This window comes from Eleutherodactylus coqui, chromosome 1 (genome assembly GCF_035609145.1).
Source record: "Eleutherodactylus coqui strain aEleCoq1 chromosome 1, aEleCoq1.hap1, whole genome shotgun sequence".
NCBI lineage: Eukaryota > Metazoa > Chordata > Amphibia > Anura > Eleutherodactylidae > Eleutherodactylus > Eleutherodactylus coqui.
The window spans coordinates 431,251,536-431,395,714 of NC_089837.1; the positions used below are offsets into that span (position 1 = coordinate 431,251,536).

A 144,179-nucleotide genomic window follows, 5' to 3' on the forward strand; every position below is an offset into this window, starting at 1 on the left:
TTTGTACACATTTTTGAGAAACTCAAGCCCGCGCAACGTGACAAAGCGAATCCATTGATTTCAATGGGTTTGTTCTCATGGTTGTGTTTCTCATGCGCAAATCCTGCACACAGGAATTGATAGGGCCTGCCATATCTTTCTGCGTGTTAAGCAGAAAGCTGCCATAAAAATTTATGGCAGGTTAATGAAAATTAACGGGAAGGGAGTGACCCTGCAGACAACCCTTGTTCATGTGCAAAAACGCTCCGTTGTGATGAGTGTATTTACACATACGTTCTAATGTTGAAGCTCTTGGGCTTCTTTCACAAGGGCTACAGAACCTTGCTACAAAATGCATGTATGTGAAGCCCATGGTTTCCAATGGGTTCTTTCAGGCTACAAAACATCTCAAGTGAAAGAACCCATTGGAAACCATGAGCTTCATAAACATGCGTTTTGTAGCAATGATTTTGTGGCCATGTAGCCCATGTGAAAGAGGCCTAAAGCCCACAGATGGTTGTGACGTTGCAGCTTTTTGGGGCCTTAAAAATCACAGCCACCAATAGTGACAAAACAAACCTATTGATTTTAATGGTTTCATTTTGAATAGCGGAATTCTCACGCGATAATACCACGCGTGATAAAGGATAGGACTTGCCCTATCTTTCTCGCATGTTGTTTTTCTACATGCAAGAAATGATAGGGCAGGACCAAATTTTTCTTTAAACTTGTGAGCAATAGCGTGGAGTATAAATAGTAAAAAAAAAAATCATTGGTTCATGCACTAATATGCTCTGTAGCGGCGAGCGTAATTGCGCATGCACCGGTCTCTTTTAGTCCTTAGGCTCCTTTTAGATGAGCCAATTCTTGTTTGCAAAACCACATGAGCGGGTAATGATAGAGTCATTGTTGGCTCGTTCAACGAGATTGGTTTACAATGCATCAGTTCAGATAGGTGTATTCCCGCGGTGTAAAAGTGCTTGGCCAGCCAAGATACACATTCCGGTCGGGCATTTTTACGCCGGCCACAAAAGATGGTTTAGGAACTATCTTCTGGCGGGAATACAGCAGTGGCTCTCATAGACTCTTATGGGAGTCCATGGGAGCTGCCAAAGAAGGGAGGTGGGAGGGAGTTTAGTAGGTGACTGCTAAACTCCCACCCCCTTCCCTCCTCTTCTCCACCCCTTGCCGGCTGTTTGTAATGGGAGGGGGCAGGATGGAGTGGGAGCTGGTTGCTAAGCTCCCGCCCCATCCCCTTGCTGGTAGCTGACAAGGGGCGGAGAGGGAGTTTAGCACACTACGTCCCGCCCCGTCCCCTCCCTTTGCTGGCAACTGACAAGGGGCGGAGAGGGGGGGCAGTTTAGCAGAGCTAAACTGTCTCCCCTCACCCAACGGTATCCCAGGTTTGGCGTATTCCCGCTGCACCCGGGCCGTCTGAAGGGGAGATTTGTGCGCCCGCTCATGCAATTTTCGGTCGCGCTGTCGCCTACGCTCGTGTGAAAGAGCGCTTAGACTGAACGATTAACATTTGCTCGTTTGAACGATAATTGTTCCGCCTAAAAGTATAGAACGTGCCTTGTGGTAGAATAGTAATTCATAACTGAGCATAATAAGAGTAAAAAACCAGAGACAAGGCATATGTATGTGCAGGTCTATTCTAGTACCCAAATGCTTTCTGATTTACTAACCAAGAAGTGTCATCAATGACTGCAACTATGCATTCTGTGAAGTCCTGTCAGCAGTTTATACAAAGACGTTAATATGTCAAATATGTCAAAATCTCAAAATATGTCGAGAAATAACTCTCAGACTTCACTGAACTTTGAGTGATCAACAGGATACATTTCAATTTTCACACGCTCTACAGAAGGACAGAACACAAAGCACAGGAAAAGCCGACTCATTTATCTTTCACAATAAATTAGGCCAAAGCTGGGGTCATTAAGACATGTCAAAAAATATTACAAGAATCCGGCAAGAATTCACTTCAGGACAAGTGACTCTAGAACCGCTGCATTCCAAACATGACTGTTCATACAGCTGAAATCCAGAATATAGGAGGGGAAAAGCAAGGCTCAGGCTAGACTCGCTCACAGCCAAGCAGAGCAAGAGGAAATGAGTCAGACAGGCAACATTATGACTTTCCTATTTAGATCAGGAATGCAATAAGAGAAATGTGCTTTTCCCACTTACTAATTAAAGTGTGTGGAGAAAGGGCCGGGCCAGGATGATTACAATGCAGGAGCTATTGGAAGACAAAGCATCAAGACTTTAGTTTTTAATATTCACCGAATAGTAAAAGACATAAAATATCACAGATAGTGATATAAAATGAGCACTCTGTGTAGAGTTTGTACAACAGAAATATTATTTTATATACTGTATAGGGTTCACATATTTCCCACCACAAAGAATTAAGTTAATAGATTATTATGCAACTAGAATGCGTTCTGTAATGATACAGTGAAGCAAGTTCCAATCTGAAAGGATATTTCAAATTACATCACTGCATGAACTGTGTGACCCTATGAAAGTCTTGGAGTGCTGCTGATCTCAAGCAACAGCTGGCCCTTTGGGACATTTTTAGTGGCTGGTGTAGAGATCTGCAAATAGCCAGTAGGGGGGAGCCGCAGGGAGGGGGTGGGTTAACAGATTAATTTTATTATGGAATTTCTCCTCCACAGTGTATGTGTGAGAGGTACCCTCAAAGGATAATCATGAGGAGGAAGACAGACACATCTGAAGACAGGGCTTCCAAATTTTTAATAGTATTACTGAAACTTACTCAAGAGAATGGATCGTGTCTTAGTAGCATGTCACATGTCCTAAACCATGCTACGTAAGTTAGACTTGTATAGGAGAGTGTGGGCAACGGACTTTGAAAAGTGTCCGAGTATAAAAAAATATATAGCACCCGTCTCCCATTCACCTTGTTTAACAGCACCATACTGTAAGTTAGCTTATGATGCTTTAGGGAGGTGGCATATTCCCTTTAAAGGGGTTGTCCCGCGCCGAAACGGGTTTTTTTTTTTTTCAACCCCCCCCCCGTTCGGCGCGAGACAACCCCGATGCAGGGGTTAAAAAAGAACCCTGGACAGCGCTTACCTTAATCCCCGCGCTCCGGTGACTTCTTACTTACCCGGTGAAGATGGCCGCCAGGATCTTCTACCTCCGTGGACCGCAGCTCTTCTGTGCGGTCCATTGCCGATTCCAGCCTCCTGATTGGCTGGAATCGGCACGTGACGGGGCGGAGCTACACGGAGCTACACCGAGCCCCATTGAGAAGAGAAGAGGACCCGGACTGCGCAAGCGCGTCTAATTTGGCCATTAGACGGCGAAAATTAGACGGCAACCATGGAGACGAGGACGCCAGCAACGGAACAGGTAAGTGAATAACTTTTGATAACTTCTGTATGGCTCATAATTAATGCACAATGTACATTACAAAGTGCATTAATATGGCCATACAGAAGTGTATAGACCCACTTGCTGCCGCGGGACAACCCCTTTAAGTACAGTGGAGGTTCCATTATGGTCTGTGGATATTTTATGTGGCATGGTTTTAATCCGTTGGTTGTGGTGGCAAGAACCATGAACACAGAGGTGTACCTTGACATTGTAGACAATAATCTGCTGCTGACAATGTGTCAATACTCTGGGAATGGTCAGCAATTCTTCTAACAAGACCATATGAGTTGTCACAAATAGAACATTGTTTTATGCTGATTTAAGGATATGGATGCTCCATGATTGGAGTGGCCTGCACAGAGTCCCAACCTAAACCCTAATGAGCATCCTCTAGATAAACTGGAAAGTCTGGTCAGGAAATATGAACAGCGTTTATCTTCTTTGAAAGATCTTGCCAGACGTTTGCAGGATAAAAGGAGGAAAATAGCAGCTGAAGTGTATCAGAGATGAGTAGATAGTATGCCATGGAGAGCATCCAATGGGCCAAAGGAGACCCCACTAATTATTAGCATACTTGTTGTGACAGCTTATGTGTTAGCTAATCGGATTGCCATCTTTCCTCCACTAGATAGATGGTCACACACCAGAAAACCAAATCCAGGCCAGAAGTTTGCTAAAACCTAGTAAAGCGGTTCTTTATTGTGGCAAATAATAATAATAATAATAATAAACTTTATTTGTATAGCGCCAACATATTCCGCAGCGCTTACATAGACAGGGGGAATACAGAAAGACAAAAGTACAAAAAATTACAGAACCACGGTTACAATCGTAATCAGTTGGTGGAAACAATAGGGGTGAGGGTCCTGCTCCAACGAGCTTACATACTACAAGTAATGGGGTGATACAGAAGGTAAAATGGCTGGAGGTGTGCACAGTATCGCGTGATGGAGAGTGAGGGATGCTATATACAGACAACAGTCAGACATTTAGCTATGCGACAGCAGGATCAATATGACTACAGGAGCGGTTTATGATGGCTAGCAGGGATTTCGGTCAGTAGGTCAGGGAGCATGTTATCAGGCAGTGTATAGAGGAGTTTGTTTAGGGAATGCGGTATGCATCCCTGAAGAGGTGCGTTTTTAGAGCACGCCTGAAGTTTTTCGAGTCCTGGATTGCCCGGATGTTCTTTGGTAGTGCATTCCAGAGGACTGGTGCTGCTCTGGAGAAGTCTTGGAGGCGGGAGTGAATAGTTCGAATTAGAGGGGTGTGCAGTCTAGTTTCGTTTGCCGAGCGGAGAGCCCGGGCTGGGTGATGGATGGAGATGAGGGAAGCAACATAGGGGGGCGCTGCACTGTGGAGGGCTTTGTGGATTAAGGTAATAAGTTTAAATTGAATTCTATATTTAACGGGCAGCCAGTACAGTGACCGGCACAGGGCAGAGGCATCTGAGTAGCGGCTGGACAGGAAGATGAGCCTGGCTGCCACATTCAGGATGGACTGGAGAGGGTAGAGTCTGGTGCAGGGGAGGCCGATCAGCAATGAGTTGCAATAGTCGAGCCGTGAGTGGATGAGGGCAACAATAAGCGTTTTCAGCGTGTCTATGGTGAGAAAAGAGCGGATTCTTGAGATGTTCTTGAGGTGCAGCTGACAGGTTCGGGCCACTGATTGGATGTAGGGGGTAAATGGGAGATCTGAGTCGAATATGACCCCAAGGCAGCGGGCATGTTGTTTGGGAGTTATGGTGGCGCCACACACTGAGATGGAGATGTCAGGATGAGGTCGGTTGGTGGAAGGAGGAAACACCAATAAGTCAGTTTTAGAGAGATTTAGTTTTAGGTAGAGAGAGGACATCGTGTTAGAGACAGCAGACAGACAGTTGGTGATGTTTTGGAGGAAAGGTGCAGAGATGTCACGGGAAGAGGTGTATAGCTGGGTGTCATCAGCATAGAGGTGGTAATGGAGGCCAAAGCTCCTGATGGTTTGTCCAACAGGGGCTGTGTAGATAGAGAAAAGGAGGGGGCCAAGGACCAAGCCTTGGGGGACCCCAACAGCAAGGGGAAGAGAAGGAGAGGTAGAGCCAGCAAAGGAGACACTGAAAGAGCGGTCAGATAGGTAGGAGGAGAACCAGGAGAGAGCTGTGTCCTTTAGGCCGATGGAGTGAAGCATACTGATGAGGAGTTTGTGGTCAACAGTGTCAAATGCTGCAGAGAGGTCGAGGAGGATCAGTAGGGAGTAGTCACCCCTCGATTTGGCTGATAGTAGGTCGTTTGATACCCTTGTAAGGGCAGTTTCTGTAGAGTGTTGGGGTCGGAAGCCAGACTGTAGGGGGTCGAGGAGAAAGTTCTCTGATAGATAGCTTACAAGGTGGGAGTAAACCAGCCGTTCTAGTAGTTTGGAGATGAAGGGGAGGTTTGAGATGGGTCGGTAATTGGCAACGTCAGTTGCGTCAAGAGTCGGCTTCTTTAGCAGTGGGGATATGATGGCGTGTTTGAAAGAAGAGGGAAAGATGCCAGAGGCCAGAGAGAGGTTGAATATAGTGGTGAGATGGGAGATGACCGCTGGGGAGAGGGATCGGAGGAGATGTGAGGGGAGAGGGTCGCTAGCGCAGGTGGTGGGGCGAGCAGAGAAGAGCAATTTGGAGACTTCTTCCTCTGTTGCTGGTCTGAGTACAGACAGTGAGCAGGAGCTAGATGCAGTGCTGACAAGACTAAGGTCAGGGCTAGTCTGGGATTTGGAAGTTATTTCTTGACGGATGTCATCAATTTTCTTTTTGAAATAGGCAGCCAGTTCAACAGCACTGAGATCCGTCACTGGGGGGCTGCGGTTTAGGGCTGAGAAGAGTGTGAAAAGTATCGAAGAGTCGTTTAGGGTTGTGCGATAATGAGGAGACGAGAGAGGTGAAGTAGACTTGTTTGGCGTGGTGGAGGGCGAGGTTGTAGGTTTTGAGCATGAATTTGTAGTGGAGGAAGTCTGCGGACGTTTGCGATTTCCTCCACAGCCGTTCAGCACTTCTAGAGCACCGCCGGATAAAGCGCGTTTGAGGCGTGAGCCAGGGTTGGCGCGTTATACATCGGATGGCTTGGATCCTGGGGGGAGCCGCTTCATCCAGGGCATGTTTGAGAGCGGTGTTGTAGTGATCGGCAGCCAGGTTGGGGCAGGCGAGGAGAGAGATAGGGGACAGAGAGGACTGTAGTGATTCAGCAAAGTCTTGTGTGTGAATGGCCTCAAAGCTCCTGTAGGTACGGTAGGTAGGTGGGTGTGGAGAGATGTTAGGGAGCGTGACAGAGAAAGAGAGGAGGTTATGATCTGAGAGTGGGAGAGGGGAGTTAGTGAAGTTGGAAGCAGAGCAGAGCCGGAGGAAGACCAGATCCAGAGTATTGCCATCCCTGTGAGTGGGAGAGGCTGTGAGTTGAGAGAGACCAAGGGAGGAGGTGAGCGAAAGTAGCTGAGAGGCAGATGGGGAGTTGGGGTCGTTAGTGGGGATGTTAAAGTCGCCTAAGATGAGGGTCGGGATTTCGCAGGATAGGAAGTGGGGGAGCCAGGCAGCAAAGTGATCCAAAAACAGGTGAGGAGCACCTGGGGGGCGGTAGATAACTGCTACTCGCATGGACAGCGGACGGAAAAGCCGTAGCATGTGTACTTCAAATGATGGAAAAGTGAGTGAGGGTACAGGGGGGATGACCTGGTAGGTGCATTTCGGGGAAAGAAGAGCACCTACTCCTCCGCCACGCCTGTCATCTGGTCTCGGGGTATGGGAGAATTGCAGGCCATTGTAAGACAGTGCAGCAGGGGAGGCCGTGTGAGACTGCTGGATCCACGTTTCTGTGAGAGCGAGCAGACTTAAAGAATGGGCAGTAAAATAGTTGTGGATGGTGGGGAGTTTATTACATGCTGACTGGCAGTTCCAGAGGGCACAATGAAAGGAGTCGGGGGAGCGTATGCGTGGGCTAGCAGTTGGGCTTGAGGGGTGTCCTAGTGAGTCAGGTAGGGGGTAATAGTTAGGAGCAGTGGAGGGAGGGCCAGGATTGGGAGAGATATCCCCAGCTGCTAGTAGCAGCAAAATAGCAAGCGTGAGCAGATGATTAGGAGATTTGTGGGGGTGGCAGTGATGTTTGTTTGTGGTGTTAGGGGGTGTGAGGCTTAGTAAGAAAGTATAGAGTGCGTGCGGGCTGTGCATAGGGGAGGACAGGAGAGAGGGGCTGATGTGAATAGTGTGCCCTGGAGGTGGGCACTTGAAAGAAGTTCTGAGACTGAGAGCAAGGATTAAGAGAGAGGTGAAAGCGTTAGCGATAGCTTTGAAGCAAAAGGAATTAAAGCAGGGTATTGCGACGTACCTGTCTCTCGCCCTGTTGAACTGCCATGTTAAACTGCATGGAAGAATCAGTAGCAGTGATACAATCTTCACACAGTTGGTATCATGTACATTATGACGAGAAACAAGTGCCCTGGTCGTCTGGTCACTAAATAACAGATTTAAATCCTGTCTACCAATACAATCCCAGTGCCTTAACACACAGCATCATAATGTCCACACACGATACCCATCCACAGTGTTAGCCTAGGCGGCGTTCTTCCCTGTCAGGCTCTCGGCTTTCCCAGCCAGCATCAAGTGTTTTATAGCGGATCATGACTTGCTCTGCAATGGACCCAGACCTGAGCATCTCTGGAGGTTTTCCCTTTTTCAGCCACACCCTGACAGGTGTTACCTGCTTAAATCTTTTCCCTGCTAAATATTTATTTAAGGGAACTACCCTTAAACCCCCTAGTGGCCATTCACTTAACTGCATAAATACTACTTTTGCTTTTTGCTCGGGTGTTTAATTAGGATAGAGCATAGCACAGTATAAATTGGTCACACTGAGAAAGTCTTTTTGGCTGAATCTGGTGCATAAGTCGTCAGTCTCTCTCAAGTTTCTGCAGCTTTTGACCTCTCAGGTTAAAGACATTTTTAGCAATAAAGTTCAGTTATACTAAGCAATTTCATCTTCAAGTGCTGAAACACTTAACTTGCAAAAGGTGTATATGCAGTAACTCTCTGGGTGACAGTTTATAATATAATGAAACAGAACTCTGCGTAGGTTCGAAAACTCACATAAACATCATGTATTTTTGATAGCCATTAAAAGGTATCATATCTACAAGATTACTTGGTTTCTCTTGCTGGGAACAATCACATTTTGCTTATAATATGGCTAACTTCCACTCCACCCAGCCATGATGTTGGTCGGTAGCTTACTTCTCCTCTACCGTCTCAGACCTTTGCAATCACAGTCCTAATGAAAACAAAGGTTTGGTCCGGTGTTAGCCAGTAGACCAAAATGCGATTGTTCCCAGCAAGAGAAACTAAGTAATCTTGTAGATATGATACCTTTTAATGGCTAACAGAAATACATGATGTAATAGCGAGTTTGCGAACCTATCAGGCTCTTCGTCAGGCTTTAAAAAAAAGGCCTGACGAAGAGCCTAAGAGGTTCGCAAGCTCGCTATTACATTATGTATTTTTGTTAGCTATTAAAAGGTATCATATCTACAGGATTACGTGGTTTCTGTTGCTGGGAACAATCACAATCACAGTCCTGGCACTCTTATCTTCAGCTTCTCCAAATGTCTCCCACCCTCTGATGATCCATCTGACCCTGCTGCACACCAGCAGTACCTGAAAGGTTGATGCATACAGTATGGGCGTACACCCTTGATGGGTCTGACAACAACTATCATTCTCTCTTTCTGAATAGCGAGAAGCCACTCCCTAATGCTCACGTGATTGCATCCAATGTGATTTCACCAATTTGCTTTCATACAACCTAAATATATCGTCAAGTTCACAACCTACATGGTGTCTGAAGCTGCAGGTCCCTAGCACCATATTGGTTAGTGCACGGCTTACCAAAACTCCTGAAAATTACCACACTGCAAAGTGTGACAAACAGATCCTCACTGCATACAACTTTGGTAAAAGCAGAAACTTTTTCCTATAAAACAAAACACAAATATATTGGACTTGCCCACAGGTGAACAAGTGAATTCCAGATGGGCCCTGAACCATGAGTTGGCCTCCATCCCCTCAACATCACCAGCATATGGCACAGTACACTCGCTGCAGTATATACTGATAGGCAGTGCATCAGCCAGTCTATACCTCTATATAATAAAGTGGCTAGTTTATCTTTTTATAAAGACATGTAGGGTTGTTGAATTTATATCTAGGTGCATCGGAAGATCGACCACTATCTTCCCATCCTAGGCCCTGCGATACTTAACTGTACAGTGAGCCCCCAGAAAGAATTTTACAGCGGGCCCTAGGCACTCCAGTCCTGGTCAGAGTAGATGGAAAGCTGAATGGAGCAAACTACAGAGATATTCCTGATGAAAAGCTGATCCGGAGGACAAGGGACCTCAGACTGGGCAGAAGGTTCACCTACCAACAAGGCAAAGAGTCTAAGCACACAGCTAATACAACACAGGAGTGGCTTAGGTACAGCTCTATGAATGTCCTTGAGTGGCCCAGCTAGAGCTCTGACTTGAACCCAATTGAATATCTGTAGAGAAAGCTGAAAGTGGCTGTCTACAGTTGGCCCCCATTCAACCTGACAGAGCTTGAGAGGATCTGCAGAGAAGAATGGCAAAAAATCTCCAAATCCAGGTATGCAAACCTTATGACATCATACCCAAGAAGACTAGAAGGTGCTTCTACTAAATACTGAGTACAGGGTCTGAATACATATGTCAATGTAAAATGTTAGGTTTTTATTTTTTTTTTTAATTTACAAAGATTTCTAACATTCTGTTTTGACTTCATCATTATAAGGTATTGGGTGCAGAATAGTAGTGAAAAACATCAATTTTTAAAAAATTTGCACACAACATAAAAAATGTAAAAAGTGAATGGGTCTGAAGACTTCCTGAATAGAGAGTATTTCCCAAGTTCATTCAAAGCAGGGTTGGCTTTGTGATGACAGCAGAGAAGGAGAATAGCAGCTGGGCAGTTCTCATGCCATTCGCCGCCAGAGTTGGCATTATTAATCAGATTTCCCAAAAAATTATATTTATTTATTTAATCTTTTGTATTTATTTAGATTTTTCATTTTACAAGAAAGAGGAAAAAGATAACATTGTGTCAATTATCAAGCGCAATCTGGAAATTAATAGAACAAGTAACAGGTGACACATGAACACGGGCAAAAAATAAATGAGGAATGACTGGAGCATATTGACAATATAATAAATGCACTTACATAAACAAAGCATCACCTTTTATATTCAGAAGGGTCACATAATAAACAGTGGCCTGGCCAGGACTAAACTGAGGGGAGAAAGAAGGGAAGAAAAAAAGAATGGGGGGGGGGGGGGGCGGCGAAAACCTATTCTCGCACAGCTTAGAACTCGGACTAATACTACAAGGCTGTGACTCCGAAGTACAGGGGACCCATTACAGAGAAGTTAGAGACCGGTTGTTTTAGGAGGGAAAGGTGTAGTCTAACCATGGGGTACAGACTCTCAAGAATTTATCATGTCTATCGGCTATAATGGAAGTTAACATCTCATTAATCATGTACCAATTCAAGTGTCTTTTTACCTTGGAAAAGTCTGAAGACGCTTTCTGCCATACTTGAGCAATCACTTGTTTAGTAGCAAGAAAAAAAGAAGGAAATTAATTGTTGAGAGTGTGGAGTGATATGGGCAATTCTCGTACTCAAGAGGGATTCCCGCGGATTTTTCCATATATTACAACCTGTTTTAGAGTAAATAAACTCTAATCCATGGAAACAATTTGAGGGGTAAACGAGTACTTCATTGGCTATTCTGATAGGAACCAAGTACCAGTGAAGTAGGACTTTGAAAGAGGTCTCTAACATTAATATATCGTGGGCACTCTAATTAGTTGTTCCCCATATCTGGGACCAATGCTCGATGGTAAGGGTTGAACCTAGTTCTGACTCCAACCTGAAAAAATATATATTTACTCCAAAATCCACTTTAACTAATATTTTATTTAATTCTGATTGATTATTAAATATAGTTATTAGATGATTTTAGCCCCTGTTTTCTTTTAATTAGACTGTGACTGGCATAGACATTGTAGTGAAGGTGTCCATAACATACCCAGTGATCACTTGAGTGGAGTACAATGGCACAGTGATGAGTCTTTTACATGTATTTGGTATCTGCTATTTTTTTACTTGAATATAAATTCACATTCCGTTTTAATCCACTCTTGAGTTCTGAAGATCTTGCGTTGGCTTTGACCCAGCTAAAACAGTCAGTGTTATGCCTCTGAAATAAAATAGGATATTCTGTTGCTACATAGTTTTACAATTACTTTCAAGCATGCTTATCAAATTACACGCACAGTTGGCATGGCTACTCCTTCCCAGATTTGAAGCAGATGCTATAATATAATATTATGTTTATTATATGAGGTATTTGCATCTTCGTCATGCTGTCTATACTGTGTTTGTTCTATATCACCTTCCATTTTAGCAAATGACATTTCATAACCTTACTTAGGATACAGTATGTATTAGACATGATGGAAAATATTTGTGCATCTGGGGCAAGAGCTAAATAAATTAAGAGTGCCCCCTCAGTATGATGCATGGTTAATCCACACATGTACAGCAGGTGTGTGCAGGGTTGTATGGAGGGAATTCAAAAGCCAAGTCTACATCATATATACTGGACGCTGACAGCGAAACACAGCTGACACCCAGCCATAGCAGCCAGAATCAGGGATAACTCCTGGGTGTTTAACCATTTAGATGCTGTAGTCAGTGGTGACTGCAGCATTTAAACAGAGAGTGGACTTCCTCTGTCCCCTGATCGACCCCCGCCCCCATGATGAGATAGTGGAGTGTCGTTCATTTGCCATTGCAGCCTAGACTTGACATGGGTATCAGCCTACTAAGTCATGATCGTGTCTGGGCTTAATAGGCTGGCTTCAAGGCCTCTTTCACACGGGTGACAGGGATATCTCCCAAGAAAATTGCAATATTGTATGTGTGTTCTGTGCGATATCGCTGTCCTTTCTCGTCGCAATATCATGATTTTGTAATGCTACAAAGTCAGGCGACTTTGTAATATAAGCCCTGGCAGCATAAAAAAAAAAAAGAATGGCTGTGATTGGTTCATCAACCACTACAGTGATTGGCTGAACCATGGCGCTCAAAAGCCAATCACAGCCAGCGCTTCCTGGAGACGGGGATGTTAAACCTACAAACCAGGAAGCGCTGACTGAAAACTACAAACAAGTCTGCCGGAGCCGCCGAGGAGACGTGTGGTGGAGCAGACTGTGTCAGTTAGTTGATGTTTTTTTAAATATTTTTTGATGCTGCCAGAGCTTATTTTAGTGTTTTTTCAGTAGGATTTCCTACTGTAAAAGTTGCATCGTACCGCACAAAAAACGTGTTTTCATGCGATGCGATGCAACACAAAGCAAGGGTCCATAGGGAAACATGGGCTACAAAACATCGCAAATCGTGGCTGTATAGAGCATGCCACGATTTTTATTCTTGAAATGTAGCAGCCTGCAAAACATCGCTCATGTGGAAGAACCCATTGGAAAGCATGGGCTTCACATACATGAGATTTGTAGCACTGTCGTATCATGATTTTGTCACCCGTGTGAAACTAGCCTAAATGTACAATATACTGCAATGATGAAGTATATGTACCAGAAATAGCAATTGTAAGCTCACGTCCTCTAGAGACGGGGTCCCCAACCACCGGTCCGCGGACCGGGGCCGGGCTGTTAGGTGCTTAGCGCCGGTCCGCGGCACCGCCGGGAACTTTTGTTCTAAACACAAGGCCCGCAGGCCGAATCCGGCCCACTGCCTTGTTATGTGGCCCGCGGCGTGCCGACGCCGCTCATCACTAAAGCAATTACGAGCTGGGGTGCCACGGCTCCCCGCTGGTAATCGCGCTGTTGCCATTGATCCCAACGCACACTGACGTCAGTGTGCAGCCAAGATCCTCCTCCCCGAGTCTCCTGCTCATTAGTTCTGCAGGAGAGGACTCGGGGAGGAAGTGTGCGCCGGGCTCAGGGCAAGCAGAGAGGGAGCGACGCTGACAGCAGGGAGGAGGTAAGTATATGGGTTGGGGGGGTGATTATTACCAGGGGGGGCTGTTTATTTCTGTGGGGGAGTGGTTGGTTATTACTGTGGAGGGGGCTGGTTATTACAGGGGGGGCTGCATATTACTGGGGGAGGGGGGCTGCCTATTACTGGGGGCGGCTGCCTATTACTGGGGGGGGGCTGCCTATTACTGGGGGGGCTGCCTATTACTGGGGAGGTGGCTGCCTATTACTAGGAGGGGGGGCTGCCTATTACTGGGGGGAAGATAAATTATATGCTGCCCTATGTGTGTGCTGGGGGGAGATAAATTTTTGCTGCCCTATGTGTGTGCTGGGGGGGGTGGCTGCCTATTACTGGGTGGGGCTGCCTATTACTGGGGGGGGCTGCCTATTACTGGGGGGGCTGCCTATTACTGGGGGGAGCAGCCTATTACTGGAGGGGAGCGGCCTATTACTGGGGGGGAGCGGCCTATTACTGGAGGGGGATGCTTACTACTGGGGAGGGGCTGCTTACTACTGGGGGGGCTGCTTACTACTGGGGAGGGGCTGCTTACTACTGGGGGGGCTGCTTACTACTGAGGGGGGTGCTTATTACTGGGGGGGCTGCTTATTACTAGGGGGAGGGGCTGCTAATTACTGTGGAGGGGGCTGGTTATTACTGGGGGGAGGCTGCTTATTACTGAGGGGTGGGGGCTGCCTATTACTGGGAGGGAGTTAAATTATATGCTGCCCTATGTGTGTGCTGGGGGGAGATACATTTTTGCTGCCCTATGTGTGTGCTGGGGGGGAGATAAATTATATGCTGCCCTATGTGTGTGCTGGGGGGGATAAATTATATGCTGCCCTATGTGTGTGCTGGGGGGGGAGATAAATGATATTCTGCCCTATGTGTGTGCTGGGGGGGGAGATAAATTATATGCTGCCCTTTGTGTGTGCTGGGGGAGGGGGCGGGGGGATAGATTATATACTGCCCTATGTGTGTGCTGCCGGGCGGGGGTGGGGGTGGGTGGGGATATATTATACTGCCCTATGTGTGTACTGCCAGGACATTCTAAATGTCATAATTAAATAAGTATGCACTAAACTCCAACCCCCTTCATAACCCCGCCCCGCCCATGTCCCGCCCCACCCTGCCGGGCCTTGTAAAAATGGTCTTGCTTGAAGCCGGTCCCTGGTGCCAAAAAGGTTGGGGGCCACTGCTCTAGTGGGATTAGAAAAAAAGTTAAAGTAAGTTTAATTAAAATTTTTAGCTATTAAATAAACATCAGAAGTTTTTAAAAAACCTCTTGCCATGTTTTATGTGAATAAATTAAAGCAAAAACCGTAAACATAGGGTAATTGGTATCGCTGAATCTGTTAAGGTCTATATATTCTAATATCACATTTTTTTATCCCACACTGTGAAGACCATTAGGGAAAAATGCTCAATGCAACAATTGCCTTTTTTCCCCTGGAGATCAGCAGTGGTCCCAATGTGATCACACATGTATCTATACATCCAAAGATCATTTTCACTCACTTTCCCCTTTTACCATATAGTCCGTAGACATAAGATCTAACATCTTTGCAATATATTTTCAGTACCTTACTTTGCTGTTACTGCAATTTCTATAGAAAAATGTTTGCGCTAAAGCTTTTATTGTAATTTTTGCCATTTGCTCCGATTTATCTACTCAAAGATCAGAAACGTCTTGTTGCATTATTCTATCATGAATTAATATATTTACAACTGGATGTTACCATTACTCTTGGCAATGAGGCACATCCCTATACAGCCTCACACTGTCCAATTACTGCCGTCAGATGATGGAAAGATAATATTTCTGGAATACTGAAGAGTGCCGGATTATTTCTAATTGTGATTACAGATGCAGCAAATTTTAGCTTGACAGTTATCTTATCTTAACCCATTAAAAGTTATTGTTCTCTTATATTAAAGGGGTTGTCTCGCGGCGAAAGCGAAAAAAAAATTTTTTCACTTACCCCCGCATTCTGCCCTGTTAAAAAGAAAGCATAGGTTAGTTTTTAAAAAACACATTGCACTTACCTGCATCAGCGTTCTGCAGCTTCTTCATTTCTTCTTTTAAAGATGGCGCCGCTGGTCTTCTCCCACGGTGCACCGCGGGTCTTCTCCCATGGTGCACCGTGGATTTTCTTCTCCTTACTTGCGTTTCATTGCCGATTCCAGCCTCCTGATTGGCTGGAATCAGCACACGTGACGGGGCGGAGCTACGATGATGACGCGGTGAGCAGCTCTCCGGCACGAGCGGCCCCATTCACCAGGCAGAAGACCGGACTGCGCAAGCGCATCTAAAAACGCCAGAAGACAGCGAAATTAGACGGAGCCATGGCGACGGAGACGCTAGCAACGGAGCAGGTAAGTGAATAACTTCTGTATGGCTCATATTTAATGCACGATGTACATTACAAAGTGCATTAATATGGCCATACAGAAGTGCTTAACCCCACTTGCTTTCGCGAGACAACCCCTTTAAGGCTACTTGCACATGGGCGATTTAAAAGTTGCGTCCCAGATTCTCCGTGTCCGATTTAAGCATTCATAGTATTTCCTGCAGACCAAGGAATTTCCGCGCAGCAGATTATTTTTTTGCCGATATGCCACAATGGCGCCCGGGTCATTAGACGAGAAAACGGTAATTTAGACCAAGACCTGACTGTGGCTATTCTTTATTCACGTGTTTTCTGCCTGCGATGCAGCAAGCGTAAAAACACATACAGTTGCGTGAATGGCCTTGTTAATGAACAGATATACTTGTGCCTAGCCTTCTAAAGGTATTCTAACAAGTTCTAATTATGATTGCCCGGCAGCAGCTAACCAGCCTAGTGACCGTTTCCAAGCAGTAAGAGCTATTTCCAGGTAATAAGAAAATTCGGAAAAAAAGTCAAGTGCGAACTAAAACAAACTGAAAAATAGCTAGATTTTACATGGGCTCACTACATAGCCAGTGTTAATCAAAGGTGGAGCTTTAATTTGGCTTATTTGTAGTGATTCAGGATGTAATAATTGCATTTCTATTGGCTGATGAGTCTGTAAATCCAATTATTGTGTGGCATGAGGCACTAATTATATGGGAAAAAATATTGTCACAATGCAGTTTCACCTTATGACTAGAGATGAGCGAACGTACTCGGTAAAGCACTACTCGTCCGAGTAATGTGCTTTATCCGAGTACCTCCCCGCTCGTCCTGAAAGATTCGGGGAGCGCCGCGGAGCGGGGAGTTGCAGGGGAGAGTGGGGAGGAACGGAGGGGAGATCTCTCTCTCCTTCTCTCCCGCCCGCTCTCCCCTGCTCCCCGCTGCGACTCACCTGTCAGCAGCGGAGCGCCCCGAATCTTTCAGGACGAGCGGGGAGGTACTCGGATAAAGCACATTACTCGGACGAGTAGTGCTTTACCGAGTACGTTCGCTCATCTCTAGTTATGACACAACCAAACATTACTCAGCCGTGTAATAAAAAAAATTCTACCGGCTGAAGGTGCGTTTAGACGGAATGAATATTGTTAAAAATATGGCAGGATAGTTCCAATTTGAACAATAATCATTCAGTATAAATATAGCCAACAACTGAATGATGAACGATAATTTGTTTGCTTATGGTCTTATTCGCACAAGCATATATCGGCCGCTGTTTTCACGGCCTGCCGATATACACTACCATCTGATGCAGTGGATTCCAATGCAGATCACACAGGTGTATTCCAGTGGTATAAAAGCGCACGAACAGCCAATATAGTGCCAGGCGCTTTTATGCTGGGCAGGAAAGATAGTCCTGGAACTATCTTTCTGCCCGAAATACGTTGGCCACGGCATAGACTCCTATGGGAGCCTTTGACAGCGGCCGCAGAAGGAAGGTGGGAGGGAGTTTAGCAACGTGACTGCTAAACCCCCTCCTCCTTCTCTCCTCCTCTCCAGCTGTTTGCAATGGGAGGGCGGAGTTGGAGCAAGGGAGCTTAGCTCCGTCCCATTCCCTCCCATTGCAAATAGCCGTAGGGGAGGAAAAAGGAGGTGAGCCAGTGAGGGGGAGTAAAGGGGGAGCTAAGCTGTTTCTCCCCACCCAACAGCATTGCAGCCTTGGCGTATATGTGCTGTGCATGGGCTGTCTGAACAGGCGCACAAACGTTAGATTTGTGCGCCCGTTCACACATTTTTACGGCACCGGCGGGAACATGTAAAAATGTCTATAGTTGTGTGAAAGAAGCCCAAGGTTCATTTCATGCAAACAGGAAAATCATCGTTCACTAATCATTTGATTTAGGGCTTAAACCCAAGAGCGTGTTTTTCTCCTCTTTTACAATGGTGATAATCAAGGCCGTATAAGGGGACAAAAGAAAAGATAGGACCTGCCCTATCGTCCCCGTACATAGTGAATGCATCGGGCGGGAGAGATCGGGCAGCCGCTATCTTCCCTTGGTTATTTTGAAACTTGTGCACTCTGGCGGGGAGCTTGAAAAGCCGGCATAAGGAAAGAAATTTCCCTTGTTCAGGGGCATTTATGTTCTGTACTGCTGAGCGTGGTTGCGTCTGCCGCAGTGTGGTTTGCCCTTAAATAACAATACTTCAGTCATTCTAATTCAATAGTACGACTTAACAATGTGTAAGTGAACAGGCAAACTATCTATCTGCCTGTATAAACAGGCTGCACAAGCGAATGAGCGAACAATAAATTGTAAAATAACTGTCCCAAACCTCTTTCTACTCAGCAGTGTAATATAATAGGTGAACGTGGGTGGTCTGTGTCACATCTTACCAGTCTATTCACATATGGGGGCATTTTCAGGTTATGTTGTAATAGTGCCTGGTGTTTAACCCTATAATGATTGATCAAGCATTATTGACGTGCCTACGTCCAGGTCACATTCTGCATTTCTTGTATTCCCAAAAATCATAACTTTTTTATTTTTCTGTAGCCAGTAGAGCAAAGCGTGATTGTTCTCAGTAAGAGAAACCAAGTCATCTTGTAGATATGATACTTTTTAATGGCTAAAAATACATGATGTTATAGCATCTGGTGACATATCTACATGAGGACATGTTTTTAGCGGAACAAGTTGTATTTTTCAATAGGACCATTTAACATGCCATATAATGTATTGCAAAACTCAAAAAAATTTTTTAAGTGGGGCGAAATGCTCCACACACACACACACACACACACACACACACACAATTACATCATTTGGGAAGTGTTTTTATGACACACACAGTGCATTACGAACGACGTTATCTTTATTATATGGGTCAATACAATAACAGCAATACTAAATTTATACAGCTTTTTTTCCATGGAGTAATACTTGAGAAATTAAAGGGGTTGTCCCGCGGCGAAATGCAATTTTTTTTTTCAACCTACCCCCCGCATTCTGCCCCGTTAAAATCAATACCGTTTGTAATTAAAAAAAAAAAAAATCCCTTACCTCCTTTCCAGTTCGCGCAGCATCTTCTTTTCTTCTTTTAAAGATGGCCGCCGGTCCTTTCCCAATGATGCACCGCGGGTCTTCTCCAATGGTGCACCATGGGCTCTGTGCGGTCCATTGCCGATTCCAGCCTCCTGATTGGCTGGAATCAGCACACGTGATGGGGCGGAGCTACGCAATGACGCGTAGAAGGGGGCAGAGCCAGAACGCCGCTCGTGCCCGGACCGACCAGAAGGCAGAAGACCCTTCTGTGCAAGCGCGTCTAATCGGGCGATTAGACGCTGAAATTAGACGGAGACATGGAGATGGGGACGCCAGCAACGGAGTGGGTAAGTGAATAACTTCTGTATGGCTCATATTTAATACACGATGTACATTACAAAGTGCATTAATATGGCCATACAGAAGTGTATAACCCCACTTGCTTTCGTGGGACAACCCCTTTAAAATAAATATATATATTTCATTTTTTTTATTGCTTTCTATTGCCATCTTTTAACCCCCATAACTTTTTAATGTTTCTGTTGATAGGGCTGTGTGAGGGCGTGTTTTTGCAGGACAACCTGTAATTTTGGTATATGGTATAGTTTTTTTTGGGATGCATACACCTTTTTAATATCTTTTTTTATACTGCATTTTCACAGGCTTCCTATTAAAGACATGCCACAGAGTAGATCCCTCTAGCCCTGCCCCCTCCTCCCAGGCTCTGGGGGAAGCCCACAGGGAAAGCAGAGTAAAGCCTGCTACCCTCGGTGAGTCCCCTCATCACCGCACGGACTAACAGAAGTTTACAGTGGGGCATTTAAAATGTGCTTCTGGGCAGCACCTTTTAAATGACTTGCTGTAAGCAGCGGGGTATCTATTCCCTGCACAGGAGTTTTCATAAACTCTCGCTCCCATAGGAGTCAATGGAAACTCCTGTGCTGCACCCCTAAATTCTTTAATGTGAGCGCTTCTATACGAACCCGTTGATTCTTTTAGAAGCGCTTTTTTTGCGCACACAAAATAAAACGCTCGTCTGACCCAGTCCTTATTCATAAGTTTTCAGGCGGAATAATAGAGGAGTGGTGCAACAAAGAATTCTAAAAAAAGCTGCTGCTAAATTGTTATTTCATGAGAAATACAATCATTGCATGTGCCATAATTTGTGACTTTTGTATAAGAATTGATAAATATGCTTCAATGTGTCCTCCTTATTCTTTGATTGCTCCTATTACCAAAATGACACAATATTTTGTGTCATTTTTGGAATTAGACAAGCAGACCTCTAATCCAATAAAAAAAATTTGACATAGAAGCCATGAGAACTTGCAGAAGGGAGAGCATTTGCATTGTAACTCTTACCCTTTTTTCATAGCATGTTTGATTGGTCAACTCCTGGTATGTACAACTATTTATGTATGCAGTGACATATAGATAGCTGTCAATCACTGATAGGACCGCCCACCGGACCTCTAAGAACAGAATGAGCAGTGATATAAATGCAAAATACAAGTAAGGCCCCCTATCCACGGCATGGATAGTGGTAAACCGCCGACGGATCACGCTGGCCGACGCTTTCCATAGCATTGCTATGGAAAGCACCGGCACCTGTCTATGAGTGGAGAATCATTGCGATTCTCCAGTCGCGGCGGGCAATTCGCAGCATGCTGCAAATTGCCCCAATTCTCCGCGGTCAGCTTATCTATCAGATAAGGCTGACCGGCGGAGATTAAGCGGCGGCTCCGCCGCGGGATACCGCGACGCCCGTGGACAGGGGGCCTAAATCATCCCAGACAGATATTTGTCCAGGCTCTGTTTGAAGACTTCCATTGAAGGAGAACTCACCACCTCCCATGGTGGAGCTTCGCCGCGGGATACCGCATCGGCCGTGGACAGCTGGCCTTATACTGAATCTTTCCCTATTAACCCTTTCTAGTCCACTGTCTGACATCTAAAGACATTCTGATTGAAGGCTGTAAAGCTCCGATGTCAGAAGATGTCTGGCAGAGTATTCTTACTGTATATTACTGGCCGCTCTGCATGTCACATACCGCAGTACTGGCTCTAGCCAACAGATGGCGCCATTGTATAATGTCAGAAAGAGGAAGCCCCCTAGGAAACCCTGAATCCAAAATTGGATTGCAAAGGGTTAAACTATATCAGTGTTCTCAGCTCCTCCTGCTCTATATCATACAGCCTGCAGTTTAGGCAGTATGTTTGAGCTGACAGATTCCCTTTAACAATGTGGTTCCCAAAGTGCTTAATTACAGTTTTTAAGGGAAATGGTTGATGGGAAATACCCCGATTGTCAATTTATTAATAATGGAAAGAATATGAATGTCTTCTTTTAATTACAGAAAACTCTTCCAGGTTTCAGGGAATTATTTCCTAATCTATTTTCCTTCTACTTATTAGAATGCATGGTATATGTTCTCCACACAAAATACTGATTGAAAATAGAGGACCCCTTAGAGGCCCTGATTAAATAAATACATCAACATGATCTGATACATTGATGGAAGATGAAGTTGAATCACTTTTTCATTATAAAACTTCTCTTGCAGTATCTGTCTTAGTCACACAGCCGTGAGTCACTGAAAAGCCATTATGAGTATGAATTGGAATTTTAATCTTTGCGCTGGTAATGGAAAACACATTTCGATAATGAATTTGACATCATTATGGTGAGTAAAAAAATGTATATTTATTTAATACCTTGCAAAGACCTCTGACACTGAAGTTATTGCTTCGCATATTGCTAATACTGGAGAATGAAACAAAATTAAAATGATATTACTGTGCTGTTGAACATGGTGTAAGTATCACGTACATCAACATCTCAGGGGACCGTCGATTATAGAACAGCAGATTATGGAAGAACTGTGGTTCATTATAGTCATTGTTAGCTGTAAATCCAGCTAGTTCTATGTACGTTCACATAGCTAAGAATAGTGAAGCTACACAGTCGTTATGAACTCTTACAATGAGTGCATGTGTATGCATTATTGCAATGAATAGGAGTCAAGTAACAGAGAAATCAATTGTAGAGTTGGAAGGGACCTCCAGGGTCATCGGGTCCAACCTTCTGCCCAATGAAGGATTCACTAAATCATCCCATACAGATGTTTGTCCAGCCTATGTTTGAAGACTTCCATTGAAGGAGAACTCACCACCTCCCGTGGTAACCTGTTCCACTCATTGATCACCCTCACTGCCAGAACCTTTTTTTTCTAAAAATGGACTTTCTCCTTGATTGTGTTCCCCATTGAACCTTATTGAAGAACTTTTTCTATTAGAGTCTTGGATGTTATTCCAATGCATTTGTTTTAGATACAATTCTTATATTAGGACTAGAGATGAGCGAACGTACTCATTTAGGGCTATTTCGCAATCGAGCATCGCTTTTTTCGAGTAACTGCCTACTCGGGCGAAAAGATTCGAGGGTGCCGGGGCTGAGCTGGGGATTGCAGAGTGGGGGAGGGGGGGAGGGGGCGCCCCCCTGTTCCCCACTGCTACCCTCCACTCCACCACGCCGCCCCCGGCGCCCCCCGAATCTTTTTACCCGAGTAGGCAGTTACTCGAAAAAAGCGATGCTCGATTGCGAAATAGCCCTAAATGAGTACGTTCGCTCATCTCTAATTAGGACCCTTTTTTCAAGCAGATAAGAAATTAACAGTTTCTCATAAATTATTATAGATTTCAGAAAGAGATGAGTGCAGCCTCATTCTACAGAGACCACAGAGTAAAAGAACCTTTAGGGTGCGTTCACACGAGCGCATAAACGGCGCGTTTTTGCGCCCAATCGTATAAACGTGACCATCTGAGGCATTGGTTTCCAATGTATTCGTTCATACGGGCGATTTTACGGCGCGTAAAAACGGCAACCCGAAAAAAAACGGAACATATGCGACCGAAATACGCGCCAACGCATATTCGATGGCCGAAAAGACCGTTTGAAAAGTAGGAACAAATGAAAATACGCTTTCTAGCTCTATAATAAATAATATAATAATAATCTTTATTTGTATAGCGCCAACTTATTCCGCAGCGCTTTCAGGCATGGATAAATGCAAAACAATACAACAATTACAATATAAGGTACATTGGGTTAGACACAAATGGGTTGAGGGTGGTACAGGAGGTGCAGGGGGTGGGGAACACAGGCAATAGGAAATATTATGTACAGATCATTTATCAGAAGGCAAACAGGGTGGAGCACCATAGTGAGGGGCAGGGGACTAGGTCAGGAGATTTGGTATGCTTCCCTGAAGAGGTGCGTTTTTAAGGCACGTCTGAAATTTCGTGCATCGGGAATTGTCCGGATGCCTTGGGGTAGAGCATTCCAGAGGATGGGTGCTGCTCTGGTGAAGTCCTGTAGGCGAGCATGAGAGGTTCGTATTACAGGGGTGTTTAGTCTGAGGGTGTTAGCTGATCGGAGTGAGCGCGCTGGGTGGTATACTGACAGGAGGGAGGCAATGTATGGTGGTGCAGCGCCATGCAGAGCTTTGTGAGTGAGGTAGAGGAGTTTAAATTTAGTTCTGCAGTGGATGGGCAGCCAATGCAGCGACTGGCATAATGCAGAGGCGTCTGAATAACGACTGGATAGAAAAAGGAGTCTAGCTGCTGCATTTAGTATGGATTGGAGCGGAGCGAGTCTAGTGCGGGGGAGGCCAATGAGTAGCGAGTTGCAGTAGTCAAGCCGGGAGTGGATGAGCGCAACCACGAGCGTCTTTAGCGTGTCCGTGGTTAGGAACGGACGTATTTTAGCAATATTTCTGAGGTGCATGTGGCATGTTTGGGCCAGAGATTGGATATGGGGGGCAAAGGAGAGGTCAGAGTCCAGTGTGACGCCAAGGCATCGGGCATGCCGTCGGGGGGTTATGATGGTGCCAGACACTGGAATGGAGATGTTGAGGGGAGGTCGGTTAGAAGGTGGAAAGACAAGGAGGTCAGTTTTAGAGAGGTTTAGTTTGAGAAAAAGGGAGGACATAGTGTTAGAGACAGCAGACAGACAGTCGGTGATATTTTGGAGGAATGGTCCAGAGATTTCACGAGAGGAGGTGTATAGTTGGGTGTCGTCAGCATAGAGATGGTATTGGAGGCCGAATCTGTGGATGGTTTGTCCAATTGGGGCAGTATAGATAGAGAAAAGAAGGGGACCAAGGACCGAGCCCTGGGGTACCCCGACAGCGAGAGGAAGTGGAGCAGAGATAGAACCAGCAAAGGAAACTCTGAAAGAGCGGTCAGAGAGGTAGGAGGAGAACCAGGAGAGAGCAGTATCCTTTAGACCAATAGAGTGGAGCATAGTGAGAAGGAGATTATGGTCGACCGTGTCAAATGCAGCAGACAGGTCAAGGAGGATTAGTAGAGAGTAATCACCTCTCGACTTTGCAGTCATCAGGTCATTTGTTACTTTTGTAAGGGCAGTTTCGGTCGAGTGTAGAGAGCGGAAACCAGACTGGAGGGGGTCGAGGAGTGAGTTGTCAGAGAGAAAGCGAGTAAGCCGGGAGTAGACCAGGCGTTCCAGTAATTTGGAGATAAAGGGGAGGTTTGAGACGGGTCGGTAGTTAGCAGCATTAGTCGGGTCCAGGGTTGGTTTTTTAAGCAGAGGGGATATAATGGAGTGTTTGAATGAGGAGGGAAAAGTGCCAGAGGTTAGGGAGAGGTTGCAGATTGTGGTAAGGTGAGTGATGAGAGCTGGGGAAAGGGAGTGGAGGAGGTGAGAGGGGAGAGGGTCGCTGGCGCAGGTGGTAGGGCAGGCAGTGGAAAGGAGCCTGGAGACTTCTTCCTCTGTCGTTGGTTCTAACGTAGATAGTGAGTAGGTGCTGGGTGCAGTGCTGATGAAGCTGGGATCAGGGCTAACCACGCAGCTTTCAGAGATTTCTTTTCGAATGTGGTCAATTTTTTCTTTGAAATAGGCAGCTAGCTCTCCAGCAGTCAGGTCTGTCGCAGGGGCCTGTTCCTTGGGGCTGAGGAGGGAGTGAAAGGTCTCAAAGAGTTGTTTGGGGTTGTGGGATAGTGAGGAGACAAGGGAGGTGAAATAAACTTGTTTGGCATGGTGAAGGGCTAGGTTATACATTTTAAGCATGAATTTGAAGTGGAGGAAGTCTGCTGGCAGCTTTGACTTTCTCCACAGCCGCTCGGCGCACCTAGAGCACCGCCGGATGAAGCGTGTTTGGGACGTGAGCCAGGGTTGCCGTGGTCTGCATTTGACAGCTCGCGTCACGGGCGGTGCCACTTCATCCAAGGCTCTGGTCGTGATCGGCGAAAAACGTTCTTTCCGGCGATTATACGCTGCGCTCGTGCGAATGTAAATACGCCTACGCTCGTGTGAACGCACCCTAAGAAAGAGCAAGTATGTTCAGATAGTGGCTCAGGAAAGTCACTGCAGTGTATGAATAATAGTTGTTTGAAAGCTTTTGCATAGACCGCTTATTGGTCATTAGTTATTTGATGAGATATTGTTTGTAGGAGGTATCTTCATGCAAGTTTTTTTGCTTCTTTTGCAACTTCAAATACTAACGACTGTGACTTTACACCAAAAACTTTTGATCAACCAGCAACTATTTTTTAGGTGAGCTAAAACGACTATTGACTAGTAAGTGATTTATTGCTCATCATCCTGTTGGTGGCCGTGTTTGCACAGAATGACTGTCTTTTTATTCGCTCTTTCAAGCATTTATTCAGATGATAGCCACCCTAACAAGGCAGATGCATATAGAGCTTTATCTGTGTGCAAAGGGTTCTTCTACATTCATCAATCTGTTGGGCAAGTGAATGCCTGCCTGTTTACACTGAACAGTCCATTATTCCGTTTCCTGCATGCAGAAACTGAACGATGAATAGAAAATGAAAAACGTCTTGTTCATCGTTCGGTCACTCCATGCATTTACACTGAACAATAATCATTCCGATTCTTGTTGGATCGCGAGAATCCAAACGATAATCATTTCATATAAAAGCAGCTATAGTGTTGCTATTCACTAGAAATGAGTGAGTGTACTCACTAAGGCAAACTACTCGAGCGAGTAGTGCCTTATGCGAGTACCTGCCCGCTTGTCTCTAAAGATTCGGGTGCCGGCGGGGGACAGTGGTGAGTTGCGGGAGTGAGCAGGGAGGACCGGGGGGAGAGAGATCTCCTCTCCGTTCCTTCCCGCTCTCCCCCGCCACTCCCTTTCCCCGTCCGGAACCCGAATCTTTAGAGACGAGCGGGCAGGTACTCGCATAAGGCACTACTCGCTCAAGTAGTTTGCCTTAGCGAGTACGCTCGCTCATCTCTAATATTCACCTCATCTAGGCCTCTAGAACTACAATAAAGCTAGCATTAATTTGATCATCCTCTAAGTGAGGGCTTTTTTACATGGGTGTGATTCAGTCCCATTATGTGAGCGTGATAATCACGGCGCATAATGGGACGAAATGAAACCATTGATTTCAATGGTTTAGATTAGATTGCTGCTAATAGAGGGTCTACAGATTAATAAATTTACTTACTTTTTCTCCCCCCATTGTGGGTGTTTACTCAATGTGCTCAATAAAGGACATTAATGGTACAAGTGCTTGGGTGTTATTAGTTTAGTTAGTAGATTGTGTTTGACTTAGATAACCATCAGACCACATTTTATTAGTCATCAATGCAGAAACTCAGCTAATTTCAATTGGCTTATTTACTATTTCTTGGAACTGTTCATTGGGTTTGCGTTCTCTGGTATGCTGTCTGTATGACACAATAATGCGCGGTTCTAGTATCTAGTTTTGCACACTGTTAAACAATACAGTCTAGTTTTGTATGATTTAATTATCTTTAATTTCATTCAATCGCATTTTCTCTTCATAAAACTATTTCAACTTTCCTCCTGGGTCTCTGATTACTGACCACAATCATCTCAAGACTCTATTCTAAGTGCAAGCCGTAATGTTCTTGAAAGTTCACCAGCGTGTTGAGTGAGGTATTCATGCTATGTATTTCCTGCACACTCATTAGCGGAGGTCATATACCAATTTCAATATCCCCTTTAAACCTGCTACCAGCCTGTTGACCTGCTAAGCAAGAAATTGTCCTTCTGGAATTTGCTGGATTATAAAGACATGAATAGGCTTCAGGACAATTCCTTACAATGTGAACAAAGCTCAGCGTTCTAAGCTACAGCTACCAGCCACATGGGGGTACACTAGGGAAATGGAGATATATTAGTTCCACATACTTTTGCAGGTCAGTTAACTTGGCAAAAGTGCCATATAGTGCCTTTAGAATAGCTATGGTATACAGTTGTATATATACCCCAGCTGATGCCCGTACATAAATTCACAAGGAGTGCTCAGATTAGAGCCAACTATGTGTGGCTGTATAGTAGGGGAGACCTCAGAGCAATTCCTCATTTGATCATGATATTATGAAGCTCTAACCAACAGAGTACTCAATGATTTCCAAAAAGTCAGTGTCCCTATTTCTTTATTAAATGATTTCATTATAATGTTTCATTAAAAAAAAAGTGTTTTTTCTACATTTTTAATGTAACAGGAACTGATATCGCTCTTTGTTTAATACAAATAACATCATGAAAATTTACAGTATATATCTTAAATGGGTTGCACAAATTTGTGCTTAGAAAACCCATTGTTATATACCCTATAAGGGATGTCTGAGTTTATAGAGGGGGCTCCTCTGGTCAGGATCATCTCTTGGTCAGGATGGAGAGCAGTAATGAAGAGCATCTCTCTTTGTCTCTCTTTTGTGCATTACACAGCGACAACATTGAATTGAATGACCACTATGTAATACTTAAAGGGGTTGGCCACATGTTGGGGAGTCTTTACAAATTTGTGGTGCACATATTTATGCACCTACTGTTAAAGACTTTGGAAGATGTGCTCCAGTGTCCTTGTTTCTGAAGCAAATAAGGAAAATGGAACAAAACCTCTGCAGCGCCACCTATTGGATGGCAGTATTCCTTCAAATCAATGTACAACTTTTTTTAACCAGTCAGTGAAACAATTATTGGGAATAGGAAATCAAGCCAGAAAACCATACCATTCTGAAACAACACCCCTGCACCCGCTCAGCCGGCCTCCTGTCTTCTCTGGACCAGGACTGCAGCCTATACTGAGGCATGTGATCAACGGGTTATCATGCCCCCTCCACTGCAACACAGTGCCGTGGAAATCTGCAAAAAAACCCTGAAAACCTCTCTCTTGAGAAAAGCCTGCAACCTACAGCAGCCCTGCTGCCACCCCTAGATGAGCAGGGTCTACCTTCACCTAGTGTCTCCTTCCCCCTTCCCTTGCATACTGTAAAGTTTTGCAGGCAGAGTCCTCTCTCCCTCTGTATTAATTTGTAAGTAATTTAGTCCGTATGTGTTGTTCTTGTCATTTTCCATATGATATGAATATAGACACCTGGCTTTATTTCTAGAGTTTGTAGTCCTGGAATTAACGGTACTCTAAGATAAATAATAAGTACTCCAAAGGCTAAGATCATACACTGTGCTGCTTGTCAATAGCACAACATGTACAATGTGAGTACTCCTTCAGGCATAGGAGGTACTAAGGTATATGTGTAAGGGAGTAACCTTCACTTTCCCCTTATAATATTATTGTGTTCCCCTTGTATTTGGTATTGCCACTTGTGTATACCCCACAGCTTTCTCTGCATAACTGCATCTACCGTATACATGTCTCACCTTGCAGATAGTTCATAGTGGGCTGCTGTATTCAGCAATACCACCAAACCCTGCTAGTCACCAAACTGCAGGACTAGGAGTCCATTTTCAGCACCAGCCCATGTATAGCTCAATCTTGGCAAGCATTGTAGCACTAAGCGGCACACAGTGAGGCCTGTCTCACTAGGGCGGATTTCAATTGTGCAATCCACGATCATCACCTGAAAACATTCGCATGTCCGCTTAGATGAGCAGACAGCGATTGCGATTTTCGCAAGCAGATTTAACATCGCAGCAATTGCAATTATTTTTGTGCGAAATCCACACGGACAGCTTCCCATGCAGTCAATGGAAGCCGTCACACACCGCAGCCCATCCGCAATTAACATTGCGGATAAGCTGCAGGTACCCGTGTCATTGCCTAGCGGTCCGCAGTCATCCACAATACAGAAATGACAGGTACACAGGGTCACTGCCTAGAGTCAGAGCCACATGCGGAATCCAACCCGTCCGTGTGAGGCCGGCCTAATGCTGAAAGGACAGAGGATGGGGGGTTAAATAAGGGATAGTCTGACATTAGAGCAGCGAGTGGGACTGTGTGTACTGTCAGAGGGACTTGCTGTGAGTGTTGCAGGGCAGGCTGGAGATGAGAAGACTGAAGGACTTTGGGAGACAATGCATAGAGCAGGTTGAGAGTAGACACTTGTTGGAGAAGGACTGGCTTATTGTCCTGCTGCAGGACCATATCCCTGATCTAAATAGTGGGAGTGGGCTGGTGGAGCAAAAAGGGTATAGTTGTAAGAGTAGTCATCCGGTATATATAAAAAAAACCCTCATAAAATTAGCAGTTTGTTCTGAAGTATGCTGACTCTTGTGTTAATTTATTATTGTTCTGTTGCTGCAAGTTATGGGAGTGGTTCTTTAAAAATATCTGCATTCTGTTCAATAGGCCTTGGACACTGGCACCTGTGGCTTGGGCCATACTGCACAGAGTATGATGCAAGATGCACATGGCATGCTTAGTTGGAAGTTGTGGAAGCGTCTTAGCTCAATACCTACACTCAGTAACTGCTGCAACTCCACAAGTGGTGTATAGGCAGGGCAAGTTATGGCAGAGAGTAGCCTTGCAGAGGTCCACATTGGCACTGTAGGACAGGCTAAAAGATTAGGTATGGTCTCCAACTTCAGCTAAGGACCACTCCTGAAATGTCAGGTTAGTTTACTATTCAACTACCATGTCTACGTCATCCTAGGAATCCTCTTCTTGTTACACATACACCACAGATTGGGAAGCTAGGATATGTCCTGGATATTGGTTTATGATGCAGGGTTTGGTAAGCATTGCAGAATGTAGTAACAACCTGTTAGTGGTACCATTAGAGGCTTGCCATTCTTTACTTTTGGTGCCATACTATTAAACACAGATTTAAAAAAAAACCTTCATAGAACGATACATTACTTCTAAATTGTCCTTTGCTGCATAGAAATGCAATGGCCAGCAGATGGCATAGTTGAGCCACAACCCTGTAAACAGATACTATATCATGAAGTGTGTAAGGCTGCTGTCACATCTGCATTAGGGCTCAGTTTACAATTTCCAGCTCTCTGCCACGTTTTTGAAGGAGAGAAATTGAAATAAAATTGAGAAAATACGTTGTTTTCAATTGATTTCAATAGGGTTTCAAAAATACAGAATGCCAATGGAAAGGCTTCCCTTTCGTCAGGTTTCCGTTTTTTGCATGGAAAAATAAAACCGCATACTGCTGCACTGAGCTATTGCAATGGTTGCTGCAGTGGTTGCAATTGAAGTATCTATGCCTCCCACTTGCACCATAAGAACAGATGTCACAGGTTTGGGCAATGCAGAGATGTGAAGACTTGCAAGAGTTCTGACTACATGACCCTGCGTTAGCCTGCAGCTGCTTTCACATCATTAAGGATGTGTGTTGTTGCTTCAGTTGTTTGAGATGTCTTACACAGATGCTTATGAGATATTAGAAGTGCTGCACATGAAGGGTTTCAGAAACATTACAGTAGAAGATCTTTAGATAACAGGATACATTGTACAATATATACACCGCTAACCGCACTGTATTTCCTGCCTATTGAAATTGTTTGAAGCTAGCACATCTGATGCCAAAGGCAGGTAGCTGCTCTCAATACACTATGGACCTATCACACAGGCGCAATTTGCCCACAAGACGGACCGCAAGTCGTGGTAAATTCCGCAGGGCTCCGTGCTGATTTTCAGGTGGAACGGAAAACAGCTTTTTTTTCTGCTGGCAATCCTGCATCAAAATCTGCAATGAGACTTGCAGGTTTTGGTACAGAATTTGCAGTGGGAGATTAAGGTACAGATTTGGGGTGTGTAATGTGGGCTGATGACGCTCATGTGAAAAGTCCCTTAGAGAATAAGCACGTCATGTCGGTGTAATGGACAGCACACAGGCCCATAGTAGTCAATGGGGCTATTCACACCTCCGATTTTTTTACCATGGACCAATAGTCTGAGTGAAACCAATATGGTATCACACTGTTTTGGTCCTATTGCAAGACCATACTAAACTGTGTAGCAAAGAGAATGAAGCAGATAACAGCACCATTGAGTATATTACACCACCGTTTGTGGTTGGGGATTGGCGAACTGTCCTCTCCTGTTGTCCGGTCACATAATTGGCACTAGTGACGTATTTGCACAAGTAGCCAATCCCAAACAGCGGAGGGATACATTCCAGGCTGACACTATCGGCTGCATTCTCTGTGCGAAGCAGACTTCAAAAATGTCAACAAATCTCCATTAAATACAGACAACATTGTGATATGGTAAAATGTGTCATGATGCCCTGCTTCAAACTCTCCTCTTATAATTACCCAAGTACATCCTGAACTATTCAAGACAAACAGTACAGTCTTTTAGGTTTGCCATTGATTAGATCCGATAGTTAGCTGGGTAAAGGCCCTTTTACATGGGACGATTACTGTTCTGGTTGTTCAGGCTCCTGCGCTCCCGCTGGGTTTTGAGCAATAGCCGTCCCATGTAAAAGCATGCAGAAACTGAATCACGATGAGAATCGTCAGTTTGTTCAGTTTTAAACAGCTTAAAATCCCGAATGACCATCGTTCAATGTGAACAGCCGCTGCTTACAGTGAATGGGGAAGGGCAGGGGAGAGCGAGGAGAGAAATCTCCTCCAGCCACCCGCCTCCCTGCTGGCAGCGCTGTGAGTGATCCAGGTATACTCGCTCCTATGTAACAGCACCGGATCGGGTATACACAGGGATGAGTGTCGGGCATAGTTTGCCCAACACTCGTCCCATGTAAAAGGGCCTTTAGTAACTAGTCAGTGATGGAAAGCAGAGGGTGGTTCTAAATGGTACATACTCCGATTGGGTCACCGTTACTAGTGGGGTACCACGGGCGGGGGGCAGTTTTGGGCCCTTTTCTTTTTACTACATTTATTAGTGACCTGGTAGAAGGATTGCACAGCAAAAATATATCTATCTATCTATATATATATAGATGATACAAAACAGGACAGTATACGCCAGTATCCAAGGCAAATAGGATCATGGGGGCATCATTTTGGTGGAGATTTGACTACTGTGGATTTGCTGTAGATTTTCGGCTGCGGAAAGCCTGCAACATAATTCGCTGCCTGCCGCCGATCGCCATGCATCTTAGCGTACTTGCACCAAGATAGACACATGCTGCAATTATTATCACATGTGTATTTCACGCAATATGTGTGAGCGGCAACATGGGAGCCTATGGCAGATTGGTACGGCGTATTGCACATACCAAACCCGCACACATAATATGCTGTGACCACACCTTCGTGTGACGGACCCCTTACCTAGCAAACGTTTATTGCCTGAATCCTTGTCGCATATGGCCTTAAAAAAAAATACACATCCCCACAACGTAACTTCCTGTATTACACCCAACAAAGATTTATTATATTGTGGGGTTACCCTATCATTAACCCCTTAGTGATCACCTGTGGTTTTATGGCAGTCACCAAAGTATTAACAACTGACAGCTAGTGAAGACTTAGTCGCACGGACCCACATTACTGGTGGGGTTGCCAGCTGCATTACTGCTATAACCCCCCCCACTACATGGGGCCGCACCCTTACTGCCAGACCTGTTCAATATATCGAGTAGAATGCATACAGCAGCAGCTAGGGGCCAATCACAACCCCTGGTGTCTTGTGACACCCCCGAGCACACTAGGACAAGAATGCAGTTACTCAAGAAGAGTGAGGCTCGCTCGAGTAACTGGCTTATCCGAGCGTGCTCGCTCATCTCTAGTGATATTAGTTCTGAATACATTATCCTCAATAAATGGAGTGATTCTTTACAAACTGCATTTCGGGGTTACTTGTGTCGTCTTTATCTTATATTACAATTCTTGGATCATCTAAAACATTTAAATGTGACTAATTAGCAAAAATAGAAGAAGTGCGTGAGGCGAAAATACAACTACAGTGCTGTGAAAACATCACATGCAGATTTGTTTTCATGCATATCCCCAAACTACTTGTATCGTCGCCATGTGACATTACAGGACTGTTGAGTTGAATTCAAATATGACTCAGGCAAATTACCCCCCACGTAGAGAAGAAACGGGAGAGATAGTGGAACTGCCAAGATGGGTTATTAGAATGACTCATGTTGATGGAGGTGACTGCACAGCACTCGATGCTATGGAAACTTGTAGAATCAGCCTGCTTTTTATAGACAACAATAAAGCAATATTTAAAGTGCTCCTAGACTAAGATCGTCAGGGCCTTTCTTCCCCCCCCCTCCCCCACAGGCCGTGTCTGGTACTGCAGCTCAACCCGCATTTAACTGATCCTAGAAGCGCACACACTAGTATCGGACTTTCTTAACTTACTGCCAGGGAGGAGCATGGAGACATCATGTTTCTCTGCCTATTAAAGGCAAGAGCATTAAGAAGGAATATTATGCATCATAGAAGGTCCAACCATATAGTATTTAATATATAATTGGAGGTGCGCTTTTAGCTGACTGGTAATGGGCCAGTTAGAATAACCTGTTGATAGTTTCAATAAGGACGTATTTACATGGGCGATTTTCACGCATGTTGTGTGTTGCGAGATGCACAGAGATTACATGTGAAAAGAATCTATTATTTTAAATGTATGTATTTACATGGACGATTTGTCTCACAGAGACGGTGCGAAACAGCAAAAACTACACCAAGTCTCTTTTTTGGTGATTAAAGAAAATAAAATAAAACCACCCATTATTCCCTATGGGAGCAAAAAAAATAAAATAAATTGCATTGCACTGACATGCAAATGCAAGCTTCAGCAAGTGTGATGCGATTTTCTATTTTACTATTAAAATAAGATGTTATTTTCAAGCGTGCGAAAATTGCAAGTGCCGCAAAAAAAACCCCAAAAAAACCCACATAGTATTTACATAAAAAGAATCACGTGTTTCTTGGATCTATCACACTCGCCCATATACATGAGCAATAAGGCCACTTTCACATGGCTGTAATATAGCTGCATTTAGGTGGTGTGGTGGTTGCTGCACAAGACAGGAAAACAAAAATATTAGAATAGTGACACCTACTGGACACTGGTAAAATTATAGAACTACCAACCAGCAATGTAGTGTGCGATTCACACATCCAAGTATCACATCTTAAGGAAATGTTAGACTGACCAATACAGATATACTAATTCTATACTTACTGTTTTTTTTCCCTCTTTTTAGTACCATAAAGGACATGACCCTTCCCTCCATTTTCATTTTTTCCTCCTCCCCTTTAAAAAAAACCAAAAAACATGACTTTTAGTTATCCATTGGCGTAGCTGGATGAGGGCTTGTTTTTTGGGGGGACGAGTTGTAGTTTTCCTATGGTACTATTTAATGTACCATATAATGTACTGAAAGACTTTTACAAATTTCTTAGTGGAGAGAAATGAGAGAAGGGAAAAAAAAAACAAAAAAAAACAAAGGACGAAATTCTGCCATCTTTGTGTGTGTCTTTCTACGGCGTTCACCTGACCAAAAATGACATAACTTTACTCCATAGATCAGTACGATCACCACAATACTAGAGTCATATATGGCGTTTTATTTTACTGTACATTCTTTTTTTTTTTTCAAAGACAAAATTTTTAAAATTTTCTGACAGCCAGAACTTTATTTTACTGTTGCCATAGTTGTACGAGGGCTCATTTTTTGGAGGACGTGCTGTAGTTTGTGTTGGTACCATTTTGGAGTACATACAACTTTTTGATTGCTCTTTCTTACATTTTTTCTTAGAGATGGGGTGACCAAAAAAAAAAAAAAAAAGCAATTCTGGCGCAATTTTTTTTTCCTGCTGACGTTCATTGTGTGGTGTAAGTAATGCATTACTTTCCTTCAATCATTCAGTTTCTGCATGCTTTTACATGGGACAATCATCGTTCAAACCCCCGCGTGAGCCTGAGCAACCAGAACAATAAGCATCCCGTGTAAAAGGGCCTTTACACAGTTTGAATCAAAATTGCGAGGTTCTTGGTCAACTCAACCCACATCCCACATACAGGGTGAAATAAGACATGCAGACTTAAAAATTGTCATTAATAGCCAAATGATTAACAACATCTGGAATAGAATTCAGTTTATCAGCATCCATTTAACAATCTGCCTCTGGGCATTTTAAGGCGAGACAATGACAGACCGCCCGCAAAAGGTGCAGCTAGTGATAAGCAAACTGGACACAACATGTATCATTACAACTGTACGGCCATTGCAGAGTGTTTGGATAACATACGGTCAGAATTTACTGCAGTCTTATAAAAACTATGATCGATGCGTCGTTAAAGTATCAGTCATTTAAAATCTGACTTCATGTGTTGACATGGTGTTCCCCAGGGTAAGCCTGGTATACAGTACAGTACAAACCATAATATTACTATTTACAGGCAACATCAGATTAATAGATTATACTCTATAAATACACAATGTGTATACAATGTAGGTTTTAAAGAGGAACGGACGGCTCTCCTGACTGGTCTGTTTTAGTAATCACTTGTATTCCCCTATAAAATAATTCTAGATCCCCTTTTCCTAGAAATCTGTTGTGTTGTCCCTTTCCCTGAAAATGTACGAGTAGAAGTACTGCTCCTTGTCAAAGGGGCGTGTCCCAACAGACATGACTGTCAAGGAGAGTGGTAAACTGATTTAGCAATTTATTCACACATTTCCAGGAAGAACAGCAGAGGAATAATACAGTGTTCTAAATTAAGATGCTCTAGAATTGTTAGATTATGGGGAATATGAGTGTTTAAAGCGGTTTCCGCATTAACATAAAGGACTTTAATTAACTGCAATGTACAAACTAAATAATTGTGTAACATACATCATTCTTGGACTATGAAATCACCTTCACCCCGTGTGTCAAAAGCCAAGAAGTACAAAGCTCATCAAGTTTTCATCCTGTTCAAAGGTCAAATATGTGCATTGGTTCCCCCTTTCCCCCGTCTGAGCATTGCGCTCCTTAAGCTTGGCGCATGCTCACATCTCAGTTGTGTGTTGGAATCCCAGTGTTTCCACTTATAGCGCATGCTCGGCCACGTCTATACACTTCTTTGAGCTCCACTGAAACCAATGTAGCCAATAGAAGACCATAATAATTGTAGCCTGGAGTAAGAGTGTGATCACCGAGGCAGCCGTTGGGTCTGAATGCTGCTTATTTTATTTTTGTTTCAGTGTGTCGACCAAAATAGCCTCATAAAACAGGAGCAGCGCGTCCTCTTCCTGCACATTATCAGCCGCGTTATAGGAAACGTAAAGCCGAGCAACATTATGTGTCCTGATGTGCGCTTACTGCGCATGCTTGGCTATTACCATCTTCTACGGGCTACATCGAGATCAACAGAGCCCATAGAAAGCAATGGACGCGGCCATTGTTCTTGTGTGTAAGCGTTCAGTTTACACACCAGACCAAGAATAAAATAAGCAGCGTTCAGACCAGGTGATCACTTTTACTTGAGCCTCCATTGATTCAGCTGTAAGTGGAAACATTCAGAAATCCAACAAGTGGACAACTAAACAATATATTGTTATGCACTTAGGTGCTAGAAAAAGAAAATTGGGAACGTACATTTTTGGAGGGGTTTTTGAGAATATATATATATATATATATATATATATATATATATATATATATACATATACATATATATATACACACACACACACACACACACAAGGGTATGTTTAGATCCACATCAGAACCATCGTCAAAGTTTGCAGCAATTGGTGCAGATTCTGCCGCGAACCCACAGTACCCTTCAATTGGAAGGGTGAAATCTGCAGAGGGAGCTGTGCAGATTCACACCAAAATCCACATATGTATTCGGGTCCATTCACACAGCCAATTTGGTGTGGATTTCTGCTTTGGAGTAAGCAGACAAGTAAAAGGAGTGTGGGGTACAGTGGTAGGATTTATGTCAGCCATGCACAAAGGCTGCAGAGGTGGATTGGGGGAGAGCCATGAAGTGATAGCAGTCACAAAGACCGCCCCATTTCACATGAGAGAACCAGAAACCTTGGGGATACTGAAGGTGGACAAAAATAAGGATATTCACAAAATTATGCAACAACTAGTAGAAGGCTCAATGTCCACAGCCGGATTTGATTTGCAGAATCCACACGCGAGATCTGCAAATCAAGCTGCCCATAGGGAAACATGGGGAGTCCACACTTCATTTAACACTTGCAGATTTGATGTTATTTGATTTGTGGTTGGCACTCACCGATAATAAATGCTCCATCTTACCGCAGATCACGCACGGATGCGCTCCATTTATCTCTATTGTAGCTTATGATCTGCAGTGCATTCAAAAATACATTTAAAATACATTTGCGGATTCACTTCGAATTTGAAGGTTAAAATCAATAAGGGAAGGGGGGACAAAACTGGGAGGTGGGGTTGCATTTTTTTCCATGCAGAAAAAAAAAAAAACCCAATCCGCGATCTCCTGCAAGCAATAAACAGGACAGGTAAGAAATTTGCAAGCACAGATTCCACTGCTGAATCCCGCAGCGGAATCCAGTTAAGCTCGCAGACATGGACAGAAAAATAGTTTCTTACCTGTCCAGATCCAGCGCAGGTCTCCTCCGTGCCGGCCGGATCTTCTTTCTTCATCACTGCGGATGCGTCCGGATGCTCTGGCCAATGTGCAGTGCAATTTTTTTTACTCTCCTCCTTTCCCGTAGATCCGCGGCATGTCCACAGTGACAGCTGTGGCGCGGATCGGACAGCTTCCATTGACTTCAATGGAAGCCGTCCCACGGGATCCGCAGAAAAATGGAGCATGCTGCGATTTCTGATCCGAACACAAGGGGGAGAAAAAGAAAAAAAAATTAAACACATCCACAAGCTTTAAATTGCCTTGCGGATGCTGATGCATCCCTATGGGCGGCTAGAGCTGCAGGTCTCCTGCTTGGATTTTAGAATTAAAATCTGCTTGTGGACATTGGGCCTTACTGTGCATTGTAAATGTGGTTCCAGTACTAATTTAGTATTTTTTTTGTGAGAAAACCCTTTAATAAAACAGACATTTCCATCGAGCCAGTAGGTCCCCTTCAAAACACATTTGAAAAGGAAAAAAAACACCAAAAAACTAAGAAATAAATAGTCCTCTCTTCATCCTCGAAACATTTCAAACACCAAATGTTTCGACACAGCTAGGATTCATCTCCCAGATCTCGTCATCCACAGGTTCCAGAGGCCTTAGGAAAGAACTAGCCTCAGGTGCCTTTTTTTCATCCAGTCCAGTGTTCTGCCAGCTTTTCACTTTGGGTTTTGCTTCTCCATTTAAAGATTTGGGTTTTTCTAGTGAAGAGTCGCTGGTAACTTGCGGCTGGCGGTTCAAGGTGCAGTCAAAAAAGTTATTTTGGACAATGTACCTGACGCACTGTAAAATGACATTCCTCTCATGCCTTATGTCACGGGCCAGCAACTAGGAAGAAAACAAAGAAGTGAAAGGTCATCTTCAAATACTTTTCTTACAACTAACTTTCAACTAAAATAAAAAATAAAAAGTTCTGGAAATCCATTTGTCATGTAAAACGTCTCACAACAAAGCTGCACGTCTGGGCGGAAACTAGACCAGAGACTGCTGGATTATCGCATACGCAGCCATTAACACTGTCATTTGTAAAACTCGCCAACACCACTAAAATGCCCTACAATCTGTTCTTCAAAGCATGGGGAAATAATTATCTGAATACCATGGAGCACACAAGGCTTTGTAAGCCAGACACTTAATTAGTACACAACAGACTGCAATACCCGAGCCAGCAATACTATAGTAGTCTAATATGGGGAGCCAAGAAATATCAATGGATATGAACCTTGACTCATGGAGATCATTAGTTTAGACCTTTACAAGCCTCCTATACACCTCGATGAGGCAGTCTTCAGCTGACGGAAACTAGGAACAGTCGAAGGAGCACAGCAGCCCCCTCATTCCAGCGATCAGCAGGGGTCTCAGCAGCGGGAGCCCCATTAAGACTTGGGTCTGACATGTCAAAAGTTTTCTGAAAGTGCAGATCCTCTTTAGCCCCTTTCCGCCACAGGGTGGAACTGTATGTCCTGGCTCCCTGGTACTTAACGCAACAGGACATCCAATAACGCCCCATCGATGGCGCAAGATCGAAATCAATCTCCGTGCTCCCTCTGTGACGTCATCGGACTCTCATGATGAAATCAATATGCCTATTGATAGTCTATGTGCATATTGAACTGCGGATCATCCGCGCGGGTGACCCACGCGGATTCCGCAATTCAATTATGCCCATGGACATGAGGCCTAAGGAAGCACTTTAACAGAGTGGACTGCAGAGAAACTGGAAGGGAGGCTACCCTAGCAGCCACTTCAAATGTGATTTACAGTTATACTTACATTAAAGATTTTGTTGATTTACATTATTACAGAAATTAGGAGACCAACACAAGCTAGAAGAGGAGCATAAGTTTTCTGAAAAGTTAGTGCCCATTAAAGGCCCTCAGCTGCCATGTTAACCCATCTGCACTAGGAGTTTGTGCCATAACTGCAATATCTGAAGGACCTGATTAGCTGATCTGGGCCTTTGCCCACATTATCCACATGCCATTTACATCATTGTGCTTGGGGTCAACTACATAGTGCCAGGGTTGTAAGCATGAAGCAACAAGGGATTAAGAACACTAAATTGAGCAATGGATGCAAGAGCTGTGTGGGCAGGGCTCCTACCAAATCCATCTCCGTTTTGTTTGCGTGCGGCACACAGTCTTCCATAAGTGATACAATGAGCTATGGTTACATGCTGTGAAGCATCACAGAAGTTTATATAAAACACGTTGCTACATGACTGATGACTGCAAAGAAGAAATAGCAAATAGATGCAACGGAGTAATCTTTTGTAAATAAAGTCTAGCATATAAGGATAAGCTTTGATCTCAAAAACTCTGCTTACTGTTTGTGAATGGAAATGTTGATTACATTAAATAGCTCAAATCCCTTTATGCTCAAAAGTGGTTATAAATGCAGCACCCGCAGGGATACACCGGGGTCACAGCAGAAGCATTGCTCTGACCTGTGTGTAGTGGCCAGCGCTTGAAATGGCCAGCGCACTCATTGAAATAAAAGGGAGCTGGGTTTGCAGGCTGGGGTCATATTGACTTCAATGAGAGCTACGCCTGCAATTACGAGCTCCGGCCACTACCCAGGGGTCGGAGCAGTGCTTCCACTCCAACCCCAGTGTATCCTGGCGGGCGCTGCCTGGAAAATCCCTTTAAAGTGTACTTGTCATCAACTACATGGGTTTGTAGCGCTTATGCCTCAGATTGTGTAGTAATGTGATTTTGGGCACTTACCCTTCTTATTTCACTGACAAGTAGCCCAGAGCTGCTGCATTGCTATAATCAATCCCTCTCACTTCAGTGGGTGGTGGCCCTGCCTGAGTGGTTGGCCAGTACTACACATGTGGCCACTTCTTTTCCCTTAGTTGTCTGCATTTATTTGACCAATGGGAGAGCTGCTTTGATCCGAGGCCCCACCTGTCCATGAATCTTGAGGAGCTGCAGTATTGGCACAAGTATTACACAGTTGGCTGACCGACACGGCATAGCGAGCTGGCAGGAAAGGGCTTTATCTGGACTGATGGCTACTTACTGTATATAACTAAATTAGTTTATAGTGTAGAAGCAGAGAAAAGTAGGATGAACAGGCCATAGGAGCTGTATTAGCCAGAGCTCCCTTATGGGTCATTCCGTGTCAGTTCAACCAACGCTCCCGGTCGACCATCTCAGATTTCAATGAAACTTTGCACAAAGATAGACCCTGACACTAAACTAAGATATCCAGAATATTAGGCTTCAAAGTGCTTTGGTTCACGAGCTACAGGTCTTAATCTAGGGGGTTGTCATGTGATTACAGCGCGCAACCTGAAAAAAGTGGCGATTTCAATCCATTGCCAAGCCAGTTCCAATGACTCTAGAGCAATGAAACTTCACACACTAGGAGAACTTTTGGTGCTGAATCCAGCTAAGCTACTCAGACTGCCACTCTTATCATCATTCTGCCACCATTGCATGTCAAAGTAGCTGAAAAATTCTATCGCGCAAAATAAAACTCATATTTTAAGCAGTAATAACTCATAATCAATGCAATCCAACTCAGCTATGAATTTATCAATGTGTACTCCATAGAAAGGTTTCTCATTATTCACATTATGGACCCAAAAGGATGCATAGCTCTTAAGATACAATGAGTCAAAAATGGCAAAAAACACTTTTTTGCTAATTTTTACCTTTTTCAAAGGCGAAAATCGGAATGTACTCCATTTTTATTTTTTTCCATTTTTGTTCTATTTGGAAGAGAATTTTTTGCTCTACAAGATTCGATGTTTTTCATTTTGTTCCCAGACCTTCTAGATGGGAAAATATCAATGCCTGTGAAGGTCCTATGCACTCGCGGAGGTCAAATAATAAAATAAGTGTAAGTTTTGCATGGATGTATAATTAGTTTAGAAATCATGAGAAGGTAAATTATTTTTGGAATGAGACAACTTTTTGTGCTCAAGAAACTTATGTGATCAAAAATTGCATGGCGAGTTCAGGTGAGCCACAAGCTTTGGCCTAAGATGGTCAGAATATCATTGAGTGTTGCATAATGATTGTGGTATCTTCCAGTGATCACTGGGCTTATTTAGCACTCTATCCATATTGGATACTAAGATTATCTAAGGCTAGCATTTGTGTAATAAATAACTAGTTATTCATGCTAGCCTTAGATAATCTTAGTATCCAATATGGATAGAGTGCTAAATAAGCCCAGTGATCACTGTAATATACCACAATCATTATGCAACACTCAATGATATTCTGACCATCTTAGGCCAAAGCTTGTGGCTCATCTGAACCCGCCATGCAATTTTTGATCACATAAGTTTCTTGAGCACAAAAAGTTGTCTCATTCCAAAAATAATTTACCTTCTCATGATTTCTAAACTAATTATACATCCATGCAAAACTTACACTTATTTTATTATTTGACCTCCGCGAGTGCATAGGACCTTCACAGGCATTGATATTTTCCCATCTAGAAGGTCTGGGAACAAAATGAAAAACATTGAATCTTGTAGAGCAAAAAATTCTCTTCCAAATAGAACAAAAATGGAAAAAAATAAAAATGGAGTACATTCCGATTTTCGCCTTTGAAAAAGGTAAAAATTAGCAAAAAAGTGTTTTTTGCCATTTTTGACTCATTGTATCTTAAGAGCTATGCATCCTTTTGGGTCCATAATGTGAATAATGAGAAACATTTCTATGGAGTACACATTGATAAATTCATAGCTGAGTTGGATTGCATTGATTATGAGTTATTACTGCTTAAAATATGAGTTTTATTTTGCGCGATAGAATTTTTCAGCTACTTTGACATGCAATGGTGGCAGAATGATGATAAGAGTGGCAGTCTGAGTAGCTTAGCTGGATTCAGCACCAAAAGTTCTCCTAGTGTGTGAAGTTTCATTGCTCTGGAGTCATTGGAACTGGCTTGGCAATGGATTGAAATCGCCACTTTTTTCAGGTTGCGCGCTGTAATCACATGACAACCCCCTAGATTAAGACCTGTAGCTCGTGAACCAAAGCACTTTGAAGCCTAATATTCTGGATATCTTAGTTTAGGGTCAGGGTCTATCTTTGTGCAAAGTTTCATTGAAATCTGAGATGGTCGACCGGGAGCGTTGGTTGAACTGACACGGAATGACCCTTATGCTAGATAAGCCCCGCCCCCACTTCCCATATTCTGTTGCTAAAGACAGGCATCACTTGACAACAGGCAGTGGTCAGCATATCAGAAAGAATGTAGACCCCTAGTGGACAGTACTTCTCAGGCAGAAAATGTTTATTAACCCCTTAAGGACCAAGCGCAGTAAATATACAGCGCTTTGTCCTGGGCTTTAATCCCGACAGATGTACGGCACGGGATAAAGCCTGTTCTCCTACAATTAAGCAAGAGCAGGATGGGTCTTCAGCTGTCAGACATAGCAGAGAACTCGGAAGAGAAGGGAGAAGTTGTTTTTAACCGCTTCTGCCTTCTTCATTCCCAGGTACACAGCACTAAATGAGCGCTATGTACTAAGAAGTGAAAATGAAAGGGTTTCTTCCACTATGTGACCCGGCAATCACATGACCACCAGATTTCCTTGCAAAGCAGAGCTGCAGTGTCCTATCAGACCCTGATCAGCTCTGCCAGTGACTATAGTCACTAAAGGGGGATGTTTTCCGTGTAACTGGGCTCTTATGGATGCCTCAGGTACAGTGGAAAAATGTGTTAAAAAAAGAAAACAAAAAAAAAAACACAACACAAGACTGTGAATGACCTGCAGAGGTGTTATATGACGTCATGGGGGTCATAGATGGTATAAATACATATAAGCAAAAAAAAAGTTAATAAAAAAATTTACAGAATAAAAAAAACATACACATACAAAAAAAAAAAAAAAAAAAAAAAAAGAGACTCAAAGCCAGCTACCACCAAAACGGTCGCCGAATGCGCTGTGTAATCCAAAACCATACATATAATATCACAACGTCTGAAACAAAACAAACGCAATTCTTTTAAAATGCCATCCGCGGGTGCAAAAAACAATTTAACCCTCTCCAATCCACTGTCTAAAGACATAAGGATTTAAGGCTGTACAACTCCAATATTGGAAGGCATCCATCGGGGTTCTCTTACTGTATATTGCCCAGCCTCTCTGCTGTCAGAGCCTATCCAACGTGTCCCCTCATGCAGTACTGGCTTTAGCCAGCAGATAGCGCCATTGTATAACGGCAGAAAAAGAGTAAGCCCCCTAGGAAAACCAGGATACAAAAATTGGATTGGAGAGGGTTAATGGACCGTGGATGGCCAATGATTCCCTATGAGCAAATTCTGCTACGGATTCCGCGGCAGAAATCCGCAATTCCATTTAGCTAGTGGACATGAGGCCTAAAGGTATAAAACAGCCTCGTCCTTAAGGGGTTAAAAGAAACGAGCATTTAAAGCTATGAGTTCTCTGGCTTCTGCTGCAGCCAAAGACAGACCTGTGCAAGAAATCGCTTCTGTCGAAATACGTTGTGGGCCGCAGATCCCGCAGCTAAAGGAAAATCGCAGCAAAGCACACGCTATGAAATTGTGCCGCTTTAGTGTGTGAGAACGGCCTTATTTATCTGATCGCATCTTTTGCCAGATTCTTGGCAGCATATTTCCATGTGTGAATGGGGATGTCTTGTTGACAGCAACAGAAGTGAAAGAGGAACAAACGATCGCTCCTCCCCAAGGGTCTTATCGATCTGTGCACAATGCCAAGTAAACAAGCGTCAACTGTTGTGCCGATCTCTGCGTTTGACTAGCGCTGATCACATGTAGAAGCGCCATAAATCTGTACAGAGATTGAGTCTTACAATTCAGTCAATAACATTTACACTAATTAAAACAGAAAAAAAAAAGGCAAATTTATGAAAACTATCCAAAGAGATAACGGTCTTTCTTGGCCGTAGCAACCAATCACATTGCAGCTTTCATTATTCAAGAGCACTACGAGGAATAAAAGCTGCGTTGCAATTGCTTACTACGGGCACCAAAGAGAGGTTTTCTTTGGCAGTTTTGTAAATCTCCCCCAACCTGGGGGGAGAGGGGGTGAGACTTGTAGAAATTAATGAAGCTTAAAAACACGTTCACATCTCTGAACGGAGCGTCCGGTGCAGATCCAGAATAATATACCGGCCGAAGTATAGAAGCATACTGCTCTATTTCATCTGGAGAAATGCTGGAATCTGGACAGAACGCATTATAAAACAATACGGCCCCTCCAGGGCCATCCGGGGCAGACATGTGCCAGATTCAGCGGGCTTTTCATTATACGGTCCAGGGAACAGAGGCAAACAATGGAAATCAAGTGAGGGCAAGAGTGCGAGTGTGCCCTTATGTAGTCAAGATCACTTTAAATGCCTAAAAACTATTATTGCTTTTTAAGAAATCAAGTTATATTGTGTGATTTGGAGCTTTAAACTTTGATCTGCTACACAAAAATATCAAAGAAGAGGCCTAAGTAGCTGCCGTAAAAAATAGCCCCTTTCCAGCACTTACATAGTTTTATTTTCTTACCATTTCCAGCAATGTGGTCCGTCTCTTTGTGATGACTTGCTTCTTTGCGCGGTTACGGCCTATATTGGTATGGGCCTGTCTATGAAGGTCTTTTGACTGCATCGCAGCACTGCAGGAGTCTGTGCTTGCTGCTTTCGAGAGGTTCCCGACCTTTACATTTGTAGAGTCCATACTCGGATAATGCGTCTCCAATAGCTGCCTATTTTCTTCTAAGGCCTTAGCTACCTTCTTGATTTGAAGCTCTGAAACAGAAGTCACCAAAGTGATCATTATAGATCAATGATTGGTAAAACAAATAGGATATATCAAATATTATTACCACCTGCTTTAGGTAGGAAACACACAGGAATTTCATTTCCGCCCATTTGTGTGCAACAAAATCCTGTTCTGTGACACATGAGACCTCATGCCACTAGAGGGAGCCAGGAGATTGGCTAAAAAGATCATCTCCATCTATACAGGACAGCTTGCAAATTCTCAGCCACGAAATATTCCACCATAAAACGGTTATTATGCCAGACAGAAATTTGTTATGAACATGGTTTATCAGGTTTATCCACGTGGCTATGCCTGGAGAGGCCATAGGTTTAGATACTGGGATACTTGATAAAATACTTTACCCCACAAGTCAATGTAATACTGTGTTGATAAAGAAAACCAAGTATACGGCTTTAAAAAAAAAAAAAAAAAATTCCCAGTTAACCCAACACAGCCGGGACAAACAGGAAACCACAATTAGAATTCCTAGCTTGCATCACTGTAAATATATTGAAGCAGATTTATTGACCTTTGTCTCATAACAGAAAAAAAAAAAATGAAACAAGGGTAGTTTCACATCTGCGCAGAGAATTCTGCTTTCCTGTTCAGTTCGGGGAGCAGGAAAGGGGAATCCCGCAGCCAAGTGGTTCCATTGCTGAACGGAACAGAACAGCGCCAGACGGACCGCATAGACTGTAAAGGGGTTTGTGTGATTTCCACCCGGCTACCCAGCTTTTGGACGAAAGAAAAAGCACAGCATGCGTCACTTTTTCTTCCGTTATTTCAGCTGCATCTGCGACAGAACTTCCAGCTGAAGATTCCGACACAGATGTGAATCCGGCCTTACACTCCAACTTCAGGACAACCGTGGCACTAAACCTGGACAGATAAGACATATGTAGCCCAAGTACACAAATGTATATTATTGCTGGCGCTACGCAATATCTACTCACCCTCGGGTTCACTGTCATTTTCAGATGAACTCCCATAGCTGGAAATTAGTTTGCTGAGGCCAAATGTCACCTGCTTTGGTATGACAATTAAACCAGTAGATGCTGGCTCCTCGCCACTGTCAGATTCTACAGGAAGAAAGGAGGACAAAAAAAATTCCAATATTCTAATAATGCAAAAACACTAAATAAAGCAAGGCACTGACCCGCATGTGATCTGAGTCTATACTCGTGTGATTAGCCAGTCAACACAGAAACTTTGGCACCCCACATGGAGGACTGACCTTGACAGCCCATGACGCCTAGAATAATGACCCCAGTTTTCAAACTGATGTAGTCTACTGATACCGTACACTTTTACCATTAAGTAACTTGAGCATCTTTTCTGGGAAAGACTTTCTACGGCCAGTTGTTTTTTTTGTTAGGAGAATAGTGAAAAAAGTGGATTATACCCACCTGATAATCAGGTTTCCAGTAGTCTCCACGACAGCACCAATGAGATTGCCTCCTCCTGGTAGGACAGGAACATACTGAGAGGTTAAAAGCTCCCCCCCTTCCCCACTTTCCTCAGTGGATTCTAACGAATTGCCGGGGCAGGAGCTAAACTTAAATTTTTTTCCCCTAACCGGGGTTTTTTAATTTTAAATTTATTATTTTATTTTTCTAGGGCGGGAAAGGTACGGGTGCTGTCGTGGAGACTACTGGAAACCTGATTATCAGGTGGGTATAATCCACTTTTTCCCCCAGTCGTCTCCACGACAGCACCAATGAGACGTACCAACTAAAGTTTATTAGGGTGGGATTGCTGCCGAGAGGACTTTGCGGCCGAAGGCCATGTCCTCGTCCTGCTGCACTTTTACCCTATAGTGTTTAGTAAACGTGTGGGGTTTTTTCCAGACTGCGGCCTTGCAAATTTGCTCGACCGAGGCTGAACTGTGTTCGGCCCATGAGGACGCTACTGCCCTTGTGGAATGGGCTTTAAGCGCTAACGGGATCTCCTTCCCGAGGGCTTTATAGGATTCTATGATGGCCAGGCGGATCCACCTGGCTATGGAACTTTTCGCTGCTTTGCTACCCTTATTTGGGCCACTGAACTGGACGAACAGGTTGTCATCCCGCCTCCAGTGGCTCGTTGTATCTATGTAGGTTAGGACTGCTCTCCTAACGTCCAGGCAGCTTAGGGTTCTTTCCTCCTCGTTTTTTGGGTGGCTGAAGAATGAGGGGATTATTATATCCTGGGACCTATGAAAATCTGACACTACTTTCGGCATAAAGGCCGGGTCTGTTTTAAATATTAGTTTGGTGTCTGTAATTTTCATAAACGGGTGGCGGATGGACAAGGCCTGTAGTTCGCTAACCCGTCTTGCGGATGTAATGGCTACTAGGAAGATGGTCTTGATTGTCAGCGTTCTTATAGGTAGCGCTTTGATCGGTTCGAATGGTACCGCTGTCATGGCCCCTAGAACCCAATTAAGGTTCCAGTCTGGGAACAGGTTTATGGGCCTAGGGCGTAATCTAGCTACTGCTGTTAGGAACCTGTGGACCCATCTATCGTCTGCGAATTTTGTGTCGCAGATAGCGCTAAGGGCTGAAACCTGGACTTTTAGGGTGCTCGGGGAGAGGCCCATCTCTAAGCCCTCCTGCAGGAATTCTAAGATTAGCGGAGTGTCGGGGATAGAATCCCCGCGATCCCTTCCCTGTCTCCATGAGGAAAACTTTCTCCAGACCTTCTGGTAGATCAGGTTGGTCGTCTTTTTCCTACTGGACATTAGGGTTTCTACTACTTTCTCTGAGAATCCTTTCTGTCTTAGCGAGGATTCCTCAAGAGCCATGCCGTTAAATGGAGTTTGTCTAGGCCGGGGTGGTTCAGTGGCCCCTGCGATAGAAGATCCGTCCAGGTAGGCAAGGTGACTGGGTCCTGGACGCTCAGTGTTGTCAGAAGACCGAACCAGCTTCTTTTTGGCCAGAAGGGGGTCACTAGGATTAGCGTGCATCCCTGGGTTCTGAAGTGTTGTAAAACCCTGGGGATTAGTGGTATGGGAGGAAAGGCGTAGGCCAGTCCTTGTCCCCAGTCCTGGCCCAGGGCGTCTACCGCTATCGGACGATCTCCTGGCCGGAGGGAGAAAAAGTTGCCTACTTTCGTGTTCTCCCTGGTTGCGAAGAGGTCCAACTGTGGGGTCCCCCACCGGTTGGTTAAGATTCTGAATGCCTCTGGGGAGAGGGACCACTCTCCTGGGTCTATCTGCTTCCTGCTGAGGAAGTCTGCTTTTCCATTTAGTGTCCCCTTTAAGTGGGTTGCCGTGATCGAGAGGATCCGGCCCTCCGCCCAGTGAAAGATTTTCTGTGCGATGCTTTGCAGTGGGGGAGATCTTGTGCCCCCTTGGTGTCGTATGTGAGCGACCGCGGTGACATTGTCTGACAGTATTTTTATGTGATGGTTCTGTAGCGAGTTGCCCAACTGCTGTAGAACCTGCCAAACTGCCTGTAGTTCTCTGAAATTTGAGGATTGTTCTTTTATCCTCTGAGGCCAGGGACCCTGAAAGAATTGGTTCCCCACATGCGCTCCCCATCCACAGGCGCTTGCGTCTGTTGTGATGTGGATGGCTGGGTCTTGTAGCCAGTGAACCCCTCTCCGCAGGTTCTCTGGGGATGTCCACCAACGCAGGGATGTTTTTGCCCTGTTTGGGATGTACATCCTTGCCCCTAGCGAGGACTGCCTTTTGTCCCACGAGGATAGGACTACGGCCTGTAGGGCTCTGGTGTGGGCCTGGGCCCATGCTACTCCTGGGATGCATGATGTCAAGCTCCCCAGAAGAGACATTGCCTCCCGAATTGTGCAGAATCGTCTTCGTAGGAAGGTTTTGACTATTCTGCGGATTTTTTGTATTCTCTCCTCGGGTAGGTAGGAGCATTGCGATTCTGAGTCGAGAGTTATTCCCAGAAACGTCTTCTGCTTGCCGGGATCTAGGCTGGATTTTTCCCAGTTTATAATCCATCCCAATGATTGGAGAAGTTGTAGCACTGTCTCCAGATGTTTGGTTAGGAGTTTTTTGGACTCTGCTATTAATAGAATATCGTCCAGGTACGGTACTACTAGGATCGATTTTTCTCTCAGGTGGGCGGCTACCTCCGCCATAATCTTGGTAAAGATTCTGGGAGCTGAGGATATCCCGAAGGGCAGGCATCTGAACTGGTGGTGCTCTGTTCTTCCGCCCATGTCCACTGCGAACCGCAGGTATTTCTGTGAATCTTTGTGGATCGGGATGTGAAAATACGCGTCCTTCAGATCGATGGACGCCATGTAGGCTCCTCTGGGGATCAACTTTATTGTCGAGGAGATGGTTTCCATTTTGAATCTCCTGTATCGGACGCAGGTGTTCAGGTCTTTCAGGTTTATTATCGTCCGGTGTTTCCCGCCGGGTTTTTTTACTAAAAAGAGCCTGGAGTAATAGCCCTGGGTTTCCTCGTTTCGCGGTACGGGAGATATTGCGTTTAACCGCTGCAAGTCGCGCACGCTTTGCCCTAGTAAATGTAGCTGTTTTTTTGGGGCTCGCGTGGTAATGAATTTCCTTCTGGGGATGGATACCAGCTCTATCTGGTATCCGTGCTGTAGGATCTTTGGGATCCATGGGCCCCCGCAGATTGCGGCCCATTGATCCACAAAGCTCCCCAGCCTTGCCCCTACGGGGATGGCGTCAGGGTCTTTGCTTCGGCTCCCCCTGATGGGGGTTGAAGAGGATATTCCTTCCTCTGCCCCCCTTGGGGTAACTCCAGCGGCCTGTCTTGCCCTTGCCTCGGTAGGCCTCGGGCTGCTGCATTGGGGCCCGGGGAAAGGTCTTCACTCTCTGTGGTTTTTCCTCAGGGAACCCTTTTTTCCTGTCGGCCGCCTTCTCTAGAATTTTATCTAGGTCCGGTCCGAATAGAAATTGGCCGTAGAAAGGGAGGGCACACAATTTGTTTTTCGAGGCCAGGTCGCCTGACCATGACCTCAGCCATAACACCCTTCTGGCTGAGTTAGCGCGGGCTGTGGCTTTTGCTGAGAGTTTGACGGTCTCGGCTGCGGCGTCCGCTAAGAAGTTAGTGGCCATGCGCAGTATGGGAAGGGAGTTAAGGATCTGATCCCTCGGCGTTTTGTTGGTCAGATGTAGTTCCAGCTGCTCTAACCATACCCCCCGGGTCCGCGCCACGCAAGTGGCTGCGATCCCTGGCCTAAGGATGTTTGCCGCTGCCTCCCATGATTTCTTTAGGAGTCCCTCTGCCTTGCGATCCATGGGGTCTTTTAGCTGTGCGGCATCCTCAAAGGGCAGAGTCGTCCTCTTGGCTACCTTGGCCACCGGGACGTCTACCTTAGGTATTTCGTCCCAGCTTGCGCAAGCTTCCTCCTCCAGGGGGTATCTCCTTTTTACGCCTCGAGCGGAGTAGGAACCTGCGTCTGGTTTACTCCACTCTCTCTGAATTATTTTAGAGATGTTTTTGTGGACCGGGAAGGTATGTTTGCGCCTCTCCCCAAGTCCACTGAATATCTCATCCTGTCGGGTCCGCGGCTCTCTGGGCTGTTCTATTTTTAACGTAGCCCTAACTGATTTAATTAGTTCCGTCAATTCATCTTGATGGAACAAATATTTCCTGTAGTCCTCCTCCTCTGAGGACTCTTCGGCCGCCTGCTCCTCTTGCTCTGATCCGATGAAGTTCTCGGAATCAGAAGACTCCTCGGGAACATATGCCTTTCTTTGGCGTTTTGCTGGCGGTGCCGGCAGTGACGTTAGAGCTGATTGAACCTCTTCCTTCACCAGCTTTCTAACGTCATCCAGGAATCCCCCCGATTCCTCTCTGACTAGCCTAGCCACGCATGCCTTGCATAGAGGCCTCTGATACGTGGCTGGCAGTCTCGTCCCGCATTCCACGCACTTTCGCAGTTTTGTTCTGGGGGGGATGTCTTTTTTATCCCCCTGACAAACAAAGCATTTTTGCGGGTAAACATGCAATTTTTCCATACACAACATACTGGATATTTGCATTGTATTTTTGCCGCACTGGCTACTTACGGCCGCTGAGGCTGAGGTTTCAGCTGTCTCTGGGGCTGGAGCACTCATCTTTATACCAGTGCTGCAGACACCCTGCGACCTGTGATGCTGGTGTTCTGGCTTCTCTCAGGTTCCTATTTGAATTTTCGCGCTCCTGCGCTAAGCCCCGCCCCCTCCGCTCCTAGTGCAGACGCGATGACGTCATCGCGCTGGACGTGAGATGCGGCGCCCCGCCCCCTGCCGTCAAAGGGCTTCCTGGAGCGCCGCGCTGTAATTTCTGCCGGAGGACGAGGGGGACTGAGGCTCCCGCTTTGAACCCCCTATGGGCCGCCGCGGGAGGAACCTGGCCCGGGGGTTACCACCCTGATGTGGCGTCCCGGGAGTCGTCTGGCTGCGAAGGGATGACAGGGTGAGCCACTGCCTTCCGATCCGCCTGTATGCTTTCGCTGGCTTCTCCACCAGCTCCTCTCATAGATCCTGCCTCCTGGCAGGACAGGAAGACACTGAGGAAAGTGGGGAAGGGGGGGAGCTTTTAACCTCTCAGTATGTTCCTGTCCTACCAGGAGGAGGCAATCTCATTGGTGCTGTCGTGGAGACGACTGGGGGAAAATAGCAGTACAGACTCCTATTTATATATATATATTACCACAATATGCTGACATTTTCTATAAAGAGCCCTAGAACATTTTGGTAGTCTGGTTGGTTACCATGAAACAGATACAAATTTGATGCAAAGTAAAGTGATTAAGAAGAAAACTGAAAATTTAGCTTTTTCCTAGAGGAAAGCCCCCCCCCCCCTCCCCACCCATCCTTCAAGGTCTAATTACCTAGTCCTAGACCCTATTGTTTTAGAGATATATGGGGTTTGCACACGAGCAACTCCTTCACTGGGGCTGCCTGGACAGGTTCCCAAGCAGTAGTTGCCTCAAGCTCCAGTAGAGGAGATAAGTCTGCAAATGGTTCTGGTTTTAAATGCCTCCACTGGAATGACTACATGCAATACTACATTCATTGGGACCAATGAAGGAAAAAGTATAGCCAGCCACAATTTGAACAACAACTGTCTGCCATGGGTCCAGCTTCCAGGACCCTCAGCAATCTGCAGATATGAAGAACGCACTACACAATGAGAGAACTCCGTCAAAAAGGGAATCGCCTGGCTCGTGTCCTTTTTTTTTTTTTTTGAACAATAAAAAATTTGTAGCTACATTACAGATTTTGCAAAACCAGCAAATGTGATCAAAAAATTAACAGAAAAGAGCAAAATAAAAGGGGTAAGTGAAGACTAGAGGAACCTACCATCAATCTACTATGTAGGTTTCTATTGTGAGGGTGGACCTTCCTGTTAAGTGCTGCACAACTTCTGCCATAGTGTATACATAGTGAAATCAAAACAATCAAACCCCCAAACTGCAAGTACCTGGGTCATTGCCAGCAAGCATGTCTAGTGGGTTCACAGTCTTGCCATTACGCTTGTTGCTCAGTGGCTCCTTGGAAGGCTCTACAGAGTTTCCTTCAGATTTCACAGCCTCGTCATTCCTGAATTTTCTTTTCATCTTATTTGCATGTTGGCGATTTTTCCCGAATGATTTATCCTTGGCACCACCTTGACCATTTCTCATTCCTTTCATCTTACTGTAGAAAGACACAGAAATTTCATTAAAAGGGCTTGTCAGGGTTTTTTTTAAACCACATGCAGAAAAATAAAGTCACATACTCCCTTCTCAGTTCTCCATGTCCAGTGTCCATTTATGGGTTGCAGCCAGCCTGGGCATTGAATATCACAGGCTGCTGCAGCCAGCAACAGGCCTCAGCAATCAAGTGCTGAGCTCGGCCATTGGCTGCAGTAGCCTGTGAGGTCCTGTAAACAGGCTGCTGCAGCCTGTAAATATTATGTCATGGGGAGCCAGGAGAATAGAGAGTATATGACTTCTTTTGTTGCATGGGACATGTGGTTTTCCCCAAAAAAATAAATAAATTAAAAAAAAAAAAGCCGTTAAGTACAAATGTAGAGCAAAGTTATTTATAGGGCAAACAAGACATAATGCAATGACTCAAGTGAAGTCAGAGGAAATCGGTCAGTGCCTATGAGCCCCATGAGCTAATCTTATGGGCTTATATGAGCTGAAACATTAAATCTGCAAATGTGGATTTCAGAGGGCAAGTATAAGAATCACAATTGTGGATTTTGATGGAGATCTGCAGCAGAGTTTACTCCTTTAACCCCTTGAGTGGCGGGTTTCCTACCACCCTGTCGTGCCCACCAGGGCAGATTTTTTAAAATGGTCTAATCATTGAATTTCAACTAATTTTGCAGTTGCGTCTCAAGAGCCATAACTTTTTCCTTTTTCCATTGACATGGCCATATAAGGGCTTGATTTTTGCGGGACAAGTTGTGATTTTTTAAACAGGGGGGAGGAAAAAAAGAAATGGGGAAAAAAGAAAAAAAGGGGCCATGTCATTAAGGGGTTAAATAATGCATTAACTTCCTTCTCTGGGTCATTACGACGCATGGATACCACATATGTGATTGTATTTTTGATTTTTTTACAAAGTAAAGGGAGACAAGTGTTTTTATTATTTTTTTTATAATTTTTTAACTTTTTTTTTTTGTCCCTTTAGGGGACTTCCACAGGGACCCATCAGGACCCCCTGATCACGTTCCGGGGGTCCGATAGTGACAGCCCTTTACATGCTGCAGTGACAGCCCTTTACATGCTGCAGTCACAGACTGCAGCATGTAAGGGGTTAACACAGCAGAGATCGGAGGTTTTCTCTGATCTCTGCTGTAAGAGCTGGTACCTAGCTGTCCTCTGACAGCCAAGCATTAAAGGGGTTGTCCCGCGGCAGCAAGTGGGTCTATACACTTCTGTATGGCCATATTAATGCACTTTGTAATGTACATTGTGCATTAATTATGAGCCATACAGAAGTTATAAGAAGTTTTTCACTTACCTGCTCCATTGCTAGCGTCCTCGTTTCCATGGAGCCGACTAATTTTCGGCGTCTAATGGCCAAATTAGCCGCGCTTGCGCAGTCCGGGTCTTCTTCTTTTCTCAATGGGGCCGCTCGTGCAGGATGCCGGCTCCGTGTAGCTCCGCCCCGTCACGTGCCGATTCCAGCCAATCAGGAGGCTGGAATCGGCAATGGACCGCACAGAAGCCCTGCGGTCCACCGAGGGAGAAGATCCCGGCGGCCATCTTCAGCAGGTAAGTAAGAAGTCACCGGAGCGCGGGGATTCAGGTAAGCACTCTCCGGTGTTCTTTTTTAACCCCTGCATCGGGGTTGTCTCGCGCCGAAAGGGGGGGGGGGGGGGGGGGTTTGAAGAAAAAAAAAAAACCCGTTTCGGCACGGGACAACCCCTTTAAGCTCTCCCTGCCACAGAGACCATCGACTTGCTTCTGACAAGCCGATGGTCTCTATGGCAACCTGTAAACAAAGCAGGAGATTGCCGACATATCGGCAATATCTTCTGCTGGTTTTTCAAAGCCCTTGCTTTGTTCTCTGTGGGTCTGTGCAGGCAGAGCACACTGTCACAGCTTGTGGCATTGTGCTCTGCAGCTCCCATAGTGATACATAGCCCGGAAATCTTCCGGGCTATGTTGCTATGAGCAGTGGAGCTCGTCCCGGAAAATTTCCGGGCGTGCCACTCAAGGGGTTAATTGAAAGGGTGAGATCTGCCGAAGATCTGTATGAACAATCCGCTACGTGTGAACGTACCCTAAAGCTGTATTCAGCCAGTCCTAGATATGTTCTAAGACACGTTTCTGACTTGCTGCACTGTTTTTTTTTTTTCTTCACCTGGATAACCTCCTATACGGTAAATGCACACGGGCGGAAATTCTGCAGCGGGATTTCCCACAGAATTTCTGCCCGCTGCCATAGGATTGCATTAGATAATGCAATCCTATGCATACAGCCGCGATTTGACCGTGTGAAAACCCACACGGTAAACAAATTGCGATCTGTCCTACTTCTGTGCGAGCCTTGCAGAGGCCCACACAAACATCACTGGTGACGCGCCGGCTGGGCGCAGCCGGCACATAGAGTGGAGCGCTGGGTCACAGCTTGCATCCTGCTGTGAGATTTCTCGTAGCTGGATCCCACCCGGTTGTCTGCATGATGCCTTAAAACGAAGTTAATAAACTACACACAAAACTGAAACAAACCCAAACTGCGCCGTTTTCAGCACTTCTCCTCTCTCTTCCTTTTCTTTTTGGAGCCAACTCTTTTTTGCAATGGTTTGCAGAGTTGGGTAGTTTCTACAAAACATAAAAAGTAAGACCATTATATAAAACAAAAGTACAGTATACAGAAGTCTAGACATGGGGTTATACAGAGCATGCTAAAATAAAATCACCATAAAATACACCGAGGATTAGGGAACACAAGCCCCAATCTTTCCATACAGTAGAGAAGCATACAAGATTCTGGAAAGTTCTGCACAAGCGGCTAAACTAGCATCTAAAGTTATTAATAGTAAATACTACTTGAAAGGATTTCTGATTATGTCAATATAGCCTAATAATTGTTTAATATACTATTTAGCAACATTATAATATACCTTCAGGTTCTTTTACATGAGCTCAGATTCCCATGATCCAAGGAGAATCTGAATGATCTTTTTCAATGTAACGCATGCACCGAGTGAACGACGAACGAGAATTTATTCACTTTCCGTATACAGAAAACGGAAAACATTGTTCCGTGTAATTAGGCAATCATTTACTTATGACCAACTGCTTGCTTAATGTGAATGGGGGCGGCAGGCCAGAATGATCCCCAGCCCGCATTGTTCCCATTCAGTCAGCGATGCTCACTCCTGTGTAAAAGCACAGGAATGATCACTGGGACGACCTGTCCGGCATCTGATACCCAATGCATGGTCCCATGTAAAAGCACCCTTCCTCATCACTTTCACAATCTTGATTCTTGTTTGCAGGCAACTAATGCAAGACTCATACAATGAAATCCCAGGCTTATGGATGATCAGAAGAGGTTTTTACATTTCTAGATGTAAACAAGGTGGTTTTAATGCATGGAAAGCAAGCACAGAAGGGAAGAAATTAACGCAAGTTATAGTAAAAAAAAAAAAAAGTTGTAAAAACTTTTCACCTCCACTGTGGGTCGCTGTAGGTTGCTAGAAGTGCTACAAGGCATCTAACATTAATATTTGCAGTATAGATGAAATCTCAGGAAATGCTACTGATTTTTCTGATCCAATTGCTGGCTCTGATCAACCAAAACTTCAATGAAATGAATGGATTCTGCGCTCAGCCACTCCAAGCTACATAGAAGGCTGGGTCAGAGGTTTACTGGCGCTGAAGAGTCCTAGTGTTAACAGTGTCCCCGAAGCATTTAGTTCATCTCTAATGACAGAAAATAATGAGACAACCCATGCAAGATTGTTTTTCCTGCAGTTTTCTATATATGTTAGTCTCAGAGGGCGGCTCCAAGTCTTACATAAGTGTTCATGTGTAAATGGATGCAGAATGAAGTGGCCATATTTATAGTTTGAAGCGATCTGCCAAATAACAGGAGACACTGAATTAATATGACCCTTGTAGACAGAAGAAAAGGTTTAAATTAATCAAAAAACCCAAATGCTTGTTCAGTGCTTGGAGTGGGCACGCATCCCAGAGAGCCGGTCATCACAAGGTCACATTTTTAGCTTGCACTAAATGTTTCTATGGCAACCACTGTTTCTGGATCGTAGAAAGAAAATCATCAATTTTGCAACAGCAGTAAGTGAAGCAACTGCACTAAACAGACAGGAATGCTGGCAAATGCAATTATGTAATAATTTTTTAAAAATCAGACATTATCACCCCTAACCACCTCTGCTATTAGCTGACAATAATTTAACACACTTTAGCCAAAATGTAAAATTCCTTCATTGGTCTATTTGTTTAACCCAGTTCTACTTTTATTGTAGATTACAGTTTTTGGGGGTATATATGCCCCTAAGAATAAATAAGCCTCACTTTCCAACACAGATTAGTTCATTTTCATTTCTAGGGGGTTCAGGGCTAAAAGGGTTGTTTTACTTCTAATGGTTTTGCTCTGTACATTGTACAGTGGCAGGGGTTGGTACTGCAGGCTACGTCCTATTGAAGTGAATGAGACTTAGGTTGCAGTACCAACTCAGGCCACTGCGCTGAGTGGTCTGCTCCCTGTATGAAGCGTGACAACCCCTGCAAGTTCCCCAATACACTTTAGTAAAGTCATCTGAACATGCCAATTTCAGCAGGACTGGCCAACTGTCTCAAGTGTATGAAAGAAAGAAAAGTTCAATCATAATGATTTTGAATACTCCATGCTTTTGTTTCCTCCTGGGAAACCAGGAGCTGCAGTTTTCTCCATTGCCCCCGTGGAAAACACTTCATCAGCTGAGGGAGCATTCATGTGTATGGGATATCCAAGAGAAACGGCGGTCAGCTTAATTAGCATTCCAGTTTGCAGCCATTGATGGTGGTGTATATAATATATATTGTGCACACACTTTTAGTTGAATTGTTATTCAAATCACATGACCAAACTTATAATCATCAGACAGCAGTCTGTCCTTTTAGTCAACGTAAGAATTTTTTTTCTCATGCAGTATTGACTTCAATGGACATCCAATTAGGCGTTATTGTCCTGTAGAGACAAGATAGGGGTTGTAGTTAAGGTACATTTACACACAAAGATGATCGCTCAAAAGATGGCTTTTGAGTGATCATTTTGCATAAACTACTACTTGGTAGACCACTCACTGCTCTCTGAATAAATTCCTTTGTTCTGCCATGGGTCTGACAGCTGAGACAATGTAATCAGCACTTCCCAGGCAGAACACAGCATGCGGTCCTTCTTATCAGCCGTTCTGCCGACCGATGGATTTCATGCCGAAATGAAATTCAGCGGAAAAGTGAAAAGATGGGTAAATTTACAAGCAACGATTATTGCTCAAAAGACTGCTTTTGAGCAAACAACATTGTGTCTAAATAGGCCTTTATTCTCTAAAAGTGTATGATGGATAATAAGGGGTCTTACTACTGGAAGCCCATTGATAGTGGAACAGACAAAGTGAGCAGTGCAACTAGAGAGATGGCAGCACAAGCCTATAAAATTGTGTCCAGCGGGGAAATAGCAATGCAAAGTCACACTAGAACCTGAATCCAAGGTCCGGCGTATAGTCAAAAACAGAATATGACATCAATGGTGAAAGAAAAAAAAAATAGTCTCTTCATTCCTCCCAGATCAAAAAACAGCAACGTTTCTACTCAAGACTCTTTATCACAGTGAGTAGTGTAGTGATGCTGCCAGCACTTTACCCCAAGTGCATATTGCCTTGGGTCTTTTGCTTAGTCTTCTTAATTGTCAGAACCAGCTGTCACTATATAGAACTGTATCTGTGTCCTCAGGTACTTGGATCATAATAGTTATATTGAGATCTAGAACTGCAAGAGCTACAAATATTGAGGTCATAATATTGTGGCTAAAATCTTATCAATGGTATACGGTCATTTCCCCAATAGCAGACTTCTAGCACTGCTTTGGTAAATCCGTTGTCCACAGATTCAAGAATACATTTTACTTCCCATTATACAAACATGAGTTTTGTCTTTCAACACTCCTATTGCCTTACTATGCAGCCGTAGTGACTGATGCATGTACTTTAATATATCGCAAATTAAAAACAAACAAGTGCTAATATAAGAGGTAGATGTACAGTAACAGAATATCAACTTTCTGATTCTTTAGAACTTATTGACATCATTGCAGTTGGCCGTTCAATGCGCTGACAGCTGAACACCGTAGTCTGATGCACACAGCGGTAATCTGGCCCATGTTTACAGCCCCCGCTGCTTGCACTTGCTATGGTTTTGCACGTATTGTGCATTCAATTTTTCTACTGTCGGACTGATGACAGCCAGTCATTATCTTCTGAAAGCTAAACGGATTCTTCATCTTGGCTGAGAAATCTGTATGACAACACCTACAATATGTTTGAAGAGACCAAGTGCTGTTATAATCATCAAGTTCAAGCTTGTCAGTTATAAAGTTACAGAAACAGGCAGCTTTACGATGTACAAAGGATGATGCGTGGGCAATCCCTCGTTAGCTACCTACATCAGCACAGTACTCTATCCCCATAGAATGCTGAACTGTGTAGTGTCTGTTAAAGGGAATATGTAATCAAAAAGTGACCTGCTGTTCAAATACAGCTTTTACGTTATACTTTCTCACCCCCCCCCCCCCCCCCATCATTTCCAATTCACACTAATTTTATATATATGTTGGAAATGTAACAAAAAAAAAAAGAAAGATTATTAATATCTTGCAGTTTTCACTGACTGAACGGTATAACACTTCATTATCTCAATGGACCTTGAGTTTGCTCTACAGATGACTCACTGACTCCTACATGGAGAGTGTTCCATGTGCAGGAAGGGGGAGGGGGTAAGCTGTGACCATCACCTAACTGTGAATGGTGGATCTTGTGCAATCCATTCCTGTGCCATCTATATGTAGTGGTTACCTTTTATTGTAAAGATTTCTATGTAGAACAGTAAGTATCACACTTATTAGGCTTAAGGCTTGTTCACACCAGCATTTTTCGGTGGTTAGCACTGCAGCATGGCAATGCTAAGATACTAGGTTCAAATCTCAAGGGCAACATCAACTTTATACTCCATAGAGAGGTCACCCTTGGTCAGATTTGAACCTACAATTCCAGCACTGCAAGGCAGCAGTGCCGAAGACTGAGCCACCATGCTTGTTTTACTTCCTTCTCGAGAGGAAGAGAAAAAAAAAAAAAAAAAGAATAGACACAATGAGAACATGCAATCTCTATGCAGATGTTGTCCATAGACATGAACCTAGAAGCGCAGTGTTCCTGTTGCAGGTGATGGTGCGATACAGGGTCAGGATGCCATAGCAGCTGACAGAGGCAGCATATACTTTAACAAATCAAACTTTACTGAAAGGACGGAATTTGTACTTAAATGGTATAAAAACATCAACCACAAAGCAGAAAATAGACAAAACTGCATTATTTTCTAGTTCCATCCTCTGCACATTGAGTACAATTCAACAAAGAAAAAACAAAAATACACAACCACATATTGCAGACTACCACGAGTCGTGAGGGCCATAACTAAAGAGCAATTAATATAGTTGGTAAGCTCAAGTTTACATATGCCAATCGCTAACTGGTAATCAGAGGTAAGTAGCTCAGAAAAAAAAAATAAAACTAACTAGCTCAAAAATTCGACATTTTGACTCCCAATGGAGATTATTTGATTCAAAATGATCAAGGTTCAAGTATCTAGAAGAACCAGTAGTTGGCTCGAAAGTTCAGTGTTATTTTGACTCTAATAGTTGTTATTCGGTTCCACGCGTTTCCATACTAATATGGTAGTTCCTCAGGAATCGTTATTTATTATGTCACTAGAGCCGAAGTCTACTAAAAAGATACCAACAATATTTTGATATCCAACCATTAACAGACCCTCTAAGAGGGAATTTAGACAAACCGTGTATATTTTTGTACTGCTACTCTTCCCACAGACCACACATAGTTGAACAGAATGGTGCTCAAGAGTCACTCATCACTACATGGATATGTTCCATGAGGACTTGTGTATCCAAGTCTGTGATGTCTTGATCCCCATCTGCTGCTAGCCTAGATCGCTTGCATAGCAGTGATGGTATGGGCATCCAGCATCCAACAATCCGTTTAAGCTGACGCTAATGCTAAAGGTTCTTTATATTTAAATATCTCCCTAAACTGGTACCTTGCCTGCCTGATAATTGCTCATGAAAATAAACAATAAAATATAAAGTAAAGATGAAAAATGGCCTGTAGCCCGGATGGTAGGCTTCCTGATTTGGAAAGAGAATTTGCTATTGGCTATACCACACAGCTGCCATAAATGGGGCATAACACGCAGCCTTTAAAATGAATGGCAAGTCACATACACTAATTTACAAGAGTATTTGGACACTGCATGTTTTTCAGTAAAAGTGCTTTATTCTTTTATTTAGTAAGGTGTCAGCGCACCTTTTGCTTGTATTATATCGGCAGCACGTCGAGGCGTACTTTCCACAAGTTCTCTAAGTCTGGGCAGGAATAGCTCGCCATTCCTCATACAAGGCTGTGAGAAGAGATTGTTGTGAGGATGGGCGTGGGTGGCGGTGCCGTACCCGTCGCTCCAGTCCGTCCCACAAGTGCCCGATTGGATAAATAAATGGTTATTACAAAATGAGCAGCTTTTTTTTTACCCATGCCCTTCCCAGCATACCATTCGGCAAACTCCGGATTTGCGTATTTGCCGATTTTCTGCAGTGTCCAAATACCTCCTGTCAATATAGTGTATATGGTTGGTTTGAGTTTACCAGAGCTGGAGTCACTATACGTTAATAGCTTTACAAGTTAGCTCATGAGTTTGGGGTAAAAATGGGGATAAAGCATGGCAAGCCCACTCCTTGCAATATTCATAAGCATCAAAGTGCACCTGCCATTTCAGGTGACTTGTCAGAATAAGCTAACTTGCAAATGGTCAGCAGCACAAACCTGACATTGTGAGGCGGATAAGATGCACAGCTCACAGGATCCCGAATCCTGGATCAAAGTCAGTCCAAGCAATGATAGAATACAGGCAGCATAACAATAAGCTGTCTTGTGTACATGAGGAGTAATAGCATTTCCAGTCATTTATAGGACTTCTATAAGGATTTTTACAAATTCCTCTCTGCAGACTCCAGCTTTAATTCTCAGCTTTCATAGAGCTGGTGGAGAGAAGCTGCAAGGACATGTTCCATACACAGCACACAGACAAGAGTAGATCCTGTTCCTCCATTTCATATATATATATATATATGAGACGGTGACCGGCAAGGTGCTGGAGGGCAGGTATATATCGCCTAGGATGCTCTCCTATGCTGCTTTGGGGAGCGCTTGGGTAGATACGTGCCACCGAGCAGCCTGGGCTCGGTGGAGGAAGCCGGCAGTATAGTGTTAGTAGCATTAAGCCACTAACACGTTGTAGTGAGTAAGTGGCTCCAAGCCGCATAATCTGGGCCGGCTTTTCCTGGAGTGACCAAAGTGAAGGGTGGGATGGTCACTCCCACGTACCAGGTGGGGCTGGTACCAGGCCTTATAAAGCCTGGGCCTACAGGGCCAGAGGGAGAGCTGAGACCTCTGCAGGTCTGAGAGTCCTGGCTGGCTGTGTGCAGGAGCCATTTTGATTACCAGTGTGTAGACAGGAACGCTACATGTTTAGTAAGTGCTCAGACGAGCAGGATTTCCTTTATGTTTGCCTGATGTTAAGGCCTGTCTTTTGCTTTTTGTTTGCTTGGAAATAAACCCAGGCAAAGTCTGGACTAAAGACTTTATCGCAAGTGTCACTGTCTCTGACTGCTCATGCCCAGGTTGCTACCGATCCTAAACGCTAATCCCTCACACACATATATAATTTTATTTAATATTTATTTATTTAATATTTATTTATTATTTATTTATTATTTATTTAATTATTTATTTAATTAATTATTTATTTAATTATTATTTAATTATTAATTTAATATTTTATTTAATTATTTATTTAATTATTTATTTAATATTTATTTAATATTTATTTATTTATTTAATCTGCGTTCGACAAACTTGGCCTAAATCAATAGGAAACATTTCTTCTCCTCTCCCTATACTCTGAAATCCAGCTAGAATCCTTCTCCAAACGAATTGCGTAACATATAGTTTACAGAAGACTGGAGAGAGGGGAGAAGCGGCTGCATTGTGAGGCAGAGAAATGCACAGACCCTGTTATTGAAGGCGCTTGTTCCACAACTGCACTGCTCAGTACTGCTGTATAATGCTCTCCATCCTGCTGCTTTATATATATATAACACAACTATGTTGATGGAATAATAAAGTTATTGCGAGCAGAAGATGGCAGCAGAAAATAATTTTTAAAAATTATGTCAATTTTTCTTCACTCAAAGTTTTTCAATACATTATACAGTACATTAAATAAAACAACTCATCCTGCAAAAAAACAAGCCCTCATACAGTTACGTCGATGGAGTTACGATTTTTTAAAAGGGGGAGGAAAAAAAGAAAATGGAGAATAAAAAACAAAAAAAGGGCCGCATCATTAAGGGGTTAAACATGGCAACCATATTGATAGTTAACAGAAACTCTTTCTGAGGGAGAAAACACATGTGGTTTGCTATAAATTGCTTTTATCCATTTGCTGAGAATCCAAGGGAGTGAAGGAACTCGAGAATTAAAGTTTTAAATACCGCAAAGTACTAAGGGGTTTCCCAGGGCTTTAATATTAATGGCCTATGCTTAGAATATCTCAGCAAAAATCGGATCAGTGGGGATCAGTCCACCAGCACCTTCCCGATGAGATTGAAGATGCCATCAGGTGGGGGCGGAGCCTGGCCGCGGAGCAACATGGCTGCTTGAGACCGGAGCTCCCTCAGCACAGCACTCCCCGAGGTCTCCCCGCTTCATCCACAGCCGCGGAAATGAGAAGGATCGCGAGGGACAAGGGAGGAGAACAACCCTGCACCCCCAAATCATCCAAAAATCAGACAGGCATGCAGCGCTACCTGAAGGAGCGAGGCTCCCGCTCTCCACATCTGTCCTCCAAGATGGCACCGGCTCAGGGACCTGCTGCAGCTCACAGTAAGGAGGGGGACCTTTCCTCGGACGAGGAGGACTCAGAGTGTGTCCCGAGGTTTTATGAGGGAGTTAATATCTAATGCCCTTAACCCTATCATGGCTGATCTCACAGAAATAAAAGAAGATATCAAACAGATGGGCCGCAGGGTAGAAGATTTAGAGACTGCCTCAGCCTCCTATACCTCCCATGCTTTAGCCAGTGCCAATATACTAAAAGAACATCATGACTGTCTGAACCGTGCACTTATCCTCCAGGAGGACCTGGAAAACCGCAACAGGAGATGCAATCTGCGATTCAAGGGACTCCCTGAGACCTGGGCCACTGAGTCTCTGCACAAGGTAACCTCAGAAATTTTTGTACAGCTCCTTGGTGCAGACAGAGCAGCCTCAATAACCATTGAAAGGGTGCACAGGGCTCTCAGACCCCCCCCCCCTCCCCCTGCAGATCCTCCCCGGGATGTAGTCTGCAAACTGCTGTCTTTCCAGGACACTTCTGCTGTACTAAAAGCCGCAAGACTCAGCAAAGGTGTTAGGTACGGGGATTCCCCTATTCAGATTTACCAAGACCTTTCCCCGGCCACCCTAGCAAAACGCAGCATCCTCCGCCCCCTCCTGGAGGCTCTAAGAGCGAGGGACATACGTTATGCCTGGCTGTTTCCCTTCGGCATCAGCATATTTTATAAAAGACGCAGACTCATTGTCCGCTCCCCAGAGGATCTTAGCAGCTGCTGGGAGCACCTGGAGATGGACCCTATAGAATTGCCTTGTTGGCTACCTCTCCCTGAGTTTCCAAGCCTGCCTAAGCTTTCTCCACCTGAAGCATGGCAGGTGGCTGGTAATTCTAAGTCCCCCAAAGGAAAAAGAAAGAAGATGAAGGAACCTCCAACCATTCAGGATACCTGAGCAAGAAGGCGCACCTTCTTTCCTTTGTCTGATGTTGCACTCAGCTGGACTGCCCTCAAGGACCTAGTTTTCAGGACTGTTCGAAGCAACGTGTCTGTCTGCTTTCACCCCTTTGACCAGGCCCTATGGGGTCTCGGTACCCATCAAGTGGTCCAGAGAAGATAGGCATTGTCCTCTCTACTCATCAGCCCAGCTGACTTGTGCATTGCTGTTGCATTATTTAACTTTTGTCTCCTCCCTCTCCCTCTCCTTTTCCTTTCTCTTCTTTAAGAAGGTTTCCTCTTTCCGCGACTGTTACATCTGTTCATTCAATGTTAAATGACCCGGTGAGCGCCTGTCTGACCAGGCTGATTTCATAGTTGTCTGTCCTTTGATTTTAAAGCACAGACAACTCGCTCCCACTTAGACCCTAGTCCACACCCACCTGGACTGGGTGTCACTAATTTACTATCTGTTCACATGATTGTAATTTTTGTCTGTCCGTCTCCTACTCCTACTACCCATCCACCCCTATACCCCAACCCCCCCCCCTCTCTTTTCCTTACCACCCCTCCTGCTCTCCGAGTCCACTCCCTTTAGCCTCTGTCCGCATTTTGGCTAAAGTAGAGGTAAATCAAGCTCTGTACGACAGTTTGTCAAGCGGGTAACTCTTCTTTCTCTTCTTCCCTTCAAGCAGGAGAAATACTCGTCTGCTCTGTCCTGGCAACATGAAGGACCTCCTTCGCGTCACCACACTTAACGTCAATGGCTTGAATTCCCCAGCTAAGAGGCACCACATAGCATTGCTGTTAAAGAGATACGTGTCCGGAGTCGTGTTCCTGCAGGAGACCCACTTCAGGGGAGACAGATGCCTGGCCCTACCGGGTAAGCAGTATCCACTCGCCTTCCACAACTCTCACCCATCATCTGCCTCAAAAGGGGTCTCCACCTTGCTACACAAATCACTCAATTTCACTTGCGAGGCTCGCCACTCGGATGAGGAAGGTAGGGTTCTCTTCCTGAGAGGACTGCTTAACAATACCAAAATAACCCTTGCAAACTTATATACTCCAAATACCGACCAGGTAGCTTGGCTGACTAAACACTTAGAGACACTTAAACACTTCGCTAACGGCCTGAATATTCCCGGCGGCGACCTAAATCTCACTCTCTGTCCCCTGCTAGACTCCTCGGTAGGGAAATCGCACATATCCCAGAGGAAACTGAGCAAACTCATTCGTTCCCTCTCAGAGTTGGATCTGGTAGACAGCTGGAGATCTCTGAACCCGACTTCTAGGGACTACACCTTCCTATCGCGGGTCCACTCCTCCTTCCAACGCCTTGATTATGTATTTGTGTCCTCCCCCCTCCTGCAACACGTAGAAAAGGCCTCAATCGACCCTATAGTAATTTCGGACCACGCTCCGGTCCATCTGGACCTACACCTTCCGAACCTCCTCCCTCGCGAATGGCGCTGGAGACTCAACCCCTCCCTTCTGGACTCAGAAGAGGAAAGACTGCAGCTTAAGGAAAGGCTAGAATTCTTTCAACTAAATAAGTCAGACGATATCCCTCCCCCTGTAATATGGGAGGCCGATAAGGCCTTTACAAGAGGTCTCTTGATTGCTGCTGGTTCTAGAGCAAAGAAAAAAACAGCAAAAAGAAATCGACCACAAACTATCTCAAATCTCCAAACTTGAACGCGTTGTGAAACTTTCCCTGTGTAAGACCTCTTCTGAGGAATTGGCGTCCCTTAGAAGGGAACTCAAACTCATACTTGAATCCAAGTACAACAAAAAACACCTTTACCTCAGACATGTCACCTATGCACAGGGGAACAAGGGTAGTAGATATACGTCTGCACTTATTAAAGAGGCCCGAACTAGAAATTTCATTAAAACTATTAAAACCGCAGAAGGCCATAGAGTTTCCTCCACACCCGAAATCGCTAGGGAATTCCAAAGTTTCTACTCCCGCCTTTACAATCTTCGCGATCCCCTCTCCCCCAACGCTACTATCAACTTCAAGAAACAGGTTGACTCTTTCCTCAAAGAACTCGACCTCCCTAAATTAGATGAGGAAGAGGCTGCCTCCCTTTTGACTCCCATTACCTCCCAGGAAATTGAAGATCTCATTAGTACTTCTCCTCCGGGCAAAAGCCCAGGCCCAGACGGCTTCCCCCTTATATATTATAAAACATTTAAAACCACCCTTATACAAAAGTTAACTGAGCTCTTTAACTCACTCCTCCAGGGAACTCCCCTCCCAAGACAGGCGCAGGAAGCTCATATTGCTCTTGTCTTTAAGGAAAACAAGGACCCCGAATCCTGCGGGAGCTATCACCCTATTTCCCTCATTAACTTCGATATGAAGCTCTGGGCCAAGATTCTGACAAAACGACTCGAAAAATTCATCACTAAACTAATCAACCCAGAACAATCGGGCTTCGTTAAGGGAAAGGAGGGCAGAGACGTTTGCCTCAGGCTCCTCCATGCAGCGAAATACTCCCAAACACATAATATACCTCTCGCCTTTGTCGGCACAGACGCCGAAAAGGCGTTTGACCGAGTCAATTGGCTGTACATGGAGCAAGCTCTGAGGCAGTTTAACATCCCGCCAGAATTTGTTTCAGCAATATTTTCCCTATATGCGATGCCCCACGCGCGACTCAAAATTAACAACTCACTTTTCCCCAGCATTTAATATAAATAACAGCACGAGGCAGGGGTGCCCTCTATCCCCTACTTTATTCATACTGGCACTTGAACCCTTCCTTCAAAAAAACCAGACTAGACCCCCTGATACAAGGACTAAGAGTAGGGGGAGAGACCCTCACAGCCACTGCCTATGCAGACGATATTATATTCCTCATTACAAATCCAGAATCTGGCCTCCCCCGTCTCATCTCCCTTCTCGAGAACTTTGGAACCCTTTCCAACTTTAAAATTAACCTGGCCAAGTCGACAGCCTTAAATATTTCAATACCTCTCAATCGCTTTAAGGCCATTAAAAATAGATCCCACTTGCCTGGACGGACACAAACATGGAATTTCTGGGCATTAAGCTTACAAAAAAAGCCGATGACCTGTACCAGACTAACTTCCCCCCGCTATTGCCGAAAATTAAAAAATTACTGCGTTCCTATGATCTCCCGTTCATATCTTGGCTAGGAAGAAAAAATATATTAAAATCTTACATTATCCCTATTATCCTATACAAAATAAGACTTCTTCCGATCCACATCCCCTCCAGTTTTTTCAAGGCTCTACGCACAATTTTTTCCAGATACCTATGGTCGGGCAAGAGACCCAGGCTTGCTCACTGTCTACTCATCAAGAGGCGATTGGAAGGTGGAGTGGACCTGCCATGCCTCTGGGAGCTTTATTTGGCTACCCAGCTCAACCACTGGTTAGAGCTGGTCCACCCGATTAAGGACCCTATGATCCAGTCCCTGGCTAAGGGAGCCTACGGTCCCACCTTCTTTGAGGATATGTGGTTCCCGCGGGGGAGAGGTAGGGGAAGACAGAGAAGCAACCCCCTTTTAAGAGGTGCAATAGAAACCTGGGCAACGCTAGGGAAGACTCTCGCCCCTGGCCCTTCCCCATTTGCACCCCTGTCAGCATTACATAGATTCATGGACCTATCGATAGACTCTTGCTCCGCGGGAGTCTGGAAGACCCTAGACGATAAAAACTTTCAAGATGCTTTGTCCCTAGCAAATGCGGCCCCCCCTTTCCTCCCTAGAGGACCTTCTCCCGGGTCGCACGTTCTCGTTCCTCGTCTCTGCCCTAAGTCCTAAATGACTTTCTGAAATCACACAAAACCCCCAGACCACTCACCCCATTTGAATCGGTAATTGAGGGGCTTTCCCCCAATTCTAGAAAAATATCTTACATCCACAAACATTTTATTTCCCCCTCAAAGCCTGCCAAGCCTGCCTTCCTCACCTCGTGGGAGAGAGAACTTCATATAGCATTATCATCTTGTGAGACTAAGCTCATATTAAAGACTGCGTTTGGCCTCTCTCCTTGCGTCACCTCTCAGGAATCACATTACAAACTTCTAGCAAGGTGGTATAGAACCCCACAATGGCTTTATGACCACAAACTAGCTACATTAGACAGTTGCTGGAGATGCGAGATGGATACTGGTTCATATCTACATATATGGTGGGAATGTCCCCGTATAACTCCCTTTTGGAGAGACGTGGGCGAGATTCTGAAAAAGCTTTCACCTGGTCTGTCGCTCTCCCCTGGGGTGGTTCTCCTGTGGAGACCGACCTCTACCTTTCACCCCATCAAACACAAATTGATCGCTCTGCTATTGGACACTGCCAAGGCCCGAATTCCCATGCTTTGGAAACAAAAAGAGCCTCCCACTGTCGACTTGGAGGGATAAAGTTAACCTCCTCGCTAACCTAGAGGAGCTTTCAAGCTGGGCGAATGGGACCCATGATAAATTTATTGAGACATGGGCCCCCTGGCGAGCAGTGGGGTACGTCCGTCCTGGAGCCAACGTGGAGCAGACGACAACCTGAGATCCTTGCACTGACCCTGTACAATGTAAGTACTTTGGGCCTCCACGTAATCCCAACTCCCCCCGCCGTCACCCCCCCTCTTAGAGGCTTCTCCTTTCTGGAATTCATCCGCTGACCGCCTTTTCTCTGATACGCTCTATGTTAAACCCCATGGAGCAGACTCAGCTTCTTAACCCAACCCAACCCCTCCCCCCCCCTCTCCCTACTCCCACCCCTTCCTTGCCCCCCCCCTAGCCCCTGCCCCCGTTTGTTTCCCCCTTTTCTCTTATGTATAAGGGGTCTACGTCTTTGCTTATCTCTCCTTTTGAAAATGTTTTCTTGTGCCCTGGAGGGTCGTTTAAGTTAATTCCCGCATTGGGATTGCGTGCTAGCTCAAGCTTTTATTTGCTTCACTAAGAGCATATATTATGTTTTGACGAGCCGGATGGATACCGTGCTCAGACCCATTCTGTGTTTGTATGTATGTTTATATGAAAAATTTCAATAAATACTGATTTAAAAAAAAAAAAAAGAATAAGAAGATGCCATCAGGTGTCGCTGCTGCCTTGTTGTTTACCAGGCACACTGCAGTTCAGCGGCATTCAAATGAGCTGCAAAATCAGGCACAGCCACTACCATTGGAAATCCATACTAAAGTCTTAGAAAACCCCTTAAAACACAAAAGTGTGATGCATTTATATGGGTACTAATAATTACTAGGAAATTATAGCACCAGTGTTTCTGGTGGCGCAATGTGCCACACAGCTGTGCTGCAAGCACGTCAAACACAGCACCGCTACATACATTGTTCATCCCATGCAACAGGGATCAGAAGCAGCACAGCACTGGAGATAAAGGACCTGTGATGACGTCACCATCATGCTCCGCTCCCTGAACACATGATGGTGACGTCAAAGGTCCTGCATCCTTGTGCACAATATGAGCGGACTACAAACCCCCTGCAGCCTCAGTTGCTATGGAATACCAACCAACACCTAACCGGACAGCAGCTGTGTGCGTACAGGACCTGTGATGTCAACATCATGTGATCAGGGACGGAGCATGTAAGTCACTCACAAACCCACTCACTCAAGCACAGACAGGTCGTCATTAGTCGCACTTTAGTTACGTATACAATAATCAAACTACTGACAACTTTACAGGCAATTCTGTGTGGATCTTACACCTGTGATGGCTAACACTAGGGAAGAGAGAGTGTTCAAAAATATCTAGAAAAGCTTGAACAGTGGGCAGCAACTAACAGAATGGTATTTAACAAGGAGAAATGCAAAGTCCTACATCTGGGCAAGAAAAATGAAAAAAGCACACACAGAATGGGAGGCATTGGGCTAAATAGTAGCACATGTGAAAAAGACTTGGGTATACTAATAGATCATAGACTGAACATGAGTCGACAATGTGATGCAGCAGCCGAAAAGGCAAACACAATTCTGCGATGTATTAAGAGAAGCATAGAGTCTAGATCACATGAGGTCATTATCCCCCTCTATTCTTCCATAGTCAGACCTCATTTGGAATATTCAGCCCAGTTCTGGGCACCCACTTTAAAAAAAGACAGACAAACTGGAGCAAGTTCAGAGAAGAGTTACCAAGATGGTGAGCGGTCAGCAAATCAAGTCCTATGAGGAACGGTTAAAGGATCCGAGAATGTTTAGCTTGCAAAAAAGAAGGCTGAGAGGAGACTTAATAGCTGTCTACAAATATCTGAAGGGCTGTCACAGTGCAGAGGGATCAGCCCTATTCTCATTTGCACAAGAAAGTCTGGAAGCAATGGGATGAAACTGCAAGGGAGGAGATAAAGATTAGATATTCGAGAGAAAAAAAAAAAAAGCTTTCTGAGAGTGAGGGTGCTCAGCGAGTGGAACAGATCACCATGGGAGGTGGAGAGTTCTCCTTCAATGGGAGTGTTCAAACAGTGGCTGGAGAAATATCTGTTTGGGATGATTTATTGAACCCTTCCCTGAGCAGGGGGTTGGACCTCATGACCCTGGATGTCCCTTCCAACGCTACCATTCTATGATTATATTATTTACATGATAACACAGCATGTTAGGCCGAAAGGAGACAATGGCCATCTAGTTTAGCCTGTTTCTACGCCATCCCTGCCCCCCTTCCTTGTTGATCCAGAGGAAGGCAAAAAACCCCAAAGGAGACAGAAACCAATTTAGCCCATGTGGGGGAAATAATTCCTTCCCGACTCCATAATGGGAGTCAGAATAATCCCTGGATCAACGTTTTGAACCCCTTTCTATGTTGGTGATGGAACCTTCTTTCCTCTAACTGTAGAGGATGCCCTTTTGTTACTGGGTATAAACAGGTCATGGGAGAGATCCTTGTATTGTCCCCTAATGTATTTATACATGTTTTTGATCACCCCTTAACCATCTTTTTTCCAGGGCAAAGAATCCCAATTTTGATAGCCTCTCTGGGTATTCCAGTACCGTCATTCTGTTTATTAATTTAGTTGCCCTTCTTTGGACCTCCTCAAGCACTGCAACATCTTTCCTGAGCATCGGTGTCCATAGCTGTACACAGTATTCCATGTGGGGCCTGACAAGTGCCTTATATTGTGGAAGAATAATGTTCTCGTCCCTCGCCCCTATGCCCCTTTTAAAGCAGCCCAAAACTTTATTTGCTTTTGCAGCAGCTGACTGGCATTGATTACTCCAGTTAAGTCTACAGTCAACTAGTACCCCCAGGTCTTCGCTATGTAGTAAAAAGAATGAACAATAGTATAAGCACATACTTCCGTCTCTCTTCTCTCCATTTCTTGATTTCGTCGGGTGTGTCCAGTTTAATTCTCTTGGAACCAGGTCCATGCATCTAGGGTATACAAGTATAAAATGAGTGCCTTTATGTTGTCCCAGACAAAACGCTGCTTACTAACCTGCTGATAACTAGAAAGGGCCACATGCATAAAGTTCTCCGAATGCACTTGTACCACACAACGAACCAGAAGAGGTTCTGCTACTCAGACCAGCAGTTTACAAAGGGGGAGCGGTTAGATCAAAAAGGCCTCATGTAGCATCTGCCATTAGGCTGAAAGCACAGTGTTATGCGGTTCAATTGCAAATCACCAGTTTTCAGAGGTTTGTTAATGTCTGCAAGAACTTGCAGGTAAACAACAGTTCCCGGATCTTTCAATAATTCCCATGAAAATAAAGGTAGTGCAAATGTGCTGCTGCCTCTCCTATCTGTGTCATCATAAAGTAACCTGTAGTAAAAATGTTTAACAACTTTATAAGAATTTTTGGTGATTTTTGTTTTACATTTTCAATAACACTATGTTTACAAGAAATCCTACAATCCTGCAGTTTTTACACTTGCCACTAAGCTCTGTCTCCCATACAAGCCAATGGCTCAGCTCCTGTCCATTGTGTGAATGGCCCATCAGGCCACTGTAAAGCACATCTCAAAAAGAAAGCTGCTGTAAAGCATCTCTCTGCAGCAAAGGCAAGATGGCCACCCCCATAGTCCCGAACAGCCAAAAGGAAAAAAAACAAAAAAACGTATTTAAAAAAGAAAAAACAAAAAAACTTTTTTTTTTTTAGAAAGGCTTGTAGAGTAGCTTATCTGTTAAAAAGTAGGGAAAAAAAGTCATGAGCAAGGAGGCTTTGTGCAGTATTTTGCACAATACTTGATAAGTGTGTCCCCCCCCCCCGATAGCATTCACTATAGAAATATATCAAGTTTAGACAAAAGGCGGCGTGCCCGTGCAGATAAATCTACTTCTGGCATAACTTACATTTCTCCAGTGAAATTGTACCAGCTTCTCATGGGCTCTGAAGTTGCAGTCTGCTTCTTGGCACTGTAAAAGAAAACATGCTTGTGTAACACTGACATACGCATACAACACGGCTTCCATTATGTTGGGGGAAACCCATATGATATGCTACAGGTTTCTATTTTACTTATTTAGTAAAAACCTTTTTGAAACTAAAGAAAAAACACCACCCAGTGCTAATGAGTTTAATGCACGCTAGTACAAACCATTTGGCATTAAAACGGTTTTCCAGTTGTAGACTATTGGGAGGCTATGATCGGAATAGGTACTCAATGGTAGATTGGTGGGGGGTCATCACCAGGGACCCATCTGATCGGCTGTTCTTCGGGTTGATGTGCTCATGCATTAAGCCGACAGCTCTGTTCCAATTGTAACAGTTCATTTCAATAGGAACATGGCCAGCAATACCAAGCCATGCTACTGAAATCAGCTCAGTACATAAGTGAACGACGGACGGACACGTTTGTCATCTGGGTCTTCAACCATGAAAAAAACCTTTTAGTTGGTGTAAATGCTAAGAAGAAATTCTCCAAAAATGTAATTATGAGTAGGTTAGATAAGCTAAGCTCATAAAAAGCATATAAACCAGAATGGACAGCTGCTAGGTCAGGCTGCCATATGTGTGATGCAGAATGTTAGGGCAGCAGAAATGCAGTCCTAAGCTCTCGCTCATGACTTGAAGGTTGCAGGTTCAATCGCCGCCTGGTTCAGGTAGCCGGCTCAAGGTTGACTCAGCCTTCCATGGTCGATAAAATGAGTACCCAGCTTGCTATGGCAATGGCAATGGCAAACCACCCTGCTAAAAAAGTCTGCCAAGAAAACACCACAATGTGACGTCACCCAAGGAGTCAGTAATGACTCTGTGGTTTACCAATCAACGCTCATAAAAACATCCCCTTAGACGTCCCGATCATACCTTGACGTGTTGTGAAACATGTTCCTCATACTTTTCAATGTTCTTAAAACCCCGATCACAGGTGTCGCAGTAATGCGAATAATCAGGTTCTTTTCTCTTCTTTTTCTAATAGCAGAAAATATACATCAAACTATGATAACAGTTTAACTTAAAGGGGTATTCCGGTTACAGAACACTTTTTCAAGTGCTGGTTGGGTGAAGCTCCACCCCTGTAACTGAAATGCTCCTTTAACTTAAGAAAAACATTGTATATTAAGAAAGACACATCCAGAGTTTAAGGATATTTGCGAACTTAAATTAGCACTAACTTTTCAACAAACTTGTGGTAACTAGCAAAAAAGCTTATTGAAAAAAATGCATCACCCGCCTCCCTGCCACGTCCCCAACAGACCATAACTTAGTTTATAGTGCTGTTGGGACGTGACAGATTCCATTTTTGTGCTGCAGGGTCTCTCTAGGCTGATCCATATATAAACCCCACGCACTTCTGCCGTACAAGTAGGTAAATGTAGCCAATGAGTAAATCACAAAACTCTATTTAGTCTCCTAGTATGGTGCACAACTTACTAATCCACCAGAATACCGCTACACTGACTTTGCTTGTATGATATCAAGCCTCCAACAAGTCGCAACTGTTTTAGAGTTGCAATTTAGATATTAAAAGAAAAAAAAAAAAAAAAAACACATGTAAATGGTAGACAAGTCACAGGCGACTAGCATTGCAGTCTATGGTGGCAAAGTAAAAAGTGACTGATGACCAAGATTCCAACAGCCTTTGATTTATTTGGGAGTGTCGCGATAGGCCGCACACTAACCCTATTGACAACCACTAGATGCCATATCTCAATTCAACACTGCAATTTTCATGTCATGTGACCAATGTCACCATGTGGCCCTAGACCAATACTACATTTCTTATACTGTCATCCTGTAATAGGAGTGTTGCAGCCCTAATGTACACTATCCTAGCAAAAGTATCTGGACACCCCTATCAGTAGAATGGATCGTGTCTTATTAGCATGTCATGTGTCTTAAACCATGCTACATAAGATGCAGACTCTTGGAGGGGTCAGCCAAAACTTGTGACGGGAACTATATATGGGTTTTGGCACTGCACACAAGCCATCCATCACGAAGCGCAGTACATCCTACCATCTACAATGGTGCAAGGAGCAGCGTCCTTCATTGCCAGAACTTTGCAGGATGGATGGAGGGAAATACCACCTGAAGTGTAGCAGACTTGAATATAAAGTATGCCATGGAGAGCATCCGATATCATTAGGGCCCACTAACTACTGACATATGTAAATAAATACTATTTCTTCTTGCTCCGGTGTCTAATTACTTGTGGTAGGAGAGCAATTATATAAAGATAACATGCTGAAATACAGGATGACGAAGTATACTATACTTTGTATTCTTTGTTTCCATGACAACCATTTCCTTGCTGCGTATGTTGACCATAATGCCTCGGCCCGCCTGTAAAGCACAAGACAGAAACAGGAAGTAAGAAATGGGAATATATTAGATGTCTAATGGCAACAATGGATTCTTCATGGGCTCCGCTCGCCGGTTTCTATAGTAACAAGAACCTTTTCCCATTACAAAAGGAACCTTGGATAGAAGTGTTGCGAGCGGCGTGACCTTTCTCATTAGACTTATTGAGCTAAACTGATTGCCATTTTAATCCGCAGATGTCTCAGATACTACAGTTATATCGCCAACAGAGACACAAGCGTCTAACGTACAACATACATTACAGAGCAAAGATTGATGGATATCCCATTAATATACTAGATTACATGTACTAATAGAGGTATACCAGAAAACAGGTACACTATTTGGAATAGTAGCATGCACCGTATGAGTGAAGGCTGAGCATACTATCAGTCAATGCCAGGCACTGGGAGGAGGGGCAGAAGGGAAACGCCATTGTGACAGCGGAGCCTTGAATCTCCAGTACGGGAGCAATTCTACAGGAGGGGAGTCAGGGGGCTGATGCCCCTGCAATTCCCTAAGACATAAAAACAAGGTGAACTTGCTAAATGCCATTTGAACAACCTGCAGAACCCCCCCCCCCCCCCCCCCAAAAAAAAATAAATAAAAAAATCAAATCCTGTAAATAAGGCAGCTTCACATCTGCGATAGATTCCATTGCAGATCTGATACAAAATACAAGAAGAAATAGCATTGCATGCGGCACATTTTCTTGCGGTAAAATGCCGGACTGCTGGGTGGAAACCAGACCGCCCCTGTTATAGTCAATGGGGTCAGTTCAGTTCCATCAGCCAGGGGGCTCCCCTAACACAGCAGGAAAACGGAACCCCCGACGCACATGTAAAAGCGGCCTAATAGGAAGCGATGCCTTCTCAGTTTAAAAATACTAAATAATGTTCGGGCTACACAATAAAAGGACAGTAGAATGTTCCTGCCTGCAGTGTAATATGTAACTGCTGTCATTGCTCCAGTATCCATCAACTCCAGTACCAGCACCCTATTCACTGACCGTATATGATGGCTCATAGTCTGCAGGTATATTGTATACTGCCACCCAGTGCCTATGTGAGGCATAGCATGTCGCTCTACAAGCATGGCTTTCTATTCCCAATCAGTGGTTTACAGACTTTTTGAAAAGTCGGACATTGATTTGAAGGAATGCTGCCATTCAATTGTAAGAATTAAATGTGGAAAATGGAGAGATCTCCGCGCTTGTCAGGCCGGGGTCACACAGGACTGAAATCCCGCGGAATGACCACACTGAGATTTCCGCGGGAAAAATGCAGCTTCAAAACCTGCAGCCTTCGCTGCCTGCATTCCACTGCGGCCACCTCTCCACATAGAGAGGCCACTATAGAAACGGGGAAAGAATTGACATTCCGCGTCTTTGAATTCCGTGCGGCATGTCAATTTCAGCACAGCTTGGCCACAACGTGTGGACGAGATTTTTGCAAATCTCGTCCACTTTGCTGGCTAATCCCAGGATAGAGTCGTGGAAGGAATTTCCGTGCAGAAAGTCTGCACAGAAATTCTGCGGCAATTACGCCCCGTGTGAACCCAGCCTAAGGCCGGCTGCACACGGCCGTGAAGCTCGTCACGGCGCCCCCCCAGAGACCCCATACTTACCAGCGGATCCGGCGCTCTGGGTCCCGCATGACGCTTCCCCGCCCACTGCTGCCGTGTCACATGACACGCCCACCGCGTCATGTGACACGCCCGGCCGCCTCATGTGACTGCAATGGAAGCCGTCTGTGCGTACACCCGCGTCATGTGACGAGGCGGCGGTAGGCGGGGAAGCGTTTTCACGCCATCTTCCGCTGTGCTACAGCGGGAGATAGCGTGAACGGACGCCTTCCATTGACTGCAATGGAAGCCGTCTGTGCGTACACCCGCGGCAAATAGAGCATGCCGCGGGTGAGGACGGGAGATTTCACGGTGCGGAATTCCGCGATGGAATTCCGCACTGTGTGCCATGAGGTATTAGGTTCAATAGAACCTAATAGCTGCGGGCAACGCAGCGGATTTTCGCCGCGAATTACGCGGCGGAAATCCGTTCGTGGGAAGGAGGCCTAAGGGTTCTATTGTTGTTGGAAACAGAACATTTCAGGAAAGAATGTTGCAATATATATATTATATATATTTTTTTAGCCAATAAACAAGAAGTGACATATAGGGGTTTGACTTAAACATCAGATCTGCATCTGTTTTGAGGCCAACACTGCCCCCTTTTCAGGCACAAATTCTAACTGTCCTCGTGGTCCGGTGTTACTAGGAAAATCAGTCCTTAACTAGCCGGTATGAAACTCCCTTCACTGCGCCTGTACTGTCATCTGTAGTGCAGGCACAGTATGTTACATATTATAGCTCATTAACAAATGGCTGCCTTATATTTTATTAAATTATATACATATTTCCCCAGCTGGTTTATTATGCCATTATCTCTGCCTCCACTGTCCCCAGCCGCTGCGAAGAGAAGAAGCAGTCCTATGGAAGACAGCTCTCCCTCCTCACACTGCGTCCAGGCCCAATGTGACAATGTCTCAGTACGTCAGGCTGTAAGTACGCAAGGTCATTGAAGTTAATGGAAGCCGTCCGACCAGTGGCCCGTATGCAATTGTCATCCAGACGGGCCGTGGATTCCGAGGGAAAAGCATCTGCAGTACAGAGAAGCCGGAAGAAGGCGGCGAAGAAGGCCGCCCGCACACACAGGAACGCAGGGTCACCCGCTACGGGGAGGGCCAGATTCTGGGCGGGATTCTGTAGGCGGAATCCGGACCTGCCGTGTGCATGAGGCCTAACTCTAATGCAACAATACTTACAATCACCTACTCCGAACATTAAAAAAAAATAATTAAAATTAAAGGGGTTGTCCCGCGCCGAAACGGGTTTTTTTTTTTTTTCTTCCTCAGCCCTTCTGCAGTAGACATTGCCGAAAGGCCGCGGATTCTGCAGCATCGCTAGGCGATGACGCAGGAGTTTAAAAAAAAAAAATCTGTACTGCGCATGTCCGACGGCGAGCAGTGCAGATCATCCGCGGTACAGATGAAAACGAAAAGTATCCAGGTACGCACGGACACCGCTGCTCTCAGGGGCGGATTCCACATGTGAATCTGGCTCTGCAGTTTGCAGGAGGCCTAAATTACAGGCTTTTTACACTTTTCTCCCATGCACATTTCTGGCATATATGAAAGTGCCAATGTGGATAGGCCTTAATGCAAAAAGTATACTGTGCATCAGATCTGCAGATCTGCCACACCAAAATCCGCAGTGTGTGAACATGTCCTGATGCTACCGTACAGCACAGAGGAGCTCATTACAGCAGATCTGTCCAGCTGTAGATTGCAAGCTCCCTGGGACAGGCCTCTTCCCTTCTACTTCTGTATATACGGTAGGCTGATACAGTCCATGTAACGGACACTCCACAATGACCTGCAGCGGCACAGCCCGCGACCCCTGTGCCTATGTGTCTTCTCTTACTATAAGGGCACCACGCTGCCCTCTGTCACCCACCGTAGCGCTGAGGGGCCGGCTGATGATATCCAGGCTGCGGCGCCCACTGATTCCACCCTCCATACCAGGGTGCAGGCGGCGCCGCCGGTGACCACAGCCCGTGATGCCCGGCGGGCGGGTAGGAAGGTTCCAGGAAAGCAGAAACCACCGGCGGCCGGAGAACAGGAGGCGGGTAGGCTGCATGCTGCTCCATGATCACAACGTGCACGGGGCGCTCACTTCCGGGTGACATATAACGTCACGGCCGGAATCCCTCTGCAGCTCAGCGGGTGGGGGTCGTACCGCCCTGTACATGACGCCCAATACTCCATGCAATACAGGTGTACGGCTGCTGCCAAGAAAAATATGTTATCCTATACAGCACGTGTGATAAAAGTCGGGCAGCCCACATCAAATATGGCGGCGTAGCACTCAGCATGTGTCACGTGGTCTTCTAGTTACGCTATGTCTTCGCCTTCATCTATCGTATTAGCATCGTGCAGTGTTCGTGGATCAGAGCGGTGAGCCGCTCAGCACGCTGGAGGACTCCTCGCTCACCGTTCTAATACATCTTATGTCTCCAACTGTGAGCGGAAGTGATGGCGCGGAGTAGTGACGTCATGCAGAGAAGCTGCCCATCTGTTCAAGATGTCCCGGGATTTGATCGGTCCAGCTCTACCTCCGGGATTCAGCGGCGGTAACGATGAAGAGGAGGAGGGAGAAGGTATAAAGACTTGCATTATATTACTAAACAGCAGAAGGTGGCGGCGGCACCTAGTGCAATCTGACCTGTATGCTCTCTGTAGAGGTTGGCACAGGGTCTGCCAGCTGACTGCTGCTCCTATTGGTGGGCAGCCCTAGTTTATGGTCACTGCTGGCACAATTTAAAGGGAACCTGTCACCCCTTCCGAGCGGATCAACTTACCTACAGCTACAGACTGCTGAGGTAGATCCCGTAACACGTGTCACCCGCTTACCGTTCCTACGGACATCAGAGCTGGAGAAATTGCCTTAATTTCCCGTGCTGAAGGCAGATCTCAGATGAGTGGAGCGGTACCATAGAAGATGTCATCCATGTCACAGTGTTATGGAAGGATCTCCAGGCAGCAGAGATGGTCTGGCCCACAAATGCTAATTTCGTATGGACTGCGGGTTGTACGCATCCATAGATCTTAATCGACCCCATCTGCAGTAAAAGAGAGCATGCTGCACCATCTTGTGTGAATTTTTATTTTCACTTGTCTATCCCATGTTGCAGAAGCACAGCATTAGCTAGAGGCTGTACCATTCCTGCCTGCTGGAGGGGACGGTTTATTTATCATTACCTTCAATATTACGGATATGTAGCTACAGTGCTCCTGCTCACCTCGGAATCACCTGACCAGCGGCTCAGCGCTCACTGGAAGCCGCTGGGGGGCTTGTGCTGATGCGCGCTAACAACGCTATGTATTCTTAGGTGAGGGGGGCGCTGTATCTGCTAAGAAGCAGCTGTAGACATGCAGGTAATTCACGCTCTGAATGCGCACTTATGGTGCAGGTTTTGATGCGGTTTCTTGTGTGGAAATGCTACAGAATTTGCCGTGGAATATTCCGCAGTGGACATGCTGATCCGACTGGCCAGTGCTGTTCTGGTGGTCAATCACAGCAGATGTGGGGGCGTTCCTCTGCGGACCTCTCCAACAGCAGCGTCTGTAGAGTCCATTTGGTAATTACAGCTGATCTTTTTCTTGCTATACTTTCTAGGCATCCCGACCTCATTTACAAACACTTGGGGCTTGTTCACACGAGGGAATTCGTGCAGCTAACTTACACGCGCAAAAAACTCATTAGAACCAATGGTTTCTTATGGAAACATTCAGATGAAGGAACTTAGTCGCCCAAAAAATTGCACCTAAAACGATAGGACCTCAGCGACTGAAGCGCCCTGCTGCACGAAACTATAGGGATTGACCTATCTGTGGTGTGCGAAACACAGGAGTGTCCATAGACTTCTATGGGAGCTGGGGGAAAAAAGAGAGGGGGAGTGAGCTCTGCCATGCCGCTAAACCCGGAGGCACTGTTTCTCCGCAGGGATGAAGGGAAGCCCCGCTTCGGGGGACTACCTTTATCCCCACAGTGGGGCTTCCCTTCACTGGAGAGAGAGAAGTGAAGGGACTCCCCAGGGCTTCCCTTCATCTCTCTCCAGCACATATTTTCAGTCTTGGGACTTCAGCGCGGAAAAATTGTCCGTTTTGCTGATTTTCCGCTGCTGTAGAACCACGTTTTTTTTTCTTTGCTGCTAATAGCTGCGTACATTCCACACCCATGTGAGTGAGACCTTAACATGCAAGAAACAATGACAGATCTCTAATTACCCACATGTGACCCAAAAGTGTTGTAATAAGAGATGAGTGCACAGAACACCTCCATGACAGATGGCTTGGTCTTGGTTTTCCTTCCGCATGCATTTTCTATCATTCTAATAGCCGCATCATTCTACTGCAGCGACCGGGTAAGATTTTTTTTCAAATAGCGTTTTCTGTTTGAATTTAAAAAGAAAGCCTGAATTTGATTAAAAGCGCCTTGTGCAGACCATTCATTTTTCTAAAGTTCCATTTTGGTTGAGAATCTGCAAGTTCCAGATTTGTAGTTTTTCCCCTATACACGCAGGAGCGGAGGTTCTTGGCTCCCGGCGTTTGATGAGAGTGCCTGTGGAATGTTCGTCTATCACCCCGTTCTCCCCTCGGATGCTTCCCATGGTTTATTGAGGCTGCTGTGTGTAAATCCTTTGCATCGGAGTTCCATGATCTCTCGTGGGGATGGATGATGGGCGTCCTCTGACAATTCCCGCAGATGTTCCTTGGCATTGTGCCGGATCCGTCACATTCTCACAGCATTATCTGTGCCAGAATGTGCCGTGTCCCTGCAGTATACAGCGGCTGCCGCAGAGAAGGAGCGCTCGCACAATGGCGCTTTACCCAAAGGCCATCTGCTTTAATTGGATATTTATCCTTGGGCATCACACAGACTGGCAGCTAATGAAGCGCCAGCTGTTTGACCTCGGGTAGGTATTTTTAGATAAGCCATCGGGCATCTGTGTTTACATAGTAGAAAGTTTCGGTAACATAATAATTAATAAACACAGGTCTTTTGTAAAAGTGGTAATTGTTATATTTTCAGATTGACTAGTGTGATTAATATTGCATAGCCTTCTAGGGGCGTTGATGGGTGTCAAGTGTCTGATTGCTGAGCCCCCCACTGATCACACGAACAGAGGTCCTGATTTCCCCATTGGAATGGAGTGGCGGTCACACATGCACACTACCGCTCTAGTCATCTCTGTGTGACTGTTGGAGATAGCCGAGCGCTCTATCTGTCTGTCTCCATCAGTCACACAGAGAAGAATGGTTCGGTACTGTGCATGCATGGCTACTGCTACATTCAAGCTGGGGACTTGAGACCCCTATTCACGGGTTCGAAAGGGGTCCTACTCGATCAGACACTTATTCACTATTCTGTGCACAGCTCCATATGCGGCAGTGCGACACCCACTTGTGCTGCCTTCGCCAAAAAATGCCACAAGAATGGGGGATTGGGTAAGTATGAAAAGGGGCTCCATGTCAAAATCTAGAAGCACCAAAACTTATTTTATGATTCATGTAGTTAATGACCGGTTCCCTTTAAAGAGTATTAGGGATGATTTCATTCATTGATGATTTTTGACTCTTTGACTTGGACTCCTGCTGCCAGTACCTGCCCTAGCTGAGAGATTAATACCTACCCAAGAGCAAGTAACTCACTCCATGCAGGCAGCAGGTTGTCTACTGACTAACAGAAGATCCGATGGTCAAAATCACCAGACATGGGGCAATACTGACTGTTATAGCGAGGCCTCCCATATCAGAGGGCATGCATATTAGCAAACCCCCCTCTGACTACAGAATGCTGTATTGTAGACCGACACATGAAAAAATACTAGTAGTTAAAAAGCGTGAAACCACCTTGATGTGGTCGTAATACCCAGGCTCCTTGTTGATCTCCTGAATTGAAACTGCATGGCTATAGAATTCTATGGGGATTAAAGTCTGATTCGGAGGAAGGATTGGACGTCCAGGTATTGTGACTGCACTATGGACACCAAGCGAGAGCGCGTCCAAAAAAGTGAATGGTTAGGCTACCTTATATGTCTTTGATTGACCTGCTTTAATCTGCATAGTTGCAGGCCCGGTGTTACCTCCAGGATACAAAAGAGACCAGAGCTCCGATTCATCGGAGGACAGCAATCAGGAGACGTCACACAGCCACTGGCACCACAAGGAGAGAGATGAGGATTCCCAGAGGTGAGTTATGCAAGAGACCTACTTGGGTTTATAGAAAGACAAGCTGCTAATATATTAGAAGTTAAAGGGATTTTCCAGGGAGAATACTATTGATGACCTATCCTCCGGATAGAATATAAAGAGGAATCAAATGGTGCAAATTATGTCCAATCTTGACAAAGACCCCTTTAGGGTCAAAACGTAGCATTTTCTGTTATGGATATGGAGGAATAAAAACGTGGACATTATTTGCACCTTTTGATGCCGCCACAGATTCTTCTTTATATTTGGTGTCTGGTGTTGGGACAACGACTCAAGTTCCTATTTGTTGCTGCTGCATCTATTGAGTCCCACCCTTTTTGGGTTAAATGGAGTGCTGCTGTTAAACCTGCTGTTCTGATACGATCAGGATAGGTCATCAATAGTTGATCGGCTGGGGTCTGCCGCTCGAAACCCCAACTTATCAGCTGATTGTGCACCCACTAACAGGACCGCTAATACACATAGGTCAAGGAAGAAGCAGCGGAAGCCTCAGCGCCAACCTCTGTGTAGTGGCCGGCGCTTGTAACTGCAGGCACAGCTCTCATTGATCTCAATGAGAGCCGTGCCTGCAGTTACAAGGAGGAAGGCAATGTTGATCTGATAGCATTCTGTCATCATAGTTCTATAAGCTACTACAGGCTTCCATAACCCACTGCCAGTGATTAGTAGTTAGCAGGGGATTTAAAGCAGGAGTTAGTTGGAGTCCTTGAAACAGAATAAACTTTTCAAACTGTAAGAGTTCATGTATTTTTCTTCATCTAGACCCAATTCCATATTGGATTCTGTTACACATATACAACCTTGTATGTGAATAAAAATTTTAAAAAATCCCGTTCTGAGAAAATAACAGGGTGATGCTCAGCGGCAAATCCAATTCTGGTCTTCATTTCTTATGGTCAGGCTTAGAAATAAAAGCTGGAATCTGATTGGTTGCTATTGGCAAAAGTAATACTTTCCTTAGACAAGTTTTTATGCTCAAGGCCCCCTGACTTCATTTTGGACAATAAGCGGCGAGGAGATGGTTTTTGCATTTGTTTTCTTGTGTATGTCACATTTCTATTTAAACCTTACAAGCTTTATCTTTAATTGATAGAGACTCAATTATTGTGTTTGCAGAAAAGAAACTCCGCAAGCTGATGATGAATTTTTTGGGCCTGCCCTTCCACCAGGTTTTAAAATGCCATTGGACTCCCCGGAAAGGTATTTCTTGTGTTTCATTTCCTTTTCTGTTCCTTTTGTTTTCATTTTTGCATAACTTTCCTAGTCAGTTTAACTGCCGTATTCTTCGCTCGATAAGACGCATCGGATGATAAACCTTTCCTCAGTTTTAGAGGAGGAAATTAGGAAACAATATTTTGAACTCTCCCAGACCGGGCAGTGAGGTTGGATTGCAGGAGGAATAAAGGGCAGCAGTACCGCCTCGGAACGATGTGTATATACCACTAGGTTAGCAGTGCCATTTTATGTTTCAGCAGACCGAAATTGCTCTATAGTGTGGGGGATATAATCCTTCAATGTACTGCAGCTGCTCAATTTAACCCTTTGCAATCCAATTTTGGATTCAGGGTTTGATAGGGGGCTTTCTCTTTCTGCCATTATACAATGGCGCCATCTGCTGGCTAGAACCAGTACTGCGGTATGGGACATGCTGGCGAGGCACCCCGACAACAGAGCGGCCAGTAATCTACAGTAAGAATACCCTGCCAGACGTCTTTCGACATCGAAGCTGTACAGCCTTCAATCAGAATGTCTTTAGACGTCAGACAGTGGATTGGAAAAGGTTTATATACTTTTGGTTTACTGTAAGCAAAAACTGGAAAAAAACTTGCTGTCCGTTTCTGCTACCAGATATTTTTCTAGGTTCTGAATATGCCGTACTAGATTGTTATGTACCTACTTTTTTTTTTTCCCAACCCATATGTAAGAGGTAGATGTATTAGTAGTTGTGTTGGTGGGTGGCCAAGTCGGTGCCTTAAACTGCTCTTACTAAAGCAACAGCTCCACGTTCTGCAGGACGTGAGGCAAGTCCGCTGCCGTTCTTTATGTTTAATGTGTTTTTATTGAAATTTTAACATTTATACATATAGACAAAAAAAAACAACCTACAGCAGATCACGCAGGACCGCAACATTGGCTCAAAAATTTAGGAGAGGCAAATATCTTAGTAATCAGAACAGCTGGAACCTCTGTTAAAAAATCTTGCCGCTACATTCTTAACGATTGTTTGTATAGAATACTATAACGTGACACCAGTGCCTCTGAACTAGCCCTTCCTCCTACTTTCAATTGATTCTAAAATTACAAATAACTGAGGTCATAAAACAAACGAAGACTAGAGCCTTCTACATAAACTATGAATGAGAAAGACACACACATAGGATGCAGAGAAGAGAAAGATGGGAGGGGGAGGGGGTGCCCGAGGTCGTACGGGTAGACAGGAAAACTCTGTAGAAAGGGAGTAAAACCCTCTGTCGCAGCCCATCTGCCTCTGCTCGGTACCCCACCTCAGCCCGACCACATCACCACCCCAGCCCCACATTCCCCAGGCGTCTGCCCTTTCCCTACCATCGCACGACATTCTGGAACTCGGGAGTTGTGGAACGTGTTCCTCAGAACCCAGGCACGGCTGCTCAAGCATAGCCCCTCTGACACCTCGTCACCCAACTCCTCCATATACATTAGCTAATTCAACTCCTGTACAAATTCCAGGATCGAGGGAGCAATATTACTCCACCAGTCATGTGGGATCACAGCTCTGGCCGCGGTGAGGAAGTGTCGCAGAAAACTTTTTTTGATAGCAGTGTACGGCCCCGGGATGACAGACAGCAATGCCAACTGTGGGGTAGCCTCTACCATCCCATGTGACGCCACCTCGTATCGCTGCCATTCTTTAGAAGTGGGTCTGCCTATGTGTTACATCGCCTGCTTGCAGAACAGGTCATAGAGTAGATGACTAACGTGCCTCAAGTACCACCACCTCATCATCTTCCCAGGCACACAGCAGTCAGCCATAAGCATCCACCCTCCACTGCACCCTGTGCCAAATAACCCCTCGCCTTCTGAAGTCCATATGCATCAATCTGAGGAGCTGTTTGATCATTCCGTGTTATGGATGTCGACGGGCAGTCCAAACAACGAGATGGGAAGACCAAGACATTATATGCACTGATGCCCAACCACTTTTATCCTTTTGAAGAGGAAGATGAAGATGGGTCAGTGTGCGCGGTCAGCCCTCCACAAGCAATATCTATACAAGGTGATGTGAAACAGAGGTGCTAACTCACAGTGCTCACTGTAGTAGAGTCCACTTAGGAGGAGAAGGGAGAAGATGATGAGATACTCTACTCTACATGATGTGAAGGCAGGGAACGTCGTTAAAGCAGCTCGGAGAGGGAAGAGAAAGAGGCCAATGTTTCGGGTAGCGCCCTTCCAAGACAGGGAGTAGAGCGTCCCAGAAAAACAAAAATGCTGTACCACCACCATCAGCTACTACTAGCTGAAGCAGCAACATCAGGCCCACAGCTAGGTCTGCTCGCCGGTCTTGTGCAGTCTGGGCATTCTTTGAAACCGCACGTAATGACAGAAAAGTGGTCATCAACTGTGTAAAGTCATTACTGTCCTCTTTCTGAGGAGCTAATTCAGTGTTAGCTTTATTAATAGTACAAAGTAGAACAAAGAAAGGTGTAGTGTCCAATCGCGGGAGACAATACCTTAAAAGTAGTGAATTATTACAAAAATGTAGTGCTGACAAATGAATGCATAATGTGATGTGTGCATACATTATCTACATTTGATAAGAGTAAGAAAAGCGGATACAAAGACTAAATATGGTCTCCAGGAAACGCTCAAGCCCCCAGCATCAACAGAACATTGCTTTTATGAGCTTTGAACTAAGCTGTATTATTATCTGAATAACAAGTGTAACACGGGTCATCTTAATACTTTCACATCTCCCACCCCTTTTTATTACACTTTTATTTCCAAATTAGGTATATCCCATGGGCTAGTCCCACAGGGAAGGCTACAGTGCTTCGCTTTCCCGGAGCTCGCCTCCAGGGAGGACTTGTCTTCACTCTGTTCTCTCAGATTGAGAACTCTTCAAGGTTAGAAAGAACCCTGATTGCTTGATGATGGAGATTTTGGTTGTGACGGGGGTGAGCATCTTCACACTGGCGTTCCCTAGAGCACACAATTTTGGTAAATAATTTTGGTTTGTTGCTTACGCATTGTAAGCAAATAAGGTATACAAACCATTAAGACCTTAAGGCTGGGTTCCCACACGGTGTAATCTCGCGGTTTGGCCGCAGCAAAAAAACATGAGATTTCCGCTGGGAAAGCGCTGCTTCAAAACCTGTGGCACTAAGCCGCAGGTTTTGGAGCATCTTGGCCGCAGTTTTTTCTGTTTTGGCTGGCACTCCCATAGAGGAGAGCGCGGCCGCAACGGGGGAAAAAAATTTACATGCTTCGGCCGGGGAATCAGCGCCGCAGCCAGCACCAGCTAATGCCAGCTTTGCCACGACGGATTGGCCTACCCGTGTGGACGAGATTTTTGACACATCTCGTTCACATGGCTGGCTAACCCCAGGATTAGCGGCCGCAGTGAAATTCCAGACAGAATTTCCAAGGCAAATCCGCCCTCTGTGAACCCAGCCTAAATGCAGCTAAGCATAACAATAATATTTGGAATAAAGCTTGAACTATACCTAACACATAAAAAATCTGGTCATCTAGATAATCAGTGGCTTCTATTAATTTGTTCTACATTTGCATAAGCATTAGATAAAATTCCTAAACAAATCTAGCAGAAAAGCAAAGATATTTAAACGCTGTTCCCTCATGTTATAATTCTAATGAACGCCTCAGTCCTTCTGCAATCATTTTTCCAGCTGCATACCCTCTGGCGAGTAAGGATAGGCCTAATCCTCCTCCATAAGACTGCCATATCGGACACATTGTTGGACCATCTTAAGCCTCGTTTTAAGACATAATATACATTTGGCTGTGTCTCTTCATCAGAGAGGAGTCCCCTTACAAAGAGGAGAGGTGCTTGTAAGTATCAGACTGGCATCAATGAAGGGTCTTCTGCTGTGAAAAGCAGAATAAAGTATACATATTTCCAGTATCCATCTGATAAACAATCTATATATATATATATATATATATATATATATATATATATATATATATAAAGCTGAAAGCCCTCACTGACTCAGACTCGCCAAAAGTTCTCCAACTTCCCGATGTCGTAGAAACATGAAATTTGGCACACGCATAGATTATCTCCAAAATAGGAAAAGTAATTGGATCCCAACTCGATTATTCAATTCTAGCGCAAAAGAATTGGCGTCGAAATTTTACGTACGGAATCTAATTCTCTCACTTCCCGGTGTTATAGAAACTCGAAATTTGGCAGGAGCATTGATTATGTCATAAATAGGAAAAGTAAATGGGTCCCAACTCGATTATTCAATTCTATGCGCAAAAGAATTAGTGTCCAAATTTTACGTACGGAATCTAATTATCTCACTTTCTGGTGTCATAGAAACGTGAAATTTGGCACGAGCATTGATTATGTCATAAATAGGAAACGCTAATGGGTCCCAACTCGATTATTCAATTCTATGCGCAAAAGAATTAGCGTCCAAATTTTACGTACGGAATGTAATTTCTTCACTTTCCGGTGTCATAGAAACGGGAAATTTGGCACGAGCATTGATTATGTCATAAATAGGAAAAGTTAATGGGTCTCAACTTGATTATTCAATTCTATGCGCAAAAGAATTAGTGTCCAAATTTTATGTACGTAATCTAATTCTCTCACTTCCTGATGTCATTTTATATAAAGTAAATGTCACATAGTTACCTCCACGTGGTGTTTCCTGGGTAACGCAGAGAATTATGCAAAATGGTGAACATATGTTTTTCCGGTATCTCTAAAGTAAGCACGACTTCATAAGATTTTCCGTGTGAACACCAGATAAACACCAGTACCAAATTAACTCGGGCGAAGCCGGGTATATCAGCTAGTTTAACAATAATCGTGACGCAGATTTGTGCTGTTAGCAATATTTGAACTAATATAAATACAATTCCAGAAAAATCATCTTGCAATGCCCTTAACCCAATTTAATAGGGTTCAACTATAAATCACTCTCAAATGCAGGTTCTTTGTACCATTCTCCTGTGCATAGCCTGTGTCTGTTATGGGAAACACAGCTCTTAACCCAGGGGTATGGCAAACAAAATCTCAAAGGACTAAGTGACAGATTTCTATTGGGTGTGTTGCTGATAGAGAATAAAGTACCGAGTAGACCTTTTCCATAGTTTCTATTTAAAGGCTGATGCTCTTATTGAATTAAGGAAACTCCTATTGAGTCGATTTACCTCGCCACTACTTTGTGTGAGGCACTTGTACAATTATCAACAAATTCTGAATCTTCTCAAGAACTTCCTTAACAAAATGTTGTCCCCTATCACCCTCCATTACCTCTGAGGTCTCCATATTGACACACTACCTCAGACAATAGCTTCTTAGCCATATTCCTTTCTGTAGCTGTGGTCACAACCTAAAGGCCCATTTAGGCTGAAAGATGATCGCTCAACAATCGCTCAAATGACAGTTTTGAGCTTTGCATAACTCTTAGTAGCTAATTCGCTACTTAAGATTTAATGCAGGCAGAGCAGGATACAGCCACAATAGCTCCAAGAACAAAACAGCTGCTTTGTTCTTCGAGTTATCAGCGGTGTCCCGCTGAGCTGCTAGCTCCAAGTAACAGCAGGAGCGCTGACAGTTCGTTCTGTTTTCGAAGCTTTCAGCTGGTATTCTGCTGAGAAGTCCCAGTGGGATACCAGCTGAAAGAATGCTATCGGCGCCGCCCACTGAGAAAATCCGCATGCGGCGCTGATAACAGTCATCGGTGATTTCTAGCTTTAACCCCTTCCCGCTCCAGGACGTAGCGGTACGTCCTGAGAGCCTGGTACTTCCCGCAACAGGACCTACCGGTACGTCCTGGGGATAGTGCGAGATCACATAAGATCCCGCAGCGGGAGCGGGCTGTCAGTCACAGCCGGTGTCCCGCTGCAACAGCGGGGGGCATCCGAGATGCGCCCCCCCCCCCCCGCGCTGTTAACCCCTTCCCTGCCGCGATCTAAGTAGATCGCGGCAGGGAAAGAGTTCACAGAGGGATCGCGCTCCGTCTGTGTCTCCGGCCGGCTCTCGCGATGTCATCGCGAGAGCCCGGCCTAACACCATGGCAACAGGACGCCAGACACTGGCGTCCTGTATTGCCTGTGCCTATAATCGCTGTACAAGCGATAAGGCATGGCAGAGTAGTAGCTCTGCCATGCCTTATGACAGCCATCATAGGCACAGTGCTGCAAGTCCCTCAGAGGGACTCAAATAGTGTAAAAAAAAAAAAAAGAAAAGAAAAGTGTAAAAAAAACCCTTTTTTATGCTTTTTCGAATATTAGCATAAAAAAGGTTAAAAAAAATAAAAACCCCACATATTGGGTATTGACGCGTCTGTAACGACGTGTACAAAAAGTTGAACACACTTTTTATTTTGTATGAAAAAAAACGCTAAAAAACAGAGTCAAAATGCTAATTTTTAGCATTTTGCCTCACAAAAAATGCAATAAAAGTGATCAAAAAAGCCGTACATTCCCCAAAATGGTACCAATAAAAACTACCGCTCGTCTCGCAAAAAATAAGCCCTTATAGAGATCCGTACATAGAAAAATAAAAAAGTTACAGGACTTTGAATGCAGCTATAGAGAAAAACAATTTCCAAAAAAAAGGGTGTTTTATTGCAAAAAAGTGTAAAAACCTAAAAGAAATATAACAATTTTGGAATCGTTGTTACCGTACCGACCCGCAGAAAAAATGTTGTGTGTCATTTATGCTGCATAATTAACGCTGTAAAAAAAAAAGAAAAAGAAATTTATGGCAGAATTGATGCGTTTTCTCTCCCTGTTATCATAAAAAAAACAAAACAATTTTTACGATATTGTCTATGTACCCAAAAGTGGCACCGATAAAAACTACAGATCGCCACGCAAAAAACAAGCCCTTATACGGCCGCGTCCACGGAAAAATAAAAAAGTTATGGCTTTTGAAAAATGGAGATGGAAAAATACCAAAAAAATCGCTTGGTCCTCAACGCCAAAATAGGCCATGTCATTAAGGGGTTAATGAACAGTGCATGATGGCTATGCGGTTTAGACACGAGTATCACTCAAAAGATGGCTTTTGAGCAATAGTCGTTGTGTCTAAATGGGCCTTAAGAGGAGATTAAAACAGTCAAGAACGCACTCCTATCATCTCACCTCTGGCACTTGCAGTCTCTGAAATGGGTAAGATGGTCATACAGTGTGTTGGGCAGGTACCTTCACCATTTTACCTGGGCTATGACTGGCACAGACAATCTTGGCCTGTAAAGGCTTTGTTGCGACAATGTTGAACCCTGGGACAATCCAGGCGGAAGATACTTTATCACACATTGCTTCCTTTAACTGATGTGTCCATCCATGGGTTAGATGCAACATCATTGGGTATTACACTCATGGGAGACAGGGCAGTTAACCTCTCTGCCAGATACCTGTGCAAGACAGATAACAAGGAAAGGCTCTTCACCTTTCCAGAGGTGCTAGAGCAGCCACCATTACTTCAGCAAGAGGCAACGGAGCAGCAGCCTTAGCAGCTTTATTTGCTCTCCTTTTTTTTCTTCTCGCCTCTGGATGCTCCTCTGTTCCTTTAAAAAAAAAAGCACAAAAATAGACGTGGCCACAAAACAATGGTCTCTATGAAACATAACAAGGAAATCAAAAGGCTTCAGAGTGTATGCAGCTCCAAAGAACTGTGTGTTAATTACACAAATTGTGTATTATTATTATTAATAATCATAACCGTTTGCGTTACTTTTTGTTGCAAATTTATGAAATCAGGGACAAGGAAGACTCCCATCTGGGGAGTCTGGGAGAAACGAGGAAAACATTGGGAAGAACAACTCGGCACAACTAAGACGGTTAGAAAGGAGAAGAATTTACAAATTGAAATCACCTCACGCTAGGTCAGATTGGTCAACTAAGCAGGTATATCCTCCACTGTGGCTGGACAATCTGTCCAACGTCCCCATACTTAAGTAAGTGAACGTCTAAAAGGACATCACACTGTGGACCACCCAGATTCAGGCAGCTCTAGTGCGCCTTTTGGGATGTTTCCAATTTAGTAAGATTACCTTTTTTTAAACTTGTATAGGGTATGGGTAGCCTCATCCAGCAAGATATCACTCGCCAATCCTAATAGGCAGACTTTAGGATGCATGATTTGTGGAACCCCCAAATGAGAGTCCATGAATTCATGTATGTCTCTTCAGTAATCCTGCAAGACACCGCACTCCCAAAGCATGTACCTACAGTAGTCAAACAATGCCGGTAGCTCGCTGAGAGATACCCACTGTGTAGATAAGAGGGAGTATAATAAATTCTCTGGATGAATTAGACTTGGATTAATTTACCTTGAGCACGTACTAAAGAGAGGGATGGTTAGACCACAGAATTGGGTCCTGGCAGCGTGGCGTATCTGAAATAGGAATTTGCCATTATGATAGTGTACCCCTTTCACAGTTTAGACAAATCTAAAATGATAATTCTTTATTAATTATATTTAAAAATTACTTAAACGAACACGGGGCACAACACAGAAGCCACTGGGTTGATGGAGATATGAGAGTCTCTTCAAGGACCTAGGTGCCACATCCTAATACTGCTTCCCTCTGTATACAATCATAGCAGAGAGGAAGAGCATGTTATGGGAAGTTGGCAACGTACAGTGGCTTTAATCAACGAACAATTAAAAAGAACTCGGACCAAATTCTATACTAGTGTCCCTCTCTTGTGCTCTTAGTTCACTATCAAAGTAATGAACAACTCAGCTACCATCACTAGATAGACTCAGCAATGAAGCTTAAATAGATGATGAGCATAGTATAGTTTTAAACAGAGGGAAAATAAGTTTCTAGAGAGCTGTGTTGTAATAAAGGTTGATTGAAGTATATCATGCAGTAGTGCGGATCTTCATATCATTATTCAGAAACCTATATGCCTCTCTAGAAACCCTCTTATGCTTGAATTCATGCGAGCAAAAGAGAGAGGATATAAGGACCAGTTGTGGGCCCAGTATAAATGTCAGTGAGCACACTTCTTCTCCTTCCAGGGCCTGTTTAGTAGTCCTGGATTCTTAATTCATTCAGATTAGTAATATCGGCATTGATGCACTCATAGTTAGCTCTCTCAGTACTGTATAATCTCTTTCCATTTATTCTCAACGCGTTTCTCCGCTAATAATGGCGGGTCATCAGGAGATCAATGAGTTTAGTACTAAAGGATCAGTTTTATATGTTTATTAGTACAAAAAGCACGAATCATTGGTGCTTGTTCATAATGTATTTCCGAGTTTACTCCGAACCAATATCAAGCATATACTGCCAAGTAACGGTAATATCTCGTGTTTATATAGAGGGAGACTCTTTGAGGTATTAGAATGAAAGTGGCATTAGAGATGTGGGCTAATAGTGGGTCTTGAAGGACCTTTTTGCCAAAGGATGCCCCCTGACCAGACCGAGACTGTTGTCCAAGAAAGTCTATATAACAGCTAGGTCTGATTCAGTATCTCAGCATGCACAGTAGCAACTCTTTGACTGTGCCTGAGAACGGGCAATATAGAGCAAATGTCTGTAGCGGCAGTTGTATTAGAGGAGACCTCTTTAGAGAATAAGCCCTCTTATGCCAACATGGATAAAGCGTGCACAGTAGCAATTCTTTAACTGTGCCTGTGAACGGGCAAAATAGAGCAAATACTGCCTATAGCGGCAGTTATATTAGAGGAAGCCTCTTTTTTAAATTAGAGAATAAGCCCTCTTATGCCAACAAATAAATAAAAGTGACCCCTGTCTCGATAGCCCTGACCTACCACCAAGGCCAGAGGCACTGCTCTATTCATGCTATACTCTATACCACTATATCTTAGATAGAGACCTATTTAGGGACATGGAGACTCTGCTACAGTGACCCCACTGTGCATATATCTAGCTACTAGATCAGACTCAGGTTTTGCCTATACCATCTTTATTGGCAAACCTGAGCCTTGCACTACTTGACAGGGGTCACTTTTATTTATTTGTTGGCATAAGAGGGCTTATTCTCTAATTTAAAAAAGAGGCTTCCTCTAATATAACTGCCGCTATAGGCAGTATCTGCTCTACTTTGCCCGTTCACAGGCACAGTTAAAGAATTGCTACTGTGCACGCTTTATCCATGTTGGCATAAGAGGGCTTATTCTCTAAAGAGGTCTCCTCTAATACAACTGCCGCTACAGACATTATCTGCTCTATATTGCCCGTTCTCAGGCACAGTCAAAGAGTTGCTACTGTGCATGCTGAGATACTGAATCAGACCTAGCTGTTATATAGACTTTCTTGGACAACAGTCTCGGTCTGGTCAGGGGGCATCCTTTGGCAAAAAGGTCCTTCAAGACCCACTATTAGCCCACATCTCTAATGCCACTTTCATTCTAATACCTCAAAGAGTCTCCCTCTATATAAACACGAGATATTACCGTTACTTGGCAGTATATGCTTGATATTGGTTCGGAGTAAACTCGGAAATACATTATGAACAAGCACCAATGATTCGTGCTTTTTGTACTAATAAACATATAAAACTGATCCTTTAGTACTAAACTCATTGATCTCCTGATGACCCGCCATTATTAGCGGAGAAACGCGTTGAGAATAAATGGAAAGAGATTATACAGTACTGAGAGAGCTAACTATGAGTGCATCAATGCCGATATTAGTAATCTGAATGAATTAAGAATCCAGGACTACTAAACAGGCCCTGGAAGGAGAAGGAGTGTGCTCACTGACATTTATACTGGGCCCACAACTTGTCCTTATATCCTTTCTCTTTTGCTCGCATGAATTCAAGCATAAGAGGGTTTCTAGAGAGGCATATAGGTTTCTGAATAATGATATGAAGACCCGCACTACTGCATGATATACTTCAATCAACCTTTATTACAACACAGCTCTCTAGAAACTTATTCTCCCTCTGTTTAAAACTATACTATGCTCATCATCTATTTAAGCTTCATTGCTGAGTCTATCTAGTGATGGTAGCTGAGTTGTTCATTACTTTGATAGTGAACTAAGAGCACAAGAGAGGGACACTAGTATAGAATTTGGTCCGAGTTCTTTTTAATTGTTCGTTGATTAAAGCCACTGTACGTTGCCAACTTCCCATAACATGCTCTTCCTCTCTGCTATGATTGTATACAGAGGGAAGCAGTATTAGGATGTGGCACCTAGGTCCTTGAAGAGACTCTCATATCTCCATCAACCCAGTGGCTTCTGTGTTGTGCCCCGTGTTCGTTTAAGTAATTTTTAAATATAATTAATAAAGAATTATCATTTTAGATTTGTCTAAACTGTGAAAGGGCTTTATTACTAATAATTTAGACGTTAATCTGCTTCTGTGACGGCGTATGATAAAGTGTAAGTGCAGCTGCAAAAACATACAAAAGATACCCTTGCTCACAATATGCGAGAGAGTGGTAACACCGTGGAGCCCCCAGAATGTTTATTTCGTAAGTCGCTGCAGTTGAGGCAAGTGTGGATTGCACTATGGGGGGGGGGGGGTTTATTTGGAGACTTGGTTCTCCTCTAGAAACAGGTGGAGGGCAGTGAACCACACCTTAAGAGTTGACATCCTAGGAGCAGGCAGGGCAATTGTAGAAGAAATAGGGCCCCCACCCAGCATACTCTAGCTCCGGATCTTGTAAAAAGAGAAGAGTGTCATCAGCATACCATGTCCTTTTCATAGTTGTTCAATGTAAACTGCACTATTGTCGAGGACATGCGCACCTGAATTGCAAGTGGTTCAGTGGCGAATGCAAAGAGGGCGGGACACGGGGCAATCCTGTCACGTATCTCTGTGCAAGGGAAATCGTGCAGAACTATGTGTTTTATCTATAATACTAGCTACCTGGGTAATGTATAGTCTCTGAACCTATTTGATGACAATTGGCCCAAACCACGCGGATCATCACCCACAGATATCTCCACTTCACCGAGCCAAAGGCCTTAGCCTGGTCAATGAGTACAGTTGCTGTTCACATGTAAGAGGCGTCTAAGGTTCATATCTATATGAACCTTATGAGTACTTCATATCTGGGTGGGCTGGGTGTGGGGTCTAGTGCCACTGGGACACGATGCCTAGGCCATGGCAGGCCTGGACGCCATTGTTTGGGCTTATGGTTGTTACGGCGACCCAGAAGCCGATGACATTACAGAGGGCGAGTGTTTCCTCTGTTAACCCTTTACATTCCGTGATCTACATTGTTGCTGTCATTCACAGTCACCTCTTTTGAACTGTTCTCATAAATCTCCCTCCTTTTTTTTTTTTTTTTTTCAAAGCTCAAATCCACATCTGTTGATTTGCTATTAGCAAGTCTTACATTTTAGATTATTTGTTACTTTTGTGAGAGTATTAAGATGATCTGTGTTACACTTGTTATTTAAGGATTAATATTTAGTCTTGCTGAGCTGTTTTTGAAGCTAGTAGAAGCAGCGTTTCCTGAAGACCATGTTTGGTCATTGTATCTGCATTCCTTTACTAAGATGGTGTGGGCAGCGAGTCACATAATTTTTTCATTAAACTTTGTCATGATTTGTTAAGTTCAGGAAGGTGGTCCTCCATGGTAGGCCACTATACTCTTTTTGTCTGCTTATACAAGAAATAAAGTTAAAACTGGGCTGGGCTCTTTAGAAATAGCATAGTGGTGACTTCACACATTTGATGTCTCCAATGATTATAGTAAATTAATTTGGACACGAGATAACTCGGATTCTGGTAACTTTATTGCCGAATCTAAATTTAAAGGATTGCTTCCATACCTGCTATAAAAATGATACAAATGCGAGGGAATTTGCTTTGGATGCTTTAGACTTTCGTTGAGTTTATAGTCATTAATGTTAGTGGTTCTGTCCTTGACATTTTGGGCATCAACCATAGATTCTTTAGATGTACCTGACAGCAGTTCTCCTTAATAACAGGTTATGGAATACCATTGAACTGTGCACTTGCTGCCTGATTGCAGTTTATTATATCAGTTCTAAAGAACGGAACAGATTGTATTCAGCTTCTGTCTGCCTTGTTCCCTTTATTGTGCAGCCAGACTGAAATCTTAGCAAAACCAGATGATGATCGCTAAAAGTGTTCTTTGTCTGAAAATCCAGGTGTATTTCTATCTGTTTTTTGTTATGATTTCTGCATCATTGCACGCGTTTTGAAATAAGAAATATATTTCTCTTTTGAGTTGATACATTGTGTAATTTTTCTTCTTTTTCTCATGTTTTTTGCTAAGGGCAGTTATAGGTCCAGCTTTGCCACCCGGTTTCCAAAGACCAGATTCAAATAGCGAGGATGATTCTGATAATAACGGATCTTCAGAGAAGTACAAGGTAATTCATACCTTACATATACCTTTACTAATGTGATGTCTTAACTGAAACTGTTTTATTGGATATCAAAGTTTTCCCCATGCTAATCACATTATTATTACAAAATAATCATTATTTGTCTGATGAACTTGTCACATGGGTTACTAAATTATTGAACATATCATGCTCATATTCCTCTTTGAAGCAAATTCTCAAATATTAATAGCTTTTTTTCATATAACTTTCCCCTAGTGGTGAAAGTTGGTACTTTCTGATATCTAGTCCCCAAGATGACCTCACAAGTGTTCTTCTATAGAGGTTGCTTTTTAAACATCAAATCGATATCTTTATTTAAAGGTGTTCTCCGTAGTTTTTTTGTTTTTTTTTCAATGGGTATTCCAGTGTGGGCCTTTAAACATATCCACAGGATATACCATAAATGTTGATATCGTAAAGCCAACTTGCCATATATGCAAATTCCCATCGGGGTAGGATTATCAGTGCTACCCAGAAGCAAAGCACAAAAGTCTCGGGTACTCCAAGGGAATAAGAAAAATGCTTTATTTAGACAAAATTCAGTAAAAACCTCTTGCATGTTTCAAACAGAGTTCTTAACTACAACAATGAGCTATGATTTTAAGAACGGTTTAAAATGCGTAGGTAGTTTTTTTAGATGTTTTTACTCTACTTTGTCTGAATGAAACTATTTTTTCTTCTATTCTGGAGTCCTTGGAGAGTCAGACAGTTTTCTGATTTGTTTCTGGATGATTGGTAGATGCAGGTCCCAATTCGGGTTAGAATTGCAGTTAGAACAAAAGGCCTCTGATCTGCTTGGTGTTTGCCATAAGGATTGCAGAGAAGACCATGCATGGGGCTCCAGTTCTTCACATAGGTGCAAGTCTGATAGGTGGGACCCTCATGTATCAAACCTATATGGCATATTCCGTAGTTTTGGGAACAACCCCTTAAAACTTACTTGTAAGATTAAAATTTGCATGCAATGAAAAAATAGCATATCACTATGATATGCCATGACTTTCTGACCGGTGGAACTTCAACCTCTTGGCCTCCCACTCATCTTGAGAATGAAGGCACTGCAGTAATTGTGTCCCCTTCTTATTTTGCCCTTATAGCAGCAATCCTTGCCAACCAGCTGTCCAGGGAACTATCCTGATCCCGTTCACCTGTACAAAGCTGTGGTGCAGCGCCCTGCAAAGTGGGTGGCCTGCAGACTGCTGTGCAGAGGACTTGGTTCTAAACCAGTGCTGCATCTGTTCATTCTCAAGATCAATGGCAGTTCCTAAAATTGGGTTTCCATCAATAATAAAATGATGACCTAGAAAAAGCAGTATTTCTAGCACACTCGTAAATAAAATATAGCTTTTATTGGATCTTCTAAAAGGCAACACAGCGGGAAGCGGAAAGTGAAAACAGGAATGCTTACAATCTTTCAAACCATGTAATCCTGGTTAAATCAGAGTCATGAGTCGTCGGTGGCAATACGTGTGGGGAGCAATCCTTTTGTGTTTTGTTTTTTTTTTTTTTTTTTTTTTTCTTGTATTTTATAATAACATTTTTTGATATTTTGCTACTTGGGAATGTGCCTGTTTTATGGATTTTAAAGTTTTGCTCTTACATCAGCGGATCAATGCAGTGCCAGATGTTGTACTCTCACCGTTTTTGTGGGGTGTGTTTTTTTTTGGGGTTTTTTTTTTTATTGGTATTATAGGACTGGAAAACCCCTTTAATATGCATTGTCAACCAAACCATGAGAAATTCAGGTACAAGCTTATTACAGCACTGATGGGTGACCGTCCCTGCCAGGCTATCTGCCACTGAGCCAAGCTTCATATGATCTAATCAAACCCTTGAAGGCTATTTCTAGCTATACCACTATCCTCGTGTACTTTAACCCCTACGAGCTCTGCAGGAAAAGTAGATTACAGTTTTGGATAAACAAAGCTCGTTCAACTTTAAATGGCTGTATATTCGGTTCTTTCATTGCTACTGATGTGTTCAAAATTATACCAGAACCTTGTCCATAACTTCGATAGCGCTGGAGCTACGTGTGGGGCCGGGAATAATGACTTTACAGCTGCTAGTGTTCCGTGTTTGTACACAGCAAAGATGGATCAGCGGGAAGAAAGCGGGCAGCAAAGAAAAGCTTTGATTTTTATTTATTTAAAAAAATTTTTTTTTTTTTTTTCCCCGTCATGGATTTTCTTCATGTTATCACATCCTTTCCCCATCAACCAGAGAGCATATTTGCTCTCTTATTGCCATGCATGGAGTCTTTTTTTTTTTTTTTCTTTTCCAAAGAAAAGCAGTTGAAATATACCGTATTTTTCGCCTTATAAGACGCACCGGTCTATAAGACGCACCCCCGTTTTAGAGCGGGAAAATAGGGGGAAAAAATCATTACCTCCCCCGGCGTTCGGCGGCGCTGCTGCAGGCTGTCGCTCCCTCCTGGTCCCCGGCAGAGCATTGCTTTCTGGACGCAGGGCTTGAAATCCCCGCCTCCAGAAAGCTAATACTGTGATTGGCTAACACACGCCGTCAGCCAATCACAGCTATTCAATGACACGTGTGTTAGCCAATCACAGTATTAGCTTTCTGGAGGCAGGGATTTCAAGCCCCGCGTCCAGAAAGCAATGCTCTGCCGGGGACCAGGAGGGAGCGACAGCCTGCAGCAGCGCCGCAGAATGCCGGGGGAGGTGAGTAATAATTTTATTTATTTTTTTTGACAGGAGGAGAGAAATTTTCTAGCTGATCGCACATTTGTTCGTGCGATCGCGAATTTAACACGCAGTCGCACTAAATAAATCGCGTCCGCGCGTTAAATTCGCGGTCGTGCTAAAAATAGCGATCGGAACGAATTTTCGGCACATTCGCTTTATAAGACGCAGGAACTTCCCCCCCCCCCCCCCTGCTTTGGAGGCGGAAAAAGTGTGTCTTATAAAGCGGAAAAAAAAGGTAAGCCCTCCCTCAAAAATAAGCCCTAGCTACACTACATGAAAAAAACCAAAAGAAAGCAATACTCACCTAGCAGACGGCATCCAGGTCTCTCATGCTAGGCTGTAGTGCTCCAGCGGTCTTTTGTGCAGTTCTCAGCGCTGAGAGGGCATTCTCTTCCTGGTAACGGGTCTTGAATACCCCGCCTCCAGCAAGAGATTGCTGTGATTGGATCAAGAGCGCCGTGGCTCAGCCAATCAAAGCCATTCAATGATGTCAATCATTGAATGGCTGTGATTGGTTCATTGAGTGCCGGCTCTGATTGGCTGAGGCAGCGTTCCTTAACCAATCACAGCAATCTCTTGCTCGAGGCGGGATATTCAAGTGCCTTTACCAGGAAAAGAATGGTCTCTCAGCACTGAGGACTACATGGAAGACTGCCAGAGCACTACAGCCTAGCATGAGGTAGGGAGGGACCTGGACACCGCCCGCTAGGTGAGTATTAAGTTTCATCGCCACTCTTCACCCCCTCCTCAAAAAAAAAAAAAAAAAAAAGGCACACTGCCACTTTTGGGGCAAAAATTAATATAAGACAGTGTCTTATTTTCTGTACTACCTAAATAGGGGCAAACCTGCCACTTATTATTGCACTACTTTGGTTTGGAAGGAACGGTCAGAAAATGGGTTTATCCCTTTAAACATGAACTTTCCAAACTTGCTAAAGAGAATGGTCTCCTTACATTTACAACGTAACATTATAAGCCTTATATCAGTGTTATATATATTATGTTTTATAGACATCAGGTCTGTGTTCTGTAATTATACAATCCAGTACTGTGACCTACACAGCGCTTTTACTCTTATTTCGCTCAGAATTTTTGGCCTTTTTAATTCCCAGTGTGAAGAGAATGAGAAATGTTCATTCACCTGTCACTGGATTTTGGAGCATTGTTCTGCTCCATTTCCCATCTGTCAGTTTGAAGGGCGACGGGGGATCTGAGAAACCACAATGTTCCTGACCTAAAAAGTAAACGGCAATAAATTTAAACACCCAGTTCTTCACCATTTCAAAGCTAAGCCATTCATCCTGGAGCCTACTGTTATATGTATGTTTGTTTTATGAACTACTGACTAAAACAGGTTCTAAGTGTTATGTAACCTTTTGTTTTGTACAGATGTTCATTCTTTTGAGTTCAACAACTATCTGCCCATTTCTATTCACTGACAGCAAACCAAAATCTTAAATTTGGTGAGGAATTTAATTGCAACGCACGTTGGAGAGTTGCAGAGCATTATTTGGCTGCCCCACAAACCGCTTGCTGACCAATTCCATCAGAATGGATAGTTACCACCTTACAAATGCCTTTTTCTTTTCAATTTTTGGTTTCTCCTCCCCACTTTCAAAAATTGTAACCTTTTTTTTATTTTTCCATCAACGTAGCTGTCTGAGGGCTTGTTTTTCATGGGGGAAGTTGTATTTTCCAATGGTGCTATGTAATATACTGAAAATCTTTTTAAAAGTGGAGTCAAATAGAAAAAAAACCACAATTCTGCCATCTTTGGTGTTGGAGGGAGTCTTGTTTCTACAGCATACACACTGAAGCAAAAATGATATGATAGTTGTGAGGGTTCGTAATTTCTATTGGTACCATTTTGGAGTACATACAACTTTTTGATCACTTCATTTTTTTATTTTTTTTTTCCTTGGAGTTGAGGTGACCAAGAAAGTTGTCACTGGTAATTACTATTACTGTTAAAAAAAGGGTGATAATGAGACATTGGTATATATTTTGGCCAAAGTATGAAAAATCTAACAGACCTTGTTTTTTGTTGAAAAAGAATTATGCAGAACCACGCAGGCTGGGATCACTGCATGCATGTTCCCATGATCCAGTTGTATAGTGGCCTGGAAAACTGGCCACTTGCTGGTAAAAATACCAAAGGCACATTTAATGAAACGCCCGCCCTTGTCAGATGGTGATTTTTAAAATGTGCCTCCCAGCATCCAACCCTATGAAATGGGCGCCTGACATGGGTTGTCAGCCCAAAACCCTCATCTACCTCAATAATGAAAGGAGCTGGTGGACCTGAAGAGCTAGAATGCATGTATGGTTCTTGGGGGGACAGCTGATTGGAAAGAATCTTCGGACCCATTTTGGAAGCCCTGAAATTTGAGTATCCACAGTGCTCCCATGGGACTGGATATCCACAACTATAAGCTGATGGTTACTGTCAGCCAAGGCCGACAGCACTGCTGAGAAATGTGGTTTATATTTGTAATATTGGGACCCATAGCAATGAATCAGGTCTCTGCTTTCAGGAATCTGATTGATTACTATGGGCAGCTAAGCTGGTTTGCCTTTGCACCAGTAAATTAGTGAATCTATAAGCTGTTAAAGTGGGTATACATGTTTGGGACACTCTGTATATGCTATATAATAACATAAGTTTAAATCTCTTCAGCAAGTTGGTTTTTCACTGGAGACTGGAAGGCCTTGATGCAAACACATCCGACAATATTTTGGATCTCTACTTTTCAATCTACAACTAGGCCTGAAAAAAAAAAAAACTAGCCCTAATAAAGTTGATGGAAAAATTAAAAAAGTTATGGCTCTTGGAAGGTGAGGATGAGAAAGCGAAAACTACTGGCACCAAAGGGTTAACAAAAAAAAAAATTCTAGAACTCTCAATATAGTGGCAGATTTCATCTCCTGTAGCTTATCCATAGGCTACATCCGTCCTACTGGAAATAACATTTTGTGTCATTTTAATCATGTCTAATGACAACTGAGCCACATCATGTCAAATCTGCCTTTTACAGAACTCTTCAATGTGTCCCTCATAGTGACTTTCCCAATAGTCTTAGTAATCCCCGACCAGTGAGGAATATGTCGAAAGCCAATTAACTCTGCTTAGAGAATCTGCTTCCACTACGATGAAGACCTCGTGCTCTTTCTGCTTGATGTCACATATAACCAATATCTCGTAAGGTGCCAGTCGCTTTCCTTGGTGACCTTCACCCATATGCAGCTAAGCAGAAAAAAATACAAAACAGATCTTGCAAGATGTGTTATCTGCATTTATGGAGGGTAGAAGCCTGAGAGTCTGAGTTTCAAGAACCTATAGTTAAAGGGGTTGTCCCGCGCCGAAACGTTTTTTTTTTTTCAATAGGCCCCCCGTTCGGCGCGAGACAAACCCAATGCATGGGTTAAAAAAAAAAAGGTTTATTACTTACCCGAATCCCCGCGCTGCGGCAACTTCTTCCTTACCTTACTAAGATGGCCGCCGGGATCTTCACCCACGATGCACCGTGGGTCTTCTCCCATGGTGCACCGTGGGCTCTGTGCGGTCCATTGCCGATTCCAGCCTCCTGATTGGCTGGAATCGGCACACGTGACGGGGCGGAGCTACGAGGACCAGCTCTCCAGCACGAGCGGCCCCATTCAGCAGGGAGAAGACCGGACTGTGCAAGAGCGTCTAATCGGGCGATTAGCCGCTGAAATTTAGACGGCACCATGGAGACGAGGACGCTAGCAACGGAACAGGTAAGTGAATAACTTCTGTATGGCTCATAATTAATGCACGATGTACATTACAAAGTGCATTAATATGGCCATACAGAAGTGTATAACCCCACTTGCTTTCGCGGGACAACCCCTTTAACTTGTAACGGGAGTTGGAGCTCTTGAGTCTGGTAGGGCATACTTAGTGTCACTGTCATCACATTAATAAACACATGTAGCGATACTGACACTTTAGTGCCTCTTGATCTGTAGGCTGTCAACACTTTAGGAAGTAACATGGCAGTTGCGGTTACTATATTTCGGCTAGATCCATTACAAATGGCCATGTAATCTAGTCTTCGGTTAAAAGGTTCTTCTGTGTTGTACATTTGTAAATTTTGATATTATGGGTAAAACATTTGCATATCTTCTTTCCAGTCAGATGATGATGAAGATGAAGATAACGTTATTGGCCCATTACCCTCAAAAGGACCCGTCGAATCCAATATTGCTGAGGATTTTGAACGCCGCGCTTGGAAAATGAAACAGAAGCTTACATCGAACGATGTGAGTTTTCTTAGTTCCTACTACAGTTTGAAAATATCCATTATAGGTTCATTTTACTCTAGATTTGTCTACCACCTTTAGTAATTCTGGGCAGTTGTTATTTTATAGCACTATTTAACTTCAAAAGAGCGCTGTACATGTGAAATACAGAGGGGTAGGTATACATGACTTGAATAAATAATAAAACCAAGTACAACATGCATCCAAGTCACACCCTGATACAAAGGAGAGGGTCCTCATGAGCTTACATCTACCAGTTACAATGCATACTTGGAGCAGATATAGACTTGTTTGCCCATTGGTATCCATTTCTATGCTGTAATTATACTATACAAGGGGGTACCCAAAAGAAAGCAGAATTTCCTGGTGTGCGGTGAGTTACCGGTACGGGCGTCTGTTGCAAGGTGACTGTCTGTGGAACCCTTAAGAGGTGGTATGCCAACCAACAACGTTGTTGGAGATGGTTGCGTTCAGCTCCAGTATTTTTTTATTTTTTTATTTTTTTTCCATCAAGTTCCGTTTTTCACCTATTTTGTGACGGCTGATTCATATGAACCACGTGCAGCTTTGAACTTTGGCTTCCCTTTCCACTGCTCAAAGCACTCATAAAAAAAAATTTGTGAGATCTGGTGAATACAGAGTGTGACTCAAAGGTGTCATGCTGTTTCTTTTGGGTACCTCCTCGTATGTTTTCCTAGAACACAGAATACATATGAACATGTAAAAAATGGAGAACAAGCTACATGCACCATCAGATAAGACACGTGAAATTTGCATTGCCTTAAAATGGGCTCACTGGTAATAGAAAGCACAATACAATGATTGCCTGGGCTGGAAAAAGTATTTCCCTCATATCTATTGCTTTGTGATGGTATTAGATACAGGTTTTGTTTATATTTTAGCTTGCCTAAAGCATGTAAGTTCTATTATTTTATTATATATCATTTTTTTTTATCGAAGAACGAGCCGAAGAATCCAACAAGAGAGTCTTGGATGACTGAACTTCCTCCAGAGTTGGCCAACTTTGGACTGGGACCAAGAACCTTTAAGCGAAGGACTAATGAACGTTCCAAGGATAGGTCAGATTGGACAGATACTCCTGCTGACAGGGAGAGGAAAGCAAGAGTAAGTATAGAAACACTAAATAGGTTTTTATGTTTGATTTCTATTATACAGTTATTAGACCTGTAAATTATAATGACATGGTCCAAGTGCTGAAGAGCCAACACTACAAGTGTTCTTCTGGTGACTAATGTTTGTGGGTTGTTTTTTAATGTTGTGTAACGTTATAGTTGGTATGCTAACATTTTTGCCAATTTTAATTAAAAGTCTTTGGGACTGCAGCAATTTATTGCATTAGCTTCTAGTACTTGAAATATGCCTGAAATTAGCTGCTAAGGTTCAGTCTCACTATTGCTACCAACATGTTGCAATTGAATATATTTCCTTATCACTAGTTGCAACTAGAGATGAGCGAGCGTACTCGGCCACGCCCCTTTTACGCCCGAGCGCCGCGATTTTTGAGTACTTCCGTACTCGGGTGAAAAGATTCGGGGGGCGCCGTGGGTGAGGGGGGGGGGGGGGTTGCAGCGGGGAGTGGGGGGGGGGGGAGAGAGGGCTCCCCCCCTGCTACCCCCCGCTCTGCCACGCCGCCCCCGAATCTTTTCACCCGAGTACGGAAGTGCTCGATCGAGTAATTAGTAATTAATTAATTAGATCGAGTAGGTTCGCTCATCTCTAGTTGCAACCATGAAGATAGAAAGTTACATGTTTAGTAGACAAAAAAACGCTAAAATGAAGTATCTGGCTGTAAATTTGCAACAGTTAGCTACTTCTATTGTGTAATACTTAAAGGGGTTCTAAAAAAAGAAAAATTCTATACTTGCCTATTCCTCCTCAGGCAGCCTTCTTACTAGATCTTCACCTGGCTCCTGCACTCCTCCGGGTCACGTCAGCTCTATGCGTCCAGATCCTCTTCTTCCTGTGACGAAGCGTCTATAGCCGTCCTTCTGTGCAGGCACTAGTGACGATGCGTTCACTGCCTAGCGGGGAATGCCGAATCCTCATCCCCCTGTAGTGACAATAGTCACTGGCAGAGCTGATCAGGGTCTGCTGGCACCCTGCAACTCTGCTGTAACACGGATCACCTGAAGGTCATGTGATCATTAAGAGCTATGTAGCGCGGAAAGGAGAAGGCAGAAGCGATTTAAAAAAATGCTTCTCCTTTGGGTCCTTTGCTTGATTGCATGAGCAACGGCTTTAATCCCACACCATACTTCCACTATTGGTGGAGATTAACACCCAGGACCAAGCGCCGTATATTTACCATGCTTGGTCATTAAGGGGTAATAAAAGGAGAAAAAAATATATATAATTTCAATATGTTTCCTGCAGCTTTAACCATATATACGGACCGGGCACAATAAACACACTTGCCATGTACAGGTTAACATGCCAGGCTAATGTGGTAATGTCCTGTGTGCAGTGTTCAGTGAGTACCACTTAATTTCCTTGGCTGTCGCAGATCTAAAATTACATCAATACTCGGCTTCTCTTTTCATCACTCCAGTCGAACAGCTGAATTTGATTGTAAGGCTTTTTGATCTAGATGTAATTGAATGTGGGGAGAAAAATAATTGAAGTTCTGTATCAAAATGAAAGTTGATGAAGCAGCCAACTGATGAGCATTCATTAAGCCCGCACACTTGAACTCGAGCTTACCATCTCAAGTAAAGTGCATCAGTGCAACTTCTTTTAAGGTTTGTCTTGCCAAGAAAAGTTTGCTAACAAGCTGTGAAAGCCAATCATGTATAATTGTAAGTGCTGTCCGTATCGGTGATTCACTTATTTGAAATGGTGGAAGCTTTTACCGAAATTATGCTGGTTCTTTAGGAGACCCAATTTAAAGAGTAGGATGACTTTTTAAACCTGGTATCAAGTATGTATCAATATCCAGTTCGAAAACAGACTTGAAGGACCTTCCGAAGGATTGTTGCTCCCACCTGGGAGGGTTTTATGTAATGTAATCAACTGGATAAAACTTTTAATGTTTGTTTAGTTTGCAAGTTATTAGGTTCAGCTTCCTTATATTACATACGGCAGTTGGACCATCCGCTTTGCTAATACGTGGTGAGAGCCCGGTCATGACTAACCTCTTCAGAGGGCTGCATTGTTGAATGTGGAGAGGAGAAGATGCACCAGAATTTGGATGAAGGAAGTTCTTTTCGCAGTGGTATCATCTTAACCATACATTTTGTTTTCAAGGAGAAGCAAGAAGGTAAGGTCTCCAGCAGTAAAGGTGAAGAAGTCCCCCAAGTTACCGAAAGAGATAAAAGACTGGCAGAACAGGTGTCCGTGTACAATGTAAGTAAATGGTGTCAAATGGTTCTTATTTTACCGGCAAGGCAAGATACCACCTCCCTTAATTACATAATGAATGAAACCACTGTGATGTATGTTGTCCATATTCCCGAATAGACAACCAGTTGGTATTATAATCTGTGGTGTAGTTGTCTGGGAATCCAACAGGCAATGAAGGTAGCCCCATGGCACATTGGCTTGAAACTATATAATTTCCAGTATTGGTGGCAGCCGTTACTTGAAGTTCATTGTTGTAAGGCCCCAAGCCTGCTCTGACTTTCCTACTCCAGAGAGTGATCAGTGGAGATGTCCTTGATAACTTGCAGTCTCGAAAGCTATACCAACCATGCATAGACACCTGTAGAAGTTGAGGCCATTGGTACCGGTATGTAAATGTCTGTGCATTGGGTTGTAGGCTTTAAAAATGACATCCCTGTATGGACCTCAGAAGCATTGGCTCTGGCATTTAGATGCCAACACATTCACAGCTAGGGAACAGTTGCTGCTGAAGATGAGGTCTGTGTATGTATTCATCCAAACTGCAGACATTCTGAAAATGCTGCAACTTCCAGGTTCCAGATATTGCAGACTATCAGAATTTCGTCTACAGCCTGTACTATGTGTTCCTATTTAAGACTCCTAGATTGTAGCAATTGGCAATCTGTGAAGTAATCTAATTATACACAATCCTACCAAAAGTAATTGGTCACCTGAATGAGAATCAAAAGTAGTATGTATTTACATATGTTAATACTTAGTGGGCCCTAACGGCATCGGATACTTTTCGTGGTATACTTTTTACTAACGTCTGTTACACTTTAGCTGGTATTTCCCTCTATTCATTCTGAAAATGTCTGGCGAGATCTCTCAAAGAAGATGGACGCTGTTCATATTTTCTGATTCGGCATTCCAGTTTATCCCAAGGATGTTCAGTAGGGTTCAGGTCGGGACTCTGTGCAGGGCAGTTCAATTGTGGAACGTCCGTATCCTCAAACCAACAGGAAGCAGCATTGAATTTATGACAAGGCGTACCATCTTGTTGACCATTCCAAGAGTATTGCCACATTGTCAGCAGCACATTATTGTCTAGAGCCATAATGGAGAACCTATGACACACGTAGCCATTTTCGCTGACACGTGGCCGCATACAGAGAAGTATAGGGCCGCGTGCCGAGAAGGATGTTTCATCCTCGGCTCCTGCACGGCCAGGTGCAGTAGCCGAGGATAAGACGGTATTCTTGTATTATGTCGCCACCGGAAGTTAGGAGAGGCAACATAATACAGGAGTTTCATATTCAGTAACGTCCTCAGCTTGTGATTGGCTGGGGGGGGGGGTGGGCTGAGGAGAGCCAGGGGCCGCAGCAGAGGGAGCGTCGGCGGCCGGAGACAGGCCTGCGGCCTTGGCAAAAACGCATGTAGTGCCGGTGCCACTAGGACAGGCAGCTGTGCCGGCACCAGCAGACAGAGCGCCGGCGGCAGGACCGGACAGGGAGCGCAGCCTGTAGGACCGCGACCGCTGGAGGGAGGACAGGCAACCAGGGCAGGGAGGGAGCTGGAGTGAGTGCCAGCGCCAGCATGAGAGGCGCAGCTGGAGAGGTATTAGCAGCAGCGTCTGCATGTAATGTTGCATTTCATTTTGTCAGGCCTGGAGGGTTAGGGTAAGGGATTATTTTCCTATTAGGTTTACATAAAATATAAGCCTAACAGGACAAGTAACCCTCACTCTAAGCCATCTTAATTTACATTAGGAACGCCATCTTATTGCGAATGTATAGGTTTTTTTTCACATCACCCGAGTTATGTTAGTTTTTTTTTGTTTGTTTTTTTTTTGGCGAATTTTGACACGCCAAGCTCAAAAGGTTACCCATCACTGGTCTCGAATGTCAAAGTACACCTCCATGTTCATGGTTCTTGCCACTACAACCAACGAACAGAGACCATGCCACGTAAAACATCCCCAGATCATAATGGAACCTCTGCTATGCTTAACTCCTAGCACAACACACTCGGGCAAAAAGCGTTCCCCAGGCTCTTCCACACCCAGATACCTCCATCTGATTTGAAGATGGAGTAGAGTGATTCGTCACTTCATTGTTCAGCTGTCCAATGACAACAGCCGATGTATTACACGTCGTGATGGATGGCATTTGTGTAACTGCATAATTCATATATCCCAATAGCATGTAGTTCCCGTCACAAACTATGGCTGACACCTCCAAGGGTCTGCATCTTATGTAGCATTGCTTAAGACAAGTGACCTGCTAATAAGACCCGATCTGTGTTGAATCTGTATTGCTGAAGGGCATCTGTGATTTACAGAAGCTGTTAAGGGCAAACTAGGCATCTATGAAGTGGAGCCTCTGTAAGATACTCGCAGAGGCCGTATATGTGGGTATATTGAGAAAAGGCAAAACATAATTTTCCACTCTTCTATAATGGAATGGCTTACGATTATAGAGAAAATTACGGCAAGTAGATATTGGGCGCTATGTCTGTAGAAGAAGAATGTGCACCAAAAATTCTATATTCAAGAAGATTATAGTAGAGATTTCATTTTTTTTTTTTTTTTTTTTTTCCAGGATTCAAAAAGATCAGAATCTCTGATAGATCTTCACCGCAAAAAACTTAAAAGGAAAGCAGACGAAGTTAAAGATAAACCTAAGGAAAGACGAGCATTTGACAGAGAACAAGATTTACAGGTTAATCGCTTTGATGATGCTCAGAAGAAAGCTTTGCTGAGGAAATCTAAAGAGTTGAATACTAAATTCTCCCACGGAAACAGCAGTATGTTCCTGTGAAGACGTACGGCCATACCAAGGCTCTGTCATCCAGGACTGCACATCAAATGTCATGCAGCACCCTTTACAACAAACCCCACCATGATTTTGACGTGTGCTTTAATTATTATGTTTGCTTTAAGTGTAGTCCAATCTGTGGGGATCCCGTTATAGAGCAGGGGGAGCTGAGCAAATTGATATATATTTTTCTGGAAAGATTCAGTAGAGCTGGTAATTTATTCATGTAAACCTCTGCCCATTCTGGGGTTATAGGAGTCAAATGGGCGGTCCTACTGAGTGATTGACAGCCTTCACTATGTGAGTAGAGAAAGCTGTCAATCAGTAGGACCGCCCACTGGACTCTTAACCCCAGAATGGTCACAAGTTTGTTTTTTTTTATTTCTACTGCATGTCTTCCCACAAAAATATATATCCATCTATTCAGCTCATTTTGCCTACAGGAGGTACGGCATTTGCAATCAGATGGGTCTTCTTAAAATTATTCTATGCATGAGTTGCCCTCACCTGAGTTATTGATGGATATTTATTAATAACAATATGTTCCACAATGCTTCTCCTTATTTGTAATTTCTGCCTTCAACCTAAAGTAACCTTGACCTAAGCAGCGATCTTGGGACTCGCAAAGATTTAGAATAGTTGAAAAGGACTTCCTCCGGATGATGTTGCCACATGTATCCTCCGTGCAGCAGGGTATGAATAATTATCCTACAAGGTCCTTTCTGCTTTGACTTCAAGCCCTCTCCAATAAACTTCCAACCTGTTTGAGTATATGTTTCACAGGTCCCCCAAGTGTGTCCTGTTTGAGAAATACTGTGTTTCCCCGAAAATAGGACAGTGTCTTATATTAATTTTTGTTCAAAAAGGTTAAACTTTTTTACATGTATAGCTGCCTGGACACTATTTAAATTGACTCTTTTAATTAACTGTTAGCAAAGCTTAATTTTGGAGTAGGGCTTATATTTCAAGCATCCTCAAAAAGCCTAAAAAAAATCATTTTGCATCCTCAAAAATTCTGGAAAATCATGCTATGTCTTATTTTTAGGGTATGTCTTATTTTCAGGGAAACAGGGTAGCTGATGCCTGGGCTCTCCTACCGTACAAGTATTGGCCTATCAGGATGCTTAATAGAAGTCCCAAAGAATGGTTCTGGATTACTGGTAGTTTATTTATAAAGGTTATTTCCACAGATAGAAGTAGTTAATAAGATAACGGTCTACAACATAAGTATTGGCTATGGTATCTTTATATTGCCGGTTGGCACCACCAGAATATAGTGATGCGATGCTTTTTTGCAGGTGTTGACCAACATGACTTCCTAGTGCTTGTGTACTGTCATGGTTTTGTTCCTTTTAAATGAATATTTTACCTTGGTTTTGGTGTTTGATGTCCACCAGATTTCTGAGTTACCTGAGATTTTACTTACATGATTTGGTAATAAACTAATTTGCATAAATATGTTTAATTAAAATGTGTACATTTCTGTATATATTACAGCGGAGGAGTGTTCTTTTATGTCATTGTCGTACTGACACATGTATATTTACAAGTGCTTTTTGGTTACAAAAGCACAAATTTAATAACATGCTAAATGTCTTTATTGGCAGGCTGAAGTAAAAAACACTTACCCCTGTCGTAGCAGTGATTACTCCCCATTCACTGCTTTCAGTAGCTGGCAAGTTAGTACTGTGCAGATAACGCTGCCCATGTGCTGCTGAGAGAGAGACACATGTTGGCTGCGGAAAATAATGAAACAGATGGGCCGTACTGTAGTGGAAAGTGGCCTTTTGTTCTCGAAATGATGATTGGCAGCATATAATTCCCAAATGATGTTAACGTTGTCTGACATTTTGCATGTAGAGTCTGTCAAGTGCTTATGAGTAATGACTCCATATGATTTAGAAGATGTTTGCTATGAATAATGATTCTGTAAATAATAGCTTATCGTTGCAGACATTTGACATCGCTACTTCCCATGAGAAACCGCTATTTACTCTGTATTACTATATTCATGATGTTTATCAACTAAAGTGAAGAACAGTCTAAGGCCTAGTGCCCACGCCGTGACGGGATCCACAGTGGAACCTGTCATGATGGAGGTAAGTATGGGGTCTCTGGTCGTGACGGACTCCGCTGCAGTATTCCGCTTGCATAGCCCGTCACGACCGTGGGCACTAGGCCTAACAAAGCAACAACATGATTATTTAGAGGAGCTCTTCCTACAGCCCTGGTCCCCCTCTTCTCTCCGTCCACCAAGTTCTAACTTACCTGGGGGTGTCTAATCTAAACTTTCTTCAATCTAACTAGGAATCCCCCCCCCCCCCCCCTCCTTTCTCACAGGACAGGAGAAAAAAACCCAAAGGTGGTGAAAAGGAAGCTTTTTGTTTTATCGATCAAGTGAATTGAATAGTAAGTTTCAAGAAATTTTACTGGGTATGCAAATGTACCAAAAATGAGTAGTGGAGTCCTTGGGAAAGGCAAACGGACTGCCAGATTTAGGCCACCTTCACTCCCCATACAAATTACACTGTAAACCCGCACCAAAATCTGCAATGAGAACTAAATACGTTATGTTGCGAGTTTCACTTATTACATTGAAATGAATTTAATCTGTATTGAAATATTGGCAAAAATAGAGCATGCTGTGGCATTGAAGATCCACAACATGGCTCAGATCTGCGGAGAATCTTTTTCACTGTTGGTGAATTCTAGTGAAGCAGCTCAATTAAGGAAACGCAAAAGGCCTTTGCCGACAAGTATCCAGGTCCAAAATAATGTAAAATGTTGTATTATTAGTATATTCAGAGTCAGGTTTGGAAATGGCACCAAACCGGGTCTATTACAAACATGAAGTCGCCCGTGACATTCGGCAGGGGATTGCAAGTGGGCCTTGAAAATCAACTCCTTCAGACTGTCTCAGCAAGTTGGTGTATCACAAGCAACTTGTCGCAAGTCCTGAAACTTCTGAACCTGAAACCATACCGAACAACGTGTGCAGGAATTGAAAGAGCTCGCTAAAGCTAAAAGCATAAAGTACTGTACAGGGTTACGGACTGATGGCTAGAGGACTTTTGGACCCATTGTCGTACATTTATGACAGACGAAGTGTAGTTTCATTGAGCAGGTCACATGAATTCACAGAACATGAGGTCTTGGTCTACTGAAAATACCCACCTGACTCACAAAACCCCTCTGCACAACCAGAAAATCGGCTTTGGTGTACAGTGTCTGGAACACGAATAGTGGGGCCAGTTTTCTTCTAATCATCTGTGAATGTTGCAGTTTATGTAGGCAAGATTGAACAGTTCTACAGCCAACACCGAAAGAAAGAATGTACTGCTTTTTCCAACAAGATGGTGCAACATGCCTCACCTCCTGCGACTCACTGACACGTGTTCATGAATGGTTTATGGAAGAACGAACTGTGAGCAAGAAGTTATGGCCACCATGTTCCCCACACTTGTCCACATGGGATTTTTATCTGTGGGGAAATTTAAAGCAGAAAGTGTATGCCAATAATCTGCATTCCCGGATGAACTCAAGGAAAACTTCATTAACACTAATCGCATCATCACTGTTGACGAGTTGCAGGCAGTATTGGCCAACATGCTGTGTCGTGCATTGACGTGAACGGGGACAACTTTCAGCGTCTGTAGTAACGGAGATAAATCAATAAAGCTTTGAGGAAAGCAATTTACTTGCTTGTTCTTCCTGTCGCAGTACTGTCGAAGGTGGGCCACATTTCGGTGGCCCTGTGTGTGTGTGTGTGTGTGTGTGTGTGTGTGTGTGTGTGTGTGTGTGTGTGTGTGTGTGTGTGTCCGTGTGTCTGTGTCCAGCTTTAGTATTCCTGCCGTTGTGATCCTTAGTAAGTTGTACCAGAGATTCTTGGGCATGACTCTCATCGCCCAGCATACGGACACCCCATCCATATGCTGCGCATTGCAAGTCCTATTCTCCCACGTGAATCAAACAAAAATAGGGCCTCCAGTTTTTCCAACTCGCAGAGTGAAAATATCCATGTAAATTAACCCATTGGAAACAACTGGTTAATACATTGCAAGAGTTGTGTGTGTCACGCATACACCGTGAACTCGCATGTTTTTTTTGGGCTGTGGAAACACACCATAGCAGTAGATCAGAGACTGAAGTGGTGTAGGATTCTTGTAGAGACTTCAGATTCATTTCATCAGTGTTACCTTGGATTGGAGGCATAAAGCCTTTTCTACACAAAGGTCTGGGCAGCAGCTGTTCTTTTCTAGATGCATTCTCCTGCATCTAAGAAGGGATTATAGGGTGATCTACTAAGGCCTCATGTCCACGGGGAAAATCAGATCCGCTACGGATTCTACATGTAGAATCTGCAGCGGGTCCCTCCTGCCCCGCGGACATGAGCGCTGAAAATAAGAATAAATGAATATAAACTCACCTCCCATCCGCTCCGTTTCTTCTCTTCGCGGCAGCGTCATCTACTCTCGTCGCGGCCGGATCTTCATTCTTCGGCTCATCGGATGTGCATGATGACGTCGGTGACGTGCCCCGCGCATGCGCCGGGCCGAAGCAAAATGATCCGGCCGCGACAGAGAGAAGATGGCGCCGCTGCGAAGAGAAGAACCGGAGCGTGTGAGTAAACTCTGATTTTTGTGTCCCGCGGATCCGGACGGCTTCCATAGGCTTCAATAGAAGCCCGCGGGAGCCGTCCCCGCGGGAGACCCGCATGAAAATGGAGCATGGTCCAGATTTTTTCATGCTCCATTTTTTTTAAATCACTTTTATTGACGATCCGCGGGTATTTATCTACCCGCGGGTGGTCAATGCATCCCTATGGGATGCGGATCCGCACGCGGGAGAAGAGTTAAAATCCGCTGCGGATTTTAATTCTTATTTTCCCCGTGGACATGAGGCCTTAGGCATTTAAAAGGGATCTTCCAGGATCCCAAAAATGGGTAGCAAGAAAGTACAGTGGTGCAACAAGAGGGCCGTGAACTCTGCACTGTAGGATTGACGTAGATGTCCACATGAGTGTCGCTGTGCCTTATACTGCAAATCGGCCCATTTAAAGGGAATCTGTCTGGTCCCTTATGCTGCGTTGGATGAGGGCAGCAGAATATAGTGACTGACACGCTGATTTTAGCAATCTTTAAATCGTTCGTTTGAAATTCTGCAGTGTGAGGCCGATGATGCTTACTGATAATCTTTTAATCACGGTTCACCCATCCTGTAGCTGCTGATTGACGAGTCTCCCTCTGCAAACAGTAATACAAGATTTTACATTTTAGTTCAAAACTGCATGAAGTCAATATTGAGTTTAGAGTGCTGGGTGCATTTTCACAATGTGTCAATGGCAACAGATACATAACATATGCATTTCACATAAGGGCTCAATCACACGTGTGAGACTCGCAGCGTTGTGCTCATTGCAGCCCCTACACTCTGCCAGCAGAGATGGCGTACGGGCTGTGATTGGCGCTGCACATGCCCGGGATTATGACATCACGGCAGTGTGACTTTTATTTTTTTCCCAAATTCCCCCTCTGTGCAGAGCGGAGCTGCGTATTAAACGCTGTCCATTCACAGGCATTGCCCTTCAAGGGCTGTGTATGAAACGCGGAGGAATAGAGCATGCTGCAATTTATTTCTCCTGCGTTTTATACACATGTCCACTCGCAGTTCCAACGCAGGTGTGGATGGAAGAATGAAAGTCCATAGACTTTCATTGCCTCCATTCACCACGTGTTACGCATTGAAAATACGCCTGTGTGAATGAGCACTATGAGATATAGGAATCACATTGACCTTTTTGAAGTCTGCTGTTTAGTGAATTAAAGAGAATAATTAGCAGATGTACATAAACACAAAGATGGTGCTTGTATAGACTACGGATGATCTGTGTACCTGCGTGTGAATCGCTGCTAATTGGTAGGTGGCTTCTGGACTTGCTATTAAGTGCACTTGCTTCTTGCCCATTAGCGGTGAGCCGCATGAAGTTAGAGCAGGTCAACCACAGCACATACGGGCACCCTTACCAAGGTGTCCACTAATAATCTTTCTGGTAGAGGGCTCAATATTAACAGAAATGGATAACAATCTGCAATCAAGCAGAAGGAGAAAAGTTATAATTCAAAGCTCGTGTTTTGTTCTATACTGCATTCTCTATGTATAGACCATTAGTTACTATTTGTCACATAGAGGAGCCATAAATGAACCCTTGTTTTATTCTGATAGTCAACAAACAGCAATGTAAAAGTCATTAGTAAAAGACGACGGCTGCGTATATGAATGTATCCAATAGAATAAATCTGCAAATCTGTACTACCTTGTGTATCTGTATACCAGAGCATCGTGGACTCTGCTCTAAAAACAGGTGTTAGTCATTCCTTTAGTAACTGAGGAACAAGACGTGCAGGGTCTATTTTTCGGAATACAGGATCGCCATCTGTTCCTTTCCTGGCTGCTGGCGCTCCACCTGAAAATAATCCTATGTAAACAAGTTCTGCATTAAGACTTACAAGATGGCTCGGTAAATAGCACCTTAAGAAGAAACACTTAAACTTGAGTAAATAACCCCTCAATTGGTGTAGAACGAAATGACTCATGTTGGCCGATTTTAGATTATTCTACTTTATATGACTATGTAGATAAATGCATTTAATATACAGCCATGGAGAGAAGGAGTCACTTTGTTTATAGATGTATTACATTTCTGACTATGGTATGAGGGGGTTTAGGTTTGCTTTGGTCACTGTATTATAAGCAGTTGCTCCAGTAGGTACAGGTTGTCTTGTGCTATGAAATCCAAGACAAAAGTAATGGTGCTTTAGTGTTGTAGATGAAAATCTTGACATCTGTCTCCTTTCATATGTTACTTATTTTCTAAGACCCTTTTTACAAGTGTGTAACGATCTGCATTATAGATGAAAGCCATGAAACAATACTGATCCGTTGCAAGATGGACACCAATGGTTTCCAACAGTGTTCATTGACTTAATCTGTGGTCTGTAAGGTTCTACTGGGGTGTCTGTTTGCATAGAGACCCCCTTTTCCCATCAAAACACTAGAATTAATGATAAACCCTAAATGAGACCTCAAGAGCAACCTCATTAGCAAGATGTTGAATGTTTTTGTAGCCTAAAGGGGTATTGCCATCTTGACAAGTTCTCTCCTAAAATGTAAATAAGAGATAACTTGCTAATTGATTGAGGTCGGACTGCTGGGACCCCCACCGGTCCAAAGAACTCTTCCCCAGTGGACCCCAAAAATTTGTCAGTGGTGTTTGTGAACGCACTATTCAGTTCAAACATTAGCAGAGTTCAAGTTGTTGGCCATCTCGTTCAGTCCTATTGAAGTGAAAGGGACTGCCCGAGATTGCCAAGCCCTTGAATTTGGCTATCTCCGGCAGCTCCCGTTGAAGTGAGTAGTGAGCTTGTGCTGCCACAGCTGACAAAATGCAGGGATGCTGCCAGGGGCGGAATATATAATATGTCGTAATAAGCCACACCCTAACCACACCCCCTTTTGGTAGGGGCGCCGCGCCGTAACATTTTTTTTTACCAGGGGTGCCCCAAGGCTGAAAAGGTTGGGAACCACTGCCATAAGGTATTAGTATAAGCTTTTTATTTTTCTGAGTATTGCTGTCTTCGACCAGTATTGATATTGCCCGACCAAAGACACCCATTGCAACGCAGATCTGTTTTGGTGTGATGTACCTTGTCCAAAACGTTCAAGTTTCTACTTAGAACAACTGTATCGATGTTTTGTGTTTTTAAGACTTTCTAGTCTTTTATCACAGTAGTTTATGCTGACTGATAAATCTCATGTATCTTTAGCCCGCCTGCACACGGGCGAATTTGCATTGCGGAATCCGGAGTGGGCCACCGCCTCTGCGTTCTGCAGTAAATACTGTACATAGCATACTATGGAAAAGTGATTCTTCCTGCACACAAGCAGAAACCAATTGCAGTTTCCGCTCGCAGAGGAAAAAATTGCAGCATGCTCCATTTTTGCGCGGATTGTGCACACACGCCTTCCATTAAAGTCAATGAAAGCCAACTGATCTGCAGCCCTTCTGCAATTGAAAAGCAAGAGTTTAAAAAAAAATTCTGTACTGCGCATGTCCAATGGCAGGCCGTGCGGACCATCCACAATACAGATGCAGAAAAAGAAAGCCAGGTTTGTGTGGACGTTGCTGCAACCAGGGCTAGATTCTGCATGCCAAATTAAACCCGCCCATGTGCAGGCGGCCTTAGACTTAGCTTTATGCCACCTATTAATTGACTTAGTTGGATGACTCCTAATACATGTACAGATTTTAACATTGGATGTTACATTGTACTCATAAGTATACTGCTGAGATGCATCTTGGTTCTAAAACAATCCTCATAGTGCAGCACTTCAATGGACTAAGTAACATTTCCCTTACTGTACTTTACAGGAGAACTATGTGCCTCCAAGGACAAGTGGAGAGATACAGGAAATCCAAAGTGGTTTCTAATGCCTGAAGTGTTTTTCATATCCACTAGTACTTACATTATACAGTAGCTTCAGTAAGGCCAGGAAATAATAATGACATTGTAAATAGATGCTGCAGCCTGTTCTGTGTATACTTACACCCATCTAACACGCTTTCAGAAAGCACCATCTTGCAGAATATATTGGTGCTAATGCATTGCACTGTGAAAGATTTATGAGGTGGAGAGATGGGATTTTTTAGTTTCCCTTGGATAAACAGGTTTTGTTTCAGGCTGTGATGAAGAAATAAAGTGACACTGATGGTAAATAAAGTAAATGATACTGATCGGTAGTGGACCTGAAATTTAGATTCTGATTACCAGCTATGGAGAAGGAGTAGTGCAAGGATAAGGCCTCATGTCCACTGGGAAAATCAGGTCCGCACTAAAATGGAGCATGCTGCGGGTGTTTTCCCACACACGCAATCTGCGCCTCAAGGGAAAATGACATCCGCAGGTATTTAAATACCTGCGGGTATCCAATGCATCCCTATGGGGCACGGATCACGCGTGTGGATGACCCGCTCCGGATCTGTCCCTGTGGACATGAGGCCTTAATTTACTATTTGTGCAGCAGCAGCTGCAAAAAGTGATGGAACCTCAGGGCCCGGATAGTTGCGTTTTTTAACCCCACAACAGTCAAGTAAGGCCTCATGTCCACGGGAAAAATCAGGCCCGCTGCGGATTGTTCATGGAGATTTTAGTGGAACTGTGATGTTTTTGCCCACCATGCTGCAGGGGCATAAAGTTATGTGCAGACTAAAGTTATGTTTTGCAACTAAGCCTTCCCATATATATTTCTGCATATAGCTTTTGTAATTGTATTGGAGAGTGAAAAACAATAGACCTTTTTAGGTGAAGCAATTTTATATAGGCACAATGCTAATTGGACATTAGCCAGCATGAGTTCTTCTATGTCAGAAATCCAGTGGAATGCACAGAAAAGTCTTGTCTGCTGATACAGCTATGAAGAGCTCTTGAACATCTGTAGAATATATGGGGAAGCTAGATCACGGACAATGAATAGGCACCTGCAAGGTGTAGACAGGTTCAGGTAAGATACATTTTGTGTTAACCAATACATAGATAAATCCCAGACGGACAATTGAAATACTAACTTACCGTAATACTACATTAAGCCTAAATGGGTGTGAAGACGCACTTAAAGGGAATGTGTCACCAGCTTTGGGAAAGGTTTCGAGGAATCTGGGGCTGTAGTTTTTATACTCACCCGGGTCCCCAATCCTGTACTGTCACTCATGGAAGGTGCCAGCAGACTCCTCTCTGCAGCTGGATGCATGCACTCTCATAGAGAACAATGTGTGTGCATGTGCAGTCTTACCCAATAAGCCCCAAAAATCATTCCTTATGATCCATTTCTGACTTTTTAGGCTAAAAAAAAAGGCACCAAAAATAATTTATGAACAAGGCCTTAGGTGGCCTGTGTTTTTTGAGGATATAGGCCATCAATAGTAAAGTCCCAGCCACCTTTTTTACAGAGGTTGTGCGGGACTGAAACCATTAATGATCTGTCCACGGGATAGATCATCAATAGTTGATCGGCATCAGTCCACTACTTGGGACCTCCAGCAATCAGCTGTTATTTGGCCCGATGTCCTGAGGCTAGGTCATCAATAGTTTCAGTCCCAGACAACCCCTTTAACCCCTTAGTGACGAAGCCTGTTTGCGCCTTAGTGACGGAGCCAAATTTTGGAAATCTGACATGCGTCGTTCAACGTGGCATAACTCCGTAAAGGCTTTACATATCCCAGTGATTCTGACATTGTTTTTTCGCCACATGTTGTACTTCATTTAGGTTGTAAAAAGAGACCGATATAATTTGTGTATATTTATTAAAAGTACCAATATTGGAAACATTTTGAAAAAATTGTCATTTTTTCACATTTTCAACCGTAATATCTCAAATATGTCCAAACATACTGTACAAATTTTTGATAAGATATGTATTTCCATCTGTTTACTTTATTCTGGATGCACACTTGAAAAACTTTTGTGTTTTTTTTAACCATTTAGAGGACGTACAAATTTAACATTACTTTTCAGCATTTTGAGGAGCACTTTGTTTTCCTGCACCAAGCCAAGTTTGCAGAGGCTCATAAGTGTCAGAATAATAGATACACCCACAAATGACCCCATTTTAAAAACTACACCCCTTAGTGTATTCACTGAGGGGTGTCATGAGTATTTTGACCCCACCAGTTCTTTTCAGGAATTAGTTCAATTTAGGGGACAAAAAATAAAATTTCATATTTTTGCAAATATGTCATTTTAAAGACAGATTTTTTTTCCTATAGAGCCCATGAAAATGAGGATTTACACACCAAAATGGATACCCCCGTTTCTCCCGTGTTCAGAAACATACCCATTGTGGCCCTAATCTTATGTCTGGATGCATAACGGGAGCCAAAATGAAAGGAGTAGTCGGTGTCTTTCAGAACATAAATTTTGCTTGAAGGCGTTTTAGGCCCCATAGCACTTTTGTAGAGCTCTTGAGTGGCCAAAACCAAAGAGAACCCCCACAAGTGACCCCATTTTGAAAACTAGACCCCTTAACGAATTTATCTAGGGGTGTACTGACCATTTTGACCCCACAGTTTTTGAATGAATTCAAGCCAAGCAAAAGGAAAAAATTGTGATTTTCATTTTTTTGTCAATTCTGTCATTTTAAAAACAGCTTTTTTTGTACAGCACACGCATGAATGAAGCCTTTCATCCAGAAATGGATACCCCTGTTTCTCCCGTGTTCAGAGACATACCCATTGTGGCCCTAATCTTATGTCTGGATGCACAATGGGGCCCAAAACGAAAGGAGTAGTCTGTGGCTTTAAGAACATAGATTTTCCTTGAAGGAGTTTTAGGCCCATAGCACTTTTGTAGAGCTCTTGAGCGGCCAAAATCAAAGAGAACCCCCACAAGTGACCCCATTTTGAAAACTAGACCCCTTAATGAATTTATCTAGGGGTGTACTGCCCATTTTGAGCCCACAGTTTTTGAATGAATTGAAGCAAAGCAAAAGGAAAAAATTGTGATTTTCGTTTTTTTGGCAATTCTGTCGTTTTAAAAACTGCTTTTTTGGTACAGCACACACATGAATGAAGACTTGCACCCCAAAGTGGATACCCCTGTTTGTCCTGTGTTCAGAGACATACCCATTGTGGCCCTTATCTTTTGTCTGGATGCACAACGGGGCCCAAAATGAAAGGAGTAGTCGGTGGCTTTCAGAACAGAAATTTAGCATGAAGGTGATTTAGACCCCATTGCACACTTGTAGAGCCCTTGAGCGGCCAAAACGACAGAGAACCCCCACAAATGATCCCATTTTGAAAACTAGACCCCCTAACGAATTTATCTAGGGGTGTACTGTGTATTTTTACCCTACAATTTTTGAATAAATCTAAGCAAAGCAGTAGGAAAAAAATTACAATTTTCATTTTTTGGCAGTTGTATCAATTTAAAAACTGTTTTTTTTGTACAGCACACATAGGAATGAAGACTTTCACCCCAAAATGGATACCCCTGTTTGTCCCGTGTTCAGAACCATACCCCTTGTGGCCCTAATCTACTTAAAGGACGCATGGCTAGGCCTATAATGGAAGGAGCACCCGTTGGATTTTAGGGTACAACGGAATAAATTCCAGGCCCCATTGCCCACTTATAGAGTCATTGAGCGTCCAAAACTATAAAGACCCCCACAAATATCCCCATTTTAAAAACTAGACCCCTTAACGAATTCATCTAGGGGTGTACTGCGTATTTTGACCACACAGTATTTGAATAAATTTCAGCAAAGCAGAAGAAAAAAATTACAATTTTCATTTTTTTGGCAATTTTGTCAATTTCAAAACTTTTTTTTTTGTACAGTGTACATAGGAATGAAGACTTTCACCCCAAATGGATACCCCCATTTGTCCCGTGTTCAAAAACATACCCATTGTGGCCCTAATCTACTTACAGGAAACATGGCAAGGCCTGTAATGGAGGGAACACCAGTTGGATTGCAGGGCACAACTGAATAAATTCCAGGCCCCATTGCTCATTTGTACGGAATAAAAATTGACTCCCTAAAATCCCCTCCCCCCCCCTCCACGCCCTTTTCGGCGTTCCCCAAATCTTAGATAAAAGTAATAATGTGAACTGTGTAGTATTTCCAAAGACGGGTAATTATGGAGGCTGGTTGGGATGGGCACATGGGGCAATAAAACCGGGTATCCCCCCTCCTCTCATGCTTTTTGGGAGTCATTTTTTGACCTCAGTGGCGGGGATGGGGTGTAAAAAGTGGCGCTCTGTGAGTCTCCGTAAGCTTGATGAGGTGCGGCGGTCTCACACAGAAGGCGCTCAACAAGCTGCTCCTGGAACTGCAGGAAGGCGAGCGTTCCCGGGGCTTCTTGTAAATTGCGTATTACAGGTAGCGGTCTGAATAACGCCGGGCTCACACAGCCCTAGGTGGATCCCGGCTGTGAGCCCGGCTGTGACCCTGCGTACGGCCGCGTAATGTACTGTGCATAACTGCGTACTTCCCCGGCGGTCATACGCAGTACACTTTTTTTTTTGTTGTTTGTATTTCCCGCACCGTCGCTTAGCGATGACGCGGGTACCCGCAGCCCGTATACAACGTAGTTGCGTATGGGCTGCGGGTATATCCATGACCATGGAGCACAATGGGCTCTATGTTGCGGATATCCGCGGTAAAATAGAACCTGCTGCGTTCTCTTTTCTGCGAGTGGATTACGCAATTCCAACCCGCTAATGTGAGCGGAATTGTGTAATCCAATGCGATTGATCTGCGTATTACCGCTAATCAAACGCATGCGGAATCCGTAATTCCTATCCGGTCATGTGAGACCGGCCAAAGGTAGATCGCTACCATTTTTTCACGTGACCGGGGACCGCTCAACGAGGCCACCCGTCACTGCTCCAGGCTCTCGGTGACCGTTGGTCGCCGAGAGCAAGGAGATATTAATTTTCCTGTGCTCCCCGACTCCTGCGCATGTGTCCGGTGTTTTGCCAGCGGTCGCATGCGCAGAATACGGGAAAGTTCACGGAAGAAGATTGCGTCGGGGTGCAAATATGGAGGCCTCCGGTAAAAAATTTTATCTCCTCTCCCCGATCGCATCAGTGAGGGGAGATGAAGCTTCACCTTTTTTTAACTTTTACGTGATCGCCATTATTCTTTGGATAACGGCGAACACGTGATCAGGAACCGCTCACCGCGGCCCCCCGTGAAATCTCCAGGCTCTCGGCTAAGTTTTGTAGCCAGGAGCAGGGAGATTTTAAAAAACCACGGCTTTTGCTCATGCGCCTGCCACATTGGTGACGGGCGCGTGCGCAGAAGCTGGGGTGAGGTCCGCGGATAAATCCGCAGGCCTTAGGTACGTCATTTCATCCTCCCTCATGGATATGATCCGTGGGGGGGGATGAAACGCAAGCTTTTTTTAACTTTTTAAAACTTTTTTTTAACTTTTTGCACTTTTTTTTTTTTACCTTTTACCCCTTTTTTTATTTATTTTTTTTTACTTTTTGCACTTTTTTTTTTACTTTACATGATCACTGTCATCCATTGGATGACAGTGATCATGTCCCTGGTGACATCCCTCTGCTCTTGGCTACACATGGCAGCCAGGAGCAGAGCAATTTTGAATTTCCCGGGGCTCGAGCCCCTCTGTGCACGCGCCCGATGTCAATCATCGGGCGCGCATGCGCAGACGGGGATTTCGGGTCCCGGGACATCGGGACATCGCAGAGGACCGGGGGTGAGTATCTTCACCTCCCCTCATGGATCCGATCCATGAGGGGAGGTGAAACTTTACTTTTGTTTTACTTTTTAAACTTTTTCGCGATCACCGCTATCGCAATGGATAGCGGTGATCGCGGGCCCGGGGACCGCTCACAGTGGTCCCCGGTAACACCTCCTGGTTCCCGGCTACCTTCAGGAGCCGGGAGCCAGGAGATTTTAAATTTGCCGGGGACACCCGGGCTTCTGCGCGTGCGCGTGACGTCATCGTCAGGCGCGCATGCGCAGAAGGCCGCCGGCGGGTCCGGGAGGACCAGATCTCCGGGGGACACCGCCGACAAGCCGTGTGAGTATTTTCAGCTGCCGTGATGGATCCGATCCATCATAGCAGCTGAATTACTACTTTTTTACACTGTTTTATTTACTTTTTTGCGATCGGCGCTATTCATTTTATAGCGCCGATCGCAATGCCGGGGGGGACTGCCCGCATCCTGGGATGACAGCTCCATGCTGTCGGCTACCTGCGGGCACCGACAGCATGGAGCTGTCACGTCCTCAGGCCAGTGGGCATCAATCCAAAGAGGATGCATAAAACTACGTCCTCTAGGATTAAGGCCCACTTTCTGAGGACGTAGTTTCCCGATGGGGCCGTCGTTAAGGGGTTAATCATGTTCAGAAAAGTTCCAGATTCTTATTCAGACTCAGTCTTAAAAAAAAAGCAAACTGCATATCCTGTTTCCCTGAAAATAAGACATACCCTGAAAATACGACATAGCATGATTTTCCAGAATTTTTGAGGAAGCAAAATGATTTTTCAGGCTTTTTGAGGATGCTTGAAATATAAGCCCTACTCCAAAATTAAGCCCTGCTAACAGTTAATTAAAAAAGTAAATTTAAATAGTGTCCAGTAACCTTTTTTGAACAAAAATTAATATAAGACACTGTCTTATTTTGGGGGAAACACGGTAGATTATGAGACTTACAAATATTTGTTTGGCATTTTATGTAGAGCAAGATAAGAATTAGCTACCGCCTTTCAGTGTGTTTAATGATTATATGTCTCCTTATGATGACAACATATTCAAATTACAACCTGGTAATGGTGCATGAAGAATTCTCATATTTTCTTTTATGAAATTCTATTCTTGTTGTTAGTGTGAGTTCAATAAATAGTAACTTTCTACACTGTGGATTATATAGATACACAAGCATTGAACCTAATCAACCACTTAAAGGGGTTGTCCCGCGCCGAAACGGTTTTTTGTTTTTTTTTCAATAGCCCCCCCGTTCGGCGCGAGACAAACCCGATGCAGGGGTTTAAAAAAAAAAACGGATAGTGCTTACCTGAATCCCCGCGCTCCGGTGACTTCTTACTTACCTTGTGAAGATGGCCGCCGGGATCTTCACCCTCGGTGGACCGCAGGTCTTCTGTGCGGTCCATTGCCGATTCCAGCCTCCTGATTGGCTGGAATCGGCACACGTGACGGGGCGGAGCTACGAGGAGCCGCTCTCCGGCACGAGCGGCCCCGTTCAGAAGAAAGAAGACCGGACTGCGCAAGCGCGTCTAATCGGGCGATTAGACGCTGAAATTAGACGGCACCATGGAGACGAGGACGCTAGCAACGGAACAGGTAAGTGAATAACTTCTGTATGGCTCATAATTAATGCACAATGTACATTACAAAGTGCATTAATATGGCCATACAGAAGTGTATAACCCCAACTTTGTTTCGCGGGACAACCCCTTTAAGTATGACCTAAGTAAGCTTTATAATTATAATAAATGAGGTTCACTAATGGTTCGGGGACTGATTTACAGATATGTGACATATCTAGCAGCTTGATGAACTACACGTAATGAATCAGTGTCACTGCTGATGCAGTCCCGTAAATCTGTTCTCGGTGAGCAGATTGTAACAGTATATATAAGGAGGTCAGAGCATCAGACACACAGGATTAGGTAAACGTCTTCAGAGTTTGTAATAAATAAAGCAAAACTAAAGCTTGTAGCCCACTCTAATGACATCCCCGCTATGTATAGCCCTTGAAGTCTCAATTTACATGTTACTCCAGAGCCTGCCATTCTGGCTATGCAAAGCCGACCAGGATAACTAGGAGCTTTAATTGGTGCTGAAAAGAGTTTCAAGAGCGGTGGCATCATACAGAGCAAAGGAAGGGCAGTAACAAAACGACAATAAATCAATCTATGATCAAATTTGCAATAGAACACACAACTCTATAGAAAGCTCACCCAAGGATGTAGAGGATGCTTCTGACTCTGTGATAATGAGTAAGGCTGCCTGCCCACGGGCGCTTTTGCATTGCTTTCCCTGCGGCGATCATCCGCAGGGAATGCAGTGCACGCTTCCCATAGCGTTGCTATGGAAAGCGCAGCCCCCCTGTCCACGAGCGGAGAATCATAGCGATTGTCCGCTCGCGGGCGGCAAATTGCAGCATGCTGAGAATTGCCGTGATTCTCCGCGGTCAGATAAACTCACCGCGGAGATCTGTCTGCCGGCTCCTGCTCCCGGGTGAGATTTCGCAACGCCCGTGGACAGGCAGCCTTAAGCAGCCCGTTACCCTGGCTGATTGTTGGAAACGCGAACGTTTGGGCCATGTAAAAGTGCGTATATTTATCCAAATGAGCATAATATATGCACAATCTGCTGACTAGTGAGCTAAACTTCATCCGTTGGCTAGCTGGAATTTTTGTGCTGTCACAAAAATTGTCATGTTAGCAGCCTTTTGTCCTCAATACAGACTGTATCGGCCTGCATAAAGGCCATTTAAACAAACACCATCCCGTTCATTGGCGTTTGTCAAACTGTTTCTATTGAACTGTGTAACATAACCTTTAGAAAAGAAAGGTGAGAATGGATAAATGTAACCCAATGCTCCCCCCCCCCCCCTTCCTTTTCAAGCAATTCGGCATACCCCAAGTCCTTGGTGTATGATACATTGAGATAGGGGACAGTAGCAGAGTAAGTTAAGACACTTGCCTTTGACACAAGAAATGGTAACACCAATGTATTCATATATTTCCAGGTTTAACAGAGAAATAGCACAATGCGGAGCTTAAGGAAAGGATATTCCAGAATTACTATTTAATGGGACTTTCAAGTATTTATTAAAGCAGACTTTTCATGAATGCCGACAGGTTCATTTTAAATCATGTTCACTCTTTGCACAATTATTATATACACCTCGATGATGATATCAATCATCATTCTGGTAGAATAGGTGGAGAGATGAACATTTTCCCTTCCTGCCCCTAGTCACTAAATGTACAATTAAAACTGCTGACGTATAGGTTAGATAGAAGTGACTGTGTGAATATCTTCTGTCAGAGGGGTAATACTAGGCCTGGAGTTTGAGACTATAATGATTTGTTTAAAGGAGATGTCTCGAGGAAGCAGTTAATTTTTTTTTTTTTGCCCAGTCCCCCCCATTAAGTACACATTACTAAGCCCCGCTGTAAATGACATTTCTAGCTGGTTTGTACTTACCGTTCCAGCGTTTCAGCAACTTATAAAAGTTTCCCCAAGATGGCCGCCGGCTCTTTTCCCGTCGCTCGCTGCAGCCCGACGTGCGCGCTTCCGAGACGCTGCCAGCTGTGTCTCCAAGACAACACGACGCCCTGCAGCCGCCGACCGGACCCCTGGAGTGAACACGGCCGACCAGTCACCCACCGCCAGGCAGAAGGTAACCGGCGCAGCCCCCCCCCCCATATCACAGCGGCAGCCCCCCCCCCGGCCCAGCGCTAGTTCCCCCGGCCCAGCGCTAGTTCCCCCGGCCCAGCGCTAGTTCCCCCGGCGCAGCGACAGCCCCCCCCCGGCCCAGCGCTAGTTCCCCCGGCGCAGCGACAGCCCCCCCCGGCCCAGTGCTAGTTCCCCCGGCGCAGCGACAGCCCCCCCCCCGGCCCAGCGCTAGTTCCCCCGGCGCAGCGACAGCCCCCCCCGGCCCGGCGCAGCCCGGCGCAGCGGCAGCCCCCCCGGCCCATCACTTACCAGGACAGCTGGACGGCGGGACAGCTGGGCGGCTTCTCCGGACAGCTCGGCAGCTCTGCACCTTCCTCTAACAGAGGAAGGTACAGAATGGCCGCTCCAGCGCGCTCCCGAGCAGTGACAGCTCGTCTGCGCATGCGCAGAAGAGCTGTAGCGGGGAGCACACTGAAGCGGCTCGTGCTGAAAGGAGAAGACCGGACTGCGCAAGCGCGTCTAAAAAAGCAAGCTGCCAGCGAATTTAGACGGAACCATGGAGACGAGGACGCTAGCAACGGAGCAGGTAAGTGAATAACTTCTGTATGGCTCATATTTAATGCACGATGTATATTACAAAGTGCATTAATATGGCCATACGGAAGTGTATAACCCCACTTGGTTTCGCGAGACCACCCCTTTAACTAAATGTGCCTTAAAGGGGTTCTGACATGAAAAAAAAAATTGTACTCACCTTGCCTGGCCTGGCCCGATCGCCAGGCATGTCCCCTCCAGCCGGCATCTTCTTCTGTGCCTTTAAAGCAGAGCAGGAGCGGTCAAAAAGACCGCTTCCTGCTCTGGTCCGTCCGTCAGGCACTTCCGAGGTCAACGGACGGACCGCACAGTGCTTGCTGTGGGTGGCCCGTCCGTCCTGCTGAACTCCGGAGTGCTGAGCATGCGCAGTGGAGACGCGGCCCGTCCTGACTCCTGTCAGAGGGCACCTCTCCACTGCGCATGCGCGCGATCCCGGAGCGGCGCGGCTGCTGGAGGAAGAAGACTGCCTGCCGGGAGGCATACTAGCACTTTCTGCGTAGGTTAAGCAGCGCTGCTGATTAGAGCCACCTGATTGGCTCTTCGGCACCATGTGACTGCACAGCGTGCACCAATCAGGTGGCTCTAGTCAGGCTGCTTAACCTAAGCAGAAAGTGCTAATATGCTGCCGGGAGATGACCCCCGATGTCAACAACAACAGGAGAACAGGTAAGTATAAGATTTTTATGCTTTAGCAGCCATTAACCCATGGGTTCCCTGGGTCCATTAGGCAGACCAGGGAACAATGGCTGCTAAAGCATAAAAAAATTATTTGTGTCAGAACCCCTTTAAATTGGTGGATGGACCATCATGTTGGCACAGTACGCAGAAGGTCACATGGGAGGTTAGGTGCAGATCTAAAAAGTGGGGAAAGGATATGCAGCTGAGACGTAGCTCCGGTATAGTAGGTGGTAGTACCATGATATGGAAGTTGAAGCAAGGATTCCCATGAGAGACACAGTGGAAAAGAGGAAACCAATTCATACCCATTACCTGGGTAGCCAGTCACTGGACCTGCGTATAGCTCCAAGAGTGATGGCTTATCATTACAAAAGTAAAAGTAGCAGACAGTTTCAATAAAAATTCATTTTGCACGCAGCCAAGTATGTCCCCTGAGACCAACCGAACGCATTACCAACAACATGATGCTCAATCATATTGCCTATGGAAGAGACCAGAGGAGGAAGCATGGTGCCCTACTCATCGCTCATCAAAACCAACAGCCTGAGATGCAGCAGGTGCACCAGAGAAGCCACACCTGCTGATAGGTAGAGCAGCTAGAGAACCAAACCCCAAACCCTCTCTCAAGTATGACTAATAGCTAGCATACAAATATGCAGTAACCTGAGAGATAGCAGCCAGCAATCTCTGTACAACGTGCATTAACGCTTGTCCTGCATAGTAACAGGGTGATGGGTCAGACCCAGTGTCATGGCCACCATGCCACGACGCCGTCGCGACTGACAAGCCGTGACAGATGCCCTTTGGGACTGCATAAGAGTGGGAACAGGGATAGAATTCAAGAATTGAGGTCCTAAAGTCAATAGCTTACAATTATTACCCTTAAATAAGGTATTATATTCATAGTATCCTATTTTTGTGGCAGGCTTATACAGAACAAGCTCTTGTACCTCTTGTATCACCTGTTTCCTCACCCCTACCATTCAAACTGTTTATTGGTCTAATACTGTATATTATGTCTTATTTTATGTATGTTCCCTCTGACTTGTAAAACGCTACAGAATATGATGATGCTATATAAACATTATTATCATAGTAGGTAAAACAGGTTTTGTAAATTAAGTCTAGGTTACCTGTTGTGGTGCTCTGAGGTGTGTTAACTTTAAAAACCATATTGACTCTCTGTCCTGAAGCCACCAAAAGATGATCAGGCTTATTAGCCAATTTAATATATGTGAACCTAGTCCATTGGAGGGCTCTTTCGTTACTATTGTACCTTGTCACCACTGGAAGCTAGGGGTTTGACAGGGTGTGCATAGAGGAACACCACTGTCACGCCCCTAGCTCCTGATTGGCTAGCTCCCCCACTGTCAGCATAGTGATCGTTCTCCTCTGCCACAGCTGTAACAGCTGTGGCAGAGAAGAATGATGTTAGCCCATTGAATTCAATGGAGCCGGCAATACAGCCGACTCCATTGAAAGCAATGGGCTGCCGGCGAGCGCGGGATGAATTTTCGGGAAGGGCTTAAAAATATATGCCCTTACCTGAAAATCATCCTAAAATGTGTAAAAATAAAAAAAAAATGTATACTCACCTTTCCGCTGCAGCCGGAGTTCAGCCACGTCTGGCCGGCAGTTCTCCTGAGCTGCTTTCTGTAGTATTCAGCAGGTGGGGATTTAAAATCCCCGCCTGCTGAATGGGCTGCCTCTGATTGGTCACAGCTCTCACCAATCAGAGGCAGCTCTCACTCACCCATTCATAAATTCATTGCCGGCTCCATTGAATTCCATGGTCAGTGCTCGTTTAATTGAGACGAGTACCGCGTGGTGCTCGTCTCGAGTAACGAGCATCTCGAGCATCAAGCTCGGATGAGTATGCTCGCTCATCTCTAATTATTAACTGTAAATACTTGCATCTTACAGCGGTAACATGGAAGCATTTAGAGGTAATTATCTAAGCCTAACTGGAAATCTAACCCTCCAGGCCAGGCTAAAATCAATACCGATGCTATCCTTCCCATGCTGCAGTGCTGACAATGTTGTGCGGTCAGCCTTTTATAACTTGGTGTGACTGATTTCTTTAATAGTGATCGGGTGAGGAGGGCGTTGCTGATTACGATCTATTGTTTTTAGCTGTTAGCTATTACTTTCAGCATTTCAAGATGACTCAAAAATGGCCACCTTTATATGTATTTATTTCCAAGTGTTTTGAATATTACCACATCATGACAGAGGAGATCAGATCAGTAAAGAATACAGCTGACACTATTCCTAATAACTTCAGGAAGCTCAAGCTTTAACAGGGCAAATAAGCTTGTGCTCTCTTATATCGCTATCCTTTCTCTGTTAATAAGCCGTATTAGTTATTTAATGGGAAAAATACAGAAGTCTTAATTATTACTGGCAGATTATGTGGTACTCATTAAATTCACAAAATTGGGAGACTTAATTGTTGTAAAATGACATCTTTTGAGGACGCAAGCTGCTGAACAGTAACTTTTCCTTTTAAGAAAGTGTGGCTCTTATGAACTACAACACTCAAGGGTTTAACCCTTTGCAATTCAATTTTGGATTCAGTGTTTCCTAGGGGGGTTTCTCTTTCTGCCATTATACAATGGTGCCATCTGCTGGCTAGAGACAGTACTGCGGTATGGGACATGCTGGAGAGGCCCCTGACAACAGAGCGGCCAGTAATCTACAGTAAGAATACCCTGCTGGACGTCTTCCGACATCAGAGCTGTGCAGCCTTCAATCAGAATGTCTTCAGACAGTGGATTGGAAAGGGTTAACATCAGCAGTAAATTCATTGTAAAGTAGCAAAAAATGATCCATAATTAACTGTTCCATTTCGTTGGTAATGACAGTCATATTATATTACGAAATTGCGTTGGTACTTCATCTTTACACATCTGCTGCTGCAGTAAGGTGGAAATCTTATGTGTGCTAATTTGGTATCTTATCAATTCAAGACTTCTCAAACCATTTCTATTGGGGCTTTATCAGTGGTTGAAGTCACAAATATTTCTATTTATAGGTTATTTTACTCATTCAGCAAAACGGTTAATTAAGCTGCTACACCAGGTAATGTTACAGCCAGATACATTTCTGTGCAGCAGCAGAGAGAAATATATGACCACTTCTATCAGAAGTGCCACTCTAGCTGTGTTTTTCCAGTAGCTGAAGAGCTCCTCACAGTTTGAGAAACACTGGTCTTTAAATTCCCATTTACTGCATAAATCAATTTTTAATGTCAAAGCCTACTAAACCTTTCAGAATAAGCTGCTGTGTTTATACATGAGGAATAACACTATCTCTGTCCATTGTACGACTTGTATCCTGTATTTTTTCCCATACACCCTCTGTAGGATGTATATCTGATTCTGAATCCTCTCAGGGCTGATGGGTGGAGCCTGGCTGTTGCAATGTGTTCTATAGACTCTACAGAGAGAACTGTAGAATCCGCACACAGACATAAAATTATCATTTAGGACAGTATATAGCAAGAGTGAGCTGAGCAGTGGAGATGAGATTTCGGTAGCTAAAACACAGTAAAAAATGACAAATAGATTTTGCCTATAAGCTATTAGTGAGTCTCTCCCTCCAGTCTGCTCTCTATTCTAAAGTCTCCACGTCTCATCTTAATCAGTTGAGAGCAGACAGTGGACAGCAGGCTAGAAAGAAGGGGGACTGCACTTTAGAGTTTTTTCCTCACAAAACCATCATTTTAAGTAAGTAAAGTAAGTAGCAGTTTTGCTAGTAGCAGTTTTTGCTTTCACACTGGCTAAATAAGTTTTTTTAATAAATCAAGATATTAAAAGTTCAAAAAGAATAAATAAGTAAAAAAAAAAACCTAATTGGTATTGCAGTGTTTGTAAAAGTTCAAACTATTTAAATATATCATTATTTACCCCATATGGTGAACATCTAAAAAATGCCTGAATTGTATTTAAAAAAACAGAACAAAGTGTGATTGAAGAGTCGTATGTACCCCAAAGTGGTACCAATAACAACTATAGGTCGACCTGCAAAAAACAAGTCCTCAAAATGCTCCATTAACAGAAAGATAAAAAAGTTATGGGGGTCAGAATATGACAACAAAAAGCTATTTTTTAAAGGGTTTTTATTCTTTAAAAGCAATAATATATAAAAAAAAGTATACATTTCGTATTATTGCATGTTTTGACCCACAGAATAATGTTAAAATGTCATTCACCATGAACACTGTGAAAACAAAACCCCCAAAAAACAATGGTGCAATTGTGAGCTTTTAACTATTTCACCCAATACAATAAGTGTTATTTCAATACATTAGATAGTACATTACATGGTACTACTAAAAAAGTGCAGCTCGTCCAGTAAAAAACAAGCTCTCATATAGTTATGTTGGCAGAAAAGTAAGTTATAGCTCTTGCAATTGGGGGGATGAAAAAATTAGAGAAACTGCTGCTCCTTAAAGAGTTTAAAGGGGTTTTCCCATGACTTGAAATTGCTTCACAACCACTCTGTCCATCCTGGTTGCTGCTGAGCCGGACATATGACTGCAGCCAATCACTGACTACAGAAGGTCACTACTATGACCAGTGATTGGCTACAGCAATCATATATTCTGGTTAGGAGCAACCAGGAAGGACAGAATGGTTTTGAATAGAGATGAGCGAACCTACTCGGCCACGCCCCTTTTTCGCCCGAGCGGCGCGATTTTCGAGTACTTCCGTACTCGGGCGAAAAGATTCGGGGGGCGCCGTGGGTGAGTGGGGGGTTGCAGCTGGGAGTGGGGGGGAGAAGGAGAGAGAGAGGGCTCCCCCGTTCCCCGCTGCTACCCACCGCTCCACCACGCCGCCCCCCGAATCTTTTCACCCGAGTACGGAAGTACTCGAAAATCGTGGTGCTCGATCGAGTAATTACTCGAAACGAGTATATTCGCTCATCTCTAGTTTTGAAGCAATTTTAAGTCGTTGGGAAAAAACCCTTAAACCCCTTAGTGACAAAGCCTGTTCATGCCTTAGTGACAGAACTAAATTTTGGAAATCTGACATGTGTCACTTTAACACAGAATAACTCCGTAAAGGTTTTGCATATCCAAGTGATTCTGACATTGTTTTTTCGCCACATATTGTACTTCTTTTAGGTGGTAAGAATAGACTAACAGAATTTGTGTATATTTATTAAAAGCGCAAAAATTGGAAACATTGTTATTTTTTTTCACATTTTCAACTGCAATATCTCAAATATGTGCAAACATACTGTGCAAATTTTTGCTAAGATATATACTTCCATCTATTTACTTTAGTCTGGGCACACATTTTTTAACCATTTAGGAGACGTACAAATTTGACTTGTATTATTATCAACATTTTGAGGAACACTTTGTTTTCCTGCACCAAGCCAAGATTGCAAAGGCTCAGAGGTGGGAAAATTCAGAAGGCAGTGCTCCAGGAAAGGGAGGGTATATATCAGAGCCGAAACGCGTCGCATATCTGGATAAACCTAATCGGAGGACACCATCGGGACCGGACCCTATTCTTCCACTACCTTATTATTTCTATACTACGCTGGCTTGGACTAGGGGTGCACACACCAGAGGCACCCCTGTAAAGAAAGTCCTATATTGCTCTACCACTGGAAACTATTTTATCTTGCTCACTGGATCGCTGGGCTTTTTTAGTTCATGTATATAAAGGCTCATAGGTGTCAGAATGATAGATCCCCCCCACAAATGACCCCATTTTAAAAACTACACCCCTCAATATATTCACTTAATATATTCACTGAGGGCTGTCATGAGTATTTTAACCCCACAGTTTTTTTTAGAAGTTAATGCAATTTAGAGGAAAAAAAAATAAAATGTCATATTTTTGCAAATATGTCATTTTAAAGGAAGGTTTACTTTCACATGAAAATGAGGATTTGCACCCCAAAATGGATACCCCTGTTTTTCCTGTGTTCAGAAACATAACCATTGTGGCCCTAATCTTATGTCTGTATGCACAATGGGGCCCAAACCAAAAGGAGCAGCCAGTGGCTTTCAGAACAGAAATTTTGCTTAACCCCTTGAGTGGCACGCCCGGAAAATTTCCGGGGACGAGCTCCACTGCTCATAGCAACATAGCCCGGAAGATTTCCGGGCTATGTATCACTATGGGAGCTGCAGAGCACAATGCCACAAGCTGTGACATTGTGCTCTGCCTGCACAGACCCACATAGAACAAAGCAAGGGCTTTGAAAAACCAGCAGAAGATATTGCCGACATGTCGGCAATGTCCTGCTTTGTTTACAAGTTGCCATAGAGACCATCGGCTTGTCAGAAGCAAGCCGATGGTCTCTGTGGCAGGGAGAGCTGGTTGTTAGCTGTCAGAGGACAGCTAGGTACTAGCTCTTACAGCAAAGATCAGAGAAAACCTCCGATCTCTGCTGTGTTAACCCTTTACATGCTGCAGTCTATGTGACTGCAGCATGTAAAGGGTTGTCACTGCAGCATGTAAAGGGCTGTCACCATCAGACCCCCGGAATGTGATCAGGGGTCCTGATGGGTCCCTGTGGAAGTCCCCTAAAGGGACAAAAAAAAAAAAAATTAAAAAAAAAAAAAAAAAAAAAAAGGAAAAAAATTATTTAGAAAAATTAAAAAAACACTTGTCTCCCTTTACTTTGTAAAAAATCAAAAATACAATCACACATGTGGTATCCGTGTGCGTCGTAATGACCCAGAGCAGAGAAGGAAGTTAATACATTATTTAACCCCTTAATGACATGGCCCCTTTTTTTCTTTTTTCCCCATTTCTTTTTTTCCTCCCCCCTGTTTAAAAAATCACAACTTGTCCCGCAAAAAACAAGCCCTCATATGGCCATGTCAATGGAAAAATGAAAAAGTTATGGCTCTTGAGACGCAACTGCAAAACTAGTTGAAATTCAATGATTAGACCATTTTAAAAAACCTGCCCTGGTGGGCACGACAGGGTGGTAGGAAACCTGCCACTCAAGGGGTTAAAGGTGATTTAGGCCCCATTGCCCACTTGTAGAGCCCTTGAGTGGCCAAAACAAAAGAGAATCCCACAAATGACCCCATTTTGAAAACTAGACCCCTTAACAAATTAATGTAGGAGTCTACTGTGTATTCTCATCCCATAGTTTTTGAATGAATTTAAGCAAAGCAGAAAGAAAAAAAATTAGATTTTCATTTTTTTGGCAATTGTGTCATTTTAAAAACAGTTCTTTTTGTACACCACACATATATAAATGAAGACTTTTACCCCAAAACGGATACCCCTGTTTGTCCCGTGTTCAGAAACACCCTTTGTATCCCCAATCTGCTTACTGGACACATGGCTAGGCCTGTAATGGAGAGTACTGCCATTGGATTTCAGGGCACAACTGAATAAATTCCAGGCCCCATTGCTCACTTGTGCAGAAAAAATATTGACTCCCTAAAAATAATCCACCCCCCACCTTTTTGGCATTCCATAAATCTTAGATAAAGGTAATAATGTAAACTGTGTGGTATGTCTGAAAATAGGAGTAATTACGGAGACCTAAAAATAACGGTAATTGGGATAGGCACATGGGGCAATAAAACAGAGCATCCCTCCTTCTCTCATGCTTCCTTCAACCTCTTTTTGGGGGGGTATTTCTTGAAATCAGTGGCAGAGATGGGGTATAAAAAGTGGCACTCTGTGAGACTTCGTAAGCTTGCTGAGGTCTCAAACAGAAGCTGCTCCTGCAACTGTATGAAGGTGAGCATTCCCGGGGGTTCTTGTAAATTACGTATTACAGGTAGCGGTCTGAATAACGCCGGGCTCACACGGCCATATGTGGAATCTGCTTGTGGAGGCCCGTAGCAGATCCTAGCTGTGAGCTCGGCTGTGGCCCTGCGTACGGCCGCGTAATGTACTAAGCATAACTACGTACTCACACAGGCGGTCATGGGCAGTACACCTCTTTTTGTTTATAATTCCCACGCTGTCGCTTAGCAATGACACGGGTACCCACAGCCTGTACACACTGTAATTGTGTATGGCTGTGGGTATATCCACGACAATAGAGCATGATGGGCTCTATGTTGCGGATATCCGCGGTCAAATAGAGCCTGCTGCGTTCTGTTTTCTGAGTGGATTATGTAATTCCGACCCGCTAATGTGAGCAGAATTGTGTAATTCAATGCATTTGACTGAGTTGCGGATTGCCGTGGATCAAACATATGCGAAATCCTCAATTTCTATCTGGTCATGTGAGAGGGGAGATTAGACCTCAACTTTTGTTTTTACTTTTACGTGATTGCCATTATCTATTGGATACTTCTCCAGGCTCTCGGCTACCTTTAGTAGCCATGAGGGCAGATGAAATGTAAACTTTTTTTTTTACATTTCAAGATCGCTGTTATCCATATGGCGGTTACTGCTGCCTTTCCCTGCTCTTGGCTACTCATACTAGCTGGGAGCAAGGCGATTTTAAATCTCCCAGTCCTCCCAGCCTTCAGCACATGCGCGTGACGTTTCAAGTCTGACAAGCATGTGCAGTAGGTGGCGTCAGGTCCTGGGAGGACCAGATCACTGTGGGACACCGCGGAGGACAGGGGTGAGTACTCTCAGCTCGCTTCATGGATCCGATCCATGAGGGGAGCTGAAACATTAACTTTTTTTAACTTTGTGTTTACTTTTATGTGATCGACTTTATCTATTGCGTGACCGGGGGTCACTTCCCGCAGCCCCCCATGACAGTTCCAGGTTGTCAGCTACCTCTGGCAGCCGACAGCAGGTAGCTGTCACATCCCCAGCAAACGGGGCTTTAATCCCCAGAGAGAGCGTGTTTTTAACCACCCTGGGAATTATAGACCACTTAGCTAGGATGTAAAAACACTATGGGGGGGGGGGGGTGACTAAAGGGTTAAGGAATTGCTGCAGGTTATATATTTTGAATAACAAAATAATGTTGTGCTGTAATGTAATATCCTGTGTCCCTAAGACATTTGACATGACTAATCATGGCATTATATTTGATATAATATGAAGAACAGGAATGCTAGAGGTAAAATCTATCATCCACAAGGCCATACATTTCTAATAACGTATTTACTAAATGAAGACAATGAACCTGAATAACAAATGCTCCAGCTGCTACTGTGCTTTAGGGAAAAAGTGAAAAAGAAATGATAGTAGCGGTAAAGGGATGCTGGTGTGGAGATCAATCATGTCACGGAATTATGTTGTAATCCATCTAATCTAAGTACATAGAGCGTAGATTAACAATGTTCTGTGGCTGTAAAATGCTATAAAGTAAATTGTTGAGATAGTTTAGTGTAATAAAATACATCTACTCAGGATGTGGCGTGCGTTTCAAGTTTTAGAGCGAAAAGCAGCTGACTTTATTTTTCTCTCTTAAGGGGGTTGAACCAGGATTACAAGGTATCTCTGTCAATAGGATACGGGATAACGTTCTGATTGGTGAAGATCTTGCGATCCTTAGAACAGGGGTCCCATTCCCTTCTCACTACAGCCCTACTGCACCCCCCCGCAATGAGGAGACTAAATAGAGTGCTGGTCGTTGGGTGTGTTGTTGCTTCAATCACTTTCAGTGGGACTGCCAGAGGTAACCGAGCAGCAAATGCCCAGGTATTTCCATCAGCCCCATTGAAATGAATGGAGCAAGAGCCGCATATGGTCAGCCAGAGCACCATTCATTTTGACATCACCGAGAGGTGAAGCGACATGCAGATGAGAACAAAGGACCACCATTCTCAAGATCGGTGGGGGTTTCAGTGATGAGAGCCCCAGTGATCAACAAATTATCCCCTATCCTATGGGTTCATTAAACCACTGCCAAATAGTGGTGGTTTTGAAAAATCGTGACCATGGACCTGAAGGACATTTCCATCAGTACAATCCAAAGGCTTTAAATTATAACAATAATTGGCCAGCGTAAACAACATAATCAACCAAAAATTATATATTCTAGGAACAGCCCTTTCCACTTCCCATTATCTAGCGATTCTCTAATTGTGTCTCATAGGAGAGAGAAACCACTAGTTGCCCGTGGAACCCCTCTGTACATGTCAATAATAGTTAGGAGAGTTTGATTACAGTATTCCAACAAATTATGAGTTTGGGAGTAATAAGTAGTGGTCCTTGCCAGAAACTGATCAACTTTCTGATACTTGATCAAACTTGTAAGAATGTTATGAAAAATGCCTATTTAGCTACATTTAGAGACATCCATAGGATATAGACCTATAAGAGTCCTATCTATTTTTAAGAGTTACTCAAGTTAACTACAACAAGTGGCCAGAGGATCAATGGGTCCTGCATTTACCATTCTCCCACTGACAAACCAAACAACATACAACCAAATAAATATTAAGAATGCTATTGTACATAAAGAACCCAACAGAAACATGTTGTAGTACTAAGGCAAAGTATAAAACGGTGCTTGTTCCATTTTCTTTATTTCCTGCACTGAATAGGTATTAGCAACAAAACAGACTCTAAAGTAGAAAGCTTATTTGCATATTGAGTGGGTTGTCGTTTTTTTGGTTTTCAAAAACAGGTTTCCCATGCAACAATATAAACTGTCATATACTTACCTCTCTCGGCTCCCTGCATTTTCTGCACCGCTGATCAGTCCTCCATGTCGGTGTGTATTTGCAGGCTAAAGTCAGTCTGTGCATGGGACATCACAGGCTACTGCAGCAAGTGTTGTCCCAAAAACAGGCTGCTGCAGCCTGTAAGCAAGACATCATGTGGGAGACCTGCATCAGCGGCACTGAACACAGTAGGAAGCAGAGAGAAGGGAGTTTACGACAGTTTGCTATGTTGTTGCATGGGAAGCCCAGTTTTGAAACAAAGAAAAAAAACTTGGACAACCCCTTTAACAAATAACAGCCTTTACATTTTATTTCACCTTTACTGCTCTCCTACTTTACATTAGTTTTGAAAATGGCAAAAAGTCTAGAATGTATGTATTCTAGGAGAAGTATGACTAGGAGTAGTTGATTAAAATGTAACCATGCCACAATCATAATGTCTAACGCTGACATAACAGTCACTATAACAGACTTTCACAGTCTCCAGCAATCACCTTTTTCCATGCCTCCTACTGAGATCTACGTGGTGTTTTGACAGTACATTTAATTTCAAGCTGTGCCAGGAGAATAGAAACTAGAAAACGCTAATCATTTCATTTCCACCAACCAACAATTACATTTATCAGGGTGAAGCATAGAAACTTAGGGTTAATAACTCAAATTATTTTGGACGTTCAGTGTGCGGCTATAGAGAAACTGCTATGGAATTTAAAGAAAAAAGGTATTAAAGGAAACATAAGTTTATTTTATCCTTTGTAATATAAGATCGATTAGACCTATTCACAATTGTCTGAATACATTATATGCTAACTCTGTGGAGTTTATTTTTCATTAATTATGTAACTAACCCCCCAGTATCTGTTTATTTATTGTTTATTATTTTATTTCTATATGAATCTTCCTGGATTTCTTCGCTTCAGTTGTGTCATGTAATCTCATTGTGAGCACCTGGGAATAATTTAGAAAGCAGGCATGACAGCATCAGTGGTCCCAGATGACAGAAAGTACAGACGACGTTTCAACTTACAGGAAGTTTTTGTCAAGTATACAAAACAGTACAAACCCAGCACCTTTATACCCTCATTACAAATAAAATGCATCTTTCACACATCTCAGGATGTAGGTAATACCCACAAGCTTGTTCATATCCATGCCCAGGAGCTGACAATAATCATCGGTCGTCATAGCAATGGTGATAAATAGAGATGAGCGAACGTGCTCAGCCACGCCCCTTTTTCGCCCGAATACCGCGATTTTCGAGTACTTCCGTACTCGGGCGAAAAAATTCGGGGGTCGCCGTGGCGGCGCGGGGGGTTGCAGCGGGGAGTGGGGGGGAGAGGGAGAGAGAGAGGGCTCCCCCCTGTTCCCCGCTGCTACCCCCCACACCGCCACGCCTCTCCCCGCCCCCCGGCGCACCCGAGTACTTTTCACCCGAGTAGTGAAGTACTCGAAAATCGCGGTGCTCGATTGCGAAATCGCCCTTACCGAGTACGTTCGCTCATCTCTAGTGATAAACAATAAAGTGATCCATATAGAAAAATACTATACCGTGCTACATGTGTCCGGCGTCCGGATATCCATTCAGCGCATGCGTGAAGGTAACAAGACCTTCCGTCAGGTCTACCTAAGCTGGTCACAATGCGCAAGTGCAGAGCCCTGCTGGTTCTTGTGCGAAGTAGAGTGATACCTAGTCTCCAGGGCAACATTAAAACAATAGTGTTCTAGTGTTTGTATTCCTAGAATACTACTGCACATGCGTGGGTCCTGGTCACATATCACAAAGGTATTCACCGAATCCTTAGTCTCCCAGGAAACAATCAACACCTCAGTGCCCTAGCCCTGGCACTCCATAAAACGTTACTGCATATGCGCTGGACCCGACCAAACAATCTTAATATGGTGGAACAGAATGCTTAACAGTCATTGTCGCAGGATGGGTCCATCACCATCAAGCCTGCTAAAAAGGTGGCGCTGTGGTGGTGATGGACTCCACCAAGCTGATTATTGTCAGCTCCTGGACATGAATGTGAACAAGCTTGTGAATGTTACCTACATCCTGAGATTTGTGGTAGGTGCATTTTATTTGTAAGGAGGGTATAAAGGTGTTGGGTTTGTACTGTTTTGTATACTTGACAAAGACCTCCTGTAAGTCAAAACGTCTTCTATATTTTCTGTCATGTGATGCTGTGCTGATACATTAGGGGATTGTTACCAAACGAAAGCAACTGCCACAAAAACCTGTGTGTGCAACTAACCTGAAACTACCAAACACATAGCCTATATAGTATTGAACCCTTTCCAATCCACTGTCTGACGTCTTCAAACATTCAAACAGCTCCGATGTCGGAAGACGTCCGGCAGGGTATTCTTACTGTATATTACTGGCTGCTCTGTTGTCGGGGACCTCTCCAGCATATCCCTTACCGCAGTACTGGCTCTAGCCAGCAGATGGCGCCATTGTGTAATGGCAGAAAGAGAAAAACCCCTAGGAAACTCTGAATACAAAATTGGATTGCAAAGGGTTAATGAACACCTCTAATAGCTATGAACTGCCTTGTGAAATCTCATTGGTGAAAACATATTGTTATAATATTGTATTCTTTATGGGAAATTACATATGATTTCCTACATTTTGTTTTATTGTAGAGTCCTATCCCATTTACTGGGCAGCAGTACATTTTGAGTTGATGTAGCCTTTAGATGTTTGTTTCTGTAAATGAGAAACATCATTACAGAGGAAAAGCAATTTTCAGCTGAGATTTTCATTTTCCATGTTTTCTACTTTTTCAATAGATTTCTGTTTGCTGAAGATAGTGACCCAAAAGGTGCTGAACTCCTTATTTCTTCACAGAGTCACCATACAAAGGCAACATTTATTGGTAGTGGAAAAATTAAACCGGTCTGGACAGCATGGAAAAGCAGAAGCCAAACAGTCTGTCGGAAGAATGGACTGATAAGATGGAGACTGTGAAAAAAGGAAAAAAATTTATATATATGTAGTTCACCTCCAGCCACATTCAACAGCTACCTGACAAGAAATAATTATCTTTTACCTGACCTACATTCCATCCTATTTCTGACAAAACTGTGCCCTGCATCTCTTTACCAGCTACCAATATAGATGCTGCAATAACCAGCCCTAAGGCATTTT

General features: G+C 44.0%; 2 protein-coding genes across 5 annotated transcripts; one reads left to right on the forward strand and one right to left on the reverse strand.

Annotated features, from left to right (window-relative positions):
* Positions 1-36,742: 36,742 nt before the first annotated feature.
* Positions 36,743-79,769, reverse strand: NUFIP1 (nuclear FMR1 interacting protein 1). Of its 3 annotated transcripts, none has more exons than XM_066581889.1 (10): positions 79,239-79,769; positions 75,643-75,710; positions 74,232-74,336; positions 73,298-73,339; positions 72,278-72,354; positions 55,606-55,698; positions 52,857-53,071; positions 46,416-46,541; positions 45,205-45,446; positions 36,743-38,526 (listed from the first exon to the last, which is right to left on the reverse strand). In XM_066581889.1, the coding sequence occupies exons 1-10, from the start codon at positions 79,468-79,470 to the stop codon at positions 38,227-38,229; spliced, it is 1,500 nt and encodes a 499-aa protein (XP_066437986.1). In that variant the 5' UTR covers positions 79,471-79,769; the 3' UTR covers positions 36,743-38,226. The 3 variants fall into 3 exon arrangements, with proteins under 3 accessions (XP_066437986.1, XP_066437978.1, XP_066437995.1); XM_066581881.1 differs by having other exon boundaries at positions 73,277-73,339; positions 79,239-79,768; XM_066581898.1 differs by lacking the exon at positions 73,298-73,339.
* On the forward strand, positions 79,681-112,721 carry GPALPP1 (GPALPP motifs containing 1). 2 transcript variants are annotated; one of them, XM_066581915.1, is made up of 8 exons: positions 79,681-79,941; positions 83,413-83,536; positions 84,674-84,757; positions 97,980-98,076; positions 104,949-105,077; positions 106,038-106,202; positions 108,342-108,440; positions 111,017-112,721. In XM_066581915.1, exons 1-8 carry the CDS (start codon positions 79,866-79,868, stop codon positions 111,233-111,235), a joined length of 993 nt encoding a protein of 330 aa, XP_066438012.1. In that variant the 5' UTR covers positions 79,681-79,865; the 3' UTR covers positions 111,236-112,721. The 2 variants fall into 2 exon arrangements, with proteins under 2 accessions (XP_066438012.1, XP_066438005.1); XM_066581908.1 differs by lacking the exons at positions 79,681-79,941; positions 83,413-83,536 and having other exon boundaries at positions 84,680-84,757; positions 97,985-98,076.
* The last annotated feature ends 31,458 nt before the right edge of the window (positions 112,722-144,179 follow it).

Excerpts from the sequence above, each read along its gene's own strand:
- NUFIP1 (XM_066581881.1), bottom strand. The coding sequence starts at position 79,470 with ATGTCACCCGGAAGTGAGCGCCCCGTGCACGTTGTGATCATGGAGCAG. Across the intron at positions 45,447-46,415 it reads AAATGACAGTGAACCCGAGG|AGCTTCAAATCAAGAAGGTA; the intron begins GTGAGTAGATAT and ends CTTCTGTTTCAG. Across the intron at positions 38,527-45,204 it reads GGACCACATTGCTGGAAATG|TTGCTGGCCCGTGACATAAG; the intron begins GTAAGAAAATAA and ends TTTTCTTCCTAG.
- GPALPP1 (XM_066581915.1), top strand. The coding sequence starts at position 79,866 with ATGTCCCGGGATTTGATCGGTCCAGCTCTACCTCCGGGATTCAGCGGC. Across the intron at positions 79,942-83,412 it reads TGAAGAGGAGGAGGGAGAAG|TTGCAGGCCCGGTGTTACCT; the intron begins GTATAAAGACTT and ends TAATCTGCATAG. Across the intron at positions 105,078-106,037 it reads AGAAGCTTACATCGAACGAT|AACGAGCCGAAGAATCCAAC; the intron begins GTGAGTTTTCTT and ends TTTTTATCGAAG.